We start from the raw sequence: 144,179 nt of genomic DNA, 5'->3' as shown, positions 1-144,179 counted from the left end.
CTTAAGTCAGATAAGCTTTTATTAACTGGACCCAAATTAAGTGAGCCCTGTATCGGGCACTTCAAATTACTTAGATAAGCTTTCTGATCGTTATTTGGTCAACCCCCGGGGCCTCGTGACACAGATTTATCATTACCCCAAGGCAGGCTATCAGGGAGTTGACCCTACCTAGCAAAGTTCTGGGTGGCTTTTCGATTTGCATTTCAAAAGAGAAGAAGAAGAAAGATGAGCTTTTCAGAAATGAGTAGGGCTACTCCTTATCTGAAATGCTCAGGACCTGGGTTTTTTTTTTTTTTAAATTCATGAATGATCTCAGAGACAGGAAGGACCCAAGTCCAAACACAAAGTCATCTGTTCATACACACTTTGTACGGAACAGACTGAAGGTCACATACAATATTTTGAAAAGAACTTGTGCATGAGATTGAAAAGTTATAGCTTCAGACTTTCTACTTGTAATATTTTGTGGGCTTTCAAAAGTCTCCCCCAAATTTTGGAGCATTGTATAAACAGATTTTCAGTGTAGCGATGCCAAGCTTGTGCCTATAGTTCTAATTAGAATCAGAAGAGAAAGAACAGACTAAGGAAAGGTTTGGGATCTTCTATTTTTATATACAACTTAATTACCCTTCAAGTTAGGATCCCTAACTCAAACAATATCCCTTCCAGTTTAAAAAAGAAGGCACATATCTCCTGTGAGAGTAAGTAGCCACACAAAGAGGAGTCCTGCGTATTAGGTTTGAGTCCTGAAAAAAATGAAGACCCGCATGGCAGAAATGCCTTATGTTTACATCACTTCATAGTTTTCAAAGTTACTTCAGATTCTTTCTACTAGCCCAGTGATGTCTTTCAAAGTGCTCCTTCCTACCACGTGACACACTGGAGACTCACACAGAGCTGAGTAAGGAGGAAGCACTGAGCCTAGTCACTAGTTACAATTCCTGCTGGAGACTCCTCCATTCCGTAATTAGCATTCAACGCCTTCGGTGCCATGGCAACTCCTCTCATAGTGAGGGGGCTACAGCAGTGAACAAAACGGGTTTAAGCACCATCCACAGAGCTCACATATAATGAGCACCACCATACGACATGTGGGCTTTTGTCCTGGTTAGAATATCACTGACAATACCAACTGTTCGGTGAAAACTTGTGTGTATGTATACAGCTAAGAAAACTAGATACATAGATCAGGCAACTGGAAAACTAAACAGTCAACATTTAAAGCATGCTAAGAGCTGTATTAGGGATTGGTAATTTGAGATAACATTTGGGGTATGAGTCCTTTATCTGCTCAGAAAAGTCATAAATTTAAGAATGAACGCAACAGGTTTCCTTGGAACAAACATTCTCCATCCTATCTTCAAACGGGAGAATTAAGGACAGATTTTTCCCTAAGCTATACAGTGAGATCAGCACTCAAAGTCACTCCAGTCTTTATTAACTAACTTTATTATACCAATAGACACAGGATTTACAGATGCTAGGAAGAGAGAGCAATTATTTTACTTTCAACATTATTTCTATGAAATATTTAAGACAGTGATAGTATACAGTATGATTGCTATCTCTAAAAAAACAAACAAAACAAACAAACAAAAAATAACCAAAGTGTAGGCATGGGGGGTCCATGGCTCTGGTTGCACATGTAGCAGAGGATGACACTGTCTAGCACCAATAGGAGGAGAGGCCCTTGGTCCTGTGAAAGCTTGATGCCCCAGTGTAGGGGAATGCCAGGATGGTGAGGTGGGAGGGGAAGCATCCTCATAGAAGCAGGGGGAGTGAGGATGGGAGTAGGAGAGAGGGAACAGGAAAAGGGATAACATTTGAAATGTAAATACATAAACTATCCAATAAAAATGCAAACATAATACACACACACACACAAAACACTCTTCCTCTCTCATTTTCTTCAAAAGGGCTAGATTGTTAGTTTATTCTCACAGCTTCCATTTTCTTTAAAAGTCACAGCATTTTCCAAGGCTTTGTGATCTTGGGCCTCAGTCAAGTGTGTGCTGTAGGCAGGTGCTTAACCTCCCTTAAAGAACGGAGAGTCTGAATGAGCCTGTAAGAGTAAAGCCTGAAGAGACTCCTGAAGAAAGGCAGCCCAAAGTGCCTACAGAAACCCAGCAGGGAACAGGTGTGTGGCTCAGGCCTAAGTCTCAGTGAGGCTGGTTAGCACAGGAGGCCGGGTGAATGGTGGCTTGGTTATGTGGGGATGGAGTGAATCCCGGGCCACCCTGGACCACACAGAAAGCGTATGTCTCAATAAAGGAAAAAAATGCCAAGTGCGGGGAGATGGAGACAGACTGTGACAAAGGTTTCTGGAGACACCTCCCTACAGTGGCTCATTCCTTAGCAGGATAGCTACCTGGTCACCAACACTGAACTCTAGGGACCAGTGGCTTAGAGTAAAGAAAGGCATGCAGAAGAAAAGAGAAAGGCCGAGAGAGGCCTGCACACCAGAGACCCTCAGGTGCCTCGAAACCATCAAGGTCAAGAAGTAGAAGCCAACTCTCAGGAACATCTGCTCTCTGATGAGCAGCCCCTTGTGTCCAGAAAGCAGGAAAAGCAAGAAAACACAATCTTTGGCCTGGTGTGTTGGGCAGGATAGGATTGCCTTTGCCCAGCACAGCAGTCTCTATGAAAGCGCTCAGTGAAACCTGCTGGCTGAAACTGCCCAAAGCAGAAATGACAACCACACAGAAAGATGCTACAGTGGAGTTCCTGAAACTTCTAAAGCGAAGAGAACCCACCTGATCCTGGTGTCTGCACTGAGGAACGTATCAGCTAAAATGTAATTCTTCATCTCTACTGTCACTGACCCCTTCCCCAAAACAGTCCTTTAATTATTAGTAAGTTTTCAAGAGGAAGGACTGGGTAGAAATCCCTTTGTCCTTAAAAAAACCACAATGGGGCAAAAGGTAAAGCTTTTAGACCTAAGCACAGGAAGACAGAGAGTAAGGGCATCTGGCTATAGCAGGGGCTCTCAACCTGAGGATGGGGACCCCTTTGAGGTGGGAGTCAAAGGACCCCTTCACAGGGATTGTCTAAGACCATTGGAAAACCGACATTGTGATTCGTAACAGTCACAAAACTACAGTCATGAAGCACCTTCAGATGAAATGGTTGGGGGTGAGGTGGGGGGAGGGGTCCAACCATGAGAAACTGTATTCAAGGGCGGCAGAACTAGGGAGGTTTAGAACCACTGGATTAGAGGGTCACACCCTGTCAGAAAGCCCATGAAGGCTGGCGGCAGACTTGGATCCAGCACTCTGTTTAGAGAGCCCACAACAAGGGAAATCGGTAAGACTCTGGAAGGGTCTGGAGCTGCTAGAACGAGGTCCATAATGGGAAGAAGTTCTGTGGTGAGACACAGAGGAAAACCCTCAACTCCTCCAGCCGCTGCTCAGATTTTAACAAAGACAAGTTTCAGTATCTGAACAAATCCAAACAGACTCATTAGATACCAAACACGACGCCACCTTACAGAAGGGAAAGAGGGGAGACCACTACGGGGCCTGGCACATGGGAAGTTCTTAAACACGTGGCAACAACTTGGAGGAGGAGTTCTTAAAATGCCCAGGAAAAATATAAAGAGAAAAATCAAGGATATGATAAGGCAAAAGGAAAACAGGAGATATCTTGACAATCAGTTTAGAGAAATTGAATGCTTAGCCATCAGGGGTTCCCAGAAAGAACAGAGAAAATAGGCTGAGGGTAAGGAGCTTATAAAGAAATAAGGCAAGAAGTATCTGTGCAGCTAGAGTTTCCAGGTTAGACGTGACTCTGAACGAACACCTCAAAGGAATTAGAGAATACATTCATAATGCCCCCAAAACAGGACAATATTCTAAAACGCCCATGTTATTTTAAGCAGTAGAAATGTAAGTACAATGTGAGAAAGAAGACCAGCATTACAGTGACTGCAGCATCCAGCCAGAGGGACACACACACACACACACACACACACACACATACACACACACTGGATATGCCGTCCACATCACCTCGGAAGCACTAACCTATGAACTCCACATTTCTCCCAACAACTGGGACAAAGATGCACAGACAATGACAGTCTCAAAGTACTTTCTTGCCTTTTCTCATCCCAAGTGGCAAGTAAGGAAGGCATTGCAATAAAAGAGGAGCGTGTGGAAGAGAGGGCTGGCATCTGAGGGGACACAGAGAAGGGACCAGGAGGCTGCTCAGAATGGGACATAGGAGACCCTGGGGCTAAAAGGAACAGAAGAGAGCACACGGCCAGGACCAGGCCAGGACACCATGCCCCTTACAAGCAGGGACGACCCAGAGAGTCTGCAGGGAACTAATGATCAGGACTGAGAAGATCATATCTTCATGTGGCAAATTAAAAATTAATTAAGTGAGATGCAGAATATGGTAAGATATTGCCTGCATGTAAGCATTCCTGTCATAAACACGCCCATGCATCCTATAATTCATAAAATGCCAGACTTAGACAGCTATGCTGAGAAAATATATAAGGAGCAGGAATCAAAGATTAAACCTCACAATCACAATCCAACATCAAAAGCTGTATGTGTTTGTGTATTTGTGTGTTGGAGGGGGGGAGGACAGAGAGACAGAGACAGAAAGAGGGAGAGAGAGAAAGAATAATTTAAAAAGAGGTCATGAATTTGAGGGGTAGGGAGACACAGAAAAAGTTGAGGAAAAACAGGGTAATGTAAATACGCTATTCATGTATGAAATTTCCAAAAAATTAAAACTTTAAAATGGTAATGTAACTCAACAACCATCTAACAAATGAAAACTTAAAAGACGTGACCAGAAAAAGGAACAGCGTCTGTCGTATGATGCATCTGAGAAATAAACAGGAAAGCATGAGATGATCCGCTGTTTGTTTTCTGAAATTCCTCATGACTAACACTTTTCAAGCTAAAAAGATCATTTTACAAAGTATGTACTCTTTCTTAGGTCACTACCCAATAAACAACCTCTCTTTTGCTGACTACAGGGACAGGAACCAAAGGGGCTGATGCTAGCCAGGCAGCATGGAACCAAGGAGCTTGGTACTTTCCGCTCCACCACGCCGCCAACATCGTTAGCTCAAATCAGTAAGTTACCTTCTAATGAAGTTACACGTCTCTGAAACAGAAGCTTTTAGTCTCACAGCAAGAGTTTGCAGATTAATAAACAAAGCCAGTCAGTCACTGATTTGGGTTCTGAAAAACTAGTTTTCTGTATAAAATGTTTTCTATAAAATTCTGATAAACCAAAGCACAAATAAAACTTTTCCGCATGACTTCCCATCTGCCAATAAAAGCAAAACTAGATGATCAGACATTGATCAGAAATAGTCATCAGACTTATATTTACTAAAAGCTTCTTTTCTGTCTCAAAAGTAACTCTAATTTTACTTCTATGCCAGTCACCTGAAGCAGGGACTGCTACACTGTGGCCAAGGTGGGCCAAATTCAGCCACCTTCGGTCTTTTTGATATCTATCAGCTAAAAATGGTTTTTATATTTGAGGGGCGTTTTATGACAGGAAAAAAAAATCTCTTGAAATTAAAATCTGTGCCCATGAATGAGATGGCACTGGAACACAACTTGGGTGATGAGTTAAGTTGTGCAGTCACAACAGAGTGTGTAGCCTGAAAATCTCAACTATTACGGGACCCTTTGCAGAAGAACATTTATTGACATCTGAGCTAAATGAATCTCATTTGCCTTCTGTTTTGAGCCATAGTCATATATCAAAATGTCCACAGAGTAAGACCATAAGACTACTGGAGTAAGAAGGTGAGAGACGGGGGACTTGCTTGTTTGTTGAGAGTCATGGTGTTTGTTGAGCAGGACAGGAGCGGATGCTAGAGTCTTTGGACATCGGGGTACCACTCCACAGCATAGGTACTAACCACTGTTCTCCCAGCCTATCCTCCTTCCTATGACCCTCTTCAACTTGCCATCAATACATCAACAGTTAGCAAAACATATGTCTTAAATTCCACCTTCCCCAAATACTTAAGCTAGATTTCTGTTACTATTAGCTTACGGCCATACCAATACAGCAAGCAATACAGAATCTGTTCTGTTAAAAATAGGATCCCTGATGTCGAGGTGTCCCTAACTCTGACCCCATCACCCACGTACCCTCTCACTTAGCAAACCTCTCAATCACTCAACTTTACCCTTCTCACCTCTGCAGGTGCATGAGAGGCCTGCCTCAGGTCAAGAGGAGGTACTATTGTAGAACTAAGAAGCAAAGAAACTACCCACGCTTGTCTTCCGATCAAGTGTCTCATAACCACCTTGAGAGCGTGAGAGGCAGCCTAACCTTCGGTGTGCTGACAGTGCTCCCGACTCACCAGTGCAGATGCCCTCTGCCCATCCTCTCACACACACATTCTTTCCCCTGGGGAGGGCGGGGACGGTGGCTGCATGGGCAGAAAGGGTGTCCTCAGAGCGGACACTGAGGAGTTAAAGAACAGGGTGAAAGGCCAAGCTATTACAACCTGAAGTGCTGGACACAGAGGAAAAGGAAAGAGCTATAGACCACGTATTCCTCTATTTCCCTGAAAATATTCTCTCTCCCCCCATGTCTGTCTGTCTGTCTGTCTACCTACCTACTACCTACCTCTGTATCTGTCTCTGCCCACCTTCCTCTGTCTCTTTCAATATGTGTGCCTGTCAATCTGCCTGTCTCTGTATGTCTGTCTCTAAGTTTATGTCTGTCTGTCTCTCTCTGTATATGTGTGTGTGTGTGTGTGTGTGTGTGTGTGTGTGTGTGTGTGTGTGTGTGTGTGTTCTGCTGGTCTCTATCAGTTAACTAATAGGATACTAGATTAGATTGGTATATGGAGGTTGGGGCTTCCAAGTCATATATCCAACTGAAAAGAGAAGGAGCACACAAGGCAGATCTCAAGAGACTCCCAGCTTGACTTAGAATTGAGCCACAGACCCTAATTACCAATTTAGAAAAGTGAAGACTGATCCATTTCACTTACTGACACTGTTTTGAAACAGGGGGAGGAGTGGGGGAATATGCTCCCTATTATCAGCTAGAAGTCTAGCTAATGGTAGTCCTACTGAGGCCAGTGAGCAGAGCCCTCACTAAGGAATTGTGTATTCCTCAGGACAGGAGGATCGCATGCAACAACCTGTCTTCAGTGTAAGAGCACAGCAGCTGAAGTCTATTCCCAAACCAGAAGCAGAAGCCAGGAGAACAGTCCGAGGTTGAAGAAGGACAGCACACACACTCACGGTACCTTGCTCCAGTCTGAATCGCAGGGAGCGTCTGGCGGCTTCCATCTCGGGAGTTGGGTTATCTAGGACATGTCTATACCATTGCAAAGGACTCAGGGACTTCTCTGGTGAGGAGAAGGTCTTTGAAGAGCCAACGTATAACCTTAAAAAAAGAAAGAAATCTACATTATAGGTATGATATAGATTACAGAGAGTGCCTCTCTTCGGGAGGAAACAGCATGCACTGAACGTTCCCATAGAAACAGAACCATATTTGATTTGCTTCAAAGAACCGAGAATCATTTTTAACAGGCAAATATCCCCAAATAGAATAGGTCGCTTTCCAAAACCTGCTGAGATCTACTTCAAAAACACATCTAAAGACCCCTCCCTTAGCTCCGTTTGAGAGATGCTCTTGCTAGCTGAACTGTTATCTTAAGACATCACTCTGCATGTCAAGAAATCAATGCCACAGCTCTTGTTTGCAACAGCATCCCTCCAAGTTACTGTGGTTCTAACGAGCATCAGACTTCATTCTTTACCCTCTCGCTATGAGACAAGGCTGCCACCTGGCAGGGTGAGACATGGCCCACAGAGGTGGAGATTACGTCATTGCATCTCACTGGAACACCTTAGAGGCTGGCAACAATTTTCTTGAGGGACCAGCTAGTTAAGATCCTTGGCTTTGAAGCACAATTACTGCTGTGACTACTCAACTTTTCTCTTGCAGTCCACAAGCCCCGTCGTCAGAATTTAACTACAAAACAGCATGACTTCATTCCTCCAAACTTCAGTCCAGCGCTGGGACAGCAGAGAGAGGCAGATCTGTGTGTTTAAGGCCAGCGTGATCTTTATGGATCTCCAGACTGCCAGGGCTACAGAGTGTGACCATTGTCTCAAAAAAAATTACACACAATCATTTTTTACGTCCTCTTGACTGATGACATCCCATCATTTAAAAGTGTGAAAACTATCTTTCCAGCCACACAGAGCAGGCGGCACACCTGACTTTCTCTTTGGCTGACTCCTGTGACAGATGAGGAATCTAAGATATCTCTTTAATTCATTTCGTGGTAACTGCAATACATCATGTTTTTTTTTTTTTTTTTTTTTTTTTTTTTTTTTTTTTTTTGGAATGTGGCCCACAGTCCTATATCCATGAAATTCCCATCAATCCAGTATTCCCTATTCTCTTGTGCTGCCCTGCTCCACTACGACACAGGTGGGCAACACCCCCCTCCTGTGGCACAGGTAGGTACTGCCCCCTCCTGTGGCACAGGTGGGTAAGACCCCCTCTACCATCCCTTGCCTAGTGTCTCCTGCTGTGCCCAGTGCCTGCCACTTCTTTCTGGGGCAAGTGAAAGCTACTTGCACTTATCTTCGGTGCTTCAAACACAAAACTCCCTGAGCAGCTCCCGTTTTCAGATTCAATAGGTTCATGGGTAAGTTCAAAGAATCTGAATATCTAACAAGTTCCCAGGCAATGATGGCATCTCTGGTGTCAAGAACACACTTGTGATACTCTGGGCTAAACCAATCATGGGAACTCCACTGTCCCGCTTTGCTGAGAGCCTGGTTCGTGCCCCAGCCTCAGATACAATCTATGCCAATCTAAACCAATCTAGCAGGACAAAACTACACAGCGTCTGCGTGATGTTTACAGAAAATAACTTAGATGAAGATGTAAAGAAAAGTTAAAAAGTAAAATTTTAAAGAAAGACTAGAACTAGGAAGGTGGATTATTGAATTTCACCAAACATCTAAACAAAAGACCAACTGTCTACAAACTTTGCCACATAGGAGGGACAACATCCTAATCTCAGTGTAAGTGACTACATTAACTAAAATGAAAAAAAAAATCACGTGATGATCAATAGACAAAGAAAAAGAGCATTTGACAATCCTTTAAAAAAAAAAATCCCAGTAAAATGGAAAGCTGAGGAAGTATCCTCACCCCAACTAAAGAGCTATTTGAAGATATGGTAGCATTCTGACATTGTAGCATTGACATTGTAGCATTCTGACATTGTAGCATTGACATTGTAGCATTCTGACAGTAAGAGACGGACAGTTCCCACAGAGCAAAGTCAGGACACCTGGTTCATAGTTTCTAATCAAAGGATAGAGCTTTTCCCACCAGCATCAGGCTGAACAGACTAAGAACATTTGGACGAAAATGTAGTAAACTGTCTTGATCAATATATCACAGATATATAGATTTCACAGAGAACATTATCTATTTAAAACTACTATGTATAGTAGCAATCAATGTAGGATGCTGGGTTAGTGCACAGCCATGTTTCTACTGATACTTTCATATTTGCCTTTCTCCATTTGCCAGGATACTTCCAAAACTTTCCAACACATGCACAAATTTGACAAAAATGTCTACAAGATGTATACAAGAGAAACTACAAGACCACTCTGAGAGGAATCAAAGACATAAGTAGTAGACAGATATACCAGGTTTATGGTTCAAAGACTAAACACTGTGAAGGTGTAGGTTGTCTTTAAAGTTATTTTTATGATTTAAAAAATTCCAGTAAAAATCCTAGCAAGGTGTGTGGATGTGTGTGTTGTGGGGGGGGTGCTAAAATTCATATGGAAATGAGAAAAATCCTTCAGTAGACAAAGAACTGTTAAAAGGCAACAAAGGTGAGTATCTCACTAGCTGGTGATCGACACTAACAAAGACAGCTTAGAGAGTGCAGATAAATACAGCAATAGAAAAATTTCAGACCCCACATGGAACCAAGCACAGAACAGTGAATATTCCCAATGCAAAAAAAGTCCAAAAAGTGTTATAAGGATAGTTATGCATAAAAATTCCAGCCCTAGACTTCATACAGTATCCAAAACTAACTTAAAAACAAACAAAACTGAAACTGAAAATGGATTGTTGTCGTTGTTGTTGCTGTTAGAAACCATAGGTGAAAGTTTGCACCCCAAGATTGGCAAACACCCCTTCACTATAATCTCTAAGACTGAAACCATGCAGGATCCAGAAGAAGGTGAGGTATCATCGTGCCTTACCAAAAAGAAAACCTTTTCCCTTGGGAAACACTACTAAAAGATTGAGAGACAAGCCCGTGTGTGAGCAGATGTTTGCCAACTGTGAGCTGACACCGATCTGTCTGTACCCACCTACTCCAGCCTTTCCTTAATGCACATAAGAAATGAGGTGAGCCACGCTGCAAACCTACCATGGGATCCCAAGGAAGGGCACACTCCGGTGGCACGCCAGGGTGGGGACAAAAAGGCTCCACGGCCACGCAGGTTCTAGGGAGTGCTCTGGAAACATTAGCAGGTGGTTTAAACTTTTTAAAGGAAACCTTGTGGGCGTTACCTTTTCATCATAAAATATTTGAAATGTTCTCATACAAAAGTAATGTCGAAAATGTTTTTAAAAATTCTTTAAATTAGGTGACCTCAAAACCATTCAAGCATCTGACTAAGATTAACGATCCCCCTCTGCTTTGCCACCTGGGGTCTCCTCCATGTTTAAAGAAGGGACTCTACAAATAGTGTGTGCCATATGTCCACAGAAGCAACAAAGGGTCAATTCTATTATTGACCGGCCTATTTGATGAGGAAACGTCCTTCAGCTTAGATTTGCTTCTCATCACATTAAGGACATTAATATGCTAATTCCACTAAGCAGCACTTTTAAACAATTTAAATTACTCATTTTAAGTAAAAAGTATACAGCTAGACAATAATATAATTGGATAGTTGGATAACTAGTAAACTATTCTCTTAGTCAGGGTTTCCATTCCTGCACAAATATAATGACCAAGATGCAAGTTAGGGAGGAAAGGGTTTACTCAGTTTATACTTCCACATTGCTCTTCATCACCAAAGGAAGTCAGGACTGGAACCCAAGCAGGTCAGGATGCAGGAGCTGATGCAGAGGCCATGGAGGGCTGTCACTTACTGGCTTGCTTTCTCTGGCTTGCTCAGCCTGCTTTCTTATAGAACTCAGGTCTACCAGCCCAGGGATGGCACCACCCACAATGGGCTGGGCCCTCCCCCTTGATCACTAGTTGAGAAAATACCTTATAGCTGGATCTCATGGAGGCATTTCCTCAACTGAGGCTCCTTTCTCTGTGGTAACTCCAGCTTGTGTCAAGTTGACACAAAACCAGCCAGTACAACTATATTTGGCATATACTGGTACTATTATTAACCGGATAAACAGAAATATCATAATAGATCTGAAAGCCCATCATGGTGGCACAGGCCTGAAATCCCTGCACTCAGAAAGCTAAGGATTAAGACATGGACTTCAGGGCCAGCCTGGGCTACAGTGTGAGCCCTCTCAGGAAGACACAACAACAGCAACAGTAATGATAATAATAGATGTTTAAAACATGCCTTTGTATTTCTATCAGGATTATAAGCCAATTTCTTCCCATTGTTTACATACATCTTCATTCTAAAAAAGTCAAAATTGAAATAGCATAAGGCATTAGTGAAACATAAAAGCCACTGCAAGACCATTTTTCAATATTACATTCAGGCTGAACTATATATTTAAGCTGTACACCACCACCAAAATGTGGTTTATAAAGAATGGCTAAAAGTTCTAGAAAGTGTTGAGCTGTTAGAATCACTCAACACAAGGCACCTGCACAGTTCCTAAAACCAAAGCTGAAGGCAGAGATGATAGACATGCCCACAAATCTATTATGGATTTATATTATTAATTCTCAAAATCAAAGCAATTGACAGTTAAGGCTTACAGATAGTTGCCATGTAGGTTGCCAATGAAAAGGGAAGACTGTAGCTCCCAATACCAAACTGGTAAGATTCTCCACCTCCCATTTCTTTTCTATGCGATCATTAACAAGAGTTCAAAATGAAAAGGAAAAAAGGATCTGATTTTCTAAAATAAAGTCACTAAAGACAAAAGGATGCGACTCTACCTCAGGCTGCTAACACCCTGGTGTGAGCACTGCTCAGCTTCCCTGCATGGGTACTTCCACACTCTATCCATCCACTCCTAGGGTATGTCCACACCCCTAGTATATGTCCAGCGACCAAGCAGGCAACCCTAGCAGAGGATACTCAAAGGACAAGCCTTCCATGAGCAAACAGCGGGAAGAAGACAGGGTCTAGGCACCTGTCTCCTCCAAAAAGTACTCATTGGTGAGCAGAAACACACAGCTAACCAGATTTCCACTGGATAGATGCTTCCGGCCTTCGCCGTCCTTACAGCCAACCATAAAAGTTCCTAAAATTAGATAATAAAGTTTCTCTAACAGCACTGTCTTCATTAGGGTTAGAATTTGCTGTGGTTAAACACCAGGGTCCACACACAGCAATGGGGGGGGTATTTAGTTTACACTTCCACACCCCAGCTCACCACAGGAACTCATACAAGACAGGAAGGAACACACAAGACAAGAACTCAAACTAGGCAGTAATCTGGAGGCAGGTGTTAGACAGTCCGTGGAGGGATGCTAGTTACTGGCTTGCTCCCCATGGCTTGCTCAGCCTACTTCCTTATTTGCCCTCAGGACCACCGGCCTAGCGATGGCACCACCCACATTGTGCTGGACCCTTCCAAATCAATTATTAAGAAAAGTATCTACAGGCTTACCTACAGTCTGCTCTTACGGTGGCATTATTGAGGTTCCCACCTCTCTAATGACTCTAGCCTGTGTCAAGTTGGCATAAAACTACCCACTTCTCTTCTATATGGTTTCGTTTTTTAAGATTAATGAAAATTCCAAAAAGTTCATTACAAAAAATAAAAGTACTGCCTCATCTGCTCCCTCCATTCCTTTACAAGCCTTCACTTTTGACATATTAGGATAGCACATCTTTACTAATCAAATCAGTATGTGAAAGGTTATCGGTGAAAATACAGAGAGATGGCATATCTAACCACACAACTCAACTGCAAGAGCAGATGTCTGAGAACAGACCCATCACAAGGCGGCTTCAGATGCTACCAAGAGGGGCTGCACACCAATCCTGTGCAAGGTTCGTTTGTAAGGAAAGAACAGTAAGCAGTGAAGGTGGGGGGCAGAAGACAAGCATCGTCATCACACACACACACACACACACACACACACACACACACACACACACGGGGGGGGGGGGGGAGCGCGGGACTGAGCGACAAGACGACATGAGTTGTGCATTTAAGGTTAACGAGGCGCTTGGGACCTCATAATCAGCAAAGAGCAGAGAACAAGGCAGATGGCAGGGATCAGTTCCTCCCCAATCCCCAGTCCGCCCAATAGGGACAATCACAAAACAGGTTTCTGCCTTCACTCAAAGCTTCTGCTGGGGCTTGGCACCTGCTAGGCCTCTGGGTCCCCTGCCTCCCACGCCCCGCGCCAGCGTGCTGGGGACGGCGAAGCTCATCCGTACCAGGTGTAGTCGTCCTCCTCGCTCCAGGCGGCCAAGCTCTCCAGATCCAGCGATTCCACCTCGTCCAGCAGCGTTGGAGGCGGCATTGGCGGCGTGGCGGCTTCCCCCGGCGGGGTCCCTGCGGTCCCCGGTTCCGGGCTGCCACCTCCGCCGAAGAAGCCCGCCGCCGGCTTGGAGTAGACGAAGGGCGCGTCGGCGGGCTGCAGGCTGCAGAGCAGGGAGGGCGCGGGGCTGGGCAAGCAGTAGGTGCCCGGGAACGCGGGGCCCAGCGCCCCCGGGCCCGGGGATGTCGTGCTAGCCGGGGCCCTGTGCGTGGCGAGCGGGCTGCAGGCCCCGGCTGGCGGCGGTGCGGAGGGCGGCGGCGGCTGCAGCAGCAGCAGGTGCGGGGCGGCGGCCGCAGTGGCCGCCCGGCTGCGCAGCTGCTCGTTCTGCTTCTCCAGCTTACGCACCAGCTCCTGCAGCTTCTTCACCTCCAGCTCGGCGTTCACCACCGGCCCCGGGCCCGCGCCGGAGCCCGCCACCGGCGAGGCGCATTTCACCTGTTCCGCCATCATCGCGGGAGCCCGGAGCGCCGCGGCGAGGAGGCTACGCGGGCCCAGCTCGCGCAGCCTACCAGCATCAGCACCAGGGCCCAGCCTCCGGCCGAGGAAGCGGCCGCCGAGCAGCTCTGCACCGTGCTCTCTGCTCTAGCGGCTCCGGGTTTTAGCCGCGGCCCCGGGACGGGGCGGGGCGCGAGGGGCGGAGCCTCTGAGGATGGCTGCGTCGAGGGGGCGGGACCTGCGTTGGGGACCAGCCCTGGGCATCCGCTTGCACCCGGGCCACCTAACCCCAGGTGCCTGATTGGACCTGGCCTGAACTTCCCGCCACTCGCACTTCCTCCACTTTGGGGCGAGAGAACGCCCCCCAATTCTAGGACCACAGCCAGAGGCAGGATCTGAAGATGTAGCAGGTGTCTGCGGCGGGGAGAAACGTACCCAGGGCCTACTGCTAGCCCTCGAGCACTTTTAGACTTCACTGTATTGCCACAAGCTTCATGAAACCTCTGGAAATTAGAAGGTCTGGGGAGATGATGCTGAGAACCCCCCCCCCCTTAAAAAAAAGATGCTGTTTGAAAAGATGCGGCTAAGAGCAGTATTGGGTAACATAGAAACAAAATGGTGGGATTGGGGAGGATGGGGGGGTGGGGTGGGGGGGAGTGAGAAATCTCTGTCCCTGTGAGGGAGAATGGCCAGCTGCTAAATCAGGTGTTCAGTTCACCCTCTCGAACATAGCAGTATATGAACTATCCCCACCAGTTTTTCACCATTGAACGAGAGTTGGGGTTTTATGTTCTTGTCACATTAGACAAAAGATCTTTGGGTATCCCCGTATGCTCCGCTCACTGTGTTCTAAAAGCTGGCTTTTTAAGCAACTGAAAACAGGCAACAGTGACTGCAAAGACCAGCCAACCTGTGCTCCATCTGTTAAATAATCTACACTGTTAGAGTCACACATGCCTGAGCAAAAGATTCCCTGCTTTTTTGTTGTTTGATGGTTGGTTAGTTTGGCTTTTGGGTGGGGTAGGGGGAGTGACTTCTTGGAAACCATGGTGTTTTGTTTGTGTGTGTGTGTGTGTGTGTGTGTGTGTGTGTGTGAACAAAAATGTTTTTAAAGCAGGTGAACTGATCGTTTTGTTCAATTAATGTTGACCTAGCATTTTGTGTGTTTAACACAAAGGAAAGCCCCGACTTCATGCTGTGAGAGCAAACCACACCACTGGTTCACATCCTCAGATGGTACCCTACCTTGTGAAGGGCCTCACTCAGGCACTATACACAGAGCATCAAGAAAAACATACCGCACATCTCTGTGGCACGGCTGAGATGTTGCCTCTAATCTTTTTTAATTTGATCCTGCGTCTTACTGCTCAGAGACACTTCTGTCTTCTCACTTGGCAAGTTACAGTCGAAAACTTGGGTGTACTGCAAGGTGCGTGTCCTGAGTTTAACTTGGCTAACAAGAGCTTCTGTAAGTTAGTGTATAGTAACTTCCCTGAAGCTAACTTCCCCCCAAAGCCGGGCTGGCCATCCAACCCGAACCACCTGTATCTCCTACCACCTTTCCAAGTTTCCTTCTATCTTTTGGGGTATGTTGGTTATTACTAAAACCTGGAGAAGTGGAATAGCTACTACAGAAACTCCTAAGTGAAGAATCTATTGAAAGATTTCCCCGCATGCTCAGTGGCAGATGCGGGCAGCAGTATCCCTGAAACACAAAGAAAGGGAGAGGACAGATACAATGAGAACAAAGAGCTGCTGAGTTCCACACATCAGCGAAAGAAATTAGGAATCAGCAGATAATAACAAGAGTTAACAACTAAAGAGGAGCGGTGTTTACTACAACATTCATACACTCTAAAAAAGCAGAGAATTAAACAGCCTTCCCCTCCGGCATTTACTCTTTCTGGTCTACAGAGCACATCCCAGAAACCAGAGGTCAGGCTGTAGAACTATTTTTTAGGTAACAGTTATTGTTAAAAAAAAAAAAATGCCATTGTTTACCCCCTCCCCAAAAAAAGCATACCTGAAATATTAAGCCGGGAAAATATGGGAAGCATTGTTTTAAGTGGCAGCAGGCATGGTCTCTCCTTGCTTTTAAAAGGCAAAATAATTTCTGCTCAAGAGAAATGTTAGACTTTTTTCTACTAAAGCTCTTTTCTTCCCTTTCAGAGGACTGTGCATGTATACTTGCTAATGGCACTCAAAATGCACACTGGTTTTAAGTTGGTATCCCCAGGGTGCCTGTCTCCTTAACACATAATTGAAGAGGTTGGTGGTGTCAAGGTTTTAATTAAGCAGTCTTAATTTTTCTTTATTTTGATGCAAATCTCAAGCTGTGTTCTTTGAAAGAAATTGCACATGTAGCTACTCAATTTATTTAATATTTAAAATTTATTGTTTTAAATGAAACCTAAGAGGTGATTTCCATATGTACAACGGAGATATTGGCATAAAAATGCATGTCTTGATAAAACCTTTATGGGAAACATCCATACATCACACACTCAAAACTGGATCGGGAAATACGTATTTTCCAATAGTCCTTATTCAATGCCCTTTAAAAGTCACACAGGGTCGCTGAAGTGACTTTTAAAAACCTAAAATTAATTTACTCACCTGTATCTCCTCTCTCTAATGGTATACATAGCTATAAATTGTCAGCTCAATCACTTACCTGGCAACAGAATTGCACAAGCAGCACGTGCTGGCCAGTTTCTGTCGGTTTAACACAAGCTAGAGTCATTGGGGGAAAATGGAAGCTTAATTCAGAAAACGCCAGCCTACCACCAGGCTGCAGGGAAGTAAGAACATTTCCTTTGGGACTGATATGGGAGGGCCCAGCCCATTGTGGGTGGAGCTACCTCTGGGCTGGTGGTCCAGCTTTCTGTAAGAAAGTAGGCTGAGCAAACCAGAGGAAGAGAGCCAGTAAGCAGCACTCCTCCACAGCCTCTGCATCAGCTCCTGCCTCCAGGATCCTGCCCTGTGTGAGTTCCTGTCTTGACTTCCTTTTATGGTGAACAGTGATGCAGAAGTGCTGAATAAACCCCTTCCTCCCCAAGTCGCTTTGGTCCTGGTTTTCATCACATCAATAGAAACCCTAACTGACATACCATAATATCCTCTTGAGCACGTAAGTAGAAAGAAGTCTTTTAAGGAACCTAGAGACACCCTGTTTGTTGTTATCCTAGTTTTACAGATGAGCCAGGCTAGGTTACTTGCCCAAGTTTAATCATAAAAACAACAGCAGTTCTCAACAGTTTCTATTGGCCCAATGGCTTTCCTCTTTCTACAGTGGAAATTCACAGCTGTAGTCACCCCAGGGAATGAAAATTCACTTAGTATGTAAAACTGAGATCAAGGATCTCCACTTGGATTTTCAGCTTGATTCAGAGGCCAGACCTTCTTCATTCAGTCTACTTTCTACTGGAAATAGCCATTCTCCCACAGGAGAGAGTGGGCTGTGCTTATGTTTTTTCTCAGTGCCTCAGTGATGGCAAGCACAGGGCAGAGAAACATTGAAATACACACACACACACACACGCACACACACATATATATAAAACAAAAAGATGAATAAGTAAATTCCCACGTTATATCTGGAACTAAGATCAGAACCTAATTAGTTATTTGCATAAAGCTTCATTTATCTTGAAGGAGCAACATGGGCAGATAAGGCTTTTTTGCAGACCCACGATAATTGATTCTTTCACATATGACCCAGCTAGAACTAGAAAAACTCTTAATACTTCGAATGCTCGGTGTTTTGATGTAAGGGGGTAACACAGAGAGAGATAAGCACATCAGTAATACTCTGTGTTTAGGTTGCACATCCTAACCTCACTCAGCGTTCCTACTCATGTCAAACACCCATGTAATTATACCCTATAAAGACATACAGTGGTGCTTACAGTAAGAGTAGTGGTGGTAATAATTATCTGTTTGTTTAGCAAACTATATTCTTTTTAAAAAAACTTTCAATAAATACTAATTATATGTCTATTGTTTAAGTTACCACACTATAATTTTTAAAAGGTGAGTAAGACACTGTCTCCTCTGAGACTTGGTCTAGTGAAGAAAGAGACACAGAGACTAGAACTCAAGTGTGAAGATAAAGACGAGTCAGCAGGATGGGAGGTGGTCACATGCAGAGTGGCTGTGGTTATGAGGTCAGGTAGGGCATCAGTAGCAAGAGACGACTTCATCTGGTTCCTTTTAAGCAACTGAAAAGCACTGAGACAATGTGTGATATCCATTAGCCAGGATCCGAATGTACCCATTCATCAGAATAACGAGGATGAAGCTCTCAGATCCCAATACGAAATTCCTCTGCAGTCAGTTTGCTTTAAAAACAACACAACAAAACAGCAACAAAACCCTCAAATAGTATGACTCGCCAGGAGAAAGGAATTTTATATAGTTTTTTTTTTCTTAAGCGTAGGTATTTATTAGTGCTTCCTAATTACAAAAGAAAGAACTCATCTGATCTCCAGCACCTCTTAAAGTGGTTATCATTCTATTCCCAAATGAAGAAACTGAGGCCCAGTGAGGTGAACCTGCTCAAGGTTTACTTGGGCAGTCAATGGGAGTCACAGAGAGGCAGTCTTACCTGGTGTGTACAAGAAAGTCCAAGTTCCTGGGCCACGTAGTCTTGTCTTACATCTTGTCTTAGGAATCCCTAGCAGAGTTTCCTGATTTGGTCTCTGTCTTAGTTTTGGTGACTACTGCTATGATGAAAAACCATGACACAATGCAAGTTGGGGAGGAAAGGGTTTATTTTGCTAATGCCTCTTGGCATTCATAGTCCATCACTGAAGGAAGTTGTTAGGACAAGATCTCAAACTTAAAAGATAGATTCTGATACAGAGGCTATTGAGGGGTGCTGCTCATGGGTTTGCTCCCCATGGCTTGCTCAGCCCACTTTCTTTTTTACATTAATTAATTAATTTTTTTATTCCCTTTACAGCCTGATGACAGCCCACACTCACAAGCCCCTCCTTCTATCACCCCCTCCCCTTCTGAGAGAAAGGGACCGACCCCCTTTGGGTACCATCTTGCCATTGAACATCAAGTCACAGCAGGAACATCAAGTTAACCCTCTCCCACTGAAGCCCCACCAAGCAGTACAACTAGGGGAAGGGGGATCCAAAAGCAGGGAACAGAATCAGACACGCCCCCCACTCCGATTGTTAGGAGACCCACGCGACGCATATCTGTTACAAATGTGTAGGAACCTAGGTCCAGCCCATGCATGCTCTTTGGTTGGTGGTTCCGTGTCTGTAAACCCCTATGAACCTAAGTTAGTTGACTCTATAGGTCTTCTTGTAGTGCCTTTGACACTTCCAGTTTGTTCAATCGTATCCCCCCACTCTTCCTGAGCTCCATCTAATGTGTGGCTGTGGTTCTACATCTGTTTCATTTGCCTATTGGGTGGAGCCTCTCTGAAGACATATATGTCAGGTTCCTGTCTGCAAACATAGCAAGAGTATCATTAACAGTGTCAGGTAATGGCTCTCTGCCGTGCAATGGGTCTCAAGATGGGGCAGTTGCTGGCTAGTCATTCCCTCAATCTCTGCTCTATCTTTATCTCTGTCCATCCTGTAGGCAGGGCAGATTTTGGGTTGAAGGTTTAAGTGGGGATTGATCTCTCCCTCCCTCTACTGCAAGTCCCTCCTGGCTAGAGGAAATGGTGGCCACTTCAGTCTCCATACCCCCAATTGCTAGGGGGTCTCAGCTAGGGTTACCCCCATAGACGTCCAGGAGCCTCCCCGTCCCAGGTCTCCTTCTACCCCTGGAGATGCCCCCAGCAATTTCAGTTCTCTCTCCCAACCCCCTCCCACTCTGCTTTCCCATACATGCTCACCATCACTGTTCCCTTCACCTCCTCTCCTACCCTGTTCCCTCCTTCCATCCACCTCTGAAGTCTATTTAGTTTCCCCTCCTGGGAAAAATTCAAGCATCCTCCCTTGGGCCCTACTTGTTACTTCATTTCTTTGGCTCTGTGGATTGTAGCCTGGTTATCTTGTACGTTCTCAACCTCCTTTCTTATAGAACCCAAGACCACCAGCTCAGGGATGGTCCTACCCACAATGGGTGAGGCCCTCCTACCTCAATCACTCATTAAAAAAATGTTCTACAGGTTTGCCTACAGTCTAGTCTTAACGAAACAGTTTCTCAATTAACTCTAGCCTGTGTCTTGTTGACTTAAAAGTTAGCCAGCACAGGTTCCATCAACTACAAAGAAAGACTATCAATCTATGCAAAACTCAGTAGCTGGGATGCCTCCAGCCTGGAACAAAGAATCATTCCTGGAACTTCGAAGGTCACCAAGAACAGATAAGAAACAGTCAGCTTCCAAGATCAACAAAGTTGCCAGTGGAGAGGCAACACTGACCCAAGACAATGGCTCTTCACTCTCCACTAAACGCTTCTTTCCGAGCAGGTGACAAGCACAACATAAATCTCAGCGCTATATCTCATGTCTGGACATTAGGATTCATTACATGCTAACACCACTCTTAAACATGCTCCAAAGAAACAATATTACAGCTTTTGATAAATTCAAACAAGTGTCATGCTGGTTTTGGAAACATTTTTAAATTTAAAACTACCAAAGCACATAAGTTTTTCTTCCCCCCCCCCCCAAATCAGACACATTAGAATAGCAACATACTTAAAGCACATTTTAAAAATATATGCATACCCAAATACCACATGCATTTTCTCATATGCACAGTAGCTTGGAATAGGAATAGAATGGGGGGAGGAAAGGAGGGAGAGATACAGGGAGATAGAAATGAAAACAGAAAAGAGACCACGAGAGGGAGAAGGATATGTTAAAGGAGAATAAAGGTCGGGGAGGGGAGGATAAAGGCCGGGAAGGGGAGGTCTATGTGGTGGGAAGCTATGGGGAAGACTATTTGGTGGAGAGAGGGAACACAGTGAAATGAGACATGATGTGCATAAAAATGCCACACTAAAACACACCACTCTCTGCCAACTTAAAATCCTAATTTAAAATAAATAAAGCAACATTGTTCACAGTACTCAGGATACCCAGTCAACCACAGTGGCTGCCCAGCAGGGGAATGGTTAAAGAAAACATGGTCCTGTACACAATGGGATATTGTTCAACCCTAAGAAAATCATATCTCACAGTGTGAAGGGAAAATGACAGGCACATCCACTACAGTGTTTAAGAAAGTAAGATGGACACAGGACAAGTATCACACACAACGCATTTTCGCCCGTCTGTAAGCACTAAAGGACATGGGTGTAAAGGAGGGGCTGCTAGGAACTAGCAAGGGAGCCAGCAAGAGGGGAGACAAGAGAGTAGCGAGGGGGAAGCAGAGAGCAGGGATGAGGCAGAGGAGATGGACAGAGGCGCACTGTGTGCCCAGTTGAAGATGTCCCAGAGAAATTCATTTATTTGGTAGTGCTTGGGTGTTGTTTTGGTTTTAGGTTTGGGATGTTTAGATTTGGGGTTTGGGGGTGTTTTGTTGTTTGTTTTTTGGTGTGTGTGTGTGTGTGTGTATTCAGATGCCCTTGGAGGTCAGAAGAGAGCCTTGGATTTTCTGTACCTGTTCTTAATAGTTGTGAACTGTCTAGCAGTAGGTGCTGAGAACTGAACTTGGCTTCTCTGCAGGAGCATCAAGTGTTCTTAATCACTAAGCAGTCTCTTCAACTTTGTCCATCAATATGAGCTAGGAAATAAATAAAAATCACTTCAGTTCTTTTCCAAAGTTGAAAGACATAGGACAAGACGGCTGGGATAATTGGGGTCTTGCTGAAGGAAAATGCCGTTCATTCAGCCGCCGCAGAGGATAGTTATGAGGTTTTGAAAATGTTACTTTTAAAACGTTCTGTAGTTGGTGACTTCCTCAAATGTTCCTCTCATCCGAAAAGACAAAGCAGTGGAATTTTCCTTCATTCGAGGATTCCTTTTGTGTCCTAAGGATACAAAGGTTTGGTAGAGTATTTAGTAAGCGAAGTGTCTGCTGGGTGCCAAGCCTCACAGGGATACTGAGAGAGGGGAGTGGCTAAGGTCATTCTGCATCATCCAGGGAAAGGGCTTCTTTGATAATTTACAGATTTCTCTAAGAGTCCTCCGCACAACTTAACACAGTCATACACAAGTGCCACAAACTCAAGCCAGGCTCATTCAAAGGCTGTGCGACGTGGGACAAGAAGCTGTCTCGTGATCATAGTTCCTGCCATTCGTCACGGGGAGACTGGCACAGCTGCCAGAGCGTCACTCTTGGAACCCAGTAAATTTCAGTGGAGAACAGGGAGCGACAAGACAGCCCTAGGCCTGTCCAAATCACTGGACACCAGGAATCGGTTCCCAAACATTGCACCGGGTTTGTTCAAAGGAGTGGACACACACTGTGTGCATAATTATTTTTCAAAAAATAATAATAAGCATAAAGAGATGACCTGCCATGAAGCTATAATCTAGGAGCCACTTTGGTCTCCACGGAGAGGCTGATGGTAATCTTGTTGTAGGAAGTTTGCGTCATTGTGCCTACAGATAAGTTGTGTTTTGAATGAGAATGCCCCTCAGAGGTTCCTGTGCTTGGTCCCCAGTGGTGCTATTTGGATAGGTTTAGAAGGTGTGGCCTTGCTGGAGGAAGCTTGTCACTGGGGGTGAGACTGGAGATTCCCAAGCCCCATTGTATACTGTGTGAGATCAGGATGAGAACCTTGACCTGTGTGCCCCAACCATCAAGTCTGGTGTTTTGTGTCACGCTTCTCCATCGTGAAGAATTCTTTTCCCTCTGAAATTCTATCCAAATAAACCTTCTATAAGCTTCCTGTGCTCGTAGTATTTTATCACGGCCAAAAGAACTAATGCACACAATCAGTTACTAAGCAATGGCGTTTCCAATGAACTGCTATAGAGGCTCCATAAGATATTACCATCAGATGGGATTGCTGTCTTCGTGTATCTAAGAGAATCTATAATGTTCTCTTAATGACAAAACCATCCCAAACACATTGATCAGGATAAATCCCTATTATGAAGTAATGTACGGCCATACGCTCTTGGTTTTAATCTTAAGAAATAACTTGTTATCAGACAGGACAATAGGTACTGATTGCTATTAGATGCTTTAAGAAAAATATATGGTTGACTTTACCTAACCAGAATTCGAGTTGGTTCTGGGAAACAGTGAATAGCCAACAATCAGATGGGGCAGGAAAGAGTTTGACAGCTTTTTTTTTCCTTAGCACGTTATTTATTTAAAAAAAAAAGAGGGATAAATATACAGATTTTTAAAGGCATTTTGGCATAACATTATATGAATATTTTCGTCAGTACTTAATTCTTTTAGAGGTCTGATAGCATGCATTGAAATCTCACTAGTTACCATAAGCATGAAGTACATGTAGGACAGAATGTAACATAGAAACAGATGCCTTGTTGAGTATAGATTATACATAATGATCTGTGAATACAAAAAATTGCAACAAGGCTATTATCTTAGCTCTTGGATTATTAATGATTTGAGGTCCAGGTGTACCACACTCTGAGAGGGTGCTATACATTGATTTTTTTTCCTAAGGACTGAGGCTTTTTTATTTATTTATTTTTTGGCCTTTGTTTTTCTTGAGCTTCATATAGTCTATGAGTTGTTTCTGGGGTGTTCAGAGCTTTCTGGGGTTAGTATCCAATTATCAGTGACTGCATATTATGTCTGTTGTTTTGTGACTGGGTTATCTCACTCAGAATAAAATTCTTTAGATGCATCATTTTCTTAAGAATTTCATAAACTCATTGTTTCTGATAGCTGATTAGTACTCCATTGTATAAATGTACCAAAATTTTTGCATCCATTCATCCACTGAAGGACATCTGGGTTCTTTCCAGCTTCTGGCTATTATAAAGAGGGCTGCTATGAACATTATGGTGCATGTGTCTATGTTGTTTGTTGGAGCTTCCCTGGGGTCAATGCCCAGAAGTGGAATACCTGGGTCTTCAAGTAGTACTGTGTCAAGTTTTCTGAGGAATCGCCAGACTGATTTGCAGAGTGCTTGTACCAGTTTACAACCCCTCCAACAGTGGAGGAGTGTTTTCTCCACATCCTCCCCAGCATCTGCTGTCATCTGAGTTTTGGATCTTAGACATTCTGAATGGTGTGAGGTGGAATCTCGGGGTTGTTTTGATTTGCATTTCTCTGATGACTAAGGATGTCTAGCACTTCCTTAGATACTTCTCAGCAATTCGTTATTCCTCGATTGAGAACTTTTTGTTTAGCTCTGTACCCCATTTTTAAATAAGATTGTTTGATTCTCTGGTGTCTAACTTCTTGAGCTCTTTGTATACCTTGGATATTAGGCCTCTATCTGATGTGGGGTTGGTAAAGATATTCTCCCACTCTGTTGGCTGCCATTTTGTTTTCTTGACAGTATCCTTAGCCTTACAGAAACTTTGCAATCTCATTAAGTCCCAGTTGTTAATCTTTGATCTTAGAGCACAAGCTATTGGTGTTCTTTCTGTTCAGGAAAATTTCTCCTGTGCTTATGTGTTCTAAGGTTTTCCCTACTTTCTCATCTAATAGTTTCAGTGTATCTGGTTTAATGTGGAGATCTTTGATCCACTTACACTTGAGCTTTGTACAAGGAGATAAGAAAGGGTCTATTTTCATTCTTCTGCATGCTGAGTGCCAATTGGACCAACACCATTTGTTGAATAGGCTGTCCTTTTTCCACTAAATGTTTCAGCTCCTTTGTCAAAAATCAAGTGACCATATGTGTGAGGGTTCATTTCTGGATCTTCTATTCTATTTTATTGACCCATGTGCCTATCTCTGTACCAGTATCATTGCAGTTTTTAACTCAATTGCCTTGTAATATAGCTTGAGGTTAGGGATGGTGATTCCCACAGATGTTTTCCTATTGTTGAGGATAGATTTTGATATTCTAGGTTTTATGTTATTCCAGATGAATTTGCACATTGCTCTTTCCAACTCAATGAAGAATTGGGTTGGAATTTTGATGGGGATTGCATTGAATCTATAGATAGCTTTTGGTAAGATGGCCATCTTTACAATGTTGATCCTTCCAATCCATGAGAATGGGAGATCTTTCCATTTTCTGAGATCTTCCTCGATTTCCTTCTTCAGAGATTTGAAGTTCTTGTCATACAGGTCCTTCACTTGCTTAGTTAGAGTCACACCAAGGTATTTCATCTTGTTTGTGACTATTGTGAAAGGTATCTTTTCCCTAATTTCTTTCTCTGCATGTTTGTCCTTTGAATAGAGGAAGGCTACTGATTTCTTTGAGTTAATTTTATATCCAGCCATTTTGCTGAACTTGTTTCTCAGCTGTAGAAGTTCTCTGGTGGAATTTTTGGGGTCACTTACATACACTATCATGTCATCTGCAAAAAGTGATCTTTTTACTTCTTTCTTTCCAATTTGTATCCCTTTGATTTCCTTTTGCTGTCTAATTGTTCCGGCCAGGATTTCCAGTACTATGTTGAATAGGTAGGGGGAAAGTGGGCAGCCTTGTCTAGTCCCTGATTTTAGTGGGATTGCTTCAAGTTTCTTACCTTTAACTTTGATGTTGGCTATTGGTTTGCTCTATATTGCTTTTATTATGTTTAGGTATGAGCCTTGCATTCCTGTTCTTTCCAAGACTTTTAACAAGAAGGGGTGTTGAATTTTGTAAAAATGCTTTCTCAACATCTAGTGAGATAATGATATGTTTTTTTTTTCTATTTGCGTTTGTTTATATGGTGGATTACATTGATGGATTTCCATATATTAAACCATCCCTGCATCCCAGGGGTGAAGCCTACTTGATCATAGTGAATGATCATTTTGATGCGTTCTTGGATTCGGTTTGCAAGGATTTTATTGAGTATTTTTGCATCAATGTTCATAAGTAAGATTGGTCTGAAGTTCTCTTTCCTTGTAGGTTCTTTGTGTGGCTTAGGAACAAGGGTTATTGTGGCCTCAAAAAATGAGTTGGGTAGTGGTCCATCTGACTGTATTTTTTGGAATAGTTTGGAGAGTATTGGTATTAGGTCGTCAATAAATGTCTGTTAAAATTCTGCACTGAACCCATCTGGACCTGGGCTTTTTTGGTTGGGAGGCTTTTGATGACTGTTTCTATTTCTTTAGGTGTTATGGGATTATTTAGATGCCTTACTTGGTCCTGGTTTAACTTTAGTATCTGGTATCTGTCTAGGATTTCATCCTTTTCCTCCAGATATTCCAGCTTTGTTGAGTATAGGCTTTTGTAGTAGGATCTGATGATTTCTTGAATTTCCTCAGTTTCAGTTGTTATGTCTCCACTTTCCTTCCTGATTTTGTTAATTTGGATACTCTCTCTTTGCCCTCTAGTTAGTCTGGCTAAGGGTTTATCAATCTTGTTAATTTTTTATTGATTCTTTGAATGGTTCTTTTTGGTTCTATTTGGTCAATTTCTGCTCTGAGTTTGATTATTTCTTCCTCCTTTGAGTGTATCTGCTTCCATTTGGTCTAGAGCTTTCAGCTGTGCTGTCAAGTTGCTAGTATATGCTCTCCCCAGTTTCTTTTTGGAAGCACTCAGAGCTATGAGTTTTCCTCTCAGTACTGCTTTCATTGCATACCATAGGTTTGGGTATGTTGTGTTTTCGTTTTCATTAAATTCTAAAAAATCCTTAATTTCTTTTTTTATTTCTTCTTTGACCATGCTATCATTTAATAGAGCATTATTCAGTTTCCATGTGTTTATGGGCTTTTTGATGTCTTTTTTGTTATTAAAGACCAGCCTTAGACCATGGTGATCTGACAGGATGCATGGGAGTTTCTCAATCTTCTTTATCTTTTGAGGCTTTTTTTGTGACCTATTATATGTTCAATTTTGGACAAGGTGCTGTGAGTTGCTGAGAAGAAGGTGTATTCTTTTGTTTTAGGATGAAATAGTTCTATAGATGTCTATTACTTCCAATTGGTTCATAACCTTTGCTAGTTTCACTGTGTCCTGTTCAGTTTCTATTTCCATGATCTGTACATTGATGAGAGTGGAGTGTTGAGGTCTTCCACTATTATTGTGTGGGGTAAAATGTAGTTTGGAAGCTTTAGTAGGGTTTCTTTTATGAATATGGGTGCTCTCGTATTTGGAGCATATATGTTAAGGATTGAGAGTTCCTCCTGATAAAATTTCCCTGTAATGAGTAAAAAGTGTCCTTCCTTATCTTTTTTGATAACTTTTGGTTGAAAATCTACTTTATTCAATATTAGAATGGCTACTCCACCTTGTTTCTTGGGGCCATTTGCTTGGAAGGTTATTTTCCAACCCTTTACTCTGAGATAGTGTCTGTCTTTGTCTCTGACATGAGTTTCCTGTACATAGCAAAATCCTGGATTCTGTTTATGTATCCAGCCTGATAGCCTATGTCTTAATTTTTATTGGGGAATTGAGTCCATTTATGTTAACAGATATTAAGGAATAGTGGTTACTGTTTCCTGCTATTTTTGCTTTTAGAGGTAAAATTGTGTCTGTGTGTCTTTCTTCTTTTTGTTTTCTTGCTTAGGTATTTTCTTGTTTTTACTAGGATGTAGTTTCCCTCATTGTATTGGGTTTTCCACCTATAATTCTTTGTAGTACTGGATTTGTGGTCAGATATTGTGTAAATTTAGTTTTGTCCTGGAATATCTTGGTCTCTCCACCTATGGTGATTGAGAGTTTTGTTGGGTATAGCAGCCTGGGCTGACACTTGTGTTCTCTTAGGGTCTGCATGATGTCTGTCCAGGTTCTTCTAGCTTTCATAGTCTCTGTTGAGAAGTCAGGTGTAATTCTGATTGGTTTGCCTTTATATGTTACATGACCTTTTTCCCTTACTGTTTTTAGTATTCTTTCTTTGTTTTGAACACTTCGCATTTTGACTAGTATGTTTTCTGGAAGAATTTCTTTTCTGGTCCACTCTATTTGGAGTTCTGTAGGCTTCTTTTATGCTCATGGTCATCTCATTCTTAAGGGTAGAGAAGTTTTCTTCTACGATTTTGTTGAAGATATTTACTGTGCCTCTTAGTTGATATTCTTTGCCCTCTTCTATTCCTATTATCCTTAGGATTGGTCTTCTTATTGTGTCCTGGATCTCCTGGACATTTTGGTTTAGGAGCCTTTTGGCTTTTGCATCTTCTCTGACTGTTTTGTCTATGTTTCAATGTTATCTTTGGCCCCTGAGATTCTCTCTTCCATCTCTTGTAGTTTGTTGGAGATGCTTGCATCTGTGACTCCTGATTTTTTTTTTTTTTTTTTTTTTTTTTTTTGGTTTACCACCTCCAGGGTTGTCTCTTTTAGTGTTTTCTTTATTGTCTCTATTTCCATTTTCAATTCCTTCATCTATTTGGTTCTGTTTTCCTTTAGTTCTTTGATTTCTTTGAGTGTTTTTTGTGTTTCCTCTTTAAAGGCTTCTAATTGTTTGTGGTTGTCCTCCTGTTCTTGTTTAAGTGAGTTATTTACTGTCTTCTCAAAGATCTCCATCATCATCTTGAGGTATGATTTTAGGTCTGGGTCTTCTTTTTCTGGACTGTTTGGCATTCCACTGCTTCCTGTGATGGAAGAGCTGGGTTCTGATGTTGCCAGGTTGTCTTGGTTTCCATTACTTAAATTCTTTCACTTTCCTTTTGCCATCTTGTTGTCTGTGATTGGTACCCATCTCTCCCATGTACCTGAGGGCCCCAGGTTTCAGGAAGAAAACTGATTCTGAGTGTTGGGCAAGCAGTGAGTTCTGTTAGCAATGACTCAGCTCTGTCTTTGTGGGTTCAGATGTGGGAGCTCTTGTGAGGCTGTTCTGGTAGCTCAGCCCTGTGCCCACAGTCCTGAGTACTAATGGTAGGACCTGGCTCTTTCTCTAGGCCACTACAGACCCTTTTCCCAATAGCACAGTACTTTCTGCTCTCTGAGTACTCCCAACTTGTTCTTCCTGGGCCTATGTGACAGACTCCTCTCTAGTCTAGCTGTAACAGGGTCTGTAGCATTGATCTTCAAGCACTGCCTTTCATGGGCAAACCCCGGCTCCCACTGAGAAGAGCTTGTTCCTTACTGTGGGCCTGTGTGTCTAGACTTTGAGCCATGGCTTTTCAGGCAGATCCCAAGTGCCTCTGCCAGAGTTCCGGCTCCACTGAACCAGAAGGTTGTGTTTTTCGTATGCTTGGCCTAGACCTCACTGCACTTTGGCTACTCACAGCGCAGTCTCACCAGACCTGTGTCCCTGGATCTTCACTGTTTCAGGTGGCAAATGGCTTGAGCATTTGGTACGCATACAAGGGCTTTTTTTTGACAGTTTTTTAACAAGCATGAAGCTTCTGTCTTTAGACTCAGGATTTAATTTTATAATATTTAGAAGCAATTTTTACTAGCACATGCAAAAATATCTGAAGGTGCCCAGATGCTACTAGAAAACAATACAGAGACAGAAAAAAAAAAAAAAAAAATATATATATATATATATATATATATATATATATATATATATATATATATACCTGCCTTACTTGGGAAATGCCATGACCAGAAAGTAAGTTGGGGAGGACTTGGTTTATTTGGCTTACACTTCCAGATTGTATTTCATCACTGAAGAAAACCAGGACAGAAACTCAAGCAGGGCAGGAAACCGGAGGCAGGAGCTGAAGGAGGGGTGCTGCTTACTGGCTTGCTTCCCATGACTTGCTCAGCTTGCTTTCTAATGAGACCCAGGACCAGGAGACCAGAGTTGGCCCCACCCACAATGGGCTGTGCCCTCCCCCATGAATCACTAATTAAGAAAATTTCCTATAGCCAGATCTTACGGAAACATTTTCTTGATCAAGTCTCCCTTCTTTCTCATGACTCTAGCTTGTGTCAAGTTGACAGGAAACTAGCTGGAATAATGCTTTTTAAAGGTTTTATTGATGGAGCTGGAGATTTAGGTCATCAGTTAAGAGTGGCGTTCTTCCAGAGGATCTGGTGGTGCACAATCCTCTGTAACTCTAGTCCCCGGAATCCAATGCCCACTTCTGACATTCCTGACCACTGTACACATAATGGATACAGACATACATATGTGTGTGCACACATAATAAAACCATCCATTCATGTCAAGAGTGATGGTACATTCTTTTAGACCCAGAACTTGGGAGGCTCACATAAGCCTCTCTGGGAGATCTCTGGGAATTCAAGGCCATCCTCACAGATACAGACAGTCTGCATTTGCAGAGAGACCTTTTCTTAAAAGAAAGAAAAGAAAACAAGCGAGCAAGAAAAACTTAGCTCATTCAATTATTTTTTTTTGGGGGGGGGGGGGGCTGGAGAGGTGGCTCAGTGGTTAAGAGCACTAACTGCTCTTCCAGAGGTCCTGAGTTCAATTCCCAGCAACCACATGGTGGCTCACAACCATCTGTAATGAGATCTGATAACCTCTTCTGGTGTGTCTGACAGCTACAGTGTGCTCATATACATAAAATAAATAAATCTTTAAAAAAATTATTTTTTTTAGGAGATGGTAAATACAGTCTGACTAAAAAAGGCTAAAAATTATTCAGCCGAAACTTAGACAATGACTGTGCAGTCTACATGGGAAACGAGAGGGTAGTGAAGAGGCTTTTACATTTTATTGTGTTTTAGTCTCAAGATTTATTTTTATCTCACATGTAAGAGTGTTTATCTGTCTATCCCTACAGGAAGTACCTGCCTTCTGCCCACAAAGCCAGAAGAGAACATCAGATCCCCTGGAACTGGAGTCCCAGATAGTTGTGAGCCATCATGCGGTGCTGAGAATCAAACCCAGGTCTTCTGTAAGAGCAGCCAGTACTTTGGATCACTGAGCCATCATTCTAGCCCACATTAAGTTTGTTGATGATATAGCACAAAAGGAGTGGCAGAACAAAAGCAAAGACTGACAGAGATCCTGGACTCAGTAGGCTGCTGTCTTTGAACAGGGATGCTTGCCAAAGGAGGGTTATCCTCGCATATACTTTGTCAAGATAAGGAGAAAGGACCTGGCCAACCATGTGCTTGCTCCAAATAGCTCACATCTCCAAGTGGCAAAAACTCATTTTATATGAAGTCCATTGATTAAAACAAACCATACCATCACAGCTGCACACAACTCCAAGGGAACAAGGACTATGGGCCACCATACTATGTGATCAGAAGGTTGGAAATATTTGGGGTAGAACCTTGCCTATGACAAATGTCTTATGAGTAAATGTCACTTGTTTCTGAGTAAACTTACATCTAAAATTTACCTTAAATAATTTGGCTGCTTCCCATACATTTTGGAATTTTCTGCTTTAGTAATTATTGGCTTTAAATGCATTATATCTATATCTTGACTCATGTGCAATTTCAGAAAGTATTTCTCATTTATATAGTTTATCAATGCCATATTAATATGTAATATTAATATGCCAGATAAATTTTTATCTAGTCTACTGAATTTCCAAAGCTTCCTAGCATAATCTATTTCTTTGGAATGATTCCAATACTATGTATAGTGTATAGATACATTTATATATGTGTGTGTGTTTGATATCTCTAGACTATTCTACAGTATTTTAAAATAACATCTAACTTTTATCTAATATTTTCCAATACAACAACTTTATTAGTACAGAATACTGTTCCAATGGACATGTGTCTGTGTGGGTTTGTACCCCACTTCTGATACACAATCGATGTTAGTTGGGATTATCTAGAGGAACAGAACAGATAGATCTTAATCCACTATGCTATCAGGAATATTTAAGATTTGATGGCTTATTAGAAAAGCTTGGTCACGACGACTATGTCCTAATGTCTTTCTTCACTGACATGCCATCTAATGGGCTGTAACTCTCCACAACCTATGTCAGTGCTCTTCCCTTTCTTCCTGCTTTTCTTCCCGAGGAGGGACCAAAGGCGGGGGAAGGGAGTACTCATTGACCTCGCTACTTCTTTCGGCCCCTAAAACTGGTATTATTATTGCTTCTGCTGCTTCTGTTCCCAAACAAGTGGCCCTGAGACCTCGGGCACAAATAATCCCTGCACACATTCATGACCCGTAAAAAATCATCCAAGTTATTTCATTTCGTTGTTTTACTGTTTCGTGCTTGGACTTGTGGTCTGTGAGTGCTTCTCAGCATAAACTTTGAGCGTCCTTTTGATACATCTATGTTCTTTTATCATTTACTTTAAAGGAATAGTGTACCATAACCCCCCACCAGGCTCAACACTTGATTGTGATTGAAAACAATCCTCCAGTGCGCCCCCCAGTGGATGCTTCTTCGCCAGCACGCCTGCTCCTACCCAGAGGGGAGAGAGCGGTCAAGGCTTTATGCTTCTCCCCTTTAAATAAAAGCAAAAAATAAAATAAAAAAATAAATGACATGACATGTTTTTCTCTTAAAAACAAACCCCACCTATGTTGATGTGATGATATATCCATGCGGTAGATTAAAGTGAGCCGGGGTTATGGTTTATTTCTTTGCTCCTGTCTCCTTAAAGTCCGAGATTTATGACTCTCGTCTATAGATCGTTTTCATCAGCTAGGAACAGAAGGTTTTTCCTTTTAAACTGTTTAATGTAAGTTGTAGTGGATTTTAAAACTTAGGATAAGTGATATTTTTAAAATAAGCAGCTCAGAATCATACTTGCGATGTTTTCTCTCTTTTTGGCATGGAAAGGGATGGAGACGAGGAGGGAGGTTTACATTTGGACTTGTTTTAAATTTTTAAAAGCTGTTCTTTTAAATTTACCATCTGTTACTTCAGTACTTCAAGGTGGCTATGGTAACTGTTGGGGGATACCAGGCGGAACCATGGCATAATCCGGGACAGCTTGACCCCAACCGTGCCGTTCTCATGGAGGGACACCAACTCATTGGAAGTCTTGTCCTGTTAAGGGAGCATTTCTCTGCAGATGTGGTCCCAAATAACAGCAAAGGTACAGCAGAGCTAAGAATTACCTGTAGCCGTTCTTGTAAGTCATTTGAATTAAAGGTGTTAATTCTGAAACGTCCCTGCCCCATCAGCTGGGGCTGAGTTTAATTCCTAGACTCTACAATAAGAAAGGAGGAAGAGGGGGGGGAGAGAGAGAGAGAGAGAGAGAGAGAGAGAGAGAGAGAGAGAGAGAGAGAGAGAGAGAGAGAGAGAGAGAGAGAGATGGTGAGATGCACTTGTAATTCCAGGGATGGGAAACACACATGGGCATACCTTGCAGTGACCAGAAGAATCCCATTAAGCCCCACCTTAAGTTCCACTAAGCACCAAAAGCCCAAACTGGGACACCGAACTATACACACATGCTCTTTTTGGACACATTCTAGATCTAAACCTTGTTGCTACGTATCAAAGGAGACAAGACCATATTAATAAATGGGAGTATCTAGAACTTACTCTTCATAATTCGATCAGAAGTAGAAAGCGGTTTATAGACTATTTTGGGAACTGTGAACACTATATGGATATTTAAGGAGACTGGGACATTAGATAATGATATATTTAGATGCCTTATAATCAAAACATTTAAGCATAGTAACTGGAATATTGTAAAGGTATCATTAACTGTCACTCCATTAGTCTTCTGATATAGAAATAAAATGGACAAGCATGGGCTGAAGTAGAAGAGATAGAATAAAATGGTTTCTTTGATTCCTTTTTGCTGAAGAATAAACTCTAACGTATTTTCAGAGTTGGTTGAAATTGCCCCAGGAGTATGTGTCTGAACAATTTAATGAGTTGGAGAGCTGCTAGAACCCATGAATGGAGAGAAACCCTTGTCTCTATGCCATTTCTCTTTACTAAATATTGACATTTCACAGTGGATTCCATTCCCACACACCTGAGTGTTGACAGAAGTCATTGACAGTATTGCGTTGTTTAATTTTTTAACGTAGAGTCTGGGTAAGTAGACTGGAATTTATGGTTTTCCTGTCTCTCCTTTATGAGTGCCATTTGGGCCTGCATCTCCATGTGCACCTTCATCTTTTGGAAGAGTTAAATATAAAATCCATACGTCTACATTTTTAAAAAAGGTTTATTTATCTAGTACTTTTATAAGTACACGATAGCTGTCATCAGACACAACAGAAGAGGGGGCATCAGATCTCATTACAGATGGTTGTGAACCACCATGTGGTTGCTGGGATTTGAACTCGGGACCTCTGGAAGAGCAGTCAGCACTCTTAGCCACTGAGCCATCTCTCCAGCCCATGCGTCTACATTTTTATTTGTTAAAATGTGATCGATTCTTTAGGCATTTTCTTTTTTTTTCTCCTGTGAATTAATCATTCAATGTTGAGTTTTAAAACACAGGACAAGGAGAAAAAGCATGCTGGAGCAGGAGGAGGAGCAGTAGGAGGAGGGAGATGTTGCAGGAGGAGGAGCAGTGGGAGGAGGAGCAGAGGGAGGAGGGAGATGTAGCATGAGGAGGAGCAGTGAGAGGAGGAGCAGTGGGAGGAGGAGCAGTGGGAGGAGAAGAGGGAGGAGGAGAAGAGGGAGGAGCAGTAGGAGGAGGGAGATGTAGCAGGAGGAGGAGCAGTGGGAGGAGGAGCAGAGGGAGGAGAAGAGGAAGGAGAGAGATATAGCAGGAGAAGGAGCAGTGGGAGGAGGAACAGAGGGAGGAGGAAGATGTAGCATAAGGAGGAGCAGTGAGAGGAGGAGCAGTGGGAGGAGGAGCAGTGGGAGGAGGAGCAGAGGGAGGAGGGAGATGTAGCAGGAGGAGGAGCAGCAGTGGGAGAAGTGAAGAGAGAAGGAAAAAGGGAAGAAGAGTTGTTGCAGGAAGAGGAGTTGGAGGAGAAGTTATTGGAAAGGGAACCAAGAAGAAGAGATCTTTAACATTAGATGTTTTATGTTTGTGTGTCCTCATCTTACAAAGTCAAAGTATGACATCAAGCCCATTAGTAGTATGTGCCTGTGGTGATTCTTGAATGATATTGCCTCCACTCAGTGGCTACAAACTTCCGAGATTAATGGTATCTCTGCAAAGGTGAGATATTAGATCCTTAAACACATCTGTATTAAGGCCCAGAACACAGCTGTTGTCCAGGGAGTGAAGTTAGTGTTGTGTCAGAATATTAATATGGAAGTAGCATTTGGTTTTCCACTGTTATTTCCGTTAGAGAAAATATACACCCTTAATTTCCACCTCTCACCACCTAAAGGACAAGGGCAGTGCTCTGCTGAAGCCTATCTTCAGTGAGACTGAGTAGAATGTTTAGGAGAAGAAAAGGGAGTAACAGTAGGAAAGCAGGGACTCTAAGCAGTATGTGGGAGTAGTTTGAGCTGGGGATCAAAAGAAGAGGAGAAAAAAAGAAAGAGAGAGAGAGAGAGAGAGAGAGAGAGAGAGAGAGAGAGAGAGAGAGGAAGCAAGCAAGCAAATAAAAGTGGATTGTAGTATATATTTGAATCCTCTTGACAAGCCTCTGAGAGGCACTAGACAAAGATGGAATCCGGCTTAATTAGGTGTCAAAAGCTGAGCTCTCATCTTAGTATAACACAGCCACAGGACTGAAAACACATCTGGATTTACAAAGCTCCTTGCAGGCATCAAGGTTGTGTAGACAAGGATTAACCTCACCCAGAGGGGGACTTGAGTGTTTTTACATAGGCTCCAGGATGGTAACTTGGAATTACCCACCTTCTGAATATGTCTAGGGTTCCCTGGAACCACAAGTCAGACTAGATACGATACAATAGCCAAGTGATTTGAGGGGTGGGGAAGGATTTTGGACAACTTCAAATCTCTGTCCTCAGACAGGCTGGAAACTAAAGTCAGGCATGCTGTCATGACTCCAGAGCTAAGAGGACCTGTTCTGATTGTCCTTACACGGTATGCATGCTCCTGCATCAGCACTGGGGGAATCAGTAGAGAATGCAGAAGCAGTGAGGGGATGACAGAAATCAACACGGGCATTGTGACGGATTGTATACACTTGCACCAGGGAGTAGCACTATCAGGAGGTGTGGCCTTATTGGAGTAGGTGTGTCACTGTGGGCGGGGACTTTAAGACACTAGTCTTCTGCTAGCAGCCTTCAGATAAAGATGTAGAACTCTCAGCTCTGCCTACACCTACACCGTGCCTGCCTGGATGCTGCCATGTTCCTGCCTTGATGATAAAGGACTGAACCTCCTGTAAAACAGCAATGCCCTGGGTCAGTAAAGAGCACAGAGATCAAGCACTCTGGAGATGGTTTCAGGGAACAGCGTCCGCTCTACTGTACATGAGCAACCACTTATATAAAGGAAGCCTGCCTGCATGATTGGGCTGCACATTACCTCAGGATGAATGGTGAGCACCCAGACCACTATGGAAACAAGCACACTGGAGGGGACACAGAGAGCACAGACAGACTCCTCCACAGGCCAACGCACTCCAGAGTTCAGCGTTCTGACGTCTGAGGCATGCCGTGCCACGTTCTTATTTAGAAGTGAAAGGGTGTGTCAGGTAGGCTACATTTTCTCCTCCAGTTTGCGGGATCGCTCCAAGTTGTAGTGCAGTCGGAAGTAAATGATGGATCTAAGCAATCCAAACCAGTGTGGATCTATTCAAAGTGAAGATGGCGTTAAAGACCAACCGACTTCGCCAAGATGCAAGATGGACTGTGTCTTACAGACAATGTAAGGAAGGAAGTTACAAGTGAAAAGGGGAGCTATCCTTAGAACAGTTGGATGCAACGGGTGAAGGTCTGTAAAAACAGCTATCTGAAGGCCTGAGGCAAGAGAATCAGAGATCAAAGTTACTCTGGGCTCCATAAAATTGCACACCAAAAAATAAGCTGTACTTCCAGAGGAAATATTAGAGAAAAAAATGTAAGAAACTTAAGTCATGTTTACTAGAGCAAATCTAACAATGTAGAGCTAACAGTAATCAATCATAAACAGTGGTTTGGAGGCCTGGGATGTATATTGTCCATATTAACTTCAGTTCCAGGGCTGGATGCTATAAAGCATTTCATAGTAAGTAGGCTTGAAATGACTCTAAATTTAACTAGCTCAGTACTGAAACCTGCAGGCTACAAAAAGCAGCTCAGAAAGAAGAAATCTACACAAATGCAAGATACATTAGAACTTTTTTTTTTTTTTACAAATAAATGACAAAATCATCTCAGCTAGATGAATGACAACTGCACGTTAAGTGGGAGTCGGCGGTGTGTCACTAGACCTCTAAAAGTTAAGACACCGAAGTATCCACATTTTAAAAATGGCGTGAACGGTTTAATCTACTACACTATTCTGTTCTAGTGAGGTAATTTTTAGGTTTTTATAATCATTTCAAAACGCCATTTATAGCAAAGGAGACGTTAATATGCTGAGTGCCGATCTCAGCTTTACCAGTGAGAAACAGGGCCTGTCGTGGTATTCATTATGGGTGGAGAGTCCCCCCCCCAAATCTCTCTGCTAAAAATGGGAGGCATCAGGTGAAAATCATTAACAACCACATGTATCTTAAACATTTCCTTTACGACTAAGAAAGATGTGCTTTAAGTGACTTGGGGAACTCTAGCCACAGTATCTTGTCTATAGGGCGATGGTCAGACTAGGAGGTAGTAGCCACTGGACAGTTGTCACAGAACAAGCCCATGACACTGTCTTACAGGTATCTGTGTCTGACAGAATCACATTTGTGGTGTTTTAAATGAAAATGGCATAGACTAATCTATTTGGATGTCTGCTGGCGGAAGGTGTTTAGGAAGGTGTGGCCTTGTTTGAGGAAGTGTGTCACTGTGAGGTTTCAAAGGCACAACATACCAGTACAAGTCTCTCTCTCCTTTCCCCTCTCATCCTCTCCCTATGTCTCCCCCCTCTTTCTTTCTTTCTCTCTCTTTCTGTCTCCCTCCCTCTGTAAGTCTCTCACTGTCTGAGCCTCTCTTTGTCTCCCCCATTTCTCTGTCTCCCAATCTCTCCACATGTTTGTCTCTGTGTCTGTCTATGTGTGTCTGTCTCTGTCTCTGTCTCTCTGTCTCTTTCTGTCTCTCCCCACCGTGTGTGTGTGTGTGTGTGTGTGTGTGTGTGTGTGTGTGTCTACTTACAACTTACAGGCTAGATGTGAGCTCTTGGATACTGCTCAGCGCCAGGCCTTCTTGCCTGCAGCTGCGCTCCCCTCCGAGATGTTTATAGACTAACCCTCTGAGACAGTTAGCAAGACCCCAGTTAGATGTTGTGTTTTGTACGTTGACTTGGTTGAGGTGTTATCTGTCCACAGCGACAGGAGAATGCATCAGAACCGTGTTCACAGTCTCCCTTGTAGTTAGTTAGGTGCGGTCAACATTGAGTGACCGCTTGCTGTGAACCAGGAGGTAAGGTTTCCTTTCTCTTTCCCTGTCTCGGGCTGGTGTGAAGCTGCTGAACCAAATCTGATCACGGAGCATGAGAACCTGGTGGAGCAACAATATTCTCTGGACAGTTGCTCTGCCAAGTCAACGTTGATTTTTACGGTGAGAACCAATAAGAACAAAACAAAAATTAACAACAAAAAAAACCCCGTTTGACGTAGTGAACTTAGTGTTCTTTGTTATAGACACTTCGTAAAGCCATCATTTATATAAAAACTGATGCCTGAAGTCAGATAACTTCAAACAAAATCATAGAAGACAGTCTTGGCAAACTGATTATACAGTAGAGAGTGAGGAAATATAAACTATAGGCTGGAAATCTAAAGACACAGTAAATAAACGTGTAAAGGGGTAAGGTCTATTTCTGTCTCTTGAATTGTGGTAAACTGTTGCATGATCCTGAAACATCTTACAGGGCCACAGAATAGAGATATCCTCAAATAAATGGAGTGCACACAGTCGATGCCGTACACAGAGTATATAAGGCCAGTCCTACATGGTGTGAGAAGAAAACAAAGTCCTTCAGGTTGTCTTCGGACCTCCACGTGTGCACCATGGCACATGCACATGTACATACATGTACATAATGTACTCTTACACATGGATGGAAATGTGATAAACTATAAAAATAAAAAATAAAATAGAGTTTTGTAGGAAAAGAGGAAAATAAGAAGTATTTGTTAAGAGAAGGGACCTAACAAAAGCTACCTTCACCAGAGAATTGAAGTTGATATAGTATTACTCATTCTCAGTATGATGGTCTCGTATTCCCACTCAGTACCCACAACCACATGACAAGAACACTCTGAGTAACATGGTCATGAAAACCATCTGAGCCCAAGCAAGAGCTAAAGGAGGTGCAATGAGGAAAGGTGACAGGGTCTGTGGCGAAGCTTTTCTGACAGAAAGAAGATACAAGGAGATCCAAAACCTCTCAGACAGGAGTTCCTCACAGGTTCCTTAGTTACGGCAAGTGCACCATGTTGATGGGATGGTGACAGCTTGTATGCTTGAGCCTCGTGTGTGTGTGTGTGTGTGTGTGTGTGTGTGTGTGTGTGTGGTGTGTGTGTGTGTGTGTGTGTGGCAGGTGTGGTGGCGGCTCTCCATGCTTGACTCACACTTCCCTAACAACAAAGCTGGCCACACCCCCGTCACTGGCCCTTTGCCATTTATGTATCTTCTGTGAAAAGTCTGTATGAATCCTTTGTCCATCTCTAATGGAGAAGTTTCTCATTTTATTGTGTTTTAAGAATTACTTGAGCACATTGGGGACGAGTTTTTGAACAGCGAGTGTTTTGAAAATATTTTCTCACTGTCTGTGGCTTACCTTTTATTCATTCTCTTAACAGGTTTTCAACACAGAGCAGACGTTTATTATTTTGTTTCCAGGTTATTCTTTTTTTTTTTTTTTTTTTGTTCTGTAAATAATGGTTCTTGGTATTCTATCTAAAACTTCACCAAGCTTAAAAGAGTTCAGGTTTTTGTTGTTGTTGTTGGTTTTGCCTGGTTTTCGAGTTAGGGCTTCTCTGTGTTACAGAGCCCTGTCCGCCCTGGACTCTCCTTATAGGCTAGTCTGGTTTTGAACTCAGAGATCCATCTGCCTCTGCCTACGGAGTGCTGGGATTAAAGGTGGCACCACCATGCCAGGCTCTTGTACCAGTTTCCCAGTTCGCCCTTTTCACATCTAGGTCAATGAGTCAGTGTCTAGATGTGTATAAAGTGTGTGAACAGGAGAGAGTTGGAATACTTGTCTCCACATGGTAGAAATCTGTTCATAAATGCAATTAACATTTCAATGGCACAAGCTGTAAAGGTATAAATGTAACATCAAAGCAAACATTACAACACATTTAAAGACTTGTATTAATATTATTTGTGACTATAGTTACTGCCCATGCCTCATCCTATCGAATAGGGGTTAGCTTTGAAAGCAGAAAGGACTCAGAGGGCAAAAGCAAAGACCAAAATGAGTCATGCTGTTTCAAAATTAGATTCTTTGCATCCGATAATGCCAAAAAGACCATGATAGCATGTTGCCTTGCCTGTTTTTATTGTAAATCAGTTGAATACTTCAGTTTCAGCTCAGCAGCATGGGCATTCAGCAAGTGTAGTTCCATTTGGGTTTGTTGTGCTGACCAAATCTTAGGCAAACCAATGTCCAACTGTAAATTATATAACCTGTACTTAGTGTATATTTCAAGAATTTACTACAAGGCACCATGATCTGTGTCTTGCCTACTTCTTCAACCCCATTTTTCTATGCTCAGTAATTCCAGGTTCCTGGCAATCCTTCCACTGTGGAATTGCACCAAAAGTTGCACTGGATGCATTGGCTCTGGTACTTTACAATGGGGAATCTTTAATCAGTGAGGGCGAGACAAACCCTGACATTACAGATTTTTCCCATTTCTCTTGGGGGAAAAATAAATTGTGATTGTCAAAGGAGGTATAGCAAATTCTAGATGTTTCTTTTACAAGATTTGATTTCACATTGCCACAAAAGAAAGGGACAAGGGGTGCTGATAAATTTCAAGCCCATCTTTCCTTAATTAGAAATAATGCTACTTTTCTGTTTAATATCTTAGACATTTTGTGCCACACTGGCCAATCACATAGCAGCCACTCACACCTGCTGTGGGCTCCTCTGGACAGATCACACTTGCCTTGTGAGCTCCTCTGCCTAGCCAGAAACTTCATCCTTAGTTTAGTGCACTTAGCAGCAAACAGAAAGCTGGTTGGAGTCATATCCAAATATTGTTTTGTATAGGGACTAACAGTAACTTCAGGATCTTTGACTCCCCTGACTCTGAGCATTTGAATTTCTGTCTCATGGTGTTGAGAAGCAGTAAAGTTTGACTCTCCTAGAATGTGATCTGTTTATTGCCAATCCCAAGATACCACATCATCCAAGCTTTTTCCTATTCTGGTTACTGCCAATCAGGTCTTAGTTGAAGTTGCCCCTCCTCCTCTTGACATATTAAGGTGGATCCAAAACCTCCACATTCACGCAGGCAGCATGCTTCATTTCCTGCATGGGTTTATTGCTGTGTGTTTTTGTTTCATTTCTTTCTTCCTCTCTCTCTTTCAAAGTGCTCCTCCACTTCCTTTACCCCTGTCTAATGTAAGTTCCCTTCAGTGAGGTCAGGCTGTGGTGCTGTTTTGTTCAGGGGGGAGGCCACTGCATAGCTGTTTCCTTCAAACCAAACTGAGACAGCTGGTGACGGTCAGAAAGCTACAGGAGTCACCAGAGGCCTCTCCAAGGTGAGGCCAGCAATAAGCAATGGCAGGGACAGAGACTCTCCAGGCAGCCCAGCATCCACAAGTCCTGCAGGGAACCCCAGGAGATGAATTGTCCACATGGGGTGGGCTTCTCAGTGACACACCCACCACTGAGTTGCTCATACTCCTAAAAGTATTTAAAATTCCCTTGGCTCACCACACTTGAGTTGTGTGGGACTAGTTGTGCCTGGGGTTGTAGCCAATGGAAACAAAGGTCCCCAGGAAATTGGAATCTCCAAAAATGCTACTGCCTGATGCCAACCAGAAGCATCATTTGCCCTTTGGGAAGAGCTTTCACACAGTGCTCACACTATCTGAGCTCCTCGTTAGGACGGACTGGGGGAAGACAGATTGGGAGAGCAGATATCTCTGTGTGTTCCTCTTCGCAGTAGAGCCACATTGCGTAAGTGACATCACATCCCCATTCCTTCTCTCTTCAACTAACCAGGTGAGGGCATGTAGGTGATCCTAACTTGTTAAGGTTGTTGCAGCCCCAGATTTGACCCTAGGAGTTAGTGCCTGGGAGAGTCGATGTTTGTTCACGTCTCCTTGACAAAGTCACATGACACAAACTGTCAAGGAAAAGGGCAGATTTGTTTAGCAACTGAATGAATGAACAACGATTGATTATAAACCAGAGTCAATTTTACACATTGAAAAGTGTAAGCCTATCCCTTGCCTTGTATACTTTAGTACTCCAGAGTCATTTTCCAGAAGCCACACATACCAGGTGACAGGGCGAAGACCCAACGGATCATGCCTGCTCTATTTTGCCCCCTTTGAGAAAGGGTCTCACTATGTCCCCCAGGCTGGTTTTGAACTTAGCAGCCTCCTGCCGGGCCGCACAAGTGCTGGCCCTGCTAACCTGTCACACAGCTCTAACTGCTGCCCCACTGTTGCATTCTGAGTAATTCAAGGAAAATTCTAAGTACAAATCAGACATCCAGTTGGCCATGGGAGTGTCACAAAAATAGATGCCATGCAAGTGAGGTGAGTGGGAGAAACAAACTCACAATCTCAGCAAAACGTGAGCTCCTGGGACAGTAGAGAGCCAGTGTTCTAAATCTGCATGTCAAACAAGAAGGAGTCAAGACAGGGAGAAAGTGGCCTCCCCAATTTCAGAAGGATATTTATGGGTACCTCTAAGGAAAGGACTTACTCCTATGAAATAGGTAAAACTCTAGAAATGCACAAATATTTACATTGTACCAAAATAATTCCGTTGGCAACAAGTCAGTCTCATTGGTAGCTTGTGTTGATGTGGATTATTCGCTTGTTCTGTGGGAGCTCTGAATCCAGCTGAACTGGACGTTGCGCCAAATGGCTCACAACTTTCTAGTGTTTCCAGCAACTTTCCTGTAAACAAATCAGTGAGTCCCCAGCAGTGGGAGCTGGGCCACTTTGTCACTCGGATGCCAGAAGAGACCTCAAACAGCTAAGGATATATCCCTCTTGAATCAATTCTTCTTTCTTGACCTGCCTTTAAAGGTGCACACTCTGTTAACCATTTCTGTTCCCAAAGCAATGGTATTTCTTTTACTTTGCTGTTGTGGGTTTGAATGCATGGCTTTGTCAGTTGGGTGTTTAGTGGTAGGATGGATGAGTGATGGTAGTGTCCACACAGGAATGAGAATCCAAGTCTGATGCCCAAGACTTCCTATGAAGTCTCAGCATGGTGCTTTACGCCTGGAAGAGCTGAGCTGGGGAAGCTGAGATGAAGGTGTCTGGACAGCTACGAAGAACCAGTGAGCTCCCTGTTCAATGAAAGATCATGACTCGAAGAGGAGGAAAGACACTTGAGCAAGACATCCCAAGTCAACCTTCTCTGACTGTACACACGTATACACACATATGTAGCTGCACACACATCAAGCATGCACACGCAAAGAAAGCTGTCTTGGTAGAACTATTATGTCTTTCATGGGGAGTTTTAAAAAAATTACAGCAGAATTTAGGACCTGGTATTGGTGACTTGGTAATCTAGTTCACAAGCAGTGTGCCAGTCATATTATGATTAATTGATGATAAAAATAGCAAAATCTTCCAAATTGTTAAAAAAAGGGAGGGGAGTCTGTCATTTAGACAGTGAGAAAATCGTCAGTCATAATGGAGTAGTCTTAGTGAATCAGAAACCTTTGTCTCTCTGATAATGTGTATACTTTGTTTCTCCAACAGCTTTTGGCTTGGTTTAATACATTATTGTGCAAGAAAGTATCCATAAAACTGCTACAAAAAAGTGAGAAATGTGTTCTCTTCAGATTTTTATATTTTTAAATGATATTCAGATGATTTTTAATTACCACGAAGGCATTGAAATGTTAATGTGTTTTATAAGACAGACGAGGGCGATTTAAGCCTTGCTTTCTGCAGTCAATTTCGACTCTAAGAAAATGATTTCTTTTGATCCACTCTGATAGCATGTAATAAAAGAACAATAAAACATATGGCTCAATTACCACTACTTCTCATCAAATGTGAATTAATGAATATCAAATTATTATTAATTGTTTTCTCTGGCTCCCTCCCCACAGGACAATTATACACTGCTGAATTTTTATAAGCACTTTGTGTCTAACACTTTGTGGACCAGTGTCTAAGAAGAACAGATGCATAAAATGATCACACAGGGGAATAATTATTTAAATTTATCACGTTGCTAACTGTGCAGTCATATTTAATTTCTCTAGTTTGTTTGCTCACAACCGCTTACAAGTGCCCAGAAAGTCTCTGTCCCAGGAATGTCTCTGTTCTAGTCACCCTTCCTCCAAAAAAATAGTTGCTATGGGACCATTACACACTATATATGTTCAATTTTTTGATGTTAGCAATAATAATGATTTCTTGTATAATTAGTGAGTCTCTAACTTTCTGTCAAAAGAATTCTTTCAAAATCAAAGTTACATATTTTTTAAAGATTTATTTTATTTATGAGTAAGATGTAGCTATCTTCAGACTTACCAGAAGAGGGCATCGGATCTCATTACAGATGGTTGTGAGCCATCATATGGTTGCTGGGAATTGAACTCAGGACCTCTGGAAGAGCAATCAGTGCTCCTAACCACTGACCCATCTCTCCAGTCCATAAAAGTTGTATTTTAAGCAGTTGAAAAATAAGTTAACTCTCATAGCACAGAATATAACTTGTGTTCAGTATAATTGACAAAAATCAATGTTAATGAATGATACATAAACATTACAGAAATTGACAATTCATTTTATTGTTGTGAGCCTCCTGTAAACATAAACTGTTTATAACACGAATACACATAACATGTTTGTAATTCAAAGCTTCTCAGATTATTTGATCACCCAGATTTTGAAACACATGCAAAGAAAAATTTAACAAATTACACACTATCTGATTTTTCCCTATCACCCATAGACCTATTTATTTCAGTTGTAAGAGTAGACCTCAAAATCTATGCCTGGGATAAACTAAAGGATGAGACTTAGATGAAATTATTTCTATTTTCCCAATGTAGCTAACAAATATACCAACATGTTTCTAAACAAGAAACTCAAGTTTCTTTTAGATTTAGGGGATAGGAAAAGCAAAAGGGGACTTAAAAATCATTTTGTCTGATATCTATAATGCCACAGATAATGCCACTGAATGTCTGGACACTTTCAGTGATTTCCTAAGGCCCAGACAACTTGGAACATTGACATCTTGAAGCAGAATTTTTATAAGAAAATTTCTATGTGCATTGTGTAGAAAATATCTTGCTTCAATCAGCCTATTCGTCAGGTGTCAGTAATACCCTGATACAAATCATTAAGGGGATGTAGGCAAGAGAAACTTGGTTATAATGAAAACCATATGGGCAGCAAAATTCGGAGCAGGAATGACCTGCTTGCTCAGGGTTGAGAATGCTCACTGCCACTGACTTCGGTAACTAGAACTATGTGGTTTTACTTATTTATTTGTTTATTTTTAAATCACTAAACCTTGCCAGATAGCAGATGGTTCTTTTTACATATGTGACCTTCTTCAAAGTAATTAAACTATTTGTGCAACAACAAAACTGTTTTTTTGATACAAGAGATGACGCTCAATGTAAATCTTTTCTAGATCACGCTCAATGTAAATCGTTTCTAGATTATATATTCTTAAAATGCAGCTTTGAGTTCCTCAGTGAGGGTGTTCATCTTCATTTCTATGAAGTTCAGCATTATTGAATCCATCTTGCTGAAAAATTGACAACAAAATTAGTCACAAAATTAATATGAAAACAAACCTACAATATGAAAACACACACACACACAATCATTCTCCCAGGGGGTAGCACTGGATTAAGCATCCCATCATTCCTTCTGGTCCTAAACTCTTCACTCTGGCTTCGGTCAAATACGAACACACTGGGTGTGCATAGCTAAGAAACAAGTTAGAGGCACAGCTCCTGAATATGGCTTTTAAAACGTGTTGTGTGGAGTGCACACAGACAGAGGGGAAGACACACAGATTTGTGAGTCTTTGTGAAGTGTGTGTGTGTGTGTGTGTGTATGGTGTGTGTGTGTGTGTGTGTGTGTGTGTGTGTGTGTGTGTGTGTGTGTGTCATGTCAAGGACTCTCAGGAATGAAAGTTTGGAAGAACCCATGCACAGTCAGAATCGGTGGAATATTAGATTGGTTAGGACTGCAAAATCAGCAAGGAAAGTGGATGTGAGAAATAATCTGGGGAAAGCAGAGAGGATGGCAAAGTACAAATATAATTAGGCTTATTCTTGTAATTGATTCTGAAGCCTGATGGAATGGGGATTCTGCTTTTTTTCCTCCAGATGTAGCTCCCAGAAGCTCATTAAGCTCATGAGTTTGTCATTAACTTCTGTGCTTTAGATCCTGTGGAGGAATCCCAAGTAATTCCATTCACGACACCCACGCTGTCGGGAGTGAAGGTCCTCTAAACACTAAGGCTCTGCGCTGTTCCTGCAATGGCAGTTTGTTTCTCTTGTTCTACCTCCTGCTGAATCTAAAAATAAGTTGAATGTACTCTCTTGTAACAATCAATTACATTTTATAGGATATTATTTTCCAGACATATTCTGCATGTGCTTTAGATCAGCACTTACATTTCTCATGCTTAGTTAGAGAGGCAATACGCATACCAACTTGCTTTCCCTTACTGATGCTAATTAAGAGTCTAAGTTATAGTAACATTTGGTCTTGTAATGTTTTTTTAAATGCTATTTAACATAAAAAAGAACTATTTCAGGTAAAAGTATCATTAAAAGGCATTGGTTATAATTATGACTATATCTAAATGTATTTTCAGGTGAAACTACAAAAAGGCACCATCCACAGAAATGATTCAATTTAAATAACCCTCTAATCAGAAAAATGTTTCTGTTTCACAAACTGGAAAATTTTATAAAAGAAATGTTCCTTTTGTTTACACTGCTTTCTAACTGATACACAAATTAGTGTAAATACTGACGAATTTATATCATTACACAGAATACTACCACTGTTTTATCTGCTGCTTACTTCTTCATTAGCTTTAATTAATAAAGTATTGGGTTGTGTTGAAATACTTGATACTTAGCAATACTACGTAGTTGTCAGTGTTAGATGAGAGTAGCTGCTGCTCAGAGGACACTTACCCATCACCTTAGAGTAGCAGGGCTCACAGTGTATGGTTTGCCTATAAATCCAAATGCTGTCTCCTGCCTGTAAATTTTCCAAAGGCTGTTTGCATATTTCACACTAAGGAAAAGAACACAACACGTTCATGTTATAAACTGAGAATTCGAGGGAGTAGAGACAGAAAACCTTCAGTTCTGAACCCACCCTCCTTAGAACTTTCTACAGCTTCCTGCTACATGCAGGTCTGGGCAAGGGAGTCTTTACCAGTGAAGTTTTCTTCCCAACTCACAATTGAGCAGACACAATGTTTCACAGATCAGCTATGCCAAGGACAAGATAACCATCCAGTGTCTCAAACAAAACCACAGACTTGTATTTATCCTTCCCTTCCACAAGGGAGAGCTGTGTGTCGCAGGCACAACTTGCTGAACCAAACATTTCTGATCATTCAGGGATGGGAGGGGGTTGTATGAGTTGTACCAGTTACAGAAGCAGGAAGAGGTTGGCCTCCATTTTTCGTAGACATGGCTGCTGATTGGCCAGATTTAAAAATACTGGTTGGTTTTTCAAGATGAATCACTAAAGCAAATTGTCTTTGATTCTTTTATTAAACATTTAAACTAGTTTGAATGGTTCTCCATTACACTGGCTGTAGAACAATTTGTCTTTTTCTCTGAGCATGAGGAATATTTTTGTCTGTCATAGTCTCTAATACTTCAAATGGAAATGAATTACATAAAATTAGATGAGAGTTATTCCTATTTACCAAAAGCAATAACCAAGAAAATTTCTATTTTAGAAAAAGTATGCATACTTATTTAAAATTTTTAAAGTATATACTTTTTTTATTTAGTGGAGTATATTTCACAACTAGAAGTACTTTCATCTTATAACTAAACAATTACTTCATTTCAGGCTATATTTTTATAATTCTATATTGGGCTGTAGTTTTATTTCCTTTATTTATTTATTTATTTACTTGTTTATTTATTTATTGGATGCACATGTGCTGTGAAACTCACGAGACAGTCAACAAACTTGTGCGAATTCATTTTTTCACTTCCAGAATATGGCATCTAAGGATCACGCTTAGGTTGTCAAATTGGCTGCAGGTAATACACGTGCTGAGCCATCCTGCCAGCCTGGATATGTGATTTTATATTAAAATGATGTGTCATGTTTTTGATTACTAGGTAATTGGTGGAAAAGCAATGAATGGGCACAGTAGTACATCTATTCGGCTATAATAATTTGCATCAACCATAGAATGTCACCACTATAAAGAACTTAGGCAAGCGCTTTTCAAATTGGATACATATTAGATAAATCTAAGGAGCTTTTAAAATAACCAAGGTCCAAAAATAATTTCTAAAATCTTAAATTTTCTGTCTGAGTATTCTAAGGCTTTTTTCCCCTTAATCAGTCGTTATGCTGTCACCTGAGTTTTTGATCTTAGCCATTCTGACTGGCGTGAGGTGTAATCTCAGGATTGTTTTGATTTGCATTTCCCTGATGGCTAAAGATGGCAAACATTTCTTTAGGTGCTTCTCAGCCATTCCTCAGTTGAGAATTCTTTGTTTAGCTCTGTCCCCAATTTTTAATAGGATTATTTGATTCTCTGTAGTCTAACTTCTTGAGTTCTTTGTATATATTGGATACTAGTCCTCTGTTAGATATAGGATTGGTAAAGATCTTTTCTAATCCTATTGGTTGCTGTCTTTTCCTCTTGACAGCGTCCTTTGCCTTACAGAAGCTTTGCAATTTTATGAGGTCCCATTTTTTTATTCTTGATCTTAGAGCATAAACCACTGGTGTTCTGTTCAGGAATTTTTCTCCTGTTCCCATGTGTTCGAGGCTCTTCCCCACTTTCTCTTCTACTAGTTTGAGTGTTCCTGGTTTTATGTGGAAGTCCTTGATCCACTTGGACTTGAGCTTTGTACAAGGAGATAAGAAGGAATCAATTTGCATTCTTCTACATGATGACTGCCAGTTTTACTAGTGCCATTTGTTGAAAATGCTGTCTTTTGTTCCACTGGATAGTTTTAGCTCCTTTGTTAAAGATGAAGTGACAATATGTGTGTGGGTTCATTTCTGGATCTTCTATTCTATTCCATTGATCTACTTTCCTGTCTCTGCACTAATACCATACAGTTTTTTTTTTTTGTTTTGTTTTGTTTTTGTTTTTTTTTTTTTTTTTGACTATTGCTTTGTAATACAGCTTGGGGTCAGGGATGGTGATTCTCCCAGAAGTTCTTCTATTGTTGAGAATAGTTTTCACTATTCTGGGGTTTGTTTGTTTGTTTGTTTGTTTGTTTGGTTTTTGTTATTCCAAATGAAGTGCAAATTTCCCTTTTTAACTCTATGAAGAGTTGAGTTGGAATTTGAATGGGGATTGCACTGAATCTGTAGATTGCTTTTGGCAAGATGGCCGTTTTTACTATATTAGTCCTGCCAATCCATGAGCATGGGAGATCTTCCCATCTTCTGAGATCTTCTTCAATTTCTTTCTTCAGAGACTTGGAGTTCTAGCTAAGCAAGTCAAGTCTGTTGTCATTTGATTGCCCAAATCTACCGGCTACCATACTGAAGGGCAGAGGCAAGCTGAGATCTCCACACACCCAGTGCTGAACTCATACAATTGCACTGAGACATGTGTGGACAGACACAACACACAACCCAAGGAGAGACAAAGGTCCTGAGCAAAACAAAACTTGAAAGTTTTGAACATTTCTGCTACTTGTTCGGCTACCATTGACCATGGTCTCAACAGCAAACTGGTTAAATCCTTGTGAAGTCCTGACCTCGTGACAAGAGAGCTGCTAGCTTTATGCTCAACAGTCTACTGTCCATGTATGATTTCATTACATACATGATGCAGTACACCTTTTATCACAATGTTACAGAAACTTAAGAATGATAAATGGTTATCTCTTCCACCGACTTCAGTCTCCTAAGAGATGTGTGAGGAACAAATTCTAAGCCTAAAGCCAGGAGAGTAATTAAAGACCTTTGAGGGTGGAGTTACAGAAGATGTAGGAACACTTCAGTGGAGTGTTATTGATGTGGATGTTGAGTGGTTAAAGCTTTGGCTTTATTCTAAGCAATTCAATAGTTGCATTCTTGCTGTGTGACCTTCCTTGTCCTTGGTGACATGGAATGAGCATGTGTTTACCTTAAAGCATGTGGAATGGCAGCAGATTTGTAATTCATCTAGAATCATTTTGGTTTCTACCCCCAAGGGCTTGCGGCAGTAAGTGCACATATCTCTCTCAATGACAGACCTGTAGTGACAATAGAATTAAAAAGCATTTAAAATTTGCCATCATATAGGGACAGGCGAGTTGCCTCTAAAGCCACATGAGAACATGTTGATCCTGACAAAGCTTTAGGAATCATCCCAACACCACAAAGCATGCTTTTTACTTTTCCTCATAATAGGATCAATTCCGTAACTACGTCAAGGAAACAACACACAGGAAAAGCCTCACTTTATTAATTTATCAGCAATCAAGAGCATATCTGGGCAGAATAAGATGCTCAGTTTCCCTGTAGAACTAGACCAGAAGCATTCCTTGAGGCTAGAAGAACATTTTAACGATTTTACATATATCTCTTTATACATTGCAATATTCAACATACTTGAAATTGGGCAGAAGATTAATACAAATTTTTTATTTCTGAAAACATTCAATAGGGCCCCAAATAGAAATCCATCTGGGAGTGGGTTTATAAACTCACAAATGATAAATCCACACAGTCAGAGTCTGACTAATAGTGCTCATGGTATTTTGGCAGGATGTGGGATATGGGGATGCCAACTGTTATAAAGATGTGATCATAAGATAATTAATTTATCCTCTAAAGGAAGGGATGACCCTGCCACAAATTTGATGGGGGTAAAAAATGGTTTTTGCTCCTTACTTTAGAAACTTAATCTTCAACAGCAGGTGAACTATAAATATACTCAACAGTGTCAAAAATTTCAAATCATGCCAGAACCTCAAGAAAGACCCCTTTTCTTTTGAAAGGTCTTAGAATTTTCTTAAACAGCTCCCAGTAGATTCTACTGATTTTGAGCCATTATTAGCACACAGGACCAAAGTTTCCAGAGTAGCATAAATGAAAAGGTAATGAAATGAAAATACTTATACAATTCATGCATTCATTAACTTTGTTATGATCTGTGTCCCTGTAGTTTCTTATCATGTTACCGAGAAAACTGTTTGGATGACTCTGACTAAACATGTAAACAATGCACATATAGAACAATACTCACGTGGTATATGACGTGTTTATGTGCTTTACTATAAAAACTCAGTTAAGCCCCAGAAGCCAGAATTTTTATTTATGTGTCACTTTATAGAAAATAAGACAGGGAAACATGGAACAAACAGCAAGTGAGGTGCCCCTCGAACACATCTGGCGAGTAGAGCTGAACGGTGTGATGCAGGGTTGCTATCCTAGAGCTGGAGTGAGCTAGGCTTGCCCAGGTATGGCTCTTCTACCATTCAGTTAGCGAATAGAGAGTTGGGGGAGGGGGCAGTAGACAGGAGCGGCCTTAAGAGTAGATAAAGCTTGTCTGCTTTGGTGTTTCCAGTTATTCTCATTACATCATCCTAATCATTACATACATATAGGTATATAAAGATTTATATATATGTAAATTACACAGTGATTCACGTATATGTTTGTGTGTGTGCAATTTACATAGTGGCTTATATATATTTATAAATATTTGCAAATTTTAACTTCTTTAACTACTTACACATCACATATGCCTGGCAAATATTTCCCCATAAATTGCCCACATGTTTGTGTGTGTCTGTGTGCATGTGTACATATGTGTGTGCATATGCATATATGTATGTGTATGTGTATATGTATATGTAAACAAAGCCTCTCATTTAAGACCGGAAGCACAGAGAATAGCACTTCTATGCCATCATTTTATTCTACAAGCACTGATAAAGGGCCAGAAATACAAAGAAGGAAGAAATGGCCTCTTCCATGAGATGCTCTTGGCACTGGGGAAGCCATGGCCATGGAACATCATCAGAGAAACGACAGGTTTAACTGTATTTCTCTTAGCAAGTAGGATGTGAGTTTGCATTTTCAAGTGTCACTTGCTGTGTGCCTGCTAGGTGCTAAGCTCTGCATTAGGAGCTGAAGCTACACCTAAAAATGAGGTACGTCCTGACTCCAGACAGTCATGTTTGCAGCCCCTGCTAGCGAAACCCTAACCGTGGAAGAACATGTTCTTGTAGAACAGCCTGTTTCTAGAAGTTGGGTTCAAATGCTAATGACTTTTTACTCACTTCCCTGGAGATATGCAAGCCCTCCCTCCTGAAGATTACCTGGGGGGCCATGAATCTGAAACAATGAGAGTCACTAGAAGCAAAAGTCTGGGAAGGGACCAGTTCCCCACACTAGATGTAGACTCATCCTACTCCTAGAAACTGGGTTGAGTCAAGAATGTGTTGGGCCAGTAAATCCATGCACCTACCTTTGGAAAACCACAAGAGGGAAGGGTCCAGGACAGCCTAGTAAAGCAACAGAGCATAGCTGTTTATTATAATGCTGCAATCTGGGGACTCTGAGGGATCACCAGGAGAAAAAGGGCTGGCCAAGGAAGCAGTTTGGAAGGCACCAAAAGGTTTTCTATTATAACATACATAAAAACCAGACAGCAGCTAGGAAGCAGGTTTCCAAATGCAGAACTGATTGGACCCTTTGTGTCTATTCCTAACAGTTTCCTACCTACCTAGCAATCAAAACCAGTACCAAAAAAAGGAAAAAAGAGAAATATACATACATGTTTGAGCACATTCAAGTGTGTGCATATGTTTGTGTGTGTATATATATATGTATATATACACTTTATGTCTAAATTAGAACTATAAGCATACTTACCTATCTGAAGTTGAATAAACAGTTTGTATATATTTTCCTGAGATATTTTCCTGATATCCATCCTTTGGTGATTTACTAAAAATGGACATATAGGGACATGTGAGAATCAGAACATTTTTTTTTTGAATTGATGTAATTGCCTCCACACAGCTAAGAAAACACAATTCCCTTACACAGTATTATTGTTATATTATTGGTAATACTGTAAACCCAGATGGTATCCTTACACCTTCAGGTTTTTTAATCTGCAGAAGTAATGACACAAAAGCCCCAAAAAGTCAACATGTCACCAAGGGGAACAGAACAGGCTGAGACAGAGTCCGAGTAAAAGCAATAAAGACATTTTCATGACCTGTATTTGTAGCTCGCTTGATTGCTAAAATAAAGCCTGTTAGTCTAGAGGCACAGACCTGCAAGCCCACCTGCTTTGGAGGATGAGTCAGGAAAATCACAAGTTCAAGGTTTGCCTAGACTGCAGAGTATGCTAGAAGCCAACCTGGAAAAAACTAGCAAGATCTTGTCTCGAAATGAAACTTTAATAGGAAGGCTGGAAAGACAGTTCAGTGGTAAGTAATTCACTTGTTATGTGTAAAGCCCTAAAGTCTCAGATCTACAGAAATTAACCAATTAAGGAATTTAAGTAATTAAAGTAGCCAAAAAAATAAAATAAAATACTGGTGCACCCGCATGCAGGAATGTGCACACACGCGTGAATACCTTGCCAAGGCTGTCAGGTTAGTAAATGACAAACGATAACTCAATCCTGAACCTACCTCCAGAGACTTCACACTATTACCATCCTGTCAGCGTAGATTTTTAAGAAAGCTGGAGATAGTTGAGGTCCAACACTGTCAAGTTAGATTAACTAACAATTGCAAATCTATCCTTTTAGAATATTCTACCCTACAAATTATTGGTCTGACATTGTGTGGGTGTTTTTGCGGGGTGAGAATTTATTGACATAATCTGATTGATAAATTACAAGCCTCAAGAGTTTTGATTTTATGGGGTTGCTGGGAATGTCAGCAGAGTCCCCAGCAGAGAGCGTTGGGGGGGGGAAGCTGCTGCTGGGACCAGAGCAGAGTAGCTGGCCCCAGTGTGAGGCTAGTCATGGAGGTGGAGAAACTGCCAGGGACAGAGAGTAGCAGGAGGTAGCATGGTGCCTGGAACCACTCTCCACTGTTTAACATTTACTGCTACACGTTGTGAGCCAATGTGTTAGGCAAGAATCCACTAGAGATGTAAGATTATCAGCCTGAGAGTTAGAGTTTTATTTTCTAAGTAAGAGGGGGGTGGGGGTGACGCTGTGACTCAAGTGCAGGAACCTGAAAGAAACATAGGAGCAAACTCAGCTCACAGGCTCTGAGGTCCCCTGCTGTGAGAAGAGACAAGAAGCTCTGAGGAGGAAAGCCAGAGCATAAAATCTGTCTGCTTCCTACAAGCAGTTAACCATAGGATAGAGTTTTAAAGTTTGGCTTATTTGCTTTAAAGATGGCATAAAGACATAATGTTCTAATAAGTCTTACAGGATACTCAGATTCTTTCTAACGTGGGCTCCATAGGAATTTTGGGCTAAAATCCTGGTTTGACAAGCTGCCTGCTTCTTATTAGCAGGTATTAAAAGAAGTGTGCTTAAATTGTTTTTATAGTCAGAAGGAGAGAATACAGATTTTGCCAGAGTCACATGGGAAATTCTCCCCACAGTTCACAACTAGTACAGGGGAAAATGCAATGGCTCCAAGCAGAGGACATAATAGATAAAAGCTGCCTGCTTCCTATGGGCACGTATTAGTGGAAGTTTACTTTAAAGATGGTATATTAAAGTCTGCAGGGAAACTCATATTCCTTCAGCGTGGGTTCCATGGAAATCTGGGGTTAATATTCTGGCATGAGAAATTAAAACAGGCCTAAAAATAGGTTCATACAGTATTGTTTAGTTTCCTTCGTTTTGAATTGTTTTTATTATCAAAATGAGTAGGGTTATAGGTTTTGTGGTTGTTTTATTATTTCTATGAAAGAGAAGGCAAGAAACAAGTTCTCCTTTTTGCTGACTGAAGGGTATGCTGATTTGGGAGAAAGGTTTTGTCTTTGTGTTTTTAGACAAGGTGATTAGATTCTGGACACCCTCCAGTGTTATATGGGTCAGATATGACAAAGAGAGACCCCCTGAAGAACTAGATGAAAGAGAATCAAAAAATATCTTGATGATATTAAAATTTTGTTTTGAGATTTATATTATAGAATGTACAGCTTTGGTGAGTTTCTTTGGCAGATACACTGAACTGACTTGTTCGAACTCTTGGTCTCAGGGACTTTCAGCCGGATCCAGTCAAGACAGACATCGGAGACTACAACAACCATTGGTTCATCTTTCTTAAGGTCAAACAACTCCCCCATTTTCCCTACCCCACTTCAAGATATCTCAATGCCCATATTCAGCATGAAGAAGTTATGAAGAATCATTGTCAACTCAATGTCCCAGACTTGGGAGGGGAGGGGCCTAAATAAAGGTGGTTACTCTGAGCTTGTCTTTCTGGGAATTTAAAAATTCTTATAATTTAACAGGGAAGAATTAACTAAAATTGTATAGCCATAATCTCATTTAGTAGAAATTCTTATATTTGTTACTTAGTTAAAGTTATAATCTCTTACATTGGTACAGAATTTATTTGATACAAATTTAAGGTTTTCATTGGTATGGATTTCTTATTGATTTAAAATTGAGATTAATATTGTTAATCTCATATAGGCATTGTACCTATACAACAAACTTAAGAATACAAGGCTTAGACCCAGTCCTATAACTGCTATTATAAACTGGTCTGAGATGATTAAACACAGAAATTGAGGGCCAGATAACAAATTCATGGCTCTGAGTTTACTTTTAGGGTGTTTTCAAGATAATTGATTAAGAGTAGTTAAGTGACAACAGTTCAGATTACATTACATAGATGGTTTCAAAAATGTCAGAAATCTATAAAATGTGACATTTAATGCTATTTACCATTTGTTGACACATAATCTGTTTCTAACAGCTCCCCTTTTCTGGATTCAAAGAAGAAATTGAGTGTGTCTACTGCCAGGTGAGGTAACACATTGTGGCTAGGTAGCCATTGGGCAGAAACTGCTTATTTCTCCTACAGACCTGTACTGTCCTTGAATGGACATGAGTTACAGGTTGGGACAGCTTAGTTCTGCCAAGACAGAATAAACTAGTCCTTAATAATTCCTGTTTCATTAAGGTCTGTCAGATTCCTGGGCCAGAAGGCTGAAGATTCATGAAATAACATGTAGATTTTAAGCCTTTCTTAAGTTAGGACAGATAACAGAGTGTTCTATTTAATTGACAAAATGACAGACTGGGTGTTAGGTGTAAATTACATATAAAATGTTTTTTGTTGTTGTTGGGCAGGTAAAGTAAGGCAAGAACCTTCCCCTAGTGAGTAAATATTTCAGGGGACCAATCACTGGGTGAGGATTAGGCAGGACTTCCAGGTCAGAGAGAAGAAGAGAGAAAGCAGGAAAAGAGACTTGCTTTTGGATGGGAAAGATGACAGAGACAATGTGCAGGTAGGGGAGGTTCCCAGTTCAGGTGGGGATTCATTGGGACAATTTGTCTTATCTAGGTAGGCAGTTTATATCATTAGCAAGTGGCTCTGAGTTTCTTGTGTAGATGTTTTGTGGAGTGAGAATTTACTGATATGAATCTGATTGATAAATTACAAGCCTCAAGAGTCTTGATTTTTAGTGGGTTGCTGGGAATGTAAGCAGAGTCCGCAGCAGAGACCCTTGGGAGGATGGCCACTGCTGGGGCCAGAGAGTAGCCGTCACCAACATGGGGCTAGCCATGGAGGTAGAAAGACTGCTGGGGCAGAACATAGCAGGAGTGTGACATGGTGTCTGGAACCATCTCTCATTTTCTAATATTTACCGCTACAATCTTATTACTTACTCATTAGTTATTTGAAAGCCTTTGAGTCCATACAGTAACCATGAGTCACTCATCACCTAATTATTGGGAACAGCATGAAATAGTATATGTGTAGAACTTACAATAGTCTGATGCTACCTTCTCTATGAACAAAGCACAACCTGAAATGGCAGCACCTCCTGTGTGGCACAGCCCGTTTCACAGCCGTAAAAGGAAGTGAACTTTTTAAGCACGTTCCTCTTACCTGTTCTCCACATATGTCCTTGTATAAACAACAGTGTCCTTGGGCCCAGCATTTCTGATTCCAGAATTGGAGCTGCAATAAAAGCATTTAGTTTTGTGTTGAAATGTTACTTGTGAGGACGATAAAAACAAAACTATTTTCCAATTCAGTGCAAAGGATTAAATAGATAGATGATAGATAGATAGATAGATAGATAGATAGATAGATAGATAGATAGATGATAGATGGATGGATGGATGGATGGATGGATAGGTGGGTGGGTGGGTGGGTAGATAGATAGATAGATAGATAGATAGATAGATAGATAGATAGATAGATAGATAATTTAATTAATTACAAACATCCACCACTTTGTCCTACTTTGGGATTATTATTTTAAAAACTAATGATTCGGGAAATTTGCCTTAAAGCATGAAGATCATTTTAACTATCCACGTATTGTACTTTAGTGTCTGCTTCCCTGATGCTCCATCCATTTCTTTTTTTTTTTTTAATATTTACTTATTTATTTAGCTCCATCCATTTCTAAGCCATATGTTTTCCTCATACAGCTTAGTTAAAAGTGGACATTGACTATTTAAACCTCAGATTTAATGCTACATCCAAACAGATCTAGTTCAAGTTGGAGTAGTTCAATAGGTAAGAACACGTCTTCTTCTTTCAGGGGACCCAGGTTCAGTTCCCAGCACCCACACTGGATGACTCCCAATCACCCATAATTCTAGTTCCAGGGGATCTGACAATTTGTGGACTCTGTATACACCAGTATACATGTGATGCACCTACATAGACTCAGGTACATATATATACACACAAAACAGAATAAAAACATCTCTAGAAGAAATTGTCATCCTCGGTGTCACAATCATATTCTATGTAATTGTATACTTTAAAGCCACAGCTACATTTTACATTCTTCTACATCTGTTCCAGCAATCAGTGAGCTGCTGACTCAATATTCTGACATTGGGTAGTTACATATAGAAAGTCCCAGGCTTCAAAGATGTGGTTAGTTTGCTTATAAACAAACAAACACAGGGATGTGGGCTCATTGGTTTTGTAATTATCTGCAGTACCTGAGGCTGTTTTGGACTTCATAAGAATAGACTGAGTTTCTTGTGGACTCTTTGCATAGGCTGTTAGTGAATCCATTGGCTCGGCCGTCTATCCTGCAAGAGCAAACATACAAGTCTCTCATTCAAAATCAAGATCACTTACAAGTGGTTTTGCCTATTAAAATGTTACTTGGTAGACAGTATTTCTTTACCTGTACCTGGATTCTTCAGAGATCCATACAGAATGCATAGTCTGCTTTACTGGCTCCTCTGGGTTCACAAAAACCACTGTATTACTTTTAAGAATAATCTACAGACACAGGCCATATTATCCAATGCCACGACAAAATGTATTTTCATCAAGGAGACAATCCATTGAAAATCAGTTCTTTGATCCTTTCCACAACAGCGGTGCTGTTTAGAAAACTTCCCTTGTACCACATCTCTAAGAATCCATCACCTTAATGAATGACCCAAGGGTTGGTTTTAGCCATTCCGGTTCCCGTTTTGCTTTAATGAAAGGTAATAAATACTCTGAAGACTGCAGAAGTCTGACCTAGTTTCCTGCTGATCTAAAAATGTCATCATGTTTAACGGAGCATAAACACATTCAATTTCTCCCATGGAATGGAGGAAATTCTCAATGAAAAAAAAAATAGTAAAAAATTGTGGCAATTTTTCCTCTTCTGTGTTGGTAAGTTTCAAGAGCAAAGACATGGCAACCTACAACACAGTTCAGATGTTCATTAAGTCTTATTTTTAAACCCACTGTCTGTGGGTAGTTTTGTCCATTTGAGTGCCTGCACCCACAGAAGCCAGAGACGGCAACCCCTTGGTAGCTAGACTAATAGGCAGTTGCGAACTATCCAATGTCAGTGCTGGGACTTGAACTCTGGTTCTCTGCAAGAACAGTTCATGCTATGGGATACTGAGATATCTCTCCCACCTTGTCTCATATAACTTTTAAAGGGGAAGATGTGTGAATAGCTTATCTCTGATGCACACAAAATGAAATTAATAAAATAAATGAATATATTAGAGGAAGGTACCTGAAACTATCTCAGATTTTAAACTAAAAAAAAAATTAGCCTTGGCTAAATATACACTAAAATTTATAAGTATAAAGCTATGAATTGAGGTTAGCATGACATTTCTCTCTATTTTGTTCAAAACTATACAAAGGTGTGTGATGGGCTGATTTTCAATGCATCAAGCTGTAACATCATACATTTAAAGCAATTATGTTCATGAGATTCTAAATGAGTGTACACATTTCTATGTCAATAAAAGTTTGCAGGGAATTGTGCTTGCAATGAACATATTGTGTACTCAACTAGAATAAATTACTTTGCATTTACTTTTCTTCAAAAAGCATCTTGCTTTAAGGGAGATGCTTGATGAGTAAATTTTCAGCTTATAGCACATCATGAAAGAGTGGTATCAATACCATCATACGATTATTAGGCTATGTCATTCCAAAAATAAACTTAGCTCAGAAATGTTGAAGAATATTTAAATGTAGCACTTTTTCAGAATTCATAAGACTCTAGTTTCAATGTTTGGCGCTACTAAGTAAATATTAATTCTACCCAAAAGACATGATACATACTGCAAAGTCCAACTTAAGAAATGCACTGCTTTGAGAAGGAAGGCTATGCTTGACATTCGAATGCATTTGCGTTGTCTTTAGCTGTGAAAACTTAAAACATTACCAGTTTGTAAAATGCACACACAGGAGTGGTCAATAATCTGTAAACAGTACTATTCTCAAAGGAATCACATTCTCTAAAGTTCATACATTGGAGCTCCAGTCTCCAACCTGTCCTTTTTGCAAAACCTTGTTTCGTGGATTGAAAATGGAACAGCTCTTAAATCAACTTAAATGGAAAGTTCCTTAAGTGCATTTAACCACCACTCAGACCTATGTATGTATGTATGTATGTATGTATGTATGTATAGTGTTTCTAGGAGCTGAATATCTCACTAAACATTTTCCTCTACATTCAATCAGAGGCTCTGATGGGGTCACCACAAAAAGACACAAATGATCTGGATAACCAGAGCAGTGTAAACGCTGTCAGACTCAAGGGCATCTTCCAGACAGTTTGGGGAAAGACCCAGCTCTTCTCTCCATACATAACCAGCCATATTATCTCTTACACAATCACAAAAGCCTTTATCTTTTTATTTTTTTAAAGGCAGAGGCACTGTGGGAAAGTTTTAAAAAGAAAAGGAAATGAGTATTTTTTGAGTCCTTCTTACATGGCTAGGAGCATTGTTACACACAAAGAAGTTATCAATTCCTCCCTAATTTAAGTTCTGTGCAATAATGAGGTAAAGTTTATAACCTAATATTCTTCTTGATGCCAAACCCGTATAGTCTGTTGTACAAAGAAGCTTCAAAATGAGATTTTGCATGGTGGCTCTGGGAAATTTTTTGTGCTTTTGAACAGGTTCTTATCCAAGGAAGTAAGCCCAGGTACTCCCTTCACTACTGAAAACCTACCAAGCAACAGTAAGTAAAAATAAACCCTCACAACCCAAGTGAAGGGCTTCGAATTTCCATGACACCTTTTATACCAAGTAACAGGACTGAGCAACAGGAATGAGAATTCTAACACGATTACAACACTGTTTATATTTTTTTGTGTTAGATATTAAGCACCTGGTGTTGCCACTTTGCTTATTTGGACAGTGTGCATATTTTAATTCGACTCCTGGAAAACTCTTCTAAGCAGTTACTCAAGCATATATGAAGTTCCTAAGAAATAAATCGAATTACAATCACTCTTACCTTCCATTCTTAGCTTCAGACACATGAGAATTTACTTCAGTTAGACTTTCTAGGTCCTGGTTTCTAATGAAAAAAAACAAATAAACAAACAAAACGCACTCTATGTGTGTATTTACAATGCAATTGTAGAAAATAAGAAAATATTACAATGAATAAAAAGAACCAGTACGCCATCTTAAACATAGTTGTTTGTAGTTTTGATGTGTTTAGGAGCCATTGAACTACTTAATCTGTAAGCTTGTGGATAAATATGAGCGTATGGCTGGAAGGGTAGATAGCATCTTGCTTAGGACTCCTGGGTTTGATTCTCGTACCATTTAAATGAGTGCGGATTCTACAAGTGAGAGAGAAATCAGTTGCACATCTGCTGCGCATGTGCAGGGGCCTCGGTCCAGTCCTGTGTGCTCTTTGGTTGGTGGTTCAGTTTCCACGTCGGTCCCCCAACAACTGGAGCCTGACTTCGGGTGTCCGTTCCCCTAACTGGACTTCAGTGGGAGAGAATGCACCTTGCCCTGCAGAGACTTGATGTGTCAGGGTTGGGGATACTGAAGGGGCCCCCACGCTCTCAGAGGAGAAGGGGAAAGGGAATAGGTGGAAGGACTTAGGGGGGTGGAGACCAGGAGGGGGGGTCAGTGATCCTGGTGTAAAGTGATTTTTTTTTTAAATCGTGTGCACTGAATCACTAACCACACTGTCACTTGGACTATTCCATTCCGATCTCAGATCTTGCAGGACCAGCATCTGGAGCTTAGAAGGACTAAGGGAACCCCCGCCCCAGAGCCAGTGAACTAATTTACGGAAGAACCAAGAGCTGAAATCAAACTACCTGCCTACATAAAGCCGGTGCTTGGATGTTTTGGCCAGAGACTTAACCAGCACTATTGCATTACAGAAATATAAACCCAGCCCAACAAAAGAGTAAGAAGTGCACACAGCGTAGGGTAAGTGTACGGGTAAGTAAGTGTACGGATAAGATGCTTAAATCGCAGCTTGTCTCCGGTTACAGCTTAGATGATTTACAGGGCCCTCTGGAATGTTGAGACAGGTTAGTCATTTGCATATCGACATGCTATTAAAAGATCTTGTTTGCCGTTTTCATGAATCTGAAAAAGCCTTTGTCACAAAGCCTACCTAGGAGGATTTCTTTGGAATCGGAACAAAAGAAGCCTATTTGCTCTCTTCCTTCAGAACACAATCCCTTAGAAGTCACTTTGTAAATGAGGCTCCTAACAGTCAATGCAAGGTTTTGGTGAGGAAAAAAACAGGTCATGCGCCATGATTGAACCGCGAACAAAACCAGTAAAAATGAGAAACAGTTCATAGAATGTGGTGATGTAACAGTGAATTATTGTTGATTCCAGTCTTGAGGGACTTCTTCATTTTTATTCCAAACCTAAAATGTTATGGCTTTGGAATAACTCCAGTTCCTAAAATTCTCTCTTCTCTTCTTTCATAATGTTGGATTCAAATACTATTACCCTTCAAAGAATGAACATATGGGTTCTCTCTCTCAAAACTAACGTTATTAGGATGCAAAATACAACAAGTATCCATATGTTTATGTGGAGAGAAATTTAATACTTCCTACCTAATATCCAAACCATTAATAATTGATAAACTGTGTCAATCAGACAGCACACTATAGTCACTTAAACTTCACATTTAAAATTCTATTTGTGTCCTTTTAAGAAAAATCTAAAAATTTGTTTAAAGATTTTAATGTGAGCTGGAATCTTCTAATGAAACTGTATAAAAATACAGTATTTCAGGAATATTAACTGATGCTTTAATCCAAATGATGACATAATATTCATAACTGAACTCCTCCACATTATCAGATAAAGCTGTGTGAAGTTGATCCTGCACATTGATAATGCACACAGAAGTCTTTGAATTTGGCCGAAACCCTGATAGTTTCTACTACATATTATACAAGCTATCTTGGTGTCAGAAGCTACCATATTATCTTAACAGCCTTCACTAGTAAGTGATTCCTTCCTACCTTAAAGCTTGAAATATGGGATATCATAGCATTAACTCAAATAGGCCGTGGTAAACGGTGCAAGCTCACAGGATATGGGAAGGTTGGGAAATCAGAATTCTGTACCATGTAGTTACATGTTCTCCACTGGGATAACACGGAAGTAACCAAGCATTACATTGAAGGGAGCCGTGGCTCTTAATTAGCGTGAATGAGAAAGGTCCAATATGGCCGTGAGCAAGTGTGTGTTGCATAAATATGGGAAGATAAAGTCAAGGAGAAAAGTCTGGAAGAGGTTTTTCTTTCTTAGCCTAAGAGGGAACCAACCCTGCCAAGACGACTTGATCTCAGACTTCTCACCTTCAGAATTACGAGATATTGTGTGTGTGTGTGTGTGTGTGTGTGTGTGTGTGTTTACAATATAGTATATGGGTTTTGTTGAGAATTCCTAGAAGGTCCTGAGTTTCTCAGCCTAGGAGTGGACATCTTTAATTCCTCAAGAATCTTACAGTTGTGACTGCTACAGATGCTGACTACACCTCTGCCTGTACACCTCACTCTTGCTCTTTGAGCTGCAGTTTTGGAGAGAGGGAAAAGCAATTGCTCCGCCGGAGGAGGCAGAGGTGGCCAGATCCTTGCAGATGCAACAGCCACAGCAAGTAACTCACAAGCTGGACCTTTGCGTGCCTTCAAAGATGCTCGAGAAGAAATTAGATGATTAGAGGTTTCATACAACTTTTCTTGTTCTGTTACATATCCGCTCGTACCAAGTTTTGGTTGGGTAAGCTGTAGGGTCTTTTGGTTTGAAGAACCTATACCCATATGTAAAGGGGGCTCTGTGATGGGAGGAAATGGTTGCATTTTCTTGGGTTATACACACCGATGGGTAGCAATAGCTCGACCCAAAGATTCCAGGGAAAGTTTAGACTGCCCAAGCTAAAGGATGCAAAGGCAAATGCTCTTTAATTAAGATCACATGTATTGCATGGTGTCTTTTACACCATGGCAGAAGATGAAAAACTGTGACTCAAAGTGTGAGTGATAATTTTTTTATAGAAGTGCAAGCCAAATGTCACAAGGTTGAGCAAGTGCTTGAAGTCTTTCTTTGTCTTTTAGTTTTGATTTGGTGCTAGGAATCCAGCCTGGCCCTTGCACATTCTAGACCTGACTTCTGCTCAGCTACCTCACAGGTCTAAGAATGCCTTTCCATTTTAAAATGGCAGAGCAAGTGTTATCTAAGGTATAAAGACACATCCATATTTTTCAGCATAAGGATGCCAATGTTGTAACTGCACAAAGTGTTCTCCATTGTGTGGAGGGATATGGGCCTCCCTTACAGGATCCATCAAGGGAAAATGTGGAGATGCTTAGCTTTTCCTAGGATCAATTCTGATGCAAGAAAGTTAGTAGCTCAGGTCTAATGACTGTTCCTCTAGTGTGCATGTAGGAGGTTTTTATTAATAGGGTACAATATGTTTCTCTCTACACTGCTAACTTAATCTGCTTTTGTAAACTGTCCAACACATTTACAAAATTAAATAGTTTACACACACACACAAAATTAACTGTTTGTTTCTTTTCTTTCAGAAATTGATTTCAGGCGTCAGATTTTCAGCTCAAAATGAATCTTCTTGAAAATAATAGCGCATCTAGTGAAATAGCTCATACCATTCCTTAACTTACTGACATTGACAAGTGAAAAGACATTTGCATACTTTTACAAGGAGTGTTTTATATTCTTAAAGATTTTATCTTCAAAAATAGTAGATTTGTGTATGATTTAAATATTTTAACTATAACACATAAATAATAATTTTAGTGTTCCTGGATCACTGTGATTCCTTGAGATTGTCATAAGCAGGAAACAGCTATTGGCCCAAGTAAATAAATAAATAAATCATAACAAAGCAGATTTCTTCTATTTAGCTTTAGTGATAGGAGCGGAGAATGTTGGGGATGCAATTCAGGAGATTTTACCTAGGTGGACTATCATAAAGCATGGGCTATTCTGAGATTTGGCCTTTCATTCACATTAAATTTGTGGAACACTTAATCTATATCAGGCATACTGTCATTATATTACCATGCTATATAAAGAAAGAAACAAAGTAATTCCATCCATACCTCTAAGGACCTTATAGATAGAAAGAGACTCTGACTGAGAGATACTCAGAATGGTACCCAAGGATGCATAATACCTTCTCTGCTGTGGCAATGAGAGGGAATAAAGTGTACAGGTCAGAGAGGATGGGTGGGAAAGGGTCTTATGAGAAGCATCCACAGTGATGACGGCTAGATTGATTGGTTTATAGGAAGTAAAGCAATGGAGTGACACACACCATATTTGTCTTCAGTGAATGTATGAGAGACATGGAGCAGGGAGATAGAAAGAAACTATCCTCATATTATAGTACTAAAATCTTGGAAGACTTATGCCAACAAACAGGAAAGATATTGACAGATGGGACTATGACGACAAATAAAAATTATTTTATTTTTAATAAATAATTAAATTAGCTTTGTGAATGATAGCTCCCCTTTTACCAGGAAGTCTTTAATATCAATAGCAATATGAGGTATTCTTCAATACCTATTTGGAAGCAGAAGCTTAGAACATTAATAATTAATCTAACATCAGCTGATCAGCTACAGGAAATGTCATCTCTCTATAGTGTTGGTTTACATTACTGCTAAAAAGCCAGGCTATTTTCTCACTGAGTAAATGGAGATTCTGTGCATCTCTGCTTCTGTTCTGGTTGCTGTGTTCCTGGGATCTCGGGGATGCCTATATATATTTCTGGTGGATGAGTGAGGTCTCTTTAGTCTAACTGTGAATTAAATAGGTGGCTGCTGGAAATGTCAGCAAATTCACACACAAGAACTTATTCTCTGCTGATCTGCTTCTAACCAGTCAGTGTCTTTGTCTCCTGCACTGATGTAAGGGCTTGGCAACGGCTCATTCCACTGGGGTGTGTCTAGAAATTCCTTTTCTTTACCTGTGCTGAAGTCAAGAAGGCAGTATGGTCACATGGCAGACACAGGGAACTGAATCAATCTATAAACTCTACTAAAAACAGCTGTCTTTTCTGTTTGTCTGCTGTGTGGTGATTCTTGGCTGTGTGTCTTCAAATCTAGTAAACTACTGAAGAAGAGCCAAGAAGATTAGCCTAGCCAACCAAGCTGCCTTCATGGAATTCTACAATACCTTGAAAGTTTTAAAAATTCTTTTCAAAAAGTTTTTATCATACTTGCTTAAGAAAAATGTTCTTTATCTGTGGCTTTCTGGAAAAGATGTTGCAAAAATTAAAGCGACCCTTTGTAAAATTTCCCTCTTGCAGTTAAACCAGAGGCCTTCTTCAAAAAACAAAGAAAGAAAATTTATACCCTGGGACTTCGGGAATACATCAAAATCAGTCAGGTGGGGTTACCTACCCATTTGCATTTCGGAGATCAGAAGGCTTCACTTTGATAAAATTGTCCAAGGCTTGGCTGTTTAAAATAGTAAAAGGGGGTGGGTTAGTAATGGCAATTTGGTAATGCCAGATCAATACAATAGAAAATATTTATTTCCTGCAAGGAAAACTGCTGAAATGTTAATTTGCTGTTTTAGTTTTATTACCTTCGGTCACTCTTGATCACTGTAGGGTTCCCTTTAATGATGTTGTCTGGATCATGGTTTCTGATGGTGAAATAATAGAAAGAAAAAGAGGTTAATAATAAAGATATTTTAAAAGAACAGGGGTTCAACTTGACTTGAAATAATTAAACAGAATATTCTTCCTAACCAAAACTCATTAAAAAATACTGTATTACCTTTGGTTGTTTGTAAGAACATCAGGATTTACTCTAATGAACTTGTCAAGATCTTGGTGTCTTTGAAAGGAAAAGACAGAAGCATTAAGGAGGAAATTATTCTAGTATGCAATATACTGTTGTGATCAAGAACAAAAAAGCAATGGTGCTTCCCACCCAACCCCAGGGCGGGAAGACTGATGCTCAGAACTTGCTCTGATTCTGCACACTTCATTTCCAGAGAAAATCTACCAGGGCATGCATCTTCAGCACCCACAGTTACCTAAGACTTGGCATTTTCACATTAGTGTTGTAACATGAAGACACAAACTGGTTCTTCAAGCTTTTGCCATTTTAAAGAGCAATATTAAAAATTAGAGCTCCAAACAGAGATATCTTAAACATAAGCCTAACAAACAGATGTCCAGCCATCAAAACCCTGAGTTTATAATACTGAAGGACTGAGGGAGACTCAGTTGTTTGTTGTTAGATGCACACTTTAGAAAGCACTGTCCTCCTGAGGTTCCACAGAGTGACTGTTGTCTCAACTACAAAACAGGCTTCACCCCAGTGACCTACATCCTCAAACTCCTGGTCCTGAGGCCTAGGTAGTAGGCACCTAAAGTGTCCCTCTAAGCCTTTTTAATTATGATTATTAGCACATGCTGTCATGTATATCAATGAATGTCCTTGTGACTTCTGCAGACCTGCTTTTACCATGTTCTGATCACATACCCCTTTCTTCTACCTGCTCTTAATCTGCTCTCTCTCTCTCTCTCTCTCTCTCTCTCTCTCTCTCTCTCTCTCTCTCTCTCTCTCTCACCCTTCCTCCCTTCCTCATCCTCCTTCTCCTTCCCACAGCACCCTTCCCTTCCCTAATAGATCCTTCTGCTGATGCTTTACATATATATGTATTATTATATTATATATGTATTATATATGTTGATGGGTATCTAGTCTGGTTCTGTATCTTAGCTGCTGGGAACAATGCCATACTAAACATGTGTGTGCAGGTTAGGAGCTAAGTGAGGAAAGAACCCTTAGGGACAAGTGGACAAGTGCCTACATTCATATACCTTCTGTCATGGTTTGTATATGCTTGGGCCAAGGAGTGGTACTATTTGAGGTGTGGCCCTGTTGGACTAAGTGTGTCACTGAGGATGTGGGTTTTAAGACTCTCAGCCTAGCTGCCTGGAAGCCAGTATTCTGCTAGCAGCCTTTAGATGAAGATGTAGAGCTCTCAGCTCTGCCTGTACCATGCCTGCCTGGATGCTGCCATGTTCCTGACTTGATGATACTGGACTGAACCTCTGAACCTGTGAGCCAGCCCCAATTAAATGCTGGCCTTATAAGAGTTGCCTTGGTCATGGTGTCTGTTCACAGCAGTAAAACCCTAACTAAGACACCTATATATTGCTTTCTTTGACCCTTGCTAAAACATTTAAGGAAATAAAACAAATGTGCCCAGAAGACTCTCGATCCACCATCTATCTCCCTTAAGCTCTGTGACCTGAAACCAAGATTGTTCAACAGTGCTCCTGTTGAACTGAGCATGCTTGGAAATGTGCCTGCCACAAGCATGCTCCCCCATGTGAACATGCACATGCTTTCTGAACAACATAGTCCTTCCTTGTTTAAGGAAACAATTTCTTTGAAAACGACTCTCATGTTTTCCTTCCTGGTTCAAGATATAAATCTTCCTGCACTCTCCTATCTCTCCTATTTTTATTGTCTTGACTTTTTTTTAAAATTTCTTTATTCTTTATAATATAAACCTTACCCACTGCATTAAGTGCCTTTTTGAAGGCTACACCCCCCATATATATATATATATATGAGTAGAGCAGGGACAGAAAAAAGGTCACCCAGAGACTGCCTCACCTGGGGATCCATTCCATGTGCAGCCACCAAACCAAGACACTATTGCTGGTTCCAAGAAGTGCTTACTGACAGGAGCCAGATATGGATGTCTCCTGAGAGGCTCTGCCAGAGCCTTACTGATACAAATGTGAATGCAACTAAGCATCGAACTGGGCATGGGGACCCCAGTGGAGGAGGAGAGATCCCCTCCAGTTGCATATTAGCAGAGGACAGCATTGTCTGGCATCAATGGGAGGAGAGACCTTGGTCCAGTGAAGGCTCATTTTCCCAGTGCAAGGGAATGCCCAGGCACTTAGGTGGGAGTGGGTTGTTGGGAGAGAGAGCATCTTCTTGGAAGCAAGGGAAGGGGGAGGGGGGAAGATAACATTTGAAGTGTAATAGAAAAAATATCCAATAAAATCATTTTTAAAAAGAATATGTAGGAAAAAAAGCTTTAACATTTGTTTTTGCATTTCCTGTCTTCATTCTAAATTATGCTTTTGGAGAGTATATGCAGTCACATTGAAATCCGCTGTGATTGATCTTAAATGTAAGCAAGCTCTGACATTTAAACACACCTCCCTCTGCGAGGTTTGATTCCTTGTTGTCCCCTTTTCCTCTTAATATATTAAGATCACTTGATTTTAAATGCTTGCATATTTGTCATCATTTAGATTTTTACAGACTTCCAGCCTTTGTTTTCTCATTCAGTCTTCATGGCAACTATTTTGTAACTAAATGTTTTCAATTAATTTATTCTGAGAAATTATGTTTCTAGTTGTGCTCATTTTCCAACCACTCTTTCTATTACAGTTATAGATTTTTTTAAAAATTGAAAATATTGCCACTGAGGATGACTCAACACATTAAGAACCCAGGCTTAGATGCCCATCTTGCAGGGAGACCTGAGAACTCTGAGGAGATAGTTTTGGGTGGTGGGAACCATGAAGAAGACACATTCTATGGGAGTGGGGCAGGGAAATGTTTCCTTTGCTTAGACTTTGCTGGTGACTGTTAAGCAGCACTCTGGTGAGCTCTGTAGGAATCCTCTTGATTAGTAAAATATGCCTTTACATTTATCAGTGTTGAGGGGAAGGGGATCCAGGCAAGCTGCTGCCCCAGATGGTACTGGGAAAAGATACTGTCCATTGCTCTTGGAATCTTTTGTCATGGCACGGACATGTTTTCCTCTTAGTATATATTTATAAAATGTTTTTTTTTAAATCCAATTAAAGTCAGCAAATGAGCTGAATAAATACTTTTTTATTGTATATTTTATGTATTTACATTTCAATTGTTATCCCCTTCACCCCCCCCCATCTCCCAGGCTCCATCTCCCTCCCCGTTTCTATGAAGATGCTTCTACTCCCACCCACCCACTCCTACCTCATTGCCCTGGCATTCCCCTACACTGGGAAAATGAGCCTTCACATGGTCAAGGTCTTCTCCTATTGATGCCAGCAACATATGGGGCTGGAGCCATGGGTCCCTCTATGTGTATTCATTGGTTGATGTTTTAGTCCCTGGAAGCTCTGGGGGGGGGATTAGCTGGTTGATATGTTGTTCTGCCCATGCGGTTGCAAATCCTTTCAGCTCTTTCAGTCCTTTCTCTAATTTCTCCATTGGGATCCCTGTGCTCATATTCTACTGAGCACAAAACAATCTTGCTTGTCCCAAAGCCTAAAACAATAATATTCTATTTGAACCAGTATTATATGAAGCCCAGTATAAATACAAACACACACACACACACACACACACACACACACACACACACAAAGGGGGAGGGGGAGGGGAGGGAGGGAGAGAGGGAGAGAGAGAGAGAGAGAGAGAGAGAGAGAGAGAGAGAGAGAGAGAGAGAGAGAGAATGTCTTGATAACATTAGAACTTGAATATTTTCTGTTTGATTCATTCTTTGGCTATGTGCTACTTGTTAAATTAGGTATAAACCCTTTAATTAGGAGCATACCCAAAGTGTCAGAAACAAAAGCCCAGCAGACAAAAAGAATGCTATGTGCTACCACTAGTTTTTTTTTTTTTATTATTATTGAATATTCTTTGCATTTACATTTAGGTTGTTATCCCCTTCCCCCAATCTCATTTCCCTCCCTCTCCCATTGCCTCCATGAAGGTGCTTCCTCTCCCAACCACCCTCTCCCACGTCAGCACCTTGACGTTCCCCTACACTGGGAAAATGAGCCTTTGCTGGACCAAAACCCTCTCCTCCCATTGATGCCAGAAAATGCCATCCTCTGCTGCATATAAAAAGGCAACACTATATGAAAACACCACCACAGTTAGAATCTAACCAATGATGCCAGATTCTCTCAATGATTGGCAGAGGCAACTTATCTCAGCTAATGAAACGGGGACTGGAAACACTGCTTCCAGGCCCCAAATCCTACAAACAAAGGGATTCAATGTTTAAGTTTTATCCTGGGAAAATGTAACATCTTTCCTACTCAAGTCCCTGATTTGATTCTGTGCTACTGATGGAGCAGAGTGTGTACCAGGTCTTTAGGTGTTATTTCCATGGAGATTGAGACTCTCAAGCGTCTTGTAGTCATGCACACTTGTGATAATGTCATCCATATATGAGCCTCCAAGTGACCCTGTCAGACCACTAAGGGACACTTCCCACTGTCCCACAACAGAAGCCCTGATCCTATCCCTGTCCCCTCCTGGATTCCCTGGATTTAGTGATCCCTCCTTTATCTGAGGATTAAAGTCTGTGTGCTATGGAGTAAAGAAAGACTTGAGCTGGCAACCTCAGAACCTCATTTCTATAAGACAGGATGTTCCGAGATCAACCCTCAGTATTGTTATGTGTCTTCGACGAGCTTGGACCGGTCACTGCGTACAGCTCTGTCCTCTCTAACACTGCCCCCAGGAATACAAATGTTAGTGCGTGTGATGTTATTACAGCAGCGTTTTCATTTCATTTTTCTCTTTAAATGCAACTCTGACAGTACATTCTATACCCAGTCCCCAGTGTGTGGGGGCTCCTACATGGAATCTATTAAACTGACAACCTATTATTGTCTTAGAGTAACATCTATGTGCCCCTGGTACATAATTAGCTTTAATCTATGCTAATTGCCTGCTCCTAATAAGATTGAGTATGACGACCGAATTCTCTTTTTGGTGTCCACGGTCTGTAATTATGCCTCTCATGCAAGCAAATGAGACCCAGTGATAACTGTGAACCCAGTAGGTGCTCAGTAATTATTCACTGCCTCAGAAATCATGGAAATACTATCAGTCTCCCCTTCGTTTTCTCTGTGACCCTTGCTAAATCGCTGAACCTCTCCGAGTCCTTATTCTCCCTGCCTCAAAGCAGAGTCAGCTGGAACTGTGCTCTTCAAAACTGTTCCCATCGACTGGGCTAAGATCTTCCACGTTTCCTCCATTCCATCTCTAAGGTTTTATGATTTTTAGAGGTGCCAACACAACTTAAAAAAATAGAAGTTTTAAAAATATTCCTAAAACTTAATACAAAAAGTATATAAATAGATGAAGTCAACTGTGTATAATAAGAGACAAAAGATAATTGAACTATCCTAGAGATACTACTTAAAGAATTATTTAATGTAGTACATATCCCCTTTGTAAGCATAAGCCCTCAACAGACCAGTAAGCCACATAGAATCTCCACTATCCTCCAGAACATTTTCCCACAAAGTAAGTGCACCACTTATGGGTCAAATGAGCCACCTGGGTATATTGCCAGTTATCATTAATACATTTTATCATGTGAAAACAATAGTATTAATGCTTTACAAACCGAATAGTATTAGTTCCTGCACATCTACCCCTTTCTTGGTTGTTCCCACCTATTGCTTTACTTAAGGCTAAGAGATGCTCACATTAGATACAGTTTTCAACTCTCTGTGTCTTGCTATGTCTAAATACTGAAATTAGCATGTCAGTTTCCTGGTGCACATAAAAATAATGATGGCATTTAAGAACTTCCTTCAATTTTCTCATAAAATGATTATGGTATTCTTATTTATAATGTTTAGTTAAGAAGAAAAAAACAAAAAATATTTTTGCTTACCCAGTAGTAGGTTTGACAGCTTTGGAGCCTGTGTTAATAAGTTCATCAAGACTGTGTTGGTTGCTAAAACAAAGCAAAAGAAAGGGTCAAAGTCAATAAGAAACCAGTGTGTACACGTATGTGAGTGTATGTGTACAAGATATGTGTATATGAGTGTGTGTATAAGTGTATGTATACAAGGTATGTGTGTGTGAGTGTGTGTGAGTGTAGCTGTTTGTAGATATATGTGTATGAGTGTGTATGTGTGTGAGTTATGTATGTATATATTGTGAGATATGTATATGAGTGGCTGAGATATGTATGAGTGTGTGTGTATGTGTGAGTGTATGTGTGTCAGTGTGTGAGATGTGTGTGTATATGTATGTGTGAGTGTATGCATGTCAGTGTGTAAGTCAGTGTGTGAGATGTGTGAGTGTGTGTGTATGTGTGAGTATATGTGTGTCAGTGTATGAGTGAGATATGTGTGTGAGTGTGGGTGAGAGAGTGTGTGTGAGTGTGTGTGTATATGTCAGTGTATTGTATCAGTGTGTGTGTGAGATGTGTGTATCTGAGAGGTGTGTGTGTGTGTGTGTGTGTATGATGATACAAGGTTTCTACCTCAGATCATTAATCACTTTGGCTTTTGTTTTGTTTTTAAATAGGGTCTCCCTACTTCCTTTGTAGAGAAACAGGCTGGTCTTGAACTCCAAACTCTGACTTAACCTTCAGTTCTGAGAGTACAGGGGTGGATAGGACCCATTCTTTATAAAGAAGAGCTTCATAAAGATCAAGACACACCCTGGGGCCAAATCCTCAAAAATGCTGGAGACAAACCAAATCCGAGCACTCTGCTCCAGTGAAAAGCAGCATGCAAGCTCAGCTCACTCCTTCCCTGGGCGTCCTTCAGGTGGAGTTCAGGACAGCTGCAGGTGAGCTCTGTGCTTCCTCTGAGCATCCTTCCTCCTCCTCACGTTCCCAGGAGCCCCTTTCAAGGGCATGTTCCTGTACCAACATGGTTCTCACAGGAGCCTTTTGAGTGAGAACTCAAGAGTTTCCCGTTTGTTAACTATTGATCCAATATATAAACGGTCTTAATTTCTCAAAACCAGAAGTGAATTCAATGTCATGTAAAAATATTCTAAATTAAGTATAAACCTGTCATGTTGCCAGTTTTCTCACAAGTCATTTACACACTGATCCTTGTGATTGTGAGTCAGCAACAAGTTGATATTCTTCAGTTTATTCATTTTTTATACACTTAAAATTTATTAACTAAGAATTAGCAGTATTAAATTACTTGTGTGATTATGGTGTCACAGAAATTTCTCAAGTAGTAATTACACAGAATTAGCGTTGGAATTATCATCTTAGACAATAATATAGTGAGATAAATGGAAATAATTATAAGAAAAACCCTGTCTAACAGTTTATAGATCAACAAATCATCTTCTAATTTTTTTATCCACTCCTTGGAAACATCTTTGGCCAAATAATCCTACTCCTTTTACATAAATTAGAGGATGTACCAATCAATAATCTCCCAAAACTTACCTTTTGTTTGCTGAGGGTGTCACCTTGATAAGACTGTCCAGGTCTTGGTTCCTGAAAGTAATACACTGAATGTCTAACAAGGTCAACAAATAACAATCACTTTATACTTTTCAGTCTTAATATCAAATCAAACTGACATTTAGTAATTTAAAACTCCAGCCTAACTTGAATCCTCTTCTTAAAAATAAACTTTATTATACAAAACTTGCAAGTAACACACACACACACACACACACACACACCAAAACAAGCCAAGACACAAAGTCAATATACCACAATGAGTTTCTCTATAGTTAGTATTATATTAGTTAGAATAATCATTCTGAACAGAAGCTGAGAGGCTCTGTAGTAGATTGTATACTTCCATATATTTATTTGGTCTCTAAATTTAGTGACTAACGATAAGGTTTTATCCTTAGTTTGGTTGTGAAATCTCAGAACAACTTAGCACTAAAGATTCAGAGACAGGATGGCAACATCTTCAGTTCAGCCTAGCTATGGTGAAATCATTTGTGTAAGGCAAGGGCAGCTGGCTGTATTTAAGAAATTGCTTCGTTGTGTTCTGGATTGAATCTTCTCTCCCTCCAAATACTATGTAGGCTAGCGATTGTCTGACTAAGCCCACTCCCTGGGCTGAATTCCTCCTGCATGCTAACTTTCTAATTCCTATTTACTAGAACACACTCTCACTTATTCACAAGGTATTTTCTATTTGCTTTCAAGTAGTGGCAGGATTATGGAAGTAATACATAATTGTTATTTAATTTTAAATAAAGATTGGTTTGGCTTCTCATACTTGATCTACTCGTTCTTTAGACCTTTGAGAAAAGCTGCTGGCTTCTGGTATAAATCTATGCAAGCTTTGTTGTTAGCTACACACTATAAAACTGTGTTGCCTATTCAGAGACACAGGAAATGGTCACAAAGAAGGCATGTACCCAAGTACCACTCAATCCAACTGACATAGGAACCCATATTTATGATCTGGTTATATTCATTTGTTTACTTGACATGGTATGTCACAGGGAAAGTTCTTTCTGTATAAAAGATGGATAGCATATTAAGACTTTTTCAATGAGCCAAATGTGATTTTTTTAAGTGGTCTCCTTGGATAGGACGGAGGTCAGTGGGAAACACTTACACACAAGCAGTGAAGACTGCGATTTAGATTCCTAGCACTCATGTAAGTGAGATCTGGAGAGGACAGAAGATTGCCCCACAGCAAGCTGGCTAGTTAGGTGACTGAAGTAGCTAGAGTGGTCTAACCAAGAAACTTTAGTTTCAAGTGAAATGCTTTGTTTCAATAATTCAAAGTGAGAGCAGCCAGGGAAGGCACACTTTCAACCTTTGACCTCTACAGACAGACAACACATGCAGGAACCCAACACATAGAGGACAGATATACATACGTGCACACCATTCTCTCTCTCTCTCTCTCTCTCTCTCTCTCTCTCTCTCTCTCTCTCTCTCTCTCTCTCACACACACACACACACACACACAGAGAGAGAGAGAGACAGAGACAGAGAGAGAAAGAGAGAAAGAGAAAGAGAGAGAGAGAGAGAGAGAGAGAGAGAGAGAGGCTAAAATGACATTCTAACTTCAGACAAAGAGATGAAATGGAATGAAGGGAAACTGAAGAACCTTGTATCATCTCCAGACTTCTACACCAGCTACCTGGTTTTAGAACATCTTTTCAGGATGCTGCCTCATCCCATCGGAATTTCCATTAGTATGGAATACAAATGCTACACCGGAATGAGTTCACCAGTGTATTTTGAGGAATTCTTGTCTCTAACACAGTGCATAGGCATGGAATCTTTGCAGGGTTTCAGTACCGGCTATGGGTTGGGGACATGACTGTTTCCACTTTGCATCCCCTTTCTAGAGGATGTCTCTAGGACAGTATAAAGCATTTATCTGATTTTTACGAGTGAGTCAGAAAAAGAAGAGATAAAGTTTTGTAATCCTTACCGTTGGTTAGCTGCGTTCCTTGTAGGAACCCCTTTGATGAAATTGTCAAGACTTTGACCCCTTAAGAATATAGAAAAACATAACCATATCAATTAACATCAAATGGTTATAATTATTAAAACTGATAAACATTTTATTATAAAATATTTACTAAAACCTTGACACCAACCATCTTGCTGAAATCAGGTGATAAAACTATTTTTGGAATTGGTGTCCAATGAACAGGCAGCCCCAGTTCTTCAGTTTGATGAAAGAATCAAGCTGACGAGTCTGAGGAGAGGCCTGTGCTCAGATCTGTGGGCTCAAGCCTACAGTCCTTACTCCTCATCTGCACCATCTTCCACTGAAAGGAACTGGCCAATCACAATGTTTTCTGTATTTATTAAGGAATAACTTAGACCTAAATGGTCAGCAGTACCTTCGCTGCACTAGAAATGAACAGACAACGCCCTCCACTCTCCCAGACAAGGGCTGTCACAATTATCACTTCACTCGGGATCAGCCAGCCTAACTGATGGTTTCATCACACTTACAAACACTGACGAGCATGAAGCCGAATGGAAGAGCGTATTAACTCTTTCTCGTGAAGAATTCTTCCTGCTACTGTAGTCACCTTGATGAAATCACTAAGATCTTTGGAACTTTAAACAGACAGACCAAACAAAAACCCACCCAGTGAAAACGGAATGAAGCCAACTGGCCATTCTGCTCTGACTCCTATGAATCTGCATGTCCTCAAGACAAATTTTACTATTCAGTTTTGATAGAAATCAATACCGGCCTAAATCTTCAGCTGACGGGAGTTAAATTTCAACCTTTACACAAATCATTGGTATACTGGCTTGATTCCCAATACAAACCCTAATATTGGGTCATGATTGAGATTTTTTCATTAGCTTATTTTGGAACAAGACAATTGTTTATCCAAAAAAAAAAAAAAAAAAAAAAAAAGGTATCCCGACTCCAGAAGCATTCATAGTTATCCTGTAGCTACACCTAAATGGTGCTTTGATAATAATTTCCATTTACAGCACCTTTTTTTTTTTAAGGGACCTTATACCCATCATTGCGCTTGATCCTTCTTGCTGTCTGCTGCTGAAGAAAGGATACGCACAGGATCCTCATACTGTGATTGGGCAGCTGCAGCTCAGTGCCCATGGGACTTGCTCAGAATCCCACCTAGTAGGCAACGAGCTCGTGTTTGCCCGGCCAGCGTATCCCAGCCATACCTTTTGTAAGTGCTACATGTTGATGCAGGAAAGAAGAGAGGTAAGACATGATTCTCTCACCCTTTGCTACTCCTGTTTGCTTCCGGGGTGACTTTCATAAGATTGTCAAGGCTCTGGCCCCTTTGAAACATTGAAGAAATGAAGTGGTTAGTGGTAGAGTTTCAATAGAATGAAACTTTTATTTAAGGCTCAGAAACAGAATAAATACACATCGAGATCATGCCAAAGTGTTAAAGGTGACAGTTCAGGAATGGAGGGATCGATCGATCGATAGATAGATAGATCTCAGAACTCATTGAGTGAGACCTATGCAGACATTTGCCATTAGAAAATTTTACAAGAGCTCTCTCTATTCTGGTGCATTTAATATACCTGTTAACCACTGCCAAGTATACAAAACAGTTTTTAATTAGCTCATATATATGTCTCATAGATTATTCTCTCTTGGTAGCAACTTCCAACATGTGTGAAGCAAACTTTCTTAAATCCTTACTTTGCTAACATTTATTGGTAACTTTTCTATTACAAAACTACATTAAGGAAAATGTACCAAATTGTTTAAAATGCACTATATCCAATCTGGTCACTACCCCTGGTACTTACCCTTCATTAGAACGAGACTCATTGTGCCTGATTGTTTTAGGAACAAACAATAAGAAAACTAAAGCCTATGGATTTCTGAAACATTCCGAAATGTAGGCCGTATAAGCTGGAACATGAACTCTGTGGTTACTGAGAACACTTGCACACTTTGCTGCTGGCCTTGACTATATGCCTGCTTCTGATTTTCATAGACTGATGCTTCTCTTATTGCATTTGCATATGCCTTTCACATAAGTCTCACTAGCAAACTCCTCTGATCTACAGAGAAGGCCACATGGGGAGAAGAGCCTCCTCAGGAGGAAGCTTTAACCCTCTCTCCTCATTTGATGACCCCATGAAGATGTTTCTGAGGTTTCATTTACACAACATCAAAGATACAGTGTTCAGAAACAGCCAGATGTTGACCCAAGTTGTCTGCTCCATCCAGATGCCTCAGGATGTGATACGCAAACTAGAGATACAAAGACAAATGGGCACCTTCATCACCACAACGATGGAACAATTGACCCCACAGGGACAACTGCTGTTCTCCAGATTAGCCTTGGTTTTTCACCTAAAGGAAACCTAAGGAATTTGAATCACATGGTCTTACAGAAAAAAAAATTCTCAGGATACAGTTGCAAGATTTTAGTGTTTAAATAACAGATCAACAAGATTGACCTTGAGAATGTTGGTTGAGAAGTTTGCTTATAAAGAGCTCAGCCTCTTTAAACATTGAATGAATCCCATAATGTACTAGGTTCTTTAAATTCTTAATGCATATGGTCAATAAAGAAAATGAACTAAATAATGTGGTAATCTAATTATAATGATATACCATTTGAAACTTAACTGATTGAGTCACTGCCTCATAGTGTATGGCCCATCAGTATTTGGACATTCCTGCAGTCCACACTAGCGAAGACTCTGCCTACTGGTGGGATGAGTGTGTGTAAAGCAGACCCAGAAGTAGCTCACTTGAAGCTTCCATTCCAAATCGAGGAAAGGCGAGACACAGGCAAACATCTAAGTGAATGTTAAAATCTGTCAGTTAGCGAATACATGTTGAGCTTTACAAAGAGCATTTGTGTTTGCAGTACCGAGGACAAGTGAGGGTGTGTTAATTTAGTCACATTCAGTAGTCCAATAAAAAGACTTGGGAAGAAGACAAGAGGGAACCTGAACTATGTAGGTTTATCTGATCGGACTTTATTGAGAAAGTCTAAAAGGCATTAAAAGGCATTAAAAGTCTAAGCATTAAAGTTCTACTCCATCTGAGATGGAAAAACAGTGAGAACTTTTTAAAGAAGAAGGAAGCTTGCTCTGTGGTGTGTGTGTGTGTGTGTGTGTGTGTGTGTGTGTGTGTGTGTGTGTGTGTGTGTGTGTATGTGCACATGTGTGAGCATATAGGCATGTGTGTATTACACACCAGAAGTTGATGTCTATACCATTCTTGTGTTATTTTTTTTTTTTTGAGACAAGGACATTTTACCGAGTTCAGAGCTCACTGATTTGGTAAGACTAGAAGGACAGCTACCCACACGTAGCTCCTGTTTCTATCTTCTTAGGACTGGAATTACAGGACTGTGCAGAGTGTGATGTGCCTGACTCTTTCAAGGTGCTGAGACAAACTCATGCTTGTTACTGACTGAGCCTCTACCTTTGTATTTAAATATCTATAGAGTACCATTATATAAAGCATAAATTAAAAGTACTATCCTTAAAAGCTCATAGAAAACACATACATATAAATATGAACACAATTTTCACACATGTTCACACATGTACATATGTCCATGTATATGTATATATACACACACACACACACATGAACACCTAACCATTACTCATATATATGTAGTAATTCACATTCGTGTACATGTCTACCTGCATACATACATAGGCATATATCTCCATATGTATACACATACACACACACACACATTCTAATATAGAGATGCACACATGCAAGCAAGTATTCAAAACATACACACATATGGATATACCCAGTCATGTACACACATACCCATTTTAATATATAAAGAATAATAGGTCACAATTTGAAATGTTCTTATAAATATTAATAAGATTATAATTTTGGACACCAAGATGAACTAAAATATATATAGACTGCCTAGACCAGTAGGAACAATAATTAATCTGAATGTTTTTCTAACACTGACGTCTGATTCAGTGTTTGTGTCTAGCATGTGCTGAGTATGTGCTATGATTCCTCTTTGGCAGGTGAGTGTGCTAGCTAGTTTTATGTCCTTTGGGAAGAGGAAACCTTCATGGAGAAAATGCCCCCAGCAGATTTGCCTGTGATCAAACCTTTGTTGCATTTTTTTGACTGATGATTAACGTGAGTACACCTACACCAAAGCAAATGGGGCCACCCTGGGTGGGTGGCCCCAGGGGTATAAGAAAGTAGGCCGAGCAAGCCACAAGGAACAAACCAGTAAGCAGTGCTTCCTCATGGCCTCTGTGCCAGCTCCTGCCCAGACTTCCCTTAGAGATGGGCTGTCATATAAAACTGTAAGGTGAAATAACTGCTTTCTTCCCCAAGATGCTTTTGGTCCTGGACTTTATCACAGCAGTAGAAAAGTAACTAAGACATTGAGTAAGCAAAGTCAGTGGCATAGTTAGTCGGAGCCGAATTTTAATCAGGGCTTCCAGATTCCCAGTCCACAGTCACACCTCAGCCAAAGAGGCCACTGCTTTCCTCTCAGCAAGTGTGCCAGAGATTCTTGTTTTGCCTTATATCCTGGGTGGTTGTGCCAAGATCAGGGCAGTGTGGTAGTGTGTACAACAGCTTTGAGCTACCTGGGCCTTTGCTCTGGCAGCTTAGCCTTTGGGGTATCACTGACACATCTCAGAACCAATCAATAATATCATATACTGTGTTAACTGTTTTTACATGCAATTGTTTGATACACCATCTTCAGCTACATAGCAACAAGTTCTCTTTAAAACATAGCTCACATGCACACTATATAGTATACACACACACACACAACATGCATACATAAAAACATGCACACACATTTTACTCTTATATACTCTTATATGCTCTTATGTATGCCTCTACACCCCCACCCTTTTATGTGCACAATACTCATACATACATATATACACTAATGCAAAGAGACACCATATACCTGAAAAACTTAGTGAAAACTGTCTTGTAATTTCTTTAAATTACCAGATGTCAAAGGTCACCAGAGAACAAAATGCGAAGAATTCTGTGCACTATCTGTATCAGCCTGCTTAATAAAATGTGTTTGAGGGAATAAATGAGCGGTTTGGGCCTGAACGTCAATTAGCTTTCAGGTGTGCATATAAATAAATGCCCGGCCCAGGGGTTTCAGAGGCCTCACCTCTTGATGTTTTTATTTGTTTCCGGGTTCACTTTAGCCAGTCCACCGAGGTCTTGTTTTCTTTGGAAGAGAAAACGAGTCCAATCAATGCCATGAAAACAAAACACCAATCAAATGACTACCTTGCTCAGACATTGCAAAGTGATAAGTGTAAATGTTCTCTACACCAGTGTGAACATTTAAAGTTCTAAGTGCAAGCAGCAGTTCTCATATCTCAAGCCGAAGCCTTTTCCGGTTGTAAATTTGCTAACAGCGCGCGCGCGCGCACACACACACACACACACACACACACACACACACACACACATACACACATCCGTTCTGTTCTCAGAATGTCAGTACCCGTGAGACTTCTTACTAAACAAAATCAGCCCTGTCTTTAGGTTGGTCCTGTTAGATGGGGCCACAGTGAAGTCAGGTGACTTAGATGAAGGTTCTCACCAGGAATGGGCTGAATACAAATTGCTACAGAACGAATTGATACAATCTCTGTTTGTTTTAATCAGAAGAAAATATTGGTAGCAACATAATAATGTAACAACACTAAGGAAGCGTGCCCTCATATAAACCTATGGATCCTGCTCATGTCCTAACCTTTTAAATATCTTTTGCCTCAGAGTAGGAAACATAGTGACTCACTTCTTACTGGCTCTGCATGCTGCCCCATTAAAAACCCAGAGGACTATGCTCAAAGCAGGCAGTGGGGGTTGGGTAGGGGGTGGGGCAAGAGACTGGGTTTGATGCCTGCATCATAGCTGGCCAGGAGAGGCAGGAGTGGGTCCTTAGTCCCATCAGGCACTGGCCCAGCCTCTCCCTAGACTGTTGGGTGAAACCACCATCCTCAGAGGAGGTGACTTAGGGAGTCTTAGTCCCAGCTGGCTTGGCTGTCGCTGTGGTCCTGGAAATGTACTTCAGAAACCATTCTTTAGATACATTCTACTCTCTCATTAATCCTTAAAAAGAAACCAGTACCCCAAGTCAAGCAGAAGAGTAACTCACTATTAAACACTGAGACAGGTGTTTTTAAAAATATAATTTATGGAAGATAATCACGAATGGCCACGTCTCCCATCTTTATCAGCTAATCCCATAATTTAAAAGAAGACTGTGAAGCTAAAATCATTTGCCTTCTCATTATTCTGTAGAAATCAGAATTAAAGATGTTAGTGAGACATACCCAGTGGTACTTTTCTGTCCTAAAGGTCAAGATCTTTACCTCTTATGAAAAGAATGTTTGCATCAGTTTCATGACTCTTCCATAGAATATACCACCCATTCTATATGTTAATGAGTAACTCATTAAGCTATTAGTCAATTATTATGTCATTAGAGAAAGTTACTATTCTGATATAAAATTTTAGTATAAAACTAAGTGATATAGTTAAGTAAATCTCCAAGATTTTGTTGGGCTGTATATATGTTTAGATACAATCACAACACATTCTTCAAACTGAGTAACAGGGCTGCAGACATAAGAAAGGTAAGGGCGAAGACAGATTCAAAGCTGTAACACCATCCACACCACTAAAGCTACGGAAGATGCCTGAGACTCAGAGATATCTAAGCAGTCTTACCTTCTGCTGTTTCTCTCTGCCATGGCATTTGTTCTGATAATTGATCTGAGATCTTGGCTTCTTTGGGGGGAAAGAAAAAAGTCATCAAAACTTAGGTCTCACCAAAGAGATAGTGTCTGTCACATGGGAACACTCACACACATGTGAACTCACACAGACTGTAGCTTAGTGCCCAGGGCTAAGTCAGGTGGGGTCCCAGAACCAAGGGGAAAGTGGACAATTACATTGCATCTCTAAACAATTAATTCTACCTCTGATCTACAACTGCTTGCAAAGGGAAAATTGGTTTTTTCCGACGGAATGTTACTGAATATATAAACTACACTTAATAGTACGCTTGATGCCCCAAAGCACATGGCCAACACAAAATGAACTCAATGTTTTTGTAGAATATTTTGGTTTTGTTTATGTCTTTTTAAGGATGCATTTATTTATTTTATTTATATGAGTACACTATACTTGTCCTCATATATACCAGAAGAGGACATCGGATCCCATTACAGATGTTTGTGAGTCACCATGTGGTTGCTGGGAATTGAACTCAAGATCTCTGGAAGAGCAGCCAGTGCTCTTACCCCCTGAGCCATCTCTCTAGCCCTTGTTTATGTCTTATATTGGGCACTCTTTTTATTATATTGGTCTTTTGCTGTATATTATAGTTTTTGATTTTGTGTTTTCATAGTGTGTATGTGTGCTTTCTTATGTTTTTTCAATGTTATTTTTTGTTTTTTACCCATTTGTTTTGAAAGAAAGAGAGAGAGAGAGAGAGAGAGAGAGAGAGAGAGAGAGAGAGAGAGAGAAAGGAAGAAAGAAAGAAAGAAAAAGAAAGAAAAGAAATAAAGGTGTTTAGGAGATGGGTGGATCTGTGAATGGGGAGAGAAAACTGTGATCAGAACACATTGTATAAGTTTCCAATTAAAAAAACTTGTGTCAGTTAAGTTACATACAATATTTGCAATATCCTCTGAAAGCCGTTGTGCTGGTTTGTTTTATATAAACTTGAAATGAGCAAAGGTCACCTTGAGGAGGGAGACTCGGTTGAGAAAATGCCTCCAGATGATCAGGTTGCAGGCAAGCCCATTGGCCATTTTCCTAGTTGGTGACTCATGGGAGAAGCCCCAGACTATTGTGAGCAGTGTCATCCCTGGGCTGGTGGTCCTGGGTTCTATAAGAAAGCAGGCTGAGCAGGCCAGTGAGTAGTATCCTTTCATGAACTCTGCATCAGCTCCTGACTCAAGATTCTTTCTTTCTTTGAGTTCCTGTCCTGACTTCCTTGGTTAATGAACATTGCTAAGGAAGTTTACGATGAATAAACCCTTTCTTCCTATGTTTAGTTGCTTTAGCTATGAATAAAACCTAACTGTATGAGAATGTGCTTGAATGTGTTGTTGGATATTTCTAGAAACTGACCAGCATTGATTTATACGTGGATTATCTTTGTTTGGTTATGTGCTATGTCTGTGTTCATGTGTGTGTTATGTGTATGTGTGGGTATATGTGCACAAGTGTACGTATATGAATCCCAGAGGTCAACATTACGTCTCTTACTTTATTGCTCCCACCTTACTTTTGGGGACAGGTTTTCTCATTGAACCTGAAGGTCACAGATTCAGTTACAGTGGCTGGTCAGCAAGCTGCAGTTATCCCCACACACACCTCCCCTCCCATCTCCCTCTCCCTAAGTACTAGGGTTTCAGGTGTTCCACACTCACCAGGTTTTTCCATGGGTGCAGAGGATCTAAACTTATATCAGTGTGCTTGCACTGCAGGCAAGCTAGTGACTGAACCATCTGTCTCCCCTCCCCGTCTTTTAGCTTTTTAACTTCATTCATTTCCACAGTGGTACTTGGTTTAAACAAGTTCACATCCTGTCTCTCATTTTGCAATTTTACCTTCCCATTTCCTGCGTCACATTAAAAGTCGACTCGTGTATTAAGTATTAAATAAAACACACAATGGAAGATTTGGTGGCGGATGGGTGTGGCCATCCTTTAGAGACAGTATAGATCATATTCCCTTTGACCCACCATCTCTAATGCAGCTAAAGTGTTCATCTGCGTCAGAAAGTAAGAATCAAACAAAGCATGAGAGGCTAGAGAAAGAATCTCACCAAGAAGTTGTCTACTCACCCTCTCTCAGCGTCAGTCCTTTGGTTGATTTTCTTAAGGCTCCCGAAGGCTTGATTTCTTTACAGCATTGGGAATGAGGGGAAAAAAGAGTGTTTGAGAGAAACTCAGTGGCATGCTCAGAATCTCTTAGGAGAGCTGCTAAGAGAGCTGTGGAATTCTCACAGCAGGAATGAAATGCAATCAGGGCCTAAAGCATTAGAAATTCTTAGAAATACCTAATTCAAGGGGCGACACCTTAACAACAAGGTATCAAGCACTACTCAGTTACAACTCGGTCAATTTAAAAGCAGACCTTCCCACTAGGCCTCAGCCTTTTCTTTTGGGAGGGGGATAGATTGGACAGAGGATACATTTAATTTGACAATGATGATGTTGTCCTATTTAGTCAACTAAACTCATTCATGCTAGGTAGAAATCAATTATTCATCAACACTTTAAATGGAAATATTTTGAGGACTCAAAGAAGTTGCTTCCTATAAAACTTTCCAAAGTATCCTTAAAAGGCCTAACACTGCCTTGAAGAGTGGAAATAGCTCGGCTCTGACTGCAAACTGATCACATAGAACAGATCTTTTGTGTACCAGAAACTAGAGGTTGGTGGTTGGCCATACCCGTAATCCATGATAGATAAGGCTCACCCCAATTTTAACCTTTTCTACCGTTCATTTTGGAGCTCTCTAAGATCCTTGTCTGGAATCTCGCTTTCTCCTCCGAAACACAAATCGATGCTGCAGAACTGTTGACTGTCTTCCATCCAAGTTCTCCATCTGGAGAAAGTCACCTATAACGAACCAGCACGCCTGCGTGCCTCTCAAACTATACGATGCTTCTTCTCATCATATAGACTCTGCTGTGTGTTCTAGATCAGAAAGCTAGAAATGTACCTGACAGGTTTGACTTGGAAAACTAGCATACCATTCCATGTACACACTGGCACAGACAAATGGTTTTTTAAAATAAGTGTGACTTCAGAAATAATTGTCATCTTAGAAAAGAAATTTTAATACTCATACAGAGTAAGTGACTAGTCTGGGGATAAATGGTAGAAGTCTCATAAATCATTAACCTCTGTCATTCTTCACTGACCAGAAATTTTATTTAATGAGACTGTTGGGAATTTAATTTCTTTCAATATTAAAAAAATATCAGTAATGAAGAACTGATTTTCTGGTTTGTCATTATCAGTCTAAAACTGCAAATCTATCTCTCAATAGCTACTAGTTTAGTTATCAATCATCAAATTAACCTACTACAAAAATTTTCAATGTCTTTCAACATCAAGACACCTATGTAAAGATCAACATATGAAACGTGACCAAAATTCCATCTAAGAAGTGCTTTCTGTCATCTAACGAGGACCGTGGCCCTCAGCTCCATTCCCAGAACCAAAGTGCCTTGTAGCCAATATACTTAGTCCATAAGCATCCTATGTCACCACGTTGGGTCTCTCTCATTTCTATCTGTGAAGGTCTGTGTGGAGGTCAGCTACCTCACATACTTCTCCTAGTGGGATGAGGAAACGAGTCCCTAGAGGTTAAGCCAGTTGACTAGGTCACTGACATCACGGTGGCAGAGCCAATACAGAGGCACCAGCCTTCCCTGGCCCTTACCCAGAGCTTGTGTCACCAGACCTCTCGACCCTGGCAGAGAAAGGGGCTTCCTGTTTAACAACAGAGGCTGTCAAATGACTCTAAGTGGCCCGACTTGACAGAATCTCACCCTTTACCATCTCTGTCCATCTGCGTGTTCATGTAGATCAGACTTTCAAGACTCTGGGCTCTGGAAACAAACAGAATGTGCAGTAAAAACTGTGAGGTCGTGTGGTATCTTGAAAGGTCGGCTATAATAAACATTTTCTGTGAATTGCTCATTTTCTTCATTGAATGGAAGAGCAGAGATCATTCTGGGCAATTATGTCTGAACTAAATGTGCAATGCCAAGGCAGCTTGCCCATCTGCTAGTGTGCTGCCGGTCTGCCAGAGGCTGCGGCTCCCTTCCCACCACCATCACCATCTGAAGGATCAAGGCCAACAGTCTGGGACACAGGCTGACCAGAGGAACAGGCCCACTTACCTTTTTTCTAACTGCTGTGCCTTCAGGTTTGCTCGGAAGAGGCCATCGAGACCTTGATTTCTTTAAATACATGGATTTAAAAACTCTCATCAGTTATGATGACAGATGCTTCACTATAAAAAGCATACACCAGTTTACATGTAAAGTAGAAGCTGCCTGGGAAGGATGAGCCATAGTTCTGGAAATGACTTTATTCCCCAGGAGTTAAATTGAACTCCAATTTAAACCACAATAGGCCCGAGAGAAAATGCAACCAGAGACATTAAATGGGGATGTGCAGGCCGTGAGCAGTCTGTCTGGATGCACGAAACGTTTTCCTTCTTCTATTCAATTTTGATTTCTTTTTAAACGATTTTGGTTTTGTATGTCTTTATGTGTCCGTGTGTTCTGTCTGCCAGGGTGTCTGTATCATGCCTACCCCTTGGTTGTTGTAAAGGTCAGAAGTCATGATATAGGGGCTAGGAACCAAACCCAGGTCCTTCAAAAGAACAGCAAGTGCTCCTAACCACTGAGCCATTTCCGCAGCTCCCGTCTTCTTTTTTTATGTTACTGAAGTTAAAATACAGTCGCACATCATTTTCCATTCATTCTCTGTACTCCCTCCCATGTGCCTGTTTCCCACTCCTCTCTTGGATTCATGGCCTTCTTCTTAGATTCATCTTTTTTTTTATTGCTGGTGTGTTTGTGTGTGTGTGTGTGTGTGTGTGTATGTGTGTGTATCACCATGAGCTGGTATTTATAGACCTATCTATGATGCAAGATCATGATGTTTCAGGTTCTCCTGAAAATGCCCCACAACACTGGCTTCACATCCCAGCGTGGCTCCTCAGTTGGTGCTGAGATGCTGTTGATCAGACATTTTCGGTTGTCCCTTACCCCCATTCCTCTACTGTTCATGCTCTCTGTCGGTCACACCCATTCACTCACACCTGTCTCTGTGACCCCTGAGCTAAAACCTCCTGATTGTAAGATGAGGAACCTGCAAAGGAGCAAATCTAGGTGATTTGCTGTTTTCAAAACAGGGCATGAGGACCACATTTCACATCCTTAGAGAAAGGAAACCAGTGGACACGTTTTTTTTTTTTTTTTTTTTTTTTTGTTGTTGTTGTTCCTTTCCTTTGGTATCTGCCGACCTTTTCTATCTATTCATTTGTTTCATTTGTCTCTCCTAGAATACTTTGTTTTACAATTGCAAGGGCTTTGGATGATAATAACAAAGATATTAGTGCATTTTGAAGTGGCTAAACTCAAAACATTCATTAATCAAGTAAAAAAATAACATATACATACATTAAATATATATATATACATACATATATATGTATGTATGTATGTATCAGGAATGTGGTATGTGTACAAACATGCAACTCCCTCAAATGTCATGGAACATGAAAATCAAAGATACTTAGATGTTAGTACTTTCAGACTTAAATAACTTAAATAACTGCAAGCTTTTTATCCAAGACTGGTGAGATATTAATGACTAATCAGATAAGTCCATCCTCCCGCCCTAGAACCAGGACACTATTTTTCATTCTAAAACGATGATGTAAGAAGCCACAACGTTTGATTTAATAATGAAACGAGCACCAGACCTTTTTAAACCTCACCTGCTCAAGCCTTTGTTCATTCTGATGAGATTATCCAATTCTTCACTTTGGGGAGAGAAAACAGAATCTAATATTAGTTAGAAAGCATTCCCAGATTCACCTTAAAGTAACTGTTGGGAGTGCTCAGAAATAGAACACATGTCCCATGCTCATTATCTGTGAGACTCATCCTTCAAGGCGTTCCTGACACCGGGCTGCAGTAAGCCTTTCCTGGCCCATTGGCTGAAGTCTCCCCTATGTTTGGAGCCTTTGTCATTACGTGGGGCTTTGTGGGACTCTACTATGCTATATACTGTAACAATAGCAACTGTCTGCTTGCTGAGTGCTAAGGTTCCTTCCCACACATAGTACTTAAAATTCAGAACTGTATTCTACAATGCATCCTGCCAATCTTGAACACGTTGTCTTTAGATAGCTGTTTAATACTCACTTTTACCTGGATCAACGGGGCAGGATAACTGGCTAATTATAGATCCTACTCTCATGCAACAAAGCTACTCAGAAAGTAACTATTTCTCCAACTCTACTACAAATGCAGAATAGGCCTAGTAAACTTGCAAGCCTGCTTCCATATTTGAGAACCGCAGAGCCCCTTTCTGGCAGCCTTCTGGGGAGTGACCTATTTAAGTTAAGCTTATGGGTTGGTAAATTTCTCTTAAACCATTGGCTCAGCTTTTCTCCCCAGATGGGGAGCCTGGGGTAGGGTGCTCCCCAGGAGAATCCTCTAATGCTTCTTCAGTATGCCTTTTCCAGATTTTCTTTCCTCCTTCCGTTCCTCTCTGTCTTCTTCACACACTGGTTCCAGCCACCCATCTTGGTTTCCTCCTCTTGATGTTCTAAGTCACGCATGTCTCCAGTTTTTTAACATTCTTCTTGAGTTAACTCAGGTGTTGACCAGGAGACCAGTATTTACACCTTCAAGCATCTAAGGCTGCAACATCTGCCCTGCTATCTAAAGAACTCCATGACTCATTGGCGGCCTGAGTAAATTTCTGCAGCTATTGTTGATACCATTGCCCCAGAGGCAGGATAACAAGAATAATCACGTTCATTTTTTAAAAGAACCAACACGTTAATACACAGTTCTCAGCATAATGCCTAAAACGTCACAAATTCTCACCTAATATTTGCCATTATAATAAATGGCACCTTGCCAATATTTTTCATGGAGCACATGCTTGCTATATTTACCTTTCCAGTTGAATTTATTAAAAGAAAGGCACTGTGTCAGCTTCAGAGAGATACAGTGGATGAGTCTGTTCTGTGTGGTGAAGATACCAGGTAAACCACCATTGTCAGAAGAACTGTCTAGGGCAGCCTGCTCAGAAACCCTTAGTTCATCTCCAATATATAGATGAGTCATTCAAAGAAACATTGTGCATTTAATGATAAAACTGAAAGTTGAGACTGAACACTGAAATGTTTTAAAACAGTTTCTGGCCCAGACTGAAAAGGAAAAAGAACAACGTTCTCCCATAATGGGGAAAACGATGCCTAGTACTTCAACATGGTGTGCTGTTACTGTTTCTTGCTTAAAATGTTACCTGATAATCAGAAGCTGGCTGAAATTTTGTTTCCACCCCAGGGGAAAGAGCAACTATAAGAATCTTGTAGTTTTTAACCCTAGACCTTTGTGACTGGCATGAACCACAATGATGAGATTTTTCAGGATTCAAGTTACCTATTGTTTATCACAAGAAAATCATAAACCACGAGAAAGATGCTCTGTGCTAAATTAAACACCAGGGAGACAGAATTCTGAATAAAAAAACCCTGAGCTTTCAAAATGTCTGTAAATTGATAAAAAGCTTTAGATATTAAGTTTCACCATTGTCTCTGCAACAAATTAAATGCCCTGAATCAGATAGTAATAGCTCTTTATTCCACAAAGAGCAGCTGGGAGAATGAAGCTCTTTCTATTCCCTTTGGACAGCCCAGAAAACATTACTCTGGTCCATGTGAAAGCAGCAACTCTCTCTCTCTCTCTCTCTCTCTCTCTCTGATGCATGCTCGTCTCCGTAAGCTGTGAGCTGTATTATGCCTGTGTGGCTGGGGACCAGGAGCAGGAAAGCCAGCTGCCAGGCTCTCCCTGTGTGGAGTGATTCATGCCACCATGTCATTGATCCTCAACATCACCTACATGGGTTTCCTTCAAGTATCCCAGTCTCCAACTGAAAACTTGTTCACCACTTATTAAAAAAAAAAAAAAAAAAAAAAGCCTAGGCATGGCTGAGCAAACCTGTGGTTTTAGATACTCAGAAAGTTAAGACTAAAAAGCATTCCAAGTTCATGACCTGCTAGGGCTACAGAATAAGTCCAAGTCACAATTGGGAAACTTAAAGAGATTCTAGTTTTAAGAGAATGGAAAAAGAAGCTGAGGGAATCTCCGTGATGGATCACTTGCATGTCATGTGTAAGGCCTAGGCTTAAGCCCCAGTCCTGAAGAGTATACTTCTAAATAAATTAATAATATCAGAAATACAGGATCTTAAATGGGAGAAAAATCAAACTTGAACATGGGACATGAAGATCCTCTCTGGTCTTCTTCTAAGTCAAAGCCCCTATTGACTGCACAGAAAACTGTGTTATTTGTCTGGTCCAGTAACTGTATTTGTTGAGAAAGGGTCTTACTCTGTAGTCTAAGCTGGCCTTCTATCTTAGCCTCCCAAGTGTTGGCATTAAAGGTATGTGCAGCTTGTCCAACCTCTTTTATTTTTTGTTTGTTTTGGTTTTTAGTGAGATGCACTCTAGTAAATTCTTATCATTGCTTAATTACATTAAACAAGGGAAAGCTTGCCAGGTTTGGGATTAAAACAATAAAGTATCTGTATCCAGAATTTTGACATGTTACTTCTTTGGACAGAGCTGCATATTATTATCGAGTCAGCGATCTCTCTACTAAAACAAAACATCTTCCCTGAAGATGACGACAAAAGGGATGAGGGCGAGACTAAAGAGAAAAGGGTGGTTAGGTACCATGCAGTTGAAATAGCTGAGTTCTAGTCACTGAGGAAGGAAGAGTGGTACTTCACTGGGTAACACAAGGAAGACTTCACAGGGCAGGTAATTTGTGACCCAGATCTTGGAAAATGATGGCACCAGGACTGGTAAAGGTCACTGTGTGGAAGAGATGGCAGAAACAAGCATGTCTAGAAATCATAGAAAGGAAGAGGTCTGTCAAATATGAGATAACTATGCAGGTGAAGTCAGAAATGATTCTGGAACTGAATTGTTTTTGATCTAGACTAGCAAACAGTCATATGTGACTCTAGCATGTATTTACACATGGAAGCCATGACAAGTATTTACAAAAAAAAAACTATGTGGCACTCAGTGGTATAAATGGGGCAGAAGAATGAGAGACTAGAGTGTAAGTCTAAGCTAGTCTCTCATCCTGGACTAAGCCCTGCATGAGCAAAAGACATTGTAGACTTTTAGGATATACATGCCTATATGTATTATATGTGTGTGTGTATACATATATATATGTGTGTGTATATATGTGTGTGTTTGTGTGTATGTGTGTGTGTGTGTGTGTGTGTGTGTGTGAATAAAAGGGATAGAAAAGCCGAGAATTATTTCAGAAGATCAAGCCTGCAGTAGTGGAAGGACAGAAGCAGAAAATAGCACACCTGTGAAGAAAGCTGAACATGGTCCCAGGATATTTGAAATGGAGGTGCTAAGGGCAAAAATCAGTGGATATGTAGGCTAGCCAGAAAACCACAGAACTAGAGGTGTGGTTGAGATCTGAGGTCACTAGGATGAGTAGATGTAGGTGGGCATCCATCCATGTCAGGAACATCTACTCTATGTGGGTACTTGCAGAGACAGTGAGAGGCTTTTCTTCTTAGTCGTATACAACAAACAGCACTGGTTATTGGCTCATATTTAGAAATTACAGAGGCATTGGCAGCTTTCAGAACACAAAGAAGAGGGAGAAAACAAGGCTGGGAGCTCTCAAACCTCACCCCTTGTCAGTTTTCTGAAGCGCAGCCGCCACCCTGATGATGTCGTCGAGATCCTCGGCCCTTCAGTGAACAGAAAGAGAAGCAGGTCAGTGGGGTTAAGCTCTACTACCAGGCTAAACTTGCTAGAATTCCTAGTGAAGGACAGGAGAGTCCATCTTCAGGAAGGATGACTCTAATAGGCTCACAAGTTGGTCCCATTGTCTCCATGCATGGTACGCACAGGCCTGAGCATCCTTCATTACCACCGAGGTCTCCATGCATGGTACACACAGGCCTGAGCATCCTTCATTTGCTACATGAAGCACAGTGTGAGAGGTGACAAGTTTTATAAAAACTTGTAAGGACAGGGAAGTCAGACTCCTTCCAAGTGTAAGGTATGCGTGTTGTCTGTGCCTCAACCCAGGACTCCTGGAAGTCAAAGGGATGACACAAAAGAAATTTAATTCTTGGGAATAGCACGGTCATTTTTTTTTATGTCACTGAAAATTGTCTTATTACAGTGATAAAACCATAAAATACCAATGTTGTAATTTTTCAGTTTTTTTAAGCAAAACAGTTTCTGGGCTGGAGACATGGCTCAGCCATTAAAGGCTAGATAATAATAACAACAACAATAAAATAGTTTCTTACATTTCTTGAGATCATAATGTGATGACATCATTTCCCTGCTCCTTCCTTTCCCCCAAGCCACCCCCATATTACCACCCTCCCCGCGCGCGCGCGCGCACACACACACACACACACACACACACACACACACACACACACTTTTTAAGACTCGTGAACTGTTTTTCATTAATTGTACCATCAGCACAAACTATTTGGTCTTTATAAAGTTCTTTGTATGAATGCTTTTAAGGTTGACCATTTAGATAACCAATTAGGACGTTCTTCCCTAAGGAAGACGATTTCTCCTATAGTCAGCATTCCGTACGTAGCCCTGACTGTCCTCGAATCCACTGTGTTTACCAGAATAGCTTCAAACTTGCAATGTTTCTCTTGTTCCTGCCTCCTAAGGGCTGGGATTACAGGCATATGCATGGCTTTAAAAAGTATTCCTAAGGGGGCAGGAGAGATGGCTCAGCGGTAAAGAGCACTGGCTGCTCTTCCAGCGGTCCGGAGTTCAATTCCCAGCAACCACATGGTGGCTCACAACCATCTGTAATGAGATCTGATGCCCTCTTCTGGTGTGTCTGAAGACAGCGACCGTGTATGTACTCATACATAAAATAAATCTTAAAAAAAAAATAAAATAAAAAATAAAAAAAAATAAAAAGTATTCCTAAAAGCTATTACTTCCTCAGTCCTTCTCAGAAAAAAAAATAAGTGCATAGCACCCTCTCAAAGTGGGGTGCACCTAGACCTTAAATCATCAATAATTCAAGAGCTAAGAAGATAGCCTTGTGACAATTCTTGGTATTTAAAAATCATTATGTTTAAACTATACACACCAAGAAAACTTTGACTATTTCCATGTTTTGTTAGATTTCAATGCACACTATCAAACCTTTTAAAAAAAAATCAAGTGTACCTTTGTGAATGCAACTGGAGGGGGAGGGGGATGGGATCAGGGCAGAGTAAAGGGATAACATCTCAAATGTAAATACAGAGTATCTAATAAAAAAGATAAAAAAAATCAAGTGCTGACAAAGATATATTCATATAGTTTTGTTCAAAAATGCTTTTTTAAAAATCTGTACATGTGTCTCTGTTTTTTTTAAAAAAAAGTTGAAAGAAAAGCTATTACTTTTCCCAAATAATAATGGAGAAACACAAACAAACAACTCTATAATGAATGTCAAGCTAGGTAGGATGTGGCAAACAGGTGTGAGTCAGGACCACGGTGGGGAGAACAGATACTTGGGAAACGCTTCCTTCCCCAGATGAGGATGTGTGAACCTGTCCTGATGCCGCAGGAGAGGCTGAGCATGACGGGTTCAAATAAGCGAACACCTCCTCCCTGCCTCACACTCACACACTGACAGTGTGCTGTATCTTGAGGCAATTGCAGGGAACACAGAGATGAGCAAGCTTCCTCCCTTCAAGGGTTCCATCTCATCTTGTCCGTGTGTTCAGACAGTTCTGGATTGGCAATGTAAATCTTGTGCAAATTTAAAGAGCAAGAACCTACAAAACCATGTGTTACCTACCCGGACATGGTGCCTCACGTGAATACCAGCACTCTGGAGGCAGAGGCAGATGGATCTCTGCAAGACTGATGCTGGCCTTGTGTGCATAGCAAGTTCTAGGCCAGCTAGGGCTACACAGGGAAACCTTGTCTCACAAACAAACAAATAACAGTCTGCTCATTACAGCTAAATTTGGCACAAAAACTGGTGTTACCTAATTTATCATTTTAAACACTCCAAGCATTGGCACAGTTAGATACATACAGACAGAAGTTTGTACCTTATATTTCTCTCAGCATGTCTATTGGTTTCTCCACATGCCCCTGATGTATCTGCATGTATCTGCCTAGAATTTAAAAATAATGTCTGTTAGGTAAGAAACTCCACCATGTTAAATTTATATGTATAAGATGACATTTGTGTTCAGAAATATATATATTATTATTTGACAAAAATCTAACCCTAGTTCTTTGTATTGGCTAAAATTCAATTATTCCTCTTTTTGAAGGTCTAAAAAGTACAAGGTGCAAATTTTTACAGTATCAATTTCTTTTCATATGTTTCAAACCACAAGGTACATTTAGTCATATCTGATCTAGACGTTGTTCATTTTATTTCCATTCATCAAAGCATTTTGTCTCTATCAGATAATGATGTAGCATTTTAAATATCAAGAATAATTTTCTGTGGTTAGGCACCAACATAATATTTTTTTCTTAGAGACTTGTTTCATGTGAATACTTCCAAGAAATACATTTGTTCAAGTAAGACCAGAAAATACCCTAAATTTCAAATACTTCTACTATACAAAAAGGGCCCTGTTAGAGCGGCTGCAGCAAACTGTATAATGCTAGGTTTTTAGAATTTATTAGGTTCTCTCTTTCCTCAGACTGTGGTTGACCTACTTATATATTCTTGCTTATTCTCACAAGCTATATTCAACCATTTTTGTTCTCCAGAGGACATGTGTTAATTACATAGAAAACACTTCCCTTTCATATCTGTTCATTAAAATCGCCATGCTGTGATTAAAGCAATCAGGGTTTTAAAAACAGGCAAGTTGTCCCAATTTTAATTTTTTGGATCATTAGTGGAAGAAAGAAATGAAAATAGTTAAAAACTGATTTTGACCAATTCCTGTGGAGTTTAGCTTTTTCTGAACATAAACGTGTGCAGCCCTCTAGTGTCAATGGTCTTAGATTAGAACTTAGGTGATACAAGGACAACTTATTTCAGTTTCTTTTTAAAAAATCTATTCTAACTGTGACTTCATTGCCTCATACTATAAGACTAAGATGACAGTCAGGTAAGACAGGAAGCCTGAGAGCTTGCTCTTATGAGATAATTATAATCATTGCAGAAATGAGAAGTTGTAAAAGCCAATCCATATCATTAATTAGTTCAGTGAAAAACTATTCTCCTGACTCATTAAAGCAATATCCTGAGGACAAAATTTCAGAGATGGGGGGGGGGTCTTATGGGTAGAAGTTGCAGCTCTGGAGTTTTACTCCTGAAGGATGGATCCACACAGTGCCACACACCCCTGTTCCTTGGTCAGGCTTTCTAGCAGTCTGTCCTCTTTTTAAAAATGCTTTCATAATTGTGACTTATGGGTAATAGTTCTGTATTTACATAATAATAGTTCTGTGTCTTACATAGTGTTAAAAATTCCCCTCAAGAGGCAACAATACAAAAGAAGCAAAAGTAGGCAGTCAGGCAGATCCAACAGCTCAGTCTTCTCTGAAACACTGGGATTTAATCTCTCAATACTAATGAAAAAAAAAATGGAACGCCATCTTGAAAAATGGTTCAAGGGGCACATAGCAAGAGTGTCAAGCTTCTGAATTGGCTTCTAAGTATTAATTATAAAGTTCCAGAAGTTTAAAGTAGAAGAGAAAGTGTGTCTTTTCTTGACTTAAAGATAAATTATTTGGAATAGTCTTAAAAGGTTTTGATAGTTTTGAAATAAGTAAAAAATACTTTAGTCAAAAAAAATTAAGTAAGAGCCTAAAGATTCTCACATAACTGAGTTGTTGAGCGGTAATACAAAGTTGTAAGAATATCCTTTATTAAAATATGTAGCTCTCAGTGGGAAACTTAATTACAAGGAAATGGAGAGGAAACACATTCTTATCTGTAGTCTAATGTAGTTTGCGTTTACTAGATATGAAATATATATACAATATATACACATTTATATCAAGTGCTAATATATAAAAAACCTTCATATAATAAAATAATATAATATATAAGAAACACTTCCATTTCTACTTGTTTATGACTATTTCAGAGGAATAGTTCTATAAGACATGTGACAGCCACTGCGATTCTAAAGCAAAAGTCATTTACACATGTGTATTGATAGAGTTATAGGTTCTATGAGTCTTATATTAGTGAGCACACGAAGAAAGTACAGCCATGCTTTCCTCAAAGCTGGTCACGATAGTTTGACTCTCATTTCCTGGCAAAGACCTTCAGAAGGGCAAGCGCTTACCTATTATTCTGCCTCGGTTCTTTAGGAGAAGCAACGGGAGAGCAGGGTTTGGGGGGCAGTGGGGGGTGAAGAGCTGGGTCCCTTTGAAACAGAAAATGGCAGCTCATTGAATATGGAAACCATACGCATTGTAATATCTATTAGCCAACCATATTTATCATGGAAATATCTCTAAGCTCATGACCCCTATGTGTAGGGAACCTGAAAGTCAGGAGTCACAGACCACAAACTCTAAAGAAGTCACTTATTTTGAGTACAGGATGTTATAAAGGTCCATTCAACTGGACTTTCAGAACCCTTTCCATCTGTGACTACAGTTGGAACTACAACGTGCCATTTAGTCGGCTCAGCACTTTGCTCAGACTCGGTGTTCTGAGTAACACATGAGGACTGAGCACGGTTCTCTGGTATTAAGTATAAGCTTCTTCGGGGAGGATGACGACTCCCAGGCTGCTGTAGAAACAGCAAGAAGTTCCTCCCATTTCAGATCCCAAAGTTGGTTTGGAGACTATTGACTAATTCTTAAATATTATCAGCACATGACACCTCAGTGCCGGCAAAATATGAAATACTATGACATTAGCCAACTTTCAATGAGGCACCAAAGTCAGCCCCGAAAGGCCACGTGATTGAGTGACAAGGAAACTGGAAATGGGTTAGCATGTTTAACTGTGAAAAAAGTCAGGTCTTCCTGAAGTCACATCACTCTTAGGCTTCCCCACCTCCCACCACTTCCACTTCAGTATTTCTTGTCTCAGTTTTCCCAGCACCACTGACTCCGGGCTCTGCACCTAGAGAAATGTCCTTCACAATCTGCAGCCTACTGAGTAAATATGCGCTCTGGGTAAGGCTACCTGCACAGACAGCTCAGCTCCGTGGTAACCTTATCCTGCTTCTTAATCTGTAGTAAGTAAGCTCTCTAACAGGACAGGTGGGGATTTCCAGGGCTGAATGAGATCATAGTTTTAGTCAGCAAACATCACTCGGTAGCTTTCTCTGTGTGATGCACTCTACGAAATAGATAATGCTTTTTATTTCCAAAAGGTTTTGAATATACAAATAAATAATGATGTACAAAAAAAAGATGGACAGATGGAAGGAAGGAAGAAAGGAAGGAAGGAAGGAAGGAAAAAAGGAAGAAAGGAAGGAAGGAAAAATCAGTGAAGACATAGCATAAAGGGGTAGGGGACTCTGATTTTATTAGCATGGTCCTGGGAAAGTCTGCGTGTAAGGGGACATTAGAGCTGAGAATAGCAGGAAGTGATAAATGCCCTGAGGACAGTTGGAACACCAGCTTGAAGATGACATTTGACACTTGAAACTTTATGAGGTAGGCAAAGAAATTATCGTAAAGAGAGGCAGTCTGGGAGCTGAAGACTCCGGCCTCACATACCAATGGTATTTAAGGATCAATCATGAGACGTTAGAGCAAAGGAACCCAAGGGAGGGTGGTCAAGGAAAAGAAGGTGAAAGTGAAGAGGTGGTTTTCTGGAAGCCAGCTGAGCAAAGCCTTGCCCAGCCTGGCGGTCAAGCCAAGGAGGACGAGGACTGTGAAGTTAGCATGCCTATGGCCATACTTTTATTTACACACACACACACACACACACACACACACACACGTATATATGCCATTGCTATGTATAGTGGTCAGGGCCTTGGTAACCCTGACAGAAACAATCTGACAAACACTGAGTATTTGGGGTGGGACTGCACACACTATAGATTTTGGAGAAAATGTGAAAGAAGGAAGATGCAGAATGGAATCGGCTGGGGTGAGATCAGGGATCAGATTCTGTGATGATGGTACAAGTGGTTGGAAATGACCTGACTGGACTTTTTATGGGGTTAGTGGATACATCATAAACTTTTACTGAGGCTCTTGGGGTACACAGGGCACAGGGTTTCCTGGCTTTTGGTTCTGTACCAGTAAGCAGGGGCCACTAGAACAATTTGCAAGGAAATACTCTCCCTGTCTTGATTTAGTGTCTGGTTCTACACGCTGGGAGGGTTCCATTTATATTGGCACCACCACCTTTTCTTGATATTCCTCAGTTAAGATTTCTTCATTTAGCTCTGTCTCCCATTTTAATAGGGTTATTTGATTCTCTAGAGTCTAACTTCTTGAGTTCTTTGTATATATTGGATATTAGCCCTCTATCAGATATAGGATTGGTAAAGATCTTTTCCCAATCTGTTGGTTGCCATTTTGTCCTTTTGACAGTGTCCTTTGCCTTACAAAAGCTTTTCAATTTCATGAGGTGCCATCACCTTTTCTCAAAAAAAAAAAAAAAAAAAAAAAAAAAAATATATCCACATGTTAGGTTACAGACATCAACTGATAACTAGTAGTATGTCTGTGAGGATTTGCTGATCAAAAGTAAGTGGGAGATATGGAAGGATCAATCCCAGGTAAGACTAAGACTGCACAGGGCACTGAATATGCAGACAGAAAGGAGAGCAGGTACCACGTAGACAGGACGGTTATAAAAAGGCGATTTGGGTTTCTGTCAAGCTTTGCTTACACCAGATCTGCATCAACAGAACATCAGATTTCTTCTGTCTTAGAATGGCTATTGCTTCAAAGAGTAAATAGTTGAGTGAGTAGGTGAAGTAGACATTGGGAGAGGAAAAAATATAGATCTGAGACGGTGGGGTCATGAAAGCTAAGATCTGAGGTAGATATGGGGTCATGAAAGCCAAGAACAAGGGAGCATGCTTAGTTCACTGGGTTTGCACCCTGCTGGGTCAGCTTCCGGCTTGACTTCACCTCAGAGGAGCTTCCATTTGCATCTTTGCATTGACAGCACAGATGACAGAGCCCAAGCCGGGTTAAGGGGGAGGATGAGAAAAGTCATTCACAGAGTGCCAGGAACATTATGTGATCCAAGCAGGGGGATTAAAAATGAAAGCCAGGCAGGAAGCTGTGGCCCGGAGTGTTGTGAAGGGAAGGAAACAAAGGACATTTATTGGAGTGATCTTAGTTGAATTCTGCTTCGAGATGTGATGTTTGAGCTGATAGCCCCCACTGTCTCCTCTGCCCTTCCTGGCACCCTGCAAGCTTTCACAAGATCTATGCCACCACGTCAGTGGGTGTAATTGTAAAGAGTTGTTTCGAGAAAGACAAAGGCAGTTTTCAAGAGAAACATGAAAAGTTTCAAACTATAACACCAAGACTAGATTGGGGGGAGGGATCCTCTTGTAGAAAGGGCTGTTTATGTTGCCCGTTTTTTTCAGATCACTTCTGGTTTTAGGGTTGTTCTGGGGCAACGTGCTTGGCTCCTGGACTTGAATTCCAGTCTGCACGGGAGGAGGTGATTTCTCTCCTTGCAGTGCAGCCCTGGATTCCATCAAGAACAACCAATCCCCATATCTGTGATCTTCACTCTCACAGTTCATCGCACATCTTTTCCCACTAATAGAATTTCCATTCCAGCAGTAGCAAAGAAGCTTGTATGGACCAGGAAGTGAGATCTCAGCTGTTCCAGCTGCCATGGCTGCTGAATGCTGCCTGCAACAATGTTACCCTGCAACAATGTTACCCTGCAACAATGTTACCCCGCAACAATGTTACCCCGCAACAATATTACCCTGCAACAATGTTACCCTGCAACAATGGACTCTCATTCCTCTGAAACCATAAGCTTCTATATCCTCTTGTTTCTATAAGCTGCCTAGGTCCTGGTCTTCTATCACAGCTATAGAAAGGTCATTAATACAGTCACCTTATCATTTGAGAAATCTTAAGGGTGGGTGAGGGCCCAGTGCCCCAAATTGCTGTTCTAAATGTTGAAACCCTCAGATATCAAAATCTCTAATGTCTACACTCCTTAAAGTCCAAAATCTGAAATATAATTCTAGAGAAATAAAATTTAAAAACACTTTAGGAATGAGTGTGTATTAGCATTGGCAGACTCTTATGTGCATAATTTTATTAGCTCCATAAGCATAACACATGGGTGCATCGCCCTCCCCCCACTGAGGGTTAGAAAGTTATGTAAGTTTCCTCACACCACATTGCCTAGAAGCATCTCAGCCAAGGTTTCTGGTACAGACCTTTTGATGTCAATCACATGCTTTCTTTTCTCTTCACCCCACTACTTCTAATCAAGTGTTTTAAATGCAAATTTATTTTTTTTTCAAAGGCTGCAAAGTCAGTCCTGGTGGTTCATCCCTATATGCCAAGCCCTGGAGAGACAAAGTCGGGAGGCTTTCAAGTTCAAAGCCAGAGAAGCAGCCACAATCAGCTCAACAAGAACTTGTTCCCACGGCCACCCGAGTTTCAGTGTAAGGATAGATACCAGTATATGGGGCTAGAAAAAGTACAGCCCACCCTTGCAAAGCGCTCACAAGGCATACTGCCATGTTCACAGTTAAATTGCTGTAGCGATGTGACTTTCTAGTGGCTAGGGGTCACATTCCCAAGTCCTGAGCACTAAGTCAGAATTTCAGGACTTCACCTCTAGCCTTTGGCCTACTTTGTATGAGCACAGATGTCATGCTATTTCTTGAATCTCAGCTTCTTTACCTGAGAGACAGGCTGGTCTAGATGTCAAAACAGAGACCAAAGAGAATTCTCCATCCCTGGGTATCCTGGCTACCTTTTTTTCCTTATAGACCAAGTAAGTTGACATTTAAGTACTGGGCCTTTTCAAACCTATGTGGATACGGTTGTATCTAATAAAATTTAACTTTAGAATTGAACTAGAACATCAGTCCCCAACAGTCAGTTCTCTATAGTAGGTATGGTCTCCCAAAGGCTGTTCTGTCAGAAAGATTGGATCAAGTTATGGCAATGAGTGGTCCAGACCCTTCTGGTCATGGGGTCTGGAGTAAAAAAGCCAATAAATCATAATGCATGGGCCCTCCTGAGTTTCCATAAATAAGAAAAGGATCAGACTGATGTCTTAATCTGCTCTGGTACCTTCTCTCTCAGACACTCTCAGGATGAGATCGTCACCACAGCTGGAACAAATAGGACTTCCTGCTTAGGGACTTTTATTTCCAAAACTATGAGTGGAATATATATATATATATATATATATATATATATATATATATATATACATATATATGTATACATATGAATTTAACATTTATAAGAACATAACTTCTGATTTGTTTTTCCTTTAACAACAGAAAAAGGATAAACTAATATAGTTGGTCAATAGACCAAAAGAGACACCACTTCTAAAATATTGATTCAATCATAACAGTTTTTAGTCCTTAGGTAGTTTTTGCAGAGAGGTACTACTACTACTACTACTACTACTACTACTACTACTACTACTACTACTACTACTGATGATGATGATGATGATGATGATGATGATGATGATGATGATGATGGTGATGATATAAGTAGTCCAGGAATTATCAGGTGAGGTGGAAAACACATCAGCACTAAAATGGTATCTACTCAAATGGATCTACTCAGAAGGGATCATTGACCTATATGTAAACATGAAACTAAGAGATATTTAGAAAAAAACGCTTTGTGACCATTTGTTAGACATGATACCAAAGGCATAATTCATTTAAGGAAACCTGAAAAATCAGATTTCAGCATGTTTAAAAAATTTTTTTTGCTCTAACAAATACATGGTTAAAAGATTGGAAATGCCAGCGATACATTCATAAATATATAAATTATATATCTAATAAAAGATGTATGTTTTAAAACTCTCAAAACTTAAAATTAAGCAAATTCAACACTAAAAAGGCAAACTATTGGAAAGTGTACTTCACAAGAAAAGATGTACATTTGACAAACAAGTAGACAAAAGGACACACTGCACAGCTGGTCCCTAGAAAAGAAGGTACCTAAAGAGTACTGAAATAAAGTACATATCACAATAGCTAAAAAGGGTTTTCAAAGGGAAAATACTAGACAGCATTAAGGAAAAGTAGCAAGCAAAGCCTGTATCCTTTGCCACTGTGCATGCAAAAGCAACAGACATTCTAACCAAAGCCAAGTTAATCATGTGCTTATCACGTGACCTAGCCCTGCATGCTTACTTCAGTTCACACAAATCACGGGGGACTGTGGGAAGCCCTGGTGTTTTTTCCTTCAGGGAGTGATAGCTAAACTGTGTTCATCTCTACAATAGAACACTACTCTGCAATAAAGACTACATCATCCATGAATCTGCTGGGTGATTTTTTTTTTAAGAGGTGAGAAATGAGAAGACAGGAAAAAAAATACACTGCCCCTTTTCCCAAGTGCAAAGACAGTCTTAGTAAAAGTGACAGTCTGTGCATGCTTCTCCTCCCACTGTCCTTGAAAGACACCTGATTGATAGCCCCATCACCCACAGGGCACAACACCCAGGGTTCTCTGCAAGAAGCTTTGCTCCTAACTCCCCCTCCCGCTTTGACACACAGGGCAAATCTCCCTGGCCTTACTTCTGCTCTAGCAGTAGGGAAGAAATCGGACATAAGTAACTCTGCTACAGTTTGAATGACCAAAGACAGCCAATTAGACTTGCCAGGGCGTTGGTAACTTTGAGAGAACTATGTAGCGATCTCTGATAGCCTTTTCTTTCTTGTCCAACCTGTCTGGCTTTTTTGTTTGCGCCAGGGTGATGTTTGAGTACATTTATAAGTCCCAGGTCTCCTGACTGGACCAGGTTTTTCCTCATCTCTGCTTTGCACCTGGAACACCTCTATTTCAGCAACCTCATGTGGTCTTTGGCAGACAGAGGGACAATAGGAACCAGAGGCAGGAAGAAGAAAGGGGCCACAGAAATCAGCTTTAGGCAAAGTACTGGTTTCACTTGTCTGGAAAGACAAGTTCCTTAAACCTGATGTGGGGAGGCCCCGAGGCAGTCTGTGTTGCCCCTAAACAACAGAAGAAAAGAGAAGTCCTTGTTCAAGGTCAAGGCCTTTACTGGCTCTTGCTAAACTAGTTTTCCCATTGTGCTCAAAGCCATTTCAATGAAAAGACAAACCTTGACCAAGGTTAATGGCGTAACTATTTTGGTTGTATAAATGTGAAGTCTGGACACACAGGCATGATATTTTTTAAGTTATCTAAACTCTGGCTTGTTACTAAGTGCAGACAACATTAATATTCATAAGAGATTCTAGTTAATATAAAGATTTTTGTTGAGATGAAAATGAAATCTATTGCTCTGTGTGTGTGAGAGAGAGAGATCAAACTTTGTAAAGGGTTTGGTACTGATAGAGTTAAAAATGCTGAGGCATAATTAGAAAGGTTACATTTTAACATTTATAGTTGCAGTCAGAAAAATATAACTACAGTGCAAGGTTGCTATGGCAACTTGCTTCTCAATCAGGATTTCTTTTCTCCCCTAATTCTACCAATCCGCTAACTGGAAGTCAAAGCCCATAAAAGAAGAGGTTGTAACAGAATAAGGTTGAGATGCTATGGGGGTACACAAGAAATAGTTCTCTTTTTGCCAGGTACACGTTCTCTATCTCATTTTTAGCCCACATTTATTTTCTTCCTTGTGTTTGGAAATGACTCCAGAAGAAAACGCAGAGGCTCTATTAGTACTGGAAATAGAGACAGTGGCTTCATTGTTTGTCTCGCATTCTGGCTAGCATTTATGAATATTTATACTGTCTGTTAAGCACATGTCTAATATGGCTTAACAAATTCCTTGCTTAGCTTTCCGACACGGCCTCACTGCGTGGCTCAGGCTGGCCTTGAACTCATGGGCCTCCTGTGTCCTCCTCCCATGTTGGGACTGTGCTTCAGTACCTAGACGATTCATAAAGGAATCTTAGATGAGATCATCTAGAACCACTCCACATCCTCAAAACACACAGAAGCATCTGCAGTCATTAAGATGTATTGGTTGGCTCAGAAGGCAGAGGGCAGCTCTGTGACCACTCTTCATCAGCGTCACATCCATAGTCTATGTATGTATGGTGCCTGTCATCTGGTCTCTCATTGGCTCCAGCCTGGAAAATGCCGTCAACCTTACAAAGGAGTCACATAGGACGGTAAAATGTGGTGGAGAGGTTTAAAAGCCAAATAAAAATATAAAGATATGATTCATGATAGTTGGCTTTTGGGTCTCCTGGAGTAGAGATTGGACCTAACACCGATGCATCTCTGGTGTCTCTACCCAAGTACTTTCTTACACAGAGACAGAGATCACTGACTGTGCTTTGGAGCAGGGTAGTGGGAGGGAAGGAAGGCGGAAGTCACATGGGGTAACAAGCTGGGGAAATGCATTACTTTACACGCATTAGGAATCAGAATCAAGGATGGACACGTTTATTAAAAAAATAACTATGGGTACATTTACTTAACGCTGCAAAGTATTACAAGATGACTCCATTATTTAATGAATAGGCTATAGTACTTGCTATTAGTCAACACATAAGGATTATTAACAATAATTTTTCTGAGTCCAGATTTCAGGGAAAAAAAACCCTTGGCCAGCATTTCATATTCATCCCCTTCTTATTTGGTTTTGTCTCCACAGTAACTTCATTCTTAATACACCACATTTAGAGCTCACCACGAAGTCAGAATTCCTTAGCCTCCTACCTGAGCCCTGACCCCAACACACCTTCAAGCATTTCTTATCACATGAGAATCATCTCCACAAAAATACCCTTCAAGCATCCTAGACTCTGCCTGCCCAGTGCTAATCATGTTAGCAGTGTCGTCAGTCCTACTGCATACACCCTGAGCAATCATTTGACACCGAGTGGTTAGACCATTATACGTAAAACCACTTTGGGCTCAAAAGCCTCTCTTTCTTCTTCCAAGATCTGTCCCACCCCCCAAGTCCATATTACAAGCTTGCCGCGTACATCACATCTCCCACAGGATATGGGTACCTTTATGTGACCCCTTGTGTTGCCAGTAAACTGGTTATTCATGCCTGCAGTTGGCACCTTTAGCCATCATAAAGAACTCGAAGCTGCAGTGGTCCCTCAGAGTTCTAGTATAGGAATTTCCTACCACACTCCCAAACGGAATCTCCGGACACGGATCCCTCTATGATCCGTCTTCTCCCAGGAGTCCCCTTCCCTTTTCCCTTGTGAGTGTGGCTCACTTGCAGTTAGTGGCCTTTGGAGACTCACTGCTCTGAACAGGCAAACCCAGCAGAGCACCAGCCAAACTAAGTTTAGAGTGCTACTGCCACCTAGTGGCGACTTTTCCTTGGCCCACGCTAATCTCAAACACTAAAGATGAAGTTAAGGAAGACTCAGAGGTCAAGGACAGAATTGTCAGTGTGAGCGGCAGTAACCTTTGCTATGGTTTTGTTGTAAACGGTAGCACGGAACTCTCCTTCAAGATTGGATGTCCAGAATGCAGGTCGATGAATCCTCCCATTGGATACAGGATGAGCTCTTGTGGGATTTCTGGGCCTAAGGTAAGGCAGAACTAATCTATCTGGCATAAATAGTGCGGGGATTTTCAGAGAGGACGAAAAGTGAGGTGGAGAAACAAGGAGTATGAGGCTAAGCAGAGCATCACTGGGGATGTAAGAAGTTCCAGTCAATGAGAAACACCTGACCAAAGGACTCAGCGACTTCTGATTGTTGGTACATAATTCAGCCACAGCTTCTTCTGTAGAAGTCTCCATCCATCCATTTACGTCTCTAGTTAATCCTTTATACAGGTAGCATTTTAATAATATGAGAAAACTCTCTTAGCGAACGTGGAGCTAAGAGAACAGAATGGGTATAAACCAGTGAAGAGAAATCAGATGAGCACTTTAGTGTCTCGGATAGTATTCAAGGCAGAAAGGCTGGGTATCCTGCAGCTTGTTGCAATGTAGAGAATGGAATAAGCAACCAATTAAGTCACTGAACCAAACAAGGGGGACCCATGACAGATGGGGGTCAAGCAAATGCAAGTAGTCCTGCTAAGGGCCTGGACCATTTTTTCTAGGATAATGTAAAATTACTGTAATTGTTACTTAGGAAGGTGAGGCGGTCTGGCTACTATTGTTTCTATAAATATAACTTGTCTTTTATATAGAGGAGGAAAGGGTGGGTATAAGGGAAAGGAGTCTAGAAAGAGGTCCCCTACTGTCATAATCCGGGGAAGACAGGGTTCAAAGTGATATAAATAATAGGCAGCAACTAGATGTCAAATGCATTTAGAAGGCATGGTGCCAGGTCTGCTTATGCACCAGGTAGACATAGTTAAATAGGAAGATTGTGAGAAACCTTCAACTTCTGCCATGGCAAACTGAAACACAATCTAGAATCCCCTGAGAAGAAAATCTCAATGGGAGATTTTCTACATTGAATTGGCCAGTGGGGCCAATATCTTCTGGAAACTGTCTTAATTAAGCTAATTAATGTAAGAAGCCCCAGCCCACTGTGGGTGGCACCATCCCCTAGATAAGGTATCCTGAGATGTATAAATGCAGAAAAGGCAAGAGAAAGCAAGCAGGTAAATGTGACAGCATTCACTTCTCCATGGTCTTTTACCAAGGTCACAGTATGACTAGATGTTTGAAGCTTCTGCCTAGAGTTCTCCATGATGGTACCCTGGGATTGTAAGATGAAACAAAACTCCTTCATGCCCCAGTTGATTTTTGTCAAGGTTATTTTATCACAGCAACAGAAAGAAACAAGAAGGAGTTGCTCTAAGGTGGAATAGCTGGAAATGGTGGTGGTATTAACTAAGGTGAAAGATAAGGGTTCAGTAAATCACAAATATCATAAATGAGCTGTGTATCCAGTTGTTTTGAGACTTTTAAGCAAAAAAAGTCAAGCAACCAGGTGAGTCTTCAATGAGAACCGGCAAAGTCTGGAGGAACAAGTGACCTTTGACATCTTGGCCTTGACTGGCGCTGAAGGTGGGAGCACAGGAAGCCATGAGGGGAGGGGAGGAGGTGGCTTTTGGCTTTAGGTACACCTACACATAATGACTTGGTATAGGGTCTGAAGAAGAAAAGGCGACTGAGGGAGAATTATTTAACATAAAAGAAAATCTAGAAGCGTGTTTTGGGGGTGGTTAATATGGTTTTGAGAGAGCAGTGTAGGTGAGCAATGTGAAGGGACCAGTCTGCAGGATCTGCTGGGTCAGCAGGACATTGATTATCACCCAGGCCATCGGTCACCCGAGGGAGAACCGTTCCCAAGAACTGAAGATAATGGAAACCAGTGAAACGCAGCCAGAAACCATTGGCAGGATAAAGGGAAAGAGTGCCAACTGGATGGATTTGGACAATCTGCCCAGAAAAATGTCAAAGACAGTGTTTTTAAGATGAAAGATTTGAATAAAGAGAAAACAGTAAAGGTTGATCCCGGGGGCAGAGCAGACAGATGAATGCAATAAAGAATAGCTAATAAAACTAATTTTTTATTGAGCCTTGAAAAAAATAAAAGAACAATATTTGTGCAGATCGCATCAGATAAAACGTCAGAGAATATAAACCTGTTGACATATCTTGATAATGCAAAACATGAGGCTGGTTATTAGTGTTTCAAAGCAACATTGACTGTCTGGTGAGCAGCACCTTGACCGAGAGCAACCTCAGAAATCGGTTGGAAAGAGGAAGTGGGCTTGCTTAGGCAAAGTTTACATGTTGTCCTCTGCTAAATTTGTCTCCTTAATATTTATCCCAAACAAAAAGCCTTCATAGTTTTTTATTTTTGCTTTCTAGTTTGTTTAATTATTTATGCCTGAACCCTTCATTTTAAAGACTACTGGATGTGGAACAGAAAATTATCATTTTCTTAGGAAATGTTATTTTATTTAGTCTTGAAATTTTTACTTAAGAAACTATTGAAACTAAAGCAAAGTTGTGAGCATCAGTTACATGACTTAAACAATTAATTTATCACAATTTATTTTCAACTGTGAGAACATTTGTTTTCTTTTCATTGATCAGAGCAAAGCCCTACCGAATCAGATCTTTTACCGAATTCTATTCTTGAGCCTTAAAAACTACTTGGAGCATTTCAGGGTTGTATCTCAGAACTTCAAATTGGTCTTTTGTGCCATTCGCATTTTCTTCTGTAAAAGACATTTTGCTTTATTGCTTATGCTTTTGTTCATTATTGGTTTTCAGGGCTTTGCATGCAGCTCAGGAAGAGAGCCCAGACTCAGTTATGGGGAATGTTTCAGTAACATGACTATAAAAACCTCAGAACATGTGAGGGTTTGGGGGTTGGTTTGTTTTTGTTGTTTGTTTATGGGTTTTTTTATTTACTTTTTAAAAATATGTACGTTTTTATTTAGCTATAAATGTGATTTGTTGCATAGTTGGTTTTGTTTGGGACAGGGTCCTTCCTGGTCTAGCTCATCCTGGAACTCTCTATGTAGACCAGCCTGGGCTTAAATTCAGAGATTCACCTGCCTCTACCTCCCAAGGGCTGGGATTACAGAAAGGTAACACCATACCTGGGATAAATGTGACTTTTTTTTTTAAACCTTATTTTAAATGTCCTTTCAGACTGGTAGGTGATTGTTTAAAGTATATCTGATCTTGCTGGCCTTGTTTAAATATGTAGATACAGATACAGTTATAGATGTAGACCTAAAAGTTAGCATACACACGCAGATAAACTGACAGTCATAAGCATAAGCATCCATGTATAAAGAAAGATGTTAGACAGACAAAAAAAGTATGAAATCATGACCTTCATTAGGAAAACAAATCCTTGTTCCAGTTTATGCGGGCCAGAGCAAGTTTTCAATCTAAACACAAATGGATTTGATTGGCTGGCTAGCACATCAAGTTAAAGAGGGGACTAACAAGAAAGGGTATCATCTGTGATGTTAAAGGCTGCAGAGGGGGTGATGTTCGGAGACAGACTGTCTCTTGGAATGGTGGATGCTTGGAGGATGCATAAGTATACAACATCGAGAGGAGGGCGAAGATGAAACATCTCAGGGACAGACTGTGCCATGAAAGCCTGAGCAATGGCACAGAACTCACAGCGAGGCAGCCAGACAGGGCTTTGAGAACAGAGGCCAGGGAGGAGAAAGGGAGAGGATCCCAGTGCATCATGAAAGATAAAGAGAAATACTTCAGCATTATGCTCAGAACTGGTGTTAAAATCACAGCCCCCCCCCCCACTTTTATCTGTCTCTGACCTACTTTCATTCACTTTGGTTCCTATGGGGACAGAGATCTGTTTTTGTTGCGTTCACTCGCTTTTGTCATTAATAATTGCTCCCCCTATTTTTTCTTGGTATTTACTACGAAGTCTACTTATCAACCCTGGGAAGGCACTGGCTTTGAAGACATTAAAGAAGACACTGTACCTAACCCCAAAGCACCTATGCTGCTAGAGTCGAGCCCACTGGTATGCCCAGTCTTACCTCGCCACATCCGAGAAGCCTTTCAGTTTGGGCATTCCGTAAACACCCATGATCCTAAACAGGAGCCGAGAGCCCCACTGATCAATAAAAACAACAATCCCATTTCCTTCCTTCTAGTGCTATGGATTTGAGCCAGACTTTTAAACAGAGCATTGTTATCCATTTCATCCTCCTTGTAAAAACACAGCCAGCCAATTGCTGAATTGCTGTGGCTGAAAGCCTGGGCTGCCCGCTCTGAGCAAACCACGCCCACAAAGTTATATAATCACTTGCCCGTTGTGATGATAATTTATATTAATACCAGAAGCAGGAAGAATGGACCAACATTAAGTTATTTTGGAAATATCTAATAAATACTTCTAGCAAAAATACCATTTGTTGCCTATCGTAGAAAAGTTAAATGACTCTCCTGATTCTTGGAGGTGGGGGTGGGGGACACTTTAACCAACGAAGAGAAATGTGATTGTCTATGGAGCAATTATCTGGTACCCTGAGGGGAAGGGATGCTTTTCGCTAGAAATATAGTCATACTTGGCTATTCATATAGTATCTGGATACACACACACACACACACACACACACACACACACACACACACATGTCTAAGAATATAACATTTTAAGAGAAAGTGGATGTTCTTCCATATTACGGTTATTAAATGTGTTCTATAACTTTATTGACACATCATGTCTATGTATAAGTAAATAGAAAGATGTGGAAAAGTAAAAATTTCTTTGACCAACCACAGTTAATTTATATATCTACAGATCCAGTGATGTTAAAGGACATTAAAGGATATATTAAAGAATTTCTATTTCTACAAATTTCCATCATTTGGAAATGAGAGACACTGTGTGTGGCAGATGAACATTTAGGAAAGTGCCAATATTATATTATACACACATAAGTATCACAGTTATAAGCAGTTCAAAAACCCCATTGAAATATGGAATTATTTTGGTGAAGATATTTTGGCTTCTGACATGGAAAAATGTTGGATATCAGAATGCAAATCTAAAATAAAAATCAGTCGGAGGCCATGGCTCCCTCCTGTGTGACATACACCATAGGAACTCAACACTTGTAGAAAACACTTTTCTAAAATCCAAGACAAAGGCTCTGTGTTTTGTTCACCAAGAGAATCCAATAGTTCAGAATGGCATTGGACACAATGGCTGGTCTACTAACTGTTGAACTGCTGGCATGCCCTGCCTGGAGACTGCAGAGTGAGGTCTACGACGAAAAGAACAAGTGCAGACAGACCACCTCAAACACTTCTTGTTTATCACGCTGTGCTTACAAGGAATTTGTCATTCATACCCCCACTTGTCATTGGGTCTTGAAGCAGATGGACCCCCAATTGTGCCCCAGCCTGAAATCTGCCTCAGTTCTCTCCCTCTGACTGTTGGAAGTGGAATTGTGTCCCTCGAGATTCCCATGTAGACTTCCAGAGAACGTGGAATTTGGGGGGAGCAGGGTCTTTTCAGGTATTTTAAGTTAATATGAGGTTAGACTGGAATAAGATGGAGCCCTGATCCAAAAGCTCTGATGTTCTTTAAAGCAAAAGAAATTTGTGCTCAGCTCTTTGCATAGAAAGGGTGCCATGCGAAGGTGGCAGGTGACAGGGAGTCAGACTGTGAAGACAAGGGGACGTCAGCGATGGCCAGAAAGCCAGCAGCTACTTAGGAGAGCAGGTATCTCTCATAGCTCTCAGGGGGAGCAGGTCCTGCCCACATCTTGATCTCTCACAGGGAGGTGACACGTTTCACTTTCTTCTACTACCTTTGTAGTGCTCTGTCACGGAAACCATTGCAAACTAATACAGGGGCCTCCTCACTCCTCACAGCTTGCCAGAGTTCTCACCCAGGGTGCTGGCAAGCCTGACCTCATTCCCACTGGGCCCTGTCTTCTTCAGGGTTCACAAAACTGCCATCAATTTATTCAAAAACAATTATACGCTGTCACTGACCAATACACATTCCCATCAGTGGTATATCAGTGACCTCTGACACCTCCCCTTACCTTCTGATGGCTCCTGCGCTTGGAGAGGCATTGTGACCAGGAGGTGGTGGTGGGAACCAGGACTGTCTGTTAAGAAATGACATCAAACATAACCACGGTGTTTGAATGGCTGATCCCATCCCATGTCTTGGGGCAGGAAGACGGTCGAGAGCTAAAAATGCAGCAAGACAATTTTTACAGAAAGCCTTAGAAATAAAATAACCAAATTTCATAAATGAAATAGAAAGAAAGGACCCTATACTTTAGGCTACATTTTTTCCCCCAAGTGAACTGTTTTGTTCATTTCCTTTGACACCAAACACATGGACATTTCTTTACAACGTAAAATCATGAAAGGAATAGCAGCTGTTAAGTCTAGCTGCAGGTCTCTGTGCCAGCTCGCTGTCCTTCCTTTGTCTATCTTCCTGATCAAGTTCATAACAAAGTGCCAACTTTATTCTACAGTTAACCGCTGAAGCACTCTGACGACGACATTAAAGCAGAAATGGATGCCACAACAGTGCTAACCTCAGCTTCAACATCTGTTAGAAAGATGACCTTATAGTGCAGTAATGCGGGGTTATAATTTCATATAGCTCCCACTATGGCCAAGGGCCCTGCTGAGAAGGCAAGATAAAAAAGACAAAATGGATGGGGGACGTGGGCTGGGGATAGTGAGCTAGGAAACGAGGAATTCTGGCCAACATATCTAAAGTAAACCGGCTTGAATTGCTTAATGCAAGCATCTCCAGATGAAATAACTTCAATGTAGCCATAGCTTTTTGGCAAGAAGAAGAAGGAGGGGGAAGAGGAGGAGGAAGAGGGGGAGGAGGAAAAGAGAAAGAAATGACATCCCATCGTGTTATATGCCACTTTTTCTGCATCCATCCCTCCACTGCTGGATACCTAGAATGCTTTCAGCAGCTCAGTTCTTGTGAGCTTGTGCTGGAGTGAGCCCTGGTGTATTTGAGTGTGCTCATTTTGATTTTAAGAAACTAAATATTTCCACACAGGAATCTACTGTCCATTGAGAGTATTTCCTTCTACCCTTATTACCTCTCTCTATTAGGCTTCCTCCCTCCCATTTGTCTGGAATATGCTGGTTTAGACTCCTTTGGGTAAGTACTTAGGAGTACATACTCTGTCACATAGGTTTATTTTTAGTTTTATGTGTAACATAAAACCATATGTATATACTGAAAATAAAAATTAAATTGTCTAAACTCTAGCCTCTAAACGAACAAAGGGAACAGAATGAAGTACCCAGAAAGAGCCTTTAGTCTGCTTTGATGTAGAATTAGCCTAGTGTATAGAGAAAAGAGGAAACCTGTATGTAGGTGTATACAGGTAGTGTGTGATTATTCACCAACCATGATTTAAGTGAAGCCATTCCCTGTAGCACAACTCTATGAATGCTCACTTAAAGTACTACAGCTCTAAAGATGGGAGCTCACCACCAAAGTCACCTGGAGGAGTGTGGAATAGCTCAGTTGTAGAGTGCTTTTGAGAGTACACAAGCTTTGGCTTCAGTACCAACTACATAAAACTAAAGGTAGCAGAAGCATAAAATCATGACCTATAGTTTCAAAGTCCTAAAGATACTCTAATATTTGGGAAAAAAAGTTCCAGCCACATCTTCAAGCCACGGGGTGGGATGGGGTGGGGGCTGAACTGGCAGTCAATAAGGAGAAGTCTTTTGCAGGATGTTAGCAAGAGGCAGAGAGGGGTACCCATCTTACCTCTTTTTCTTCACAGGAGTGGTAGCAGGGGTTGAAGGGGCAGTAGTGGGTGCATTGAAGAAGCTGCCAGCTGGCCTGTTTAATGAACAGAGCAATAGGTCATCACCCCCTCCAGCCTCTACACACACACACACACACACACACATACACAAGCACACACATACACACACACGCACACACACAAATACACACACAAGTACACACATGCACACACATGCACTCACACATGCACACACATGCACACACATGCGCACACGTGGCATTTGAAATATCTTATAATCTACCCATATCCACCCCTACTGTCCATCTACAATAAAATATCTGACTTGAGGATTGAAAAGCAGTAAGAAAAAAATGCTCTCCCTTAGTTAACATGTTCTGTACACAATCAGACTCTTACACAACTGGTTAAAAGATAAAAAGACTGAGAAAGTCATTAATGCATGGTGTTAATCACATGGCATTCAGGCTAAACAGTGTGACAGGCTATGGGTTTGTTTTCTCTTCACCTCACAATCCTGCCATGTTGACAGAATCACCTCTGCTTTTGCACTAGAAATAAGATCTTAAGAAAAAAAATGAAGGATGCACATTTGTAATCTCCACTTGGCATTTATTAATATATTCAGATCCTCAAAGGAAAGAAAGAAAGGTAGGAAGAAAGAAAGTAAGAAAGAAAGAAAGAAAGAAAGAAAGAAAGAAAAGAAGAAAGGAAGAAAGAGAAAGAGAAAGAGAAAGAGGGAGGGAGGGAGGGAGAAAGGAAGGAAGGAAGGAAGGAAGGAAGGAAGGAAGGAAGGAAGAAAAGCAATACCAAGCAAAGAGCACACACAGGCTGGAGGTCCTCTAGTACATGTGTAGCAGGCACACAGCTCAGTTTTTATGGCTCAGTGGGAGAGGACACACCTAAGCTGGCAGAGACTTGATGTGCCAGTGTGGGGGAGACCCAGGGTTAGTCCCACATTCTCAGAGAAGAAGATGGGGGATGGAGTGGAGAGTCTTGGTGAGGGAGAGACTGGGACAGGAAACAACATTTGGGATGTAGACAAATTACTTAATAATTAATTAATTAAAATGGCAATGACCGGGGGTCTGCTTTACAGAATAAAATTGGGATCCACCATAAAAAGTTATGTATAAATATAGGTTTTAAAGTAACTACATTTAAAAAGTTTATCTAATTTGTGTTGTTTATAAACACCAGGTGTATATGCGGAGGAAATATATTTGATATCTCATGATTCAGCACTGAGGGAGAGGCACTGGTGTGCGGGTGTTGGGGAAGAGGATGAGGTGCAGTGAGGAAGAGTTGGTTGCCTAAGAAATGGGAGAAAGACAGAGTCCATTCTTGTGTGTGTGTGTGTGTGTGTGTGTTTGTGTATGTGTGTGTATGTGTGAGTGTGTGTGTGTGCATGTATGTATGTGTGTGTGCATGTGTGTGTGAATGTGTGAGTGTGAGTGTGTGTGCGCATGTATGTATGTATGTGTGTGTATGTGTGTGTGAATGTGTGTGTGTGTGTTTGTGTATGTGTGTGTATGTGTGAGTGTGTGTGTGTGCATGTATGTATGTGTGTGTCCATGTGTGTGCGAATGTGTGAGTGTGAGTGTGTGTGTGTGAGTGTGTGTGTGTGCATGTATGTATGTGTGTGTATGTGTGTGTGAATGTGTGAGTGTGAGTGTGTGTGTGTGTGAGTGTGTGTGTGCATGTATGTATGTGTGTGTATGTGTGTGTGAATGTGTGAGTGTGTGAGTGTGTGTGTGTGTGTGTGTGTGTGTGTGTGTGTGTGTGGCTTTTTTGCCTGCCTGTATTTCTATGCACCACTTACATGCATGGTACCAGGGGAGGCCAGAAGAAGGCATCAGATCCCCTAGAACTGGAATTACAGGGGGTTGTAAATGGCTACGTGGGCGCTGGCAATGAATCTGGACGCCCCGAGAGACCATCCAGGGCTCTTAACTACGAAGCCAGTCCTCCAGCCCTGAGCCCATTTTAAAATATAAAACTAAAGGCATTGATCTAGGCTTTAGTGACTGGCTAGAGTAATGTTAGGTAAGCTCTTAGGGTACAATTCCAACCAGAAAGTACTGGATTCCTTGATGCCTTTTGGCTCGTCTCTGCTGCTAAGTCTGCCAACAGCACAGGGCTGTGGTTCTATTCCAATGGCACTGCCTGAGGTGGGAAACCTTGGTTGTTTTTAAAGGCACATGAGGAAACGCACACCAGTTAAGAAAGTACTTACGTCTTGGTTGATTCTGGTGTTCTAAACGTGGACAGCGTTCTAGAAGAAAGAAACTGGTGAAAACCAAGTCAGTGCTTCCCTTATTTCTGCTTGCCCGTGAATCTGAAGTTACTAGGAAGAGCTAAAGGTTTCTTGAGAGGAAGAAAACCCATAACTATTTGAAAAAAAAATTTGGTGAGATGCTCTCATGATGCTTAAATCTCCTGTACTAGTTCTCAAGATACTTTTTCTTCAGAAAATTCATTTTTAAGTCCAATGTCTGAAGATGCTAGCCTCCATAATTTTCTTAGCAATACCAATGTAAAAATCAATAACCTTGACACCTTAACAGAGACATGCTCGAAGTAAGAATAAGGGCCCACAGCAGTGGAAGCCCTAGGTTTGTAAGCCAGGCAACATTTTATTCTATCATGAGTAAGATCAAAGGTTTTTACTTGAGAGATATCATTCTAAAACTATACAAGGTAATGTGGCCTGCACAAGGCTGTGCCAGATCAAGCCAGAGGCTATTCTAGAACAAATAGGAGATCCAAGCCCTCACCCCCAGCTGAGGAGGCATCGACAGTCAATGGTTTCTAGAGTGGCAGTTTTTCTTTGAGTGCCGTTCCTTGTCGGCCGACCCTGTTCCAGTAGATGGTGCCATACGCAAGGGCCGCACCAATGATGTGTGCTATACAAGAAACAGTAAACACACGGGGACAGGGCAGCAGTCAAGAGCACTGGTTGTTCTTCCTGAGGATCTAGGTTCAGTTCCCAACACCTACATGGCAGCTCACACCCTCATCTGGTCCTCCTTCATACGTACACGGTGCGCAGACAAACATGCAGGCAAAGCATCCATGAGTATAAAATGAATAAATAAAAATGTTAAAAGGACATTGAGGACAAGAGGTGGATTAGGAGGAGTTGCAGGAAGGTGTGACTGTGAATATGAAAACACTTGCATGCATATATGAAAGAAATGCCCAAAGAATTCATTGTTCAATATAGAGAGGGCAGGATTTACAAAAACGCATTAAGCGTGATGGTGAGTTGTTACGTGAAAATGAATAACACTTAGAAAAGATATCTGAGACCTTTCCCAATGTAGTGTGCACTGGTTCCCGATGGTTGGTGGGTTATTGGAGGTTCGAGCTGCCTCTGTCTGATACTCCACATCACAACACGGAAGTCTGCATGAACTACTTGTCAGACTTGCAGATTCTCTCTAATGCCTAAACAATTTTATATTTAATCACTTTTTATAAATAAAAAAAATCTGATTTCTATGTGTAACATTTTACGGGGTATTTAAAAGTAAAAAAAAAAAAAAAAAAAAAAAGGCTAGTGAGGTCGCCTTGACATCACTTTGGATTCTGAGTGTGCACTGTTCACCTTCCAGACTCATTGGGGTTGAAACTCACCTGGGACTATTCGTATTTTTATAGTGCAGTGATTTTGTGTGTGTGTATTGCAATTATATGTCCTACATTGGTAAAAGGTATAAAATACTGCATAGTCTTTTTAAAAAAAAAACTCTGTTGCATAATGACTTGTGTTTGCCAAAATTATTTTCTTTTTCTCCCAAGCAGACAGAAACCACATTTACCAACTTACATCGATCATTAGGTTGAGATTATTTGACTGGGTTTTAAAGAGTGTGGATAGAAATATTGTTACCACGTTCTATCCACTGTAGGGTTGCCTGCATACATTTTATGCTCTTTCTGTCTCCTGTCCTGCAGTTTTGACACCATGGATTGCAGGTGGCAGCATTAGGGCATATAAAGAACTTGGCTGCCTGAATCACTCACTCCTTTGATGCTAGATTCTCACGAACCAAGCCATTCTCTATTGTATTAAACCATTTAGGCTTGGGGGGAAGGAGGGATGGAGTAAAATCATCCTATCTTAACAAATTAGTTTATTCCAACAGATCGACTTAGGTTGGGTCCTAGAAGAGAGCCTATTGTTCTGCTTAGAAGGACGTTACTAAACCTGCTCTGTATAACCATACATCAATGCACCCGAGAAGCTTCTTTTGCAGGAGATAGTGAGTAACACAGCAACCCACAACTGGCAAAGGTGCAGAGAACAAGAAACTGCAAAATGCTCAGCCCTGAATGGAACACACACACACACACACACACACACACACACAGAGAGAGAGAGAGAGAGAGAGAGAGAGAGAGAGAGAGTAAGGAATTTTTAATTTTTTTTAAAAAAGCAGTGGATAGCCACAAGGGAATTGTGTGTTCATGACACAGCAGGGCAGGTGCACATGTAACTTCACAGAAGCTGCGTAAATCCTGGATGAGCCCAAACCAGACCAGGTCCCAGCATCTGAGGATGGGAACTGGACAGGAGTTAGACTCCTAGCCATAGGGCTATTGGCAACTGTTAGCTTCTTTGAAGGAGACAGTTTTTCTCTACTACTACCCTCTGAAAAGTTGACCTCACTCTAGTGGGAGACTCAACATCAACACGAATTATTTTTGACAGGTGTGTGTGGGGGGGGGGAACAAAACATAAAGTTGAGTAAATGTGGTGCTTTGAACGGCAACAGTCTCCAGAGCTCATCTGTTTGATTAATTGGTCCCCAGTTGGTGGACCTTTTGGGAAGGGTTAGGAGGTAAAGGGGGCGAGTCACCAGGGCTCGGCACGAGCAACATCCCTAGAATGCTCTCCCTTCTTCTGCCTCGTGGTTGTGACCAAGCTGTGAGCTCTCAGCTGTCCCTTCACTATGCCGTATGGACTCTAACCCTCTGAAACCAGAAGCCAAATTATATGTGTTCATTTATAAGTTGCCTTGGTCATACCGTTTTATCAAAATAACTAAAAAAAAGTAACAGAGACAGTGTGTGGAAGGGATGGATCTGGGTGTGAAGGGAGAGAGAAGACCATCGAAATAAGTTGCATGCAACATTTATTTCAAAGAAATAAATTCATTTATTTAAAGGATCAAAGGAAAGCTTTATTTCCACAGCAGAACACTAGGGGGATCCCTAACCTAGTCTTTTCAAATTAATCTCTTGCTTCAAAATCATTGTTTTCATGCCAAAGATTATTTATTAAGATTCTTTAGTGCAATTCGTGTTTCTAAGAGAAATGTGTGCATTTACAAATAGTTCCCCGGAAGCTGCAGTTTCTCCAGCACCAGAGCAGAAGAACCCGGATTGGAATAAGGACTGATATTCTTCAGTTTAAACTGAACTAACAAGTTCCATGCTGGGTATATCCAGCCAAGTCACAATCTTCCAAATTTATCTACTTTTCCCTAAAATCTAGACTTCTAGAAGAGAATATATCTAGCTAAGTTTCTGTGTGTTGAGGTGACAATTCAGTCTTCAGAGGCTTCTGTTTTTTGAGATAAGATAGCACCAGTGAAAAGAACACTCCAGTAAAGACTGCCACCCCCCCCCCCGCCCAGAGGCATTGTAAGGATGGGGCGCAATGCTAGCACATAGTGGTTTTAAGCACTAACGTGGCTCACAAGCATCTCACCTGTCCAGCATGTCCTCAGATCTGTACCGGCTGATTGTGGCTCTTGGCTCGTCCATTATTTTCCTGTAGAGAACATAATTACCAAGAGATAAACGACAAGATAAATGACAAGACATAGCTTATAAAATCTATCATAAATGTGAAGAAATGTCGACCTATTTGTCTAGGAAGGGCACATGTTACCAGTGAAAGATATATACAAGTCTTCCAAATTTTGACTAGGATAGAATTAATTAGGGCAATTCAATTCCTACTGCTCATAAATGATACTTTATTAGTTCTGATGATTTTTTTCATACTTTCATATACCGAAGTGTAACATATGCACACTGAAATTAAGGATGTACGAAACAAATGAGAATGGTGGTCAACTCTCGACAGCTCTTTCAGCGTCGGTTCTACAGAACAGGAACTATCTTTGTGTATTCTTTCCGAGTTTTAATAGATGCTCTGGCATCTTAATTAAACTAAAAAACGCCTTCCTTAACGTTCAGCACCATGGACAGGCACAAAAGCCAAACACTTGGAGCAAAACGGGCAAAGAAGGAACAGAAACCCCAGAAAGAAACAATAAAGTGAGAGATGCGATGATAAACGTGTAAAGGGGGAGATGGGAGAGGAACAAGAAGGGGGAACAGGAGAAATGGAGGAAGAGAAGAAACCTTTATCCAACTGATCAAATAGAAGGAACCCTTTAGTGTCCTGTTACCATGGACAGCAGGCTTTGTGGAGATTACAGGATGATTTACTGTATTTGCAATTCTTGGTTTATGTTTGAACTCAAAGTAGTATATTTATTTTCAATGCAAGTGTTTGGAAGTAGACAATATACAAACATTTTATTAGCCAAAAATGCATCCTGTTTACCCACTCGGGACTAGAAGGAGAAATTAAAGACATATATCCAAAGGCAAAAAGTGTTTGATGTTATAAAAGAGGGGGTAAAATTCAAGAAAATCATAATTTAAAAACAAATTTTAGATGTGAATATCAGAGGATTTCCTGATAAGGTAAAGTTTGGCCTGGGCTCTGGAGGATAAACAGACATGAACATTTGTAAATGGGCCAATGGAATATTACAGAGAAGGCAGAAAAAGAAGATTATTGCTCAAATACAGTGAGTGGGGTGACTTAGGCTGACTTCCGCCAAAAGGCCCCCTGTAGAAAATAAAAACCAGCCCATTCACAAAAGCTTTCAGTTTTTGGCTGGATTAAGTCTTCTCTTAGCAGGAAGTAATGCTTCCTGAAGTCACGTGACCTACAGAGAGCAAACTTTGTGAGGACTTAGAGCAACGTTTATTGTTCTTTACTTCCATCCCTCCTCCCCCACCTTCAACTGGAATAAAAATTCAATGGAAGCTGGAGCTGTTTAGGATCCAGATTTCAGCTCACTGCCTGGACCCAAGGATGTTCCATGGATGCTATCAAGTTGATTTGGCATGACTAAGTGAAATAGGCAGGGAGATCTTCTAGTTTCAGATAGTAGGACGCTGTTATCTAAGGTGATAAGAATATGTTAATTCAGTCTCTGCCTCGGCAATCTCACCTCTTTTGGGAAGCCTTCCTCTGTGCCAGCCAACCAGCCTCACTTAAAACTTCCTCATTCTCTGGACAGTGGCATCCACCAAAGACCACTTCCTTGGTGGGCTCTGAGATTATTCGGGCCAAAGCCATCTCTCCTTTTTCTCTGTTCCCAAAACACCTTTGTCTGTGCAATAGCCACTTCTTATGGTGAACTACGTTATTGTAGCTCATGATCTCCTTCATTTGTGTTAGAGCATCTTAATGGCCAAGGCTGCTGCATGAGTCTCTGTGCTCCCAGAACAGAACAGATGCTCCAAAGTGGCTATGTGACTACCTCAGGAAACCCTCTGGGGCTGGGTAGAGAAGCAACAAGCCAAGTCATCTGAGGCAGTTCCAGGAAGGGCTGCCATACTTCTTAAGAAGATTCATTTTGAGGTATTAGTTATAGGTCATCTCTAGGGTCCACGGGGTCCTGTTACTCGTAATAAAAGCTTGGCCAACTGCTTTAGCTAAAATGCTGGCCACTGAGGGGAAGAGTTCAGGAAACCAACGCTATGATTTCAAATGTGAAGCTGGTACGGATGGCATCAAGGTCTCTTTATGCTAAGGTGTACCGTGGATACGCTGAGAAGACGAGGCTTAGTTTTCACTGCCATGGTTTAAAGCGAGAGTGTGTGTTCTCTAGCGGTCCACAGAAAGGCTACTTAAATGCATGGAACCATTTCCATGATTGTTTGACTCAAATTATCAGTGTCTCTTTACTTGGTGAAATGAGGGCCCACTGTAAAGCAGGTCGCTCTCTCTGAAACAATGAAGAAGGCAGGGGCGCCGGTGGTGAGTCAACAGACCCCAGAACAGAAAACGAAAATCCCTACAGAAAAAGAAATCAAACTCCATTGAAAAATCAGTCATCATACTGATAGACCAATATCTTATTTTATAAAATAGAATTGTTTTCAAAGTATGTTCAAAAGTAGTAAGTTGGGAAGTGGGGGCAAGGGACAAATTAGAACAAGATATATGGCATATATGTATAAAATGTCACAATGAAACTGATTTTTATACTAACTTTAAACAAGAATTAAAACCTGGAGCAGAAAGGGTTTGTAACCCCATGGGAAGAGCAACATTATAAACCAACACAACTCTCCAGAGCTTCAATGACTAAAACTCCAACCAATGAATATGCATGGAGAGACCCAGAGGATGGCATTGTCTGGCATCAATGGGAGGAGAGGCCTTTGGTCCAGTGAAGGTGCATTTTCCCGGTGTAGGGGAATGCCAAGGCTCTGAGGTGGGAGAGGGTGGTTGGGAGAGGAAGCACCTTCATGTAAGCAAGGGGGAGGAGGGGATAACATTCAAAATGTAAATACAGAGAATATCCAATTAAAATAAAATAAAATCAACACTAAATTCATTGAGCTAAAAGCTGGTATTGAGGATATAAAATCATAAGTTAGGTACCTTTGAAACAGGTCAAATCTATGAAGAAGTTTAAAATGGTTAAGAAATTTTCACAAGTTTCAAGCATAGATACATTTCAAAGTGTGTGTGTGTGTGTGTGTGTGTGTGTGTGTGTGTGTGTGTGTGTTCACATTCCTTTATCACAGACTTCTTGATGGTTCATGAATACCAGCCTCTGTACCAGATGAGACTTGACTGTGATAAATGTTTAGATTCTTCTATAGGTGTGGGTGTTCCTCAGCATGGCGGTATGAGCATGGACCAATGAGAATGGTATCTGCTTGATTAATCTGAAATTATTCACACTATTGTGAGTCCTCATTTTATCATCATTTTCCTGTTGATTCGTATTCGTTGGTCTACTTAATACCACAGAGGTCAGTGTTTTGCCACAAACCCACAGCCCTCACAAAAGAACGTGTGCTGTTCCATATAGCCTGTGAACTCCAGAGCAACTTCTACATTGTAGCCTTCCTTTCTCTAAGCATCAAAGATGTCTTCTCTGGTCGTGTTCTTATGAGAGCCAGAATGGGATGAGATGACGGATGAGCCTCCTCGGAGCCATAGTTCTGAGAGTTGACATGGGACCGTTTTCTGGAATAAAACCCTGACGATATTCCAGATTTTCTTTTGCATGTACACATGTTGAAGAAAGCCCGAGACTCCCTACAAATACACATCTGGCTTGCACAAGTCTTCTCTCTAAACCTCCATCTTTGTGCTTTGAATTATGCAATTTGCTTACCTGTCTAAGGCATCATGGGAGTTATGCCGGTTGAGGACCACCCTGCCGTAGTTTTCATCTCTGCAGAGAAAGACCCAAATTAAGTTACACCAAAAAAGTTGCCATCATGTTTGCTAAGCACTAAATAATAGTGAAAAGGAGAGAGGTACAGCTTCAAGCAAGGCTAATTTGTTTTACTCCATGCCTAAGAGCATAACCATAAATCTAAATTAACCAGTCACAACTTGCAGGAGCAGAATGGAGTAAAACTAGTTTGACGGTACACTCCATTTGTCCCATGAGATTTCCACAGTGAATCAGTGCTTTGTTTATTGTGTGTGTTTTTTTAAAAACCAGAGTATGGAAACATAAGAGCATTGACTTTGTGTGTATTAGTTCTACTGAACGAGAAGAAAAGGCGAATGTTTTCTATAAACATTCTTCAGCTTTAATTAAGCCCACGATGTCTGCACATTGTGATGGATTCAACCATTTGCTTTGGCAAAATAGAGGGAAGCAATACTAATGTTTCAAATGAGGGAGATTAATCATTCATAGGAGATTAAGCCCATTTTTTAAAGCATTAGAATGCATGTGCCTCCAAATACCTCTTAAACAAGGCAGGGCAAACAGTTTACGGTCGTCAGTAGGTGAGGTCATTCATCAAAAGTTTTGTGGCTTTCCTAGAATCGGAAGCTTAGCAAGTGACGAAGGTGGCTTAGGACCCAGATCTTTGTTTCCTCTCCTCTCCTGTCTTCACTGGTCAACCCTGTGATAGAACGGTATACATACACTGCCAAAGCTATGCCCTTCTGACATTGTAGAGTGGGCACAGAAGTAAAGGCAACATTTCCTAATGTGGCCTGGAAACCCAGCAGAGGGCATGCACCAAGTTCTTCCTGCCAACTCCCCAAGCCTGAAACACCACATTCGCTCTTGATGGGCTCCATTAACGCTACTCAACATTTTGGAGCCATGTATATAACAAAGCTATAAAAGAAGCCACGCTAGGTAATTAAAAAGAAAGGTGAGCAGAGAAACTGAAAACAATCTAGCAAACCTGCATGCTCAGAAGGCCACCAAGAAAAAGTTTGCCTCTTCCTTGGACCCTTGCTTCCAGCCTAAGAGAGCACAGCAGAGGCCAGGCACATTCTTGCCCGGAAAACCAATGGTAACACACAGCCCAGATCTGGGCCAGTAGGAGCTAGAAAAGCACCGGAGCCAACTTCCCCTTCACTCAGCACCTGCCATGCCACCCAAGCTGCTTCCCTAAGCCTTGCTTGGCATCGAACCAGCATTCCCGCCAACCATGACTTACTGGCGTTTCTACCTTCACCCATCGTTATAAATACTTGAAAGCTAAAACGTATTATCGTCTACATTTGTAAAAGAGAAGTGCTCTCACAGAAGAGCCAAGTGTAGACCTGTGGGAGGGAGTGACAGGGCTCAGTCTAACAGTGACTAAGTCTCTGAACATCACTATGTGTCCGTAGCTAAGTAAGACACAACAACAGAAGATAAAGATTTCCTTTTAACCTGGCATTGCCAGTTGTAAGTATGCCCCTCAAAGAAGCATGTCTGGATAGTATGTAGAAGTTTAGAATAAGTACCCTTAAATGCAGTTTCCCAACATTGTGGCTTGTTAACATTGTGGGTTTGGAAGTTATGCACCGCAAGGTCTACTCTGCACATTTAAGGATGTACATCTGTCCTTTGGACTTCTGTTCACTAGGTGTTAGGTATCTTTCCCAATTTTGTGACCAAAAATATCTCCCAACATTGACAAATACTCCCCAGGTTAAATTACCTCTGGTTAAAAAACGTGGCTATAGTGAAAAGACAACACATCGTGTTAAAATATCAATTCAGCCACATAATAGCTGTGTGGCCATTTGGACAAATTACATAGCTTCTCAGAGCTATTGATTTCTAGCCTATAAAAATGAGATTATAATGCCTACAGTATATGTTGATGAGAATTAGCGATACTTCATCAACCAGATGCCCAACACTGAGCTTAACACATAAAGAAGTCAGAAAATGAATCCATGACTATGCATAATTTATAATATGTGACTAATCAGTGATTAAGATGGAGCCGGGCTAGTGGAATATCTCTCATATATCTACGTTACTAATAGGAGGGAAGCCTATGGGCTTAGTTTCAGTTCTTTAAATGTATAGCTAGCCGAAGCAATGCTCAGAGCCTGTGAAATGTCCCTTACATAAGGCCACATTCTTCCAGCCACCTAGAGGAAGATGGTGAGGTGGGACTAAAGTGGATGAGAGATTATTGATTTTATTCATGCCCGTACAAAGTTTTAATTATTATTGTATTAATAAACTTGAAAAATTACTGGTATGATCAATACATCACAGAGGGTATTAACTGCCATCTTTTGGAAACTGGGATGGTTGGCTTGCTTTTCAGTTTACAAGGAAACTGTTGTAGGTGGCAATCAAACTCTTTTTTTTAATGTGAATGCAATTCTAAAAGTGCAGATTTTAAGTGTGTGGTACAGCTGAGGTACGCTTACTAAATCTTACAAAACTTAGAGCATGCAGTAGTGTAAGTTTGGTCTAACACTTGTATTATGTTAATTGGATCCCCAAAATTACTAAGCATCTGCACCTAAGACACTGAGGGCACCTGCCCCAAATTGGTTTTGATTGGTAAATAAAGTTGCCTGTGGCCAGTGGCTGAGCAGGAAGACAGAGGCGGGATCTTTAGGATTCACGGGCAAGGGACTGAAGGAGGAGGAAGGAGAGCCACCATGGTGGGAAAGGAGTGAAAACCAGGCCCGAGAGGTACAGAGGAAAAGCATAGCCCGCATGGAAGAGTCAGGGATCATGGCCCAGGAGGGCTGCAGGCGTGGGTCCAAGGCAGCCAAGGAGGAATATAGGTTTTAGTAAGTAATGAGTCGGGGATATCAGAGGGACAGTGTGTTAGCCACCCAGAGGTTAAGAAGCGGCCCAGTCTTGGAGCTGTTTAGGGCACATCAAAATATAAGGCTGTGTGTGTGTGTGTGTGTGTGTGTGTGTGTGTGTGTGTGTGTGTGTGTTTCACTCGTGAACCCAGAACATTGGGCAGGTAGCGAGTAACGCGTGCCGCCGCCGCCGGGTCAATTTGCATAGAGATTAATTGGCAACTACAACTGTATGGTCAAATGCTCTCAAAGGAAAGGCCTGCATTTTCGATGGCCATATCTTCCAAACAGAGATGCCTCTCCACCTATCCACCCTCCTCCGGTCTCCGTGCTTACTTTTCTTCCTCTGGGAGCTTCTTTATCCAGCTGTTATCCTGTAAGAAAGCCCTTCTTTTGTTCACATCGTGGAAACCCTGCTGTCTCATTGCAGATGCCCGGGCGCTCTTCGGATCTATGAAGAGAAACACAAAGAGCCGCAGAGTGAAGCTGGGCGTGGGGCGTCAACCAGAAGTTCTTCAGAGACGCATCTTGTTGGCCTCATCTGCACTGGCAAGTCTAGTAGCGTTCAGAAGCAGGGCGCCCCAGCAAGAAAGAACAAATCTCACACCCCATCACCAAAGATAACAACTAAAACTGCTCAGGTGCCAACTGAAACTGTCAGTGCAGCTCAGCGGGCCCCATCTGAGGCCCGGGGAATGCAGGATCATCAGGCTGAGACAAACCCAGCCGCGGTTTGTAGCTGGCTATTCCGCTCAATGTGACTATGCCTTAGAAAGACAAAGTAAATTACGGTGAGTTGTGTTACTCATGGCTTAATTCACGAACCTCACGGGTACCAGGGCACAGACTGTTCTTCAACAAAAAGACTTTATAGTGATTTAATGTTTTTATTTTTAATTTATAAGGACATAATTGGAAAACTACAGCATTTAAAAAATTCTTTAAATTTTTTTTAAAGAATTCCACATGAGTAGTATATCTACATCACGCCCCCTTCCCCATCCCTCACTCTTTCTTACTTTAAAAAAAAAAAAGATGCCCAGCTTAAGCAAAGTTAATATATGGCCATTGTTTTCAAACAACAGATATCTACAATAAAAACATGATGTATGAGTTGTTTCGCTTATATTTTAAAGGGGTTTTCTTTTTGTAATTTTTGAGTAAACATTATCTACCGTTTTCAGGAGGAGACTTTTTTCTCGAGGAAAAATTTGACATGCTGGATTCAAGTGAGGATCTAAAAGAAAAAAAATGGAGACAAAAGAAAATGAGAAATATAACAATGATATTAAGAACATTCAAGGAACATTTTAATTGATAAGATGCATTTTTCAACGATATTGACAGGGCCTATAAATATGTCCCAAATCTGACATAAAGTGCCTTCCCAGAATCTGAGGGTGTATCTGCTCCACAGAATACATTTTATTTTTTTCATACATGAAAAAAAAAAGCACGAGGCCCAGCCTGTCTAACACCCCTGGGGCTATATAATACGCAACTAATTAAATTCAGTTGTCAACGGATTCGTTTACTCAGTCAATAAATGTGCACTACCTCGGTGCACTGTGCCTGGCCCAGAGCTAGGAGAGGCAGCACAGAGTCAGACAACTGTTTGGTCACGGTGGATGGACAGAAAGAGACACTGAGCTGGACTCAGGGCACAGGGAAAGAGGACTTCAAGATGGGCTTCCAGTTCCTTGTGGGAAATCAAAGTACTCCATGAAAGATGAAGCAACGAGACACATAGAAACTCCAGATCCGGCAAACACACTGGTGGTTTTAAACAACTGCCCAATAGGAAGGCTCCAAGATCCTTAGCTATGACCAGTCTCCATTATCACAGTGTGGAGGGTTTAATATGACCCCAATCCTGGTTCTTTCGGGACTGATGCAGTTCCTCAGAAGTGTGTTATGCATCTATGATACTCATAATTACTCATAGCCCCTTCTTCCTTAGACACATGCATTAAAAAGTTTATTTGGGTTAAAAATTATATATGGCCAACATAATGGTTCATCAGATAAAGGTAATTGCTACCACGACTGATATCTTTAGTCCAATCTACATAAGTTTACAATCAAAATGGGAGGAAGGAAAGAATTGACTCCCACAGTCTTTCTTCTGGCCTCCACACGTGTATACATGCATGCACAGACACACATGGGAAATAAGTGAATGAAAACACCCTTGATACCTATGTTAGCATGAACCCAACTAGGGCTGCTGCAGTGTTTTGTTCATAATTATTACTGCATTTTTCTCCTGTTGTTTGGGAAGTCAAGCTGAGAACACTTCCATGAATCTTAGAAGCACTGCAAGACCTTAGGACCGTGCCTAGCCAATCTGAGCTTGCCCTGAAAGTAAAATTTACAGCTCTAAAACCAGAAAAGTTCCAGATAAATGTGGACAACCAGTCATTCTCGGTGGGTAATTGTGTCCTTTGTGGTGCCTATCCCACCAGATGACATTCTGAACTTGAAGGACCATTCAATCCTAAGAAGTAATTTCTAGGTCCAATTAATAATCACATTCAAGTTTTGCAATCATATCGCTTAACTCACTCCACTAATGAAGCTCATCACCTGCTTCAAAAGGTTATTGAGATAATAACGACCTAATGGACAATGTTCACACACACACACACACACACACACACACACACACACATTCATTCATTAAAAAGAAAAAAAAAAACTTGTTAAACTCTAACTGCTGCTTAGCACCATATTAACTGTATAGTATAACCTGGAGATTCTGAAGGGCTTCTACCTCCATCTTTTGTTCCATTGTTATCATTATGGCCATAAGGAGACACCCATGCCACCTGACTGGGGATAAAAAATACCAGTGCCCTGTCCTAAGGCAGAGGTGATTGTGTCAGGATAATGTGCACTTTGGAGTTTACTGTGGTGATGTGGCAACTTCTGGTTTCTTTGGAAAGTCTGTTATATCAAATGGTATTTTGCTGGGGACCACAGGTGAAAGGATGTTTTGCTACAGCAAACATATGAAAAGATGTGTGATGCTCAGAAAGAATATAAATATGACCCTGCAGACAGTGAGAACTCCAGCATTGGTTCCCCCTTACTCTGGCTCGTCAGTCCTCACTGATGACATGTATTGTTTTGTGTATTGATTTGCTTTACAACACACTGCTGAGCCCCACTTGTGGTGACACCATAAAGAGAAACTTGCCAAAGAACTTCTCATAAGATTCCCGTGGCTTTCTTGCCGCTACGGCAGCCAGTTGGTGAGCCTCCTGGCTTCTTCTGGATTGAACTGCCCTTGCTGATTTATGTGTGGTGTCTGGCAAATGGACTGAACTGTAGCTGCTGATTCGTGCTTGGTGTTTGCTAGTGGACAGGACTGAGAACAACACAGGTTGGAATCACCTTAAAGAACTATTTTTGAACTGGTGTACTTCCCCCCATATCCTAAGAACCTTTCTTTTCCACTACCTCTGGTGAGCTGTGGGCTAGAAGGGAGGTTGAACCCTTATTAAAGTAGGCTGTGAAAAATATCAGCCTAGATTATGGGATCTGGTTAAAGCTCAGTTGTCACAGAGCACATCCTTGCCCAGCTTCCTCTGCCTCCCCATCCTTTACTTCCCAGTTCTGAGACTACACACATCTTCAATAAGTCTGATACCCAACTTTCCTCTCATGCACAGCCTAGGGAGAGACAGGTACAAGACAAAGACTAGCAGCAACAATCATGGTCACTGTCTTCCTAAGCCTAGAGTCATAATGGGTACGCTCCTAGCTTGGGTCCCTCACCTACAAATGAGGCAAAGTCAAGCTGTTGTGAAAATCAAATGAGAACCCATGTAAAGTGTCAAATTATTGCTCAACTCCAGTATTTATTTCATGGCTTTACTGTGTTTCCTTGTGTTGCGGTAAATAGTAAAATGACAGTGACAGTTCCAGCATGTGACACCATGCCATGCTGCCCCCAGGTACTCTCTGACCCAGGCTGTCTCTACCACATTAGTTCCAGGACCAGTGGGTCATATGGAACTAACATCATATTTATCTCACCTGTGACAGCCCTCTGATTAGCCTGTCTCCCAGCAGAGGGCCAGCCTCAAACTCTGCCCACACTCCAACCAGCCCAACAAAAATTCAAAACTCCAAAAACTTGTAATTTAACAATGGTTTTTATCTCAGGTTTTCTCAGTAAATTTTACACTCCACAAATCGTCCATACCATAAACTCAGAGTCAAATGATATAATTTGCCCACCTAGACAAGACAAATCATCCTATACAAACCCATCCTTTATAAAATATTCATACAACCTATAGCTATATAGAACCACACAGAGAGCATCATCCCTGCCTTCCTCCATCTTGCCTTTCTTTCTGGCTTCTCCTCCATCCCTTTATAAAACTCTTCCCCCGCCTAGATGAGACAAACTCTCCTATCATTGTGCCAGCCCTCCTTACATAAAGACAACGACCTTGGAAAGCAGAGCCAAGCAGGAAAGGGAGTGGGGGTAGGGAAGGGTTGGGATACATTAGAACTTTGGTAAATGGATATTCAGTGAGTGTGGGACAGCCCTTGGCTGGCTACTTTTGGAGATTGCTGAGCTTTGTTAGAAAAATAAAGAGAACCTAAAAACAAGGACAGGTTTACTGAGATGGCTCAGAGGGTAAAGGTGTTTGCCACCGCTCCTGAGGTCTGAGCTCAACTCTCAGGATCTACATGGTTAAAAGGGAGAGCTGACTACCAGGGATTGTCCTCTTCCACAAGTAGGCAGTGACATGTGCAGCAAGCATGCGCAACACACACACACACACACACACATACACACACACACACACACACACACAGAGAGAGAGAGAGAGAGAGAGAGAGAGAGAGAGAGAGAGAACAAATAAATAACAAATTAGAGAGATGTATCTCAAATGTTTACTAATTTTACCTCAACTGGGCCCTACATAGGATTCCTAGCTTATCTATTTCCTGTTTTCAAATGGAATCTGATGTTTTACTTTTTTTCCTTCTTAGCTGATAAAGACAGGAATATCTCTGCTGACTGAACTGTGATTCTGAAGTAGTCATTATATTCAATGTATATTTGATCATACATTTGCAAATATTGCAAGTTCAATTGTGAGACCAGGAACAGGGTAACTAGAGAAAAACAAGTTGTATAATTATCTGTTGATTGTGCTGTTTCTTCCAAGAAGGTAGGCTTCAGTGAGTAAGGCATAGGCTTTCTCTTTTGTTCCCAGTGTAGGATAATGCAGGTATTGCCTAGGTCTTTCCTAGACTGGATCCTGGCCCCCAAATTCACATGCTAAACTCTAATGTTAAAGCTTACCAGACTATGATGATATTTGGAAATAGTGACTCTCAAGAGGAGGAAATTAAGATAAGACCTTTGGACAAGAAGGACTGTTCACCTGTAAGCCAAGGAAAAGGAACTCAAGTGAACCTGAACACATTAACCTGCTGTTGGATATTCAGCTTCCAGAATTGCCAGACAACACATTTCTGCTGTCTAGATCATCATATTTCTGTATGGTGTTTTGTTATAGCACCCCTAGAAAACCAATCCAATACTTATGAAAGAAATGATGAAGCTTTTCCAAAGTAGTGAAGCCATTCAGAGAGCTTTGTGCCACACTCCCCTGATCTGTTCTTAATAACTTTAGCTGTCATGCTGCACAGAGCAATTTTCTGTATCATAAGCATGTGTTAGTTGAACCCCTACTTTAAGAGCATATCGTATGTCATAGGTATTATCTCTCACCATCAAATAAACTCTGTGAGGTGGTATTATTATTGCTAACACTCAGATAAAACATGAAGTTCAGAGATGGTATAACATGTCCACGATGCTAAGTGCCAAAGGCAGACTTCTCAAACAAAGCCAGTCTCTTTTCTGAGCACTCAGCAATCATGTTCTTCATGAGTCACTGAGAGACGAGACAGGTTCAATGTAGATAGAGTGAGAGAGTGCTCATTGGGGACCTGTCTGACCCATGACATCTCACAGGTCTCATAAGTTCTATCCACAGTGCACCAGGGCAACCAAGGCAGCCTTTCAAGGTATCACTGCTGAACCATCAGAGAAGAGTCTTCTTTGTGCATTCTTGAATATTTTCTTGGTTATAAAGCATATCTCAACACAGAAACTACACAGGACTAGCCATAGCAACATTACTTATATTAGTAAAAAAAAAAAATGGAAACAACTACTTATTCCTAGACATGTCCAGAGGTTCGAGTGTGGAACCTGTGGATGTTTACATGAGATCCCGTCATTAATGGCAAAGAAGAAGCTAAGGCCTGGAAACTGGATCAGAAGCCTATCTCCTTTAATCAGGCCTTCTGAAGAACGCCTAGCTTCCAATGCCATACCTTCTAGGAGGGTGTCATGTCTGTCTTATGGGAGTAACATGAAGAGGCAAGTTCTCATTTTGTTCATTGGTTTTTAATTTGTGTGCAGCACTGTGTAAAAGGCTGACAATAGGACAGTTTGGGGGTCCCCCAAGATCTTACCCACCCCTGCGTAGTATCTAAACCTTGGTTTGAAAACCTCTGGATCACTGGTTCTCAACCTATGGTTGGTGACCCCTCTGAGGGTCAAATGTACCTTTCATATAGGTTTCTTAAGGTTGTCTGAAAGCACAGATATTTACATTATAATTCATAAGAATAAGAGTACCAACATTACAGTTATGAGTAGCAACAAAAACAATGTTATGGTTGGGGGTCACCACGTCATAATAAAGAGTAGCAGTGTTCGGAAGCTTGAGAACCACTGCTTTAGATAGACAGGATATGCAGAGGGCAGGCGAGAAGGAACCACTGAGTTACTGTAGAAAGTAGGCTTACAAAAGTGCCTATACTCAGTATGCAAACATTTCTATTAGTTGAATGCAAATGCATCACATCCTTTTGTCATCTGGTAAGTTACTGAATATGTAATTGCTCTCATATGTGCAAGATATGAGCAAACAGGTCAGTGATCATCACTCTGACTTTCATATTTAGGATGCCCCAGAATTTAGGCCTGGTGGAACAGATCTATGATTGTAGCTGTTGGGGACACAGGATGCTAAAGACCAGCCTGTGAGGCTCAGTAAAACCTGGTCTCATATTTTAAGGCAAAAACAAAGGAGGACTAGGCATCCTTCTAAGTGGTAGAATGCTCACACAGAATGAAAAAAAAGAACATTTTTTCTGTTTGTTTACTTTTTAAAAATTAGATATGTTTTATTGACATTTCAAATGTTATCCCCTTTCCCCATTTCCCCTCCATTAAACCCCCCATCCCATCCCATTCCCCCTGCTTCTATGAGGATGCCCCCACCCACCTACTCCCACCTCTCTACCCTTACATTCCCCTACACTGGGGCATTGAACCTTGGCAGGACCAAGGGCTTCTCTTCCCATTGATGCCCAACAAGGCCATCCTCTACTACATATGCAGGTGGAGCCATGAGTCGATCCATTTGTACTCTTTGGACAGTGGTTTAGTCCCTGGGAGCTCTGGTTGGTGGATACTGTTGTTTTTACTGGGGTTGCAAACCCCTTCATCTCCTTCAATCCTCAGCTATTAAAAACAATGACTTTATGAAATTCTTAGGCAAATGGATGGAACTAAAAAATATCATCCTATGTGAGGTAACCCAATCCCCAAAAAACACCCATGGTATGCACTCACTGATTAGTGGATATTATCCCAAAAGTTCAGATTGCCCAAGATACAATTCACAGAACACATGAAGCTCAAGAAGAAGGAAGACCAAAGTGCAGATCCTTCAGTTCTTCTGAGATGGGGTGGGGGGACAAAAGGAGGAAATAAGGAGACAAAGTTTGGAACAGATTGAAGCAAAGACCATCCAGAAACTGCCCCATCTGGGGATTTATTCCATATACAGCCACCAAACCCAGACAATATGGCTGATACCAAGAAGTGTTTGCTGACAGAAGCCTGATATAGCTGTCCCCTGAGAGACTCTGCCAGATCATGACAAATACAGAGGCAGATGCTCACAACCAAACATCGAACTGAGAACAGGATCCTCAGTGGGGGAGTTAGAGAAAGGACTGAAGGAGAAAAAAAGAACATTCTTAAGATATCACAACTTATTTTTAACTAAAAGTTACTCATGCCAGGAAGCGGTGGCACAAGCCTTTAATCCCAACATTTAGGAGACAGAGGCAGGCAGATCTCTGTGATTTCGAGAGCAGTCTGATCTACAGAGAGAATTCCAGGGCAGCCAGGGATATACAAAGAAATCCTGTCTCAAAAAAAAAAAAAAAGTATTGAATACAATTAAAATGTTATTTAACTGTCTGCTTCATGTTAAATTTTAGGAACCATCAAAGGAGCCCTGCGCACAGAGGGAACAGATGACAAGAAGAGCAGATAGGAGCAAGTCTGTAGACTTGTGACAGAGAACTGTGATCTCTCCGGTCCCCATTCTTTGCATCGTTACTTACTTAGAGGTAGAAGCCACAGGTGGGCACAGGTCAGGCTAACGAGGCTGAAAGGAAAAGTCCCCTTTGCTTAGTCTTAATGCTTCCTATTGCTCTGCTCTTAATTAAGATTCCATGCAGAAGGCAGGAGTGGCCATCTGGCACTTGACCAAGTCATAAAGCTGCCATGATTATCCCGAATTATCTACCTTTAAACTTTTCTTTTTAGAAGAACAACAAAGCTTCTGTTACTAAAAGTTAAGTTGTATTTTGAATTTATTACTCAAGCCTAATGCTCTTCCTCCATGTTTCTAAGCTTTTATGAAACAAATATATTTCAAATCTGCCCGGGGGTCAACAGAACAGTCATGGTTCTTTTATTAGTAAACAGCACATATGACAAAGGTCTGTGACAAGACTTTTAGCAATAGGAGCCACTTGTTGGGTCACTGCCGTGTACCAATTCTTGTGCTCAAGCATACGATCTGATTTAAACTTTACAGTGGGTGCGATTATCTTTAATTACAGGAGCCCGAGATGTAACCTGCACAGATCACAGCAAGTGGTAGAAGCAGGAGCTGTAATTAAGTATGCATGACTATAATGCAGTAAATGACTTTATAGGCAACTCCAAATGTTACATGAGCTAGCCAATACAAGGCTTGCAGAGAATCACTCTGGTAGACCAACAGTGGGCAACAGTGGAAGTGTGGTTGGGGGTAGCAACAGTCGGGAAGGGCAGTGCCAACATCCCCTGACATCTCAGCATGGCACTTCTCAGTTCCCACCACACTGAAGCCAAGTGTGGGGACACTAGTTCTAATAGCACTGCTTCCCTGGGGCCATCTTGCTGCCAGACAGCTGAGCAAGGCTTCCAGTTCCTTTCCAAAACTCATGTTGTCTGTTGAAGGAATCTGGATAATAAATGAAGATGTACTGTATGCGATTTGGTAATAATAGTTTATTGAGATTTCTGCATTTTGAGCTAAAAATAGCTGATATTACAGGTGTTTATGTATATGTACATGTGTATGTATATGTGTTTGTGTATGTGTTTGTATATGTGTATGTGTATGTGTTTGTGTATGTGTATGTGTATGTGTTTGTGTATGTGTTTGTGTTTGTGTATGTGTATGTGTTTGTGTTTGTGTATGTGTATGTGTATGTGTATGTATATGTATATGTATATGTATATGTATATGTATATGTATATGTATATGTATATGTATATGTATATGTATATGTATATGTATATGTATATGTATATGTATATGTATTGGATTTAAGTGGTGAAAAATAATGGTCCCTTGATTGATGGATGGTTCAATGTGGGCAGGGTCTGCTCTGTGGATTCCTCTCTGTCTCTTCCACATAATTTTCCTTAGCTGGTCACCATCTTTGGTGGTCCAGAGCCATTTCCTGAAGCTTCTATAGCATCTGTGAAGCAAGTCCCTCCTTCACCCAACTCCACTTTCCCAGATATTTTCCTGCAGTGGAACCTATTCCACCCAGGACAGAAAGAAATATCTTCTTAATGTACAGATACTTCTTATGCAGTTATTAGAAAGGGATCAGAAGCATACACCTTTGTGAAGAATATCCTTGTTTTAACAAAATACTTTTTTGAAATTGAGCTGTCAATCACATGCCTCTCAAATTGAATGCTAAAAATTAAATGCAGTGAAAGCTTATTTTTTATGAAATTCTTTAATGCAATTACTGTTATGGGGACTGGAATTACCTGGATCTTAAATCACGTCAACATCTAGGCAAATGAGGCCATTTTAGCAGCCTCAGTTCAGCTAATTGGGCTTGTTCTTAAGCGCCATCTTCCAGTCTCACTACAGTAAAGTTTATAGCTTCTCAGGAGAAAGAAGAAACTCTTCCAAGAGCTGCTGCCCGAGTCTATGGAGAACAGCAGCATACATCAGCAACTGAACCTCCTGATTTCATTTTTTTGTGAGACAGGGTCTTACCATGTAACCCAGGCTGGACTTCAAGAGCTGCCTCAGCTTCCTAAGATTTGGGATTATAGTAGAGATATCTTTTACATTTATATTTTAAACGTAGAAATTCATGGAAAAATTATGTTCTAATTCTTCTCTGTTGTATTGGGAACCACAAAAATCACCATTTGGTTTTGTTTTTTGTTTTCAAAGTCCTTGCAAGAACTTTTTGCTATGTCACATTATACCTATAGTTTATAACTGAGGAGAGAAACTCCCAGAGAAGGGAGTTTCACTGCCTTTCAACCAACTAGTGTTCTACATTAGAAATTCTCATATTGAATCTTGTGTTATTGCCACTGTACTAGTAGTGAGCTGTGCCTCTAACAAGCTCTAGTTTAGATGACCACACATCCAATTTTCAACATTCATCTTTAAATATTCCCGAACACTCAAAGTACTAAACATGTGAGCCAAAATTCTCAAGGACCTTGACATAAACAGAACCAAACAAAGTAAAAGGAAATGTAACTTTTGGCTGGTCATCCACCAGCCAATCCTTCACTCTTTTGAGGCTGAACACCAGAAGATGATCCTTTGCATTCACTGTTTGCAAACTTTGCCAAAAGACACCTGTCCTTAGGTTTTAGACACAGCTACCCTTAAGGTCAGAATCAAGAAATCAATTAACTGCCTTAGTTCTTGGATGCATATGAAACCTGTCCACATCCCCTGTTTCTGAAATGTTTACCCTTTTGTCCCTCCCTTTGTTTCGATTGTTTGAGTTGCTATTGTTTGTCTGGGAACTGAACCCCAAGCTTTATATACAGAAAGCAAGCACTCCAGCATGACATTCCCAGTAGTCTCTATTTTTAAGAGTGACATTTTTTGGTCTACTAGTTCATTGTTCCCCTGGCCATCCCTAACTCCCTCAGCTTTTGAAATTTCCTAGACCATCTCCCAGGTCATCTACAATTTCCTTTTTCTTCTTTGGATCATCTCTACAAAGATAGACATTTAAAAATCTAACCCAAGGAGGAGATGCCTCTTGGCTGAGGTAACACCACCTTTAGTTCTTTCTGACAGCTGTCTCTTAAGAAGCACTGTGAGAACAAACAATTTAGAGTGGATAGGGGAGGGGCCTAGAGAGGGAAAGTTGGGAAAGCAAAACAGAAAAGAAAATACCGAAGAGCTGAAGGTATATTAACAAGACAGAGAGTAAAGGAAGAACATGGAAAAGCAAGGAAAAAATAAAAGACCTGGATCATAGGCTAACAAATTTATGTTTTATGCACATCATCTCATTTAAGACTCATTAATGACACAACATTTCTATGTCATTAGTTTACAATGACTGTCCTCACTCCATAGCTAAATAAAATGTCTTAACCCAGCAGAGCTATGGCATGGAATGTGGATTTCTGATTGAAAATATTCCCTATGGGGAACATGTTGTTGAATACTTGGTATCCAGTTGAGAGGCTGTTGGAGTCATTCAGTGTTTCTGGAGGAGGCACATCTTTGAGATGAGCATGGGGATTAAAAGTCACCCACTCCCAGTTAGCTCTCTTTCCATCCATGTTTAGCTTTGAAGATATGGGCACTCAGCTTCCCACTCATTTGCCAGGCCTCCGCCAGGCCTCTGGAACCCTTTGTGTGTGAACTCTATCTTCTCTAAGTTGCCTTGGACATGGTGTTCTATCACAGCAACAAAGCAGCCAGTGCAGTGGCCGTAATGAAAATAATGTCCCAGCCATTTTACAGAAAGCTAGGACAGGAGCTGGTAATAGAGGCCAGTTTATCCTTGGTAGGAATCTCAGGATGGATGGTTTGCCAGAGGTTGTATTGCTGGTGAATTAAACTGTGGAGGTTCAAATTCAGACCAACCGATACCAAAGTTCCTGTCTTAGGAACATAGCACGCAAGGGGTTGTGGGCAGTGAGTGGAAAGTTATGGAACTAAAGGAAATGAGAAATGGAATTTGCTTCGGTGTTGTGCTGGACCAACCAGTTGCATGAGCCAGAGCTGATTTTCATGGCTCATTTTACCAAAAAAATTATAAGATCAACTGAGAGGCACAATTGGACAGGTTAACTACTTCAGAATCTTTTTCCAGCTTGTAAACTAAGGCATTTAAGGAAATGGCCGACTCTTTAGAAAGCAATACAAATACTTGCCCAGGACAAGTGTCTGCAGACTGGCAAGCAGAAAGAGACAAAGCGAATGTACCTAGAGAAGCTGTGTAAACTGGTGTCTGGGGAGAGAATACACCTCCATCTACAAGGAAGTCCTGGGTATTTTGTTTCTCAGAGATCATTGGGACAGATGCCATCCCTAAACAGGAAGAGGACAAAGGCTATAAAACTATCTTTAAATGAAGAATAAGAGAGATAATCTTGGACTGTAAGTGACCAATAATAATCAATAATCATAGACCTGCAAAAAAAACTTCAAAAGGATAAATAAAGCAAACCATCGAAGAGCTACTTTCACCCCAAGCCACGAAAATGTTGGGGAAGTGGAAAACAAATAGGTATTTCTTAGTTACATATTTCCATTTTGACTGTGCCATGGATTAATTTATAAATAGGTTTATTACAGCAAACCTGGTGAGTCTCTCCCAGTGAAGGGAATCTAATATCAGGCCGGTCTTGGCTTACTTAGCCTCTTAAGATGGTTAGAAATGGCCATTTGTTTTTCTATGATGCGCTAAGAGCCTAAGTTTAACAATGGTAATCTTGCTAAAAATGAAAAGATACAAAATATAGCACAATGAAGTTTTTTGCTATCCAGATCTCTGAATGTACCAGTTTTCTCCATCTTTATAGGCCCCTACCATCAAATTGACTCTCTGATAGTTCTTGGTTTAAATACACGAAACTACTCCGATCCCTGCTAGGGGATAATTCTAGATTTTACCTGATTACGTGACAATTGCCCACTTCATCCTACGGAGACACTGAATTAATACTCAGCGCCAAGTATTCAATCATAAAAAAATCATCAGAGTCCTATCATGGACCATTTCTAGTTCATTGATTCAAGGACAAGCCTCTCTGGGAGACAGCCCCCTTGAACTTTCTGCATCTGGCATCCTTGAGGATGAACAGGGAGAAGGCACAAGAGTCATTTCCTGCAGATTTTAACTGAAATAGATTTTTCATGCAGAAACATTCTCTGCTTGTCATGTAATCCTGACATACTTTTTGAAATCCCGAGACAGTCTCCTGGGACAAGCAGATCACTGTCTTCCAACATCTGCATGGAGGAGATTTACTAACATTATTGTAGAGCCAAGAACCTTGGGTTTAGAGACAGATATGTTACTTAGATTTCTAGGATTCCTGAGTATCGAGTACAATGAGTAGATTGGACTGTAGGTTTTCTTGTCTAGATGTAAGCCTGTTAACATTTTACATGAAGCTATAAAATTCCCGTCTTCTAATTAATGGTCAAAATAAGGATCCATATCTTTAAAGAGTTGGCAACTGACATTAAATACAAGCGAGATAAATGAAGCTGTCATCTGCAAATCATGTACCCAATGAAGAGCCTCGCCCAAATCAGAAGATCATGATAGATGCATACCATGACAGATGCACACCACGTCAAACTCACACCATGTCAAATGCACACCACGTCAAACACACACCATGTCAAACACACACCATGTCAGATGCACACCAGTCAAACACACACCATGTCAGATACATACCACGTCAAACACACACCATGTCAAATATATACCATGTCAACCGCATACCATGTCAAATGCACACCATGTCAAACACACACCATGTCAAACACACACCATGTCAGATGCACACCAGTCAAACACACACCATGTCAGATACATACCACGTCAAACACACACCATGTCAAATATATACCATGTCAACCGCATACCATGTCAAATGCACACCATGTCAAACACACACCATGTCAAATGCACGCCACATCAAACACTCACCATGTCAGATGCACACCACGCCAAACACACACCAGGTCAAACAGGGAACACTGAGCAACTACAGGTAGCTGTATTGAAGCCAATACTTAACCTTTATTTTTTTCAACATTCTTGAAATGAGAAAACAGAATAAAATCTACAAATGGCTGAGAAGCAGGATAATGCCAGGAGGGAAGCTATGTAGAAACAACTCAGATTCCTCTTTGACTGCTGGACTAAGGATTTTATCTCCTCTTTCTTAAGGAATGCTTGGAGTTTGTGCATCCACCACACCAGATGCTATGTGAAGTCACATTTCCTTGAGGTGGCTGTCTGGTGAGCTATACGCAGTTCATTCAATGGTATGAACTCAATCATTTGAAGCACACTTCTGTTTGGTTTACAAAGTTCCCAGAAATGGAGCTCTATCGGGAACAGTGGTCAGAATTCTGACTGTCAATGGAGGGAGCCTGGTAAACAGAACCCAGGGAATGCAGTAGGAGGAAAGATGATGCTGACTGTGAGAACCAGACTATGACCTTCACAAGCCTTATGTACCACATAAGCTGCCAAGGGGCTGGTGGCACCCACTACTTTACCCTACAAATATAGAAAATACAAAGACCAAGTCCAAACGCCACACATTAAAAATGTCTTTCTATGTCAAATGCACACCACATGCATTCTATATAATAGCAATGCTGTACATTGTTGGCAAGGATACTCTTACTTCCGTGACACCCGTAGTCTTTTATAATGATACGGTTTAGTTCATTAGATTACTAGTTGTTATATGAAAGACCTCTTAAAACTCGTTGAGACAATCTGCTAAGACAAATGATGGAGATATGACTTCACCTTCTGGTTCTGCCACTCGGGGCCTGGAGAGTTGCCTAATCCTTATTCTTTGCTTTCCCTGTCTAGAAATTCAAAGAACAGAGACAAAGACCTGCTTTGAAAACCAAGTTAAAAAGCCAAATGTGGTAGCACGTATTCATAATCTCAGAACCCCTGCAGCTAGATGGGAGAAAGAGACGGGACAATCACCTCCAGGCTCAGGGGCCATGGAAACCGAGACACAGCAGAAACAAAAGGGAGATGCTATCTCGATATGGTGGAAGGCTCCTGATTGCCACATTCCACATGCATGCCATGGTATGCACACTCCCATACTAATATATTCACTGACACCTCTCTCCCTCTACACACACACACACACACACACACACACACACACACACACACACAGTCACACCCCTGTCAGTTGAAAAATTATACCGGTGAGTTGCTAAAACTTACACGGGCCTAAATTTCTATAAAATTCTGACCTGTTCTCATGTAGTCTCCGCATATCTTGACATTTAAAAATCACCCACCTGTCATTGTAAACTCCTAACTGCTCAGCTGTTTCCCAACACTTTAAATACTAGAGCATAGCCCATACCAGAAAGAATGTATCTGTACCATTAGCTACAGAAGTGAAAGCCAGTTTTCAATTTCATGAAAAAATAAAACTGTACCCCATACATCCTGTCTTTGGGCTTTCTGTTGACTATTCATATCGAAAAACAAAGCAAACAAGCTCTTCAGTAAATCTTTGGGAACTGAGCAGTGACACATCTCAGCTACTCTGAGACTTCGGGTAGCTTAGTCAGTGATAGGAAGCAAGGAAAATGGCATTTCTTCAGTGAAGCCAGGTCGGCAGGAGGAAGAGTTGCTAACAAGCTGGGTTCCATTCTTGCTACTCTGTATCATAAACAGAAATGATAATAAAAATGGGAGAGAGAGAGAGAGAGTCAGACAAGCCAGCTGACTTTTCAGAAATAAGATGGGCAGAGAGGTTTAAATACCCTCTGCCTACCTTAATCCATTCTTGAGCTAGTTCAGAACATAGCATATGGAAGTCAGTCATGTGTATACAAGCCCCTGCAAAGAATCACACATCTCTATGTCACCCGTCCTTACTCCAGCCCACGAATCTCTTATGTAAGCAAGGGGGATTTTTTCGTATGAAGATAATGAGGTTGAATGGCTTTGCAGTTTTTGTCACAGTTGAGAAAAGAATATATGAAGCTATTTGTAAAATCAATAAAGTTTAATATTTCACTAGAAGCATCACTTATGAAAAATAGAAAGCTCTCTTTTTATAAAACAAGTTTACAGTCACTGGAGAAAAACAGACCCATGCGTGCTGATTCCTCGATTTAAAAGCTTTAATATCTCTGTGAAAAATAGGATTCCAAGTTACCAGCTCCCGTGGGAAAACCAAAAGGCTCCCCGTATCTGTGATGTCGTGAGGGGGACAACGGCCAGGTTAAAGACCGTGGAAACTCACAGTGTAGTAAAGCTGTTGGCGCACAGCCTACTCGTCATAATCTGTCAAACTTAGAAACAAGTCAGAGATGATACAGACAGCCCTGATCTGAACCATTTGGCGGGAAAACAGAAAAGTTTGCACACACCAAAAAGCAGCTGTATTTACCTCTGCAAAAGAGAATTCAACTCACCTTTCTTTCGCAGAAACCCGGGACCCTTGGCTAACTGGCCTGCAGTGATTTCCCCAAGTGGATCTGCCTGAAACAAATGGGCACCTGGCGTTTCCTGGGTGCCCTTCCCACCTCCGCTTGACTGTTAATGAACAGCTTAGAGGCTTCTCTCTCAACACTGAGTCACACAGGGAGGAGGTGGGCGGTGTGAAAGAGGGCGTCACCCTGTACAAATACCAGTTCAACAAAAACAGTCTCATTCACAGGGCTGTGTCTCTGTAGGGAAGTTCTTCAAATAACTCATGGTCTTGCTAGGCCCCCAAATGCAAAATGGTCATCCTTGCTCTTTTAGCCGATCTCCACAACACACAACACGGGCAGGCTGGAAGCCTAGCCAACCACTTGTAAAT

The 144,179-nt window shown here is 41.1% G+C and overlaps 2 protein-coding genes across 3 annotated transcripts in view; both read right to left on the bottom strand.

Moving 5' to 3' along the window:
- Positions 1-14,158, bottom strand: part of SLAIN1 (SLAIN motif family member 1) — a gene marked incomplete at both ends in the record, with an annotated part of 50,474 nt that extends 36,316 nt beyond the window's left edge. For both annotated transcript variants that reach the window (XM_080916772.1, XM_080916773.1), the window contains 2 exons: positions 7,247-7,386; positions 13,605-14,158. In XM_080916772.1, coding sequence (XP_080772898.1) covers positions 7,247-7,386; positions 13,605-14,158 — 694 coding nt within the window. The remainder of the gene's footprint in view (positions 1-7,246; positions 7,387-13,604) is intronic.
- A 22,386-nt stretch (positions 14,159-36,544) lies between these two features.
- Positions 36,545-128,167, bottom strand: SCEL (sciellin; the record flags this gene model as incomplete). The annotated part of the gene is made up of 30 exons (XM_080917162.1): positions 36,545-36,636; positions 47,307-47,409; positions 50,462-50,570; positions 53,200-53,274; positions 57,375-57,446; positions 58,451-58,543; positions 61,224-61,286; positions 66,637-66,693; positions 66,824-66,883; positions 67,018-67,077; positions 72,914-72,976; positions 74,444-74,494; positions 76,416-76,475; positions 77,705-77,764; positions 81,604-81,663; positions 83,178-83,237; positions 85,307-85,363; positions 87,026-87,085; positions 87,380-87,439; positions 88,990-89,034; positions 92,958-93,017; positions 95,367-95,432; positions 97,581-97,661; positions 112,873-112,938; positions 114,591-114,665; positions 116,828-116,866; positions 120,311-120,373; positions 124,044-124,103; positions 127,286-127,400; positions 128,125-128,167. The coding sequence occupies 30 exons, from the start codon at positions 128,165-128,167 to the stop codon at positions 36,545-36,547; spliced, it is 2,028 nt and encodes a 675-aa protein (XP_080773288.1).
- Between the last annotated feature and the right edge of the window lie 16,012 nt (positions 128,168-144,179).

The sequence above is a fragment of the Micromys minutus genome (genome assembly GCF_963924665.1).
Source record: "Micromys minutus genome assembly, chromosome: 5".
Taxonomy (NCBI): Eukaryota; Metazoa; Chordata; class Mammalia; order Rodentia; family Muridae; genus Micromys; species Micromys minutus.
The sequence above is the reverse complement of the archived record's forward strand: the minus strand, read 5'-3'. Positions and strand labels throughout refer to the sequence as shown.